The sequence below is a fragment of the Mirounga angustirostris genome, unplaced genomic scaffold, assembly GCF_029215605.1.
Source record: "Mirounga angustirostris isolate CCGP_5_RB_7025 unplaced genomic scaffold, mMirAng1.0.hap1 SCAF_4, whole genome shotgun sequence".
NCBI lineage: Eukaryota > Metazoa > Chordata > Mammalia > Carnivora > Phocidae > Mirounga > Mirounga angustirostris.
Window position 1 is genome coordinate 85,878,995 of NW_026991712.1, and position 130,288 is coordinate 86,009,282.

General features: G+C 44.4%; 5 protein-coding genes, 2 long non-coding RNA genes and 1 pseudogene across 16 annotated transcripts; 4 read left to right on the forward strand and 4 right to left on the reverse strand.

Moving 5' to 3' along the window:
• Positions 1 to 904: 904 nt before the first annotated feature.
• On the forward strand, positions 905 to 2,097 carry BOLA1 (bolA family member 1). 2 transcript variants are annotated; one of them, XM_045896753.2, is made up of 2 exons: positions 905 to 1,043; positions 1,362 to 2,097. In XM_045896753.2, exon 2 carries the CDS (start codon positions 1,365 to 1,367, stop codon positions 1,776 to 1,778), a length of 414 nt encoding a protein of 137 aa, XP_045752709.1. In that variant the 5' UTR covers positions 905 to 1,043; positions 1,362 to 1,364; the 3' UTR covers positions 1,779 to 2,097. The 2 variants fall into 2 exon arrangements, with proteins under 2 accessions (XP_045752709.1, XP_064444522.1); XM_064588452.1 differs by having other exon boundaries at positions 949 to 1,237.
• Positions 2,098 to 4,690: 2,593 nt separating this feature from the next.
• SV2A (synaptic vesicle glycoprotein 2A) lies at positions 4,691 to 28,161 on the reverse strand. 8 transcript variants are annotated; one of them, XM_064588420.1, is made up of 15 exons: positions 26,295 to 28,161; positions 18,229 to 26,125; positions 14,667 to 14,691; positions 13,733 to 14,484; positions 12,483 to 12,663; positions 11,292 to 11,443; positions 11,048 to 11,181; positions 10,358 to 10,447; positions 10,004 to 10,114; positions 9,737 to 9,825; positions 9,258 to 9,422; positions 8,963 to 9,096; positions 7,677 to 7,883; positions 6,907 to 7,066; positions 4,691 to 6,529 (listed from the first exon to the last, which is right to left on the reverse strand). In XM_064588420.1, the coding sequence occupies exons 4-15, from the start codon at positions 14,352 to 14,354 to the stop codon at positions 6,346 to 6,348; spliced, it is 2,229 nt and encodes a 742-aa protein (XP_064444490.1). In that variant the 5' UTR covers positions 14,355 to 14,484; positions 14,667 to 14,691; positions 18,229 to 26,125; positions 26,295 to 28,161; the 3' UTR covers positions 4,691 to 6,345. The 8 variants fall into 8 exon arrangements, with proteins under 8 accessions (XP_064444490.1, XP_064444489.1, XP_064444488.1 ...); XM_064588419.1 differs by having other exon boundaries at positions 13,733 to 14,691; positions 27,876 to 28,161; XM_064588418.1 differs by having other exon boundaries at positions 13,733 to 14,691; positions 26,488 to 28,161.
• Positions 9,049 to 13,909, forward strand: LOC135364123 (uncharacterized). Its single transcript, XR_010410736.1, has 6 exons — positions 9,049 to 9,186; positions 10,919 to 11,152; positions 12,448 to 12,649; positions 13,290 to 13,379; positions 13,466 to 13,649; positions 13,778 to 13,909. It is a non-coding gene; the product is annotated as an uncharacterized LOC135364123 (long non-coding RNA).
• Positions 28,162 to 28,315: 154 nt separating the features above from the next.
• On the reverse strand, positions 28,316 to 32,629 carry SF3B4 (splicing factor 3b subunit 4). The gene is made up of 6 exons (XM_045896751.2): positions 32,471 to 32,629; positions 31,903 to 32,031; positions 31,104 to 31,646; positions 30,571 to 30,777; positions 28,918 to 29,091; positions 28,316 to 28,728 (listed from the first exon to the last, which is right to left on the reverse strand). Exons 1-6 carry the CDS (start codon positions 32,502 to 32,504, stop codon positions 28,541 to 28,543), a joined length of 1,275 nt encoding a protein of 424 aa, XP_045752707.1. The 5' UTR covers positions 32,505 to 32,629; the 3' UTR covers positions 28,316 to 28,540.
• A 761-nt stretch (positions 32,630 to 33,390) lies between these two features.
• MTMR11 (myotubularin related protein 11) lies at positions 33,391 to 41,385 on the reverse strand. Its single transcript, XM_045896749.3, is given in 18 exon segments — positions 33,391 to 33,930; positions 33,932 to 34,066; positions 34,606 to 34,899; positions 35,542 to 35,724; positions 35,979 to 36,152; positions 36,443 to 36,609; positions 37,167 to 37,237; positions 37,483 to 37,549; positions 38,015 to 38,139; positions 38,225 to 38,313; positions 38,463 to 38,550; positions 38,804 to 38,939; positions 39,071 to 39,149; positions 39,642 to 39,784; positions 39,966 to 40,026; positions 40,224 to 40,345; positions 40,803 to 40,893; positions 41,251 to 41,385. Coding segments are annotated over 18 exon segments (2,133 nt in total). The 5' UTR covers positions 41,317 to 41,385; the 3' UTR covers positions 33,391 to 33,888.
• On the forward strand, positions 33,711 to 39,067 carry LOC129046434 (uncharacterized). Its single transcript, XR_010410735.1, has 3 exons — positions 33,711 to 33,838; positions 35,893 to 36,174; positions 38,097 to 39,067. It is a non-coding gene; the product is annotated as an uncharacterized LOC129046434 (long non-coding RNA).
• A 5,384-nt stretch (positions 41,386 to 46,769) lies between the features above and the next one.
• Positions 46,770 to 100,732, reverse strand: OTUD7B (OTU deubiquitinase 7B). Of its 2 annotated transcripts, XM_045896748.3 has the most exons (12): positions 100,424 to 100,732; positions 69,967 to 70,116; positions 65,667 to 65,855; positions 62,391 to 62,618; positions 60,840 to 60,941; positions 59,333 to 59,460; positions 54,981 to 55,093; positions 52,920 to 53,047; positions 52,350 to 52,499; positions 51,611 to 51,725; positions 50,378 to 50,462; positions 46,770 to 48,775 (listed from the first exon to the last, which is right to left on the reverse strand). In XM_045896748.3, the coding sequence occupies exons 2-12, from the start codon at positions 70,049 to 70,051 to the stop codon at positions 47,567 to 47,569; spliced, it is 2,532 nt and encodes an 843-aa protein (XP_045752704.1). In that variant the 5' UTR covers positions 70,052 to 70,116; positions 100,424 to 100,732; the 3' UTR covers positions 46,770 to 47,566. The 2 variants fall into 2 exon arrangements, with proteins under 2 accessions (XP_045752704.1, XP_064444486.1); XM_064588416.1 differs by lacking the exons at positions 69,967 to 70,116; positions 100,424 to 100,732 and having other exon boundaries at positions 62,391 to 62,484; positions 65,667 to 65,801.
• LOC123860701 (small nucleolar RNA SNORA70) lies at positions 86,054 to 86,163 on the forward strand (annotated as a pseudogene).
• Positions 100,733 to 130,288: the final 29,556 nt, after the last annotated feature.

Sequence of the window (130,288 nt, forward strand, 5' to 3'; positions counted from 1 at the left end):
AAAATAGTGAAAGGTAGATGTTGCTTTGGATTCAGTTTTTCTGCAGGTTTCACATTTTTCAAAATTAGAAGTTGAGGAAAATACTGTGGAATATATGGAGAAATAATCGATAAAATATTAAAGATACAAAATAAAATACAAATTGAAAACTTACATATCATCTTAGAAAAAAGCTCATCCTGTTACAACCCTGCTTAAAACCTTCACTAGCTTCCCACTGCTACCAGGACAAAGACAAAGCCACCTAACAAGGCCCACAAGGCCCAGCCAGTATGGTCTGGCCCTTGCCTCCTCCCAAGCAGGCTTACCTACTCACTCACTCCTGGTCACCATCCTCTCTCCCGCCGCGGCTCCAACTACACCCCAAGTAACCCACTCCTCCTAAGTTCCCTCGCCTGGCCTTTGCGTGTGCAACTACCACAGCCTGACTCTGAGGGACTGAGCCAGGGGCTTTCGAGCTGTCTCTTCGAAACCATTCCCCTAAAATCTCCTCTCCGAAGTTTCTCTGCGCCCCCAGGTCTGGGTGACATGACTCCTTGGCATCCTGTTCTCCGTCCCATCATCGCACTTAGCACACGGTATTGTAATTGCCTGCTTACTTGTTCATCTTCAGTGTTCTGCAAACTTCTCGAGGACCGGGCCTGCTTTATTTCCCAGTCTCCAGGACTGGTCTGCGCACAGTAATTTTGTGTGCAGTAAATGGAATGAGCTTCCATTTTCTTGTATGTAAAATAAAGGAGTTCAGCTAGATGACAATAAAATGTGTCAAATAACAGCAGTCCCAACTGAGCGGGAATTCCTGGATTTTTTGCATCTCTCTGCTTCATGACCTAAAAGCACCAGTCGCCAAAAAAAAAAAAAAAAAAAAAAGACTACAGTTCCCGTGAGCCCTCGGGGCATCACGTGGCGCCTGCCCGTTCTACCATCGCGTAGCCAGGACTCCATTTCCCAGCGTGCCTCAGGACGCGACGACCGCGTTTGTCCGAGACCTTCAGGAGTCGGGTCCCTGAGCCCCAGCTGCGGTAGCCAAGGCTGAGCGGAAGGTAGAAAGGGCCCAGCCTGGGATTAGAGGGGACGCTGGCTCAACCACAAACCTGGAGTTGTACATACCCTGCCTTTGCAACCTCCGGCCCACTCCCTGCTAAATGTGCCTCTCGCGGGCCCTTTCCAGTCCCTCGTCGGCCCTCCGCTGCCCTCGGCTGGAGGCCCAATTCCCCCACGTCACGCAGAGGAGAGGGTTGGTGTCTGGAGTCGCGGCGGGCGGCCTGCAGGAGCGGCTGGGGCTGGGCGGCTGGTGAGACGGGGCGCTCACCGGGTGGGGGGCCCTGACCCTCACTGCTCGGGCCTTGTCTCTGCGGTAGCCGATGCTGAGTGGGCAGCTGGTCGGGCGCCTGTTCTCCATGGCCGGTCGCGTGTGTCTGTCCCGGAGCAGCGCGGGATTGGGGACCATCGGTCCCGTGGAGGCCGCCATTCGCACGAAGTTGGAGCAGGCCCTCAACCCCGAGGTGCTGGAGCTGCGCAATGAGAGCGGCGGCCATGCAGTCCCACCGGGCAGCGAGACGCATTTCCGCGTGGCGGTGGTGAGCTCTCGCTTTGAGGGACTGAGCCCCTTACAACGGCACCGGCTGGTCCACGCTGCCCTGTCTGAGGAGCTGGCTGGGCCGGTCCACGCGCTGGCCATACAGGCGCGGACCCCCGCCCAGTGGAAGGAAAACCCTCAACTGGACATGAGCCCCCCTTGCCTGGGTGGGAGCAAGAAAACTCGGGGAACCCCCTGAGCCCCAAGAGAGGGAAGACCAGGATTCTCATGGTTTGGAATAAACTACGGGCTTTCCTCCCTTCAATACAGTCTGGTATTTGTAAGGGATAAGGACCCTTGGGTCCCATTCAGCCAGCACATACATATTCTCTGGAGATGGCAACTCATTTCAGATCCAAGCTTACCCGAGGAAAGAGTAGAATGACTCACCACTGCCCTTGCCTTTTACTGTTTAGGAAAAGCTGCCCAGGCATTTCGTGTTAAATTGTGACTAAGGAACCACCAGACCTGATGAGTTGGAAATAATCCTGTACATTAAAAGATAAATTATCATAGGAGATACACTGCTTTGTGTTATTAATGGCCTGTTGAATCAGTGCTACAGATGTTCTTGGGAGAAGAAAGATACCTGTAGCCTAGGGTAGTCATGAAGGCCTTCACTGGGGGGAGTGACCTAATTGGATCTTGACAGGAAAGCAAGACTTAAACCAGAAAGGAGAGGAAAGATGTTACCGGTGGGGGGAAGAGCTGAGCAAAGGCATAGAAGCTGGACTAGACAATGACTGATTGGACAAGACAGGAGTTACAAATACATTAGGATTTCATACTGGGGGAATATTTGGCTTTCTATCAGCCTGTCCATTTCCAAAAGGATTTGCCTTTGTTTCTCAGAAAAATCCTTAACAAATAGAAACCAAAACACAGTAAGGCAGTGAAAAGATGGTAACATGGAAAATGAGTATAGAAGAAGGAGAAAACTTTATATAGCCCATTTTCTTACGAGCCTTCTAAAGTCCTATTTCTGAAGGGAGCTCAAGTGATGTCTAGATACACAACGTTGATGACCTTAATGTGGCAATAGACTCTAGATACTAAAGAAATAGATAAACATATATCTTGATCATTTTGAGCTACAGTTTAGACTACATCTGGTTGGACAGTAGGAAGTCCCTGAGTTTTGAGGAAGGGCATACCTAAGAGCATTTGGGGGCAGAGTGATCTGGCAGTGATGTGTTAGTGAGTTGACATAGGAGATTGGAGGCACAGAGATCAAGAGGGAAGGTGGGACCCTGACTTCAAGGCCAGCTGTAGGAATGGAAAGGAAGGAGTTTTGAGAGCTATGATGAAAAGTCAGAAAATGGCTTGATTAGAACAGAAATGTGAATGAGGGGGAGTCCCACGTAATCCCCAGGCAGCAGTTTCCAGATTTCCTCACAGATAAGAATTCCCATGGGAGCTTATTTCAAATGTGGATTCTGGATGCCCCCTCTTCCAAAGAAAAATTCTGATTCCACAAGAATGGAATCTGGAATCCATATCTTTAAAAGACACACAAGAGGATTTGGAGGAAAGCTGGCTCTATTCTCAAGAAACACTCCCAAGGGGTGCCTGGGTGGCTCAGTCGTTAAGCGTCTGCCTTTGGCTCAGGTCATGATCCCAGGGTCCTGGGATCAAGCCCCGCATCGGGCTCCCTGCTCTGCGCGAAGCCTGCTTCTCCCTCTCCGATTCCCCCTTGCTTGTGTTCCCTCTCTCGCTATGTCTCTCTCTGTCAAATAAATAAATAAAATCTTAAAAAAAAAAAAAAAAAAAGAAACACTCCCGAGTTTTTGTTTGTTTTGAAAATTTTATTTATTTGAGAGCGTGCATGCGCTCAAGTGGGAAGGGGACAGAGGGAGAGGGACAAGCGACACTCTGCTGAGCAGGGAGCCTGGCAGCATGGGGGCTCAATCTCAGGACCCCGAGATCATGACCTGAGCCAAAGGCACTTAACTGACTGAGCCACCCAGGCGGGCCTTAAATTTTATTTTTTAAGTTCTGTTTTATTGTGGTAGTAACACTTAACCTGAGGTCTACTCTTAAATGTTTAAGGGTACAGTGCATCATTGACTAAAGGTACAGGGTCATACACATCTCTAGGGCTTATTCATCTTGCTTAACTGAAACTTTATCCCTTTGATTAGTAACTCCCCATTTCCTTCTCTCCCCTACCCCGGCAACCATTATTCTACTCTTTGATTCTATGAATTTGACTATTTTAGATAACTGAGATAGATAATGGGATCATTTGGTCTTTGTGTTTCAGTAACTGGCTTATTTGACTTAATGTCCTCATGGTTCATCCATGTCATCACATACTGCATAATTCCCTTATTTTCTAAAAGCTGAATAGCATTCCGTTGTATGTATAGACCACATTTTCATTATCAGCTCATCTGCGGATGGACATTTAAGTTGTTTCCACGTCTCAGCTATTGTGAATAGTGCTGCATGGGAGTGCTAATATTGCCAAGATCCTCATTTCAGTTCTTTTGATAAATATCCAGAAGTGAGGTTGTTGGATCATATGGTAGTTCTATTTTTAATTTTCTGAGGAGCCTCCATACTCTTTCACATAGCAGCTGCGCCATTTTGTATTCCCACCAACAATGTGCAAGTGTTCCAGTTTCTCCACATCTTCACCAACACCATTTAGTTTTTTTGTTTTGTTTGGGTTTGGGGGATGGGTTGGTTTTTGGTAATAGCCATCCCGACAGGTGTGAAGTGATGTCTCATTGTGGGTTTGATTTGCATTTCCTTGATGGTTAGTGCTGTTTCGTATATACCTGTTGACTATTTGTATGTCTTTGGAGAAATGCTTATTCAAGACTTTAGCCCCTTTTTTCAATCAGTTACTAGTTTTTTGCTACTGAGTTATAGGATATTACCCCAAGTTTTCAAATCTGGGAGACTGAGAGGACCCTCCATCTCCAGAAGTGAAAAGGGGAGGATAGAGAGGCCAAGTGAGGAAATAAATGTGGCGCATCGTATCACTCTGGGCTTCAATTTAGGGAGAGAGGAATAATATTTCCATCTCACCACCTTCCCCTCCCACAGGCAGAACAGAGTTGAATGCAGGTGGAGCAGCAAAGAAGCAGATGCAGCCATTTGGGATTTTAAGGATTTATTTTCTTTTTCTTTTTCATCAATATTTTTCTTTTCATTTTTCACATCAACAGAGTTGGGTTTAGGGGGGTTCCCCAGGAGAGCAGGAGAGATGGATGGGTCCCTCCAGGGGGCACAGGGGAGAAGGCTGCGTCCAGCAAATGAAGGGTGAGGAAAGGGGGTACACACCCATACACTGGGCACTGGAGAAGGCGGGCCTTTGAGCACAGACACCAGAGTTCAACAGTCCCCACCTGATTCAGTGTTACAAAATGGGGGGAGTGACCATAGGGTGGGCGCACCAGACACAACATGAAGAGGGTGAATTTGGATTTTCTTTTTTTGTTGTTTGTGTTTTCACTTTTTAACGTTTTACAAACAGCTAAAAACTACAACACATCACAGCTACAGTGGGGGGGGGGGGCAGGAGGGCACCAAAGAAAGCAGCCACACTGGGGTGAGGCGAGGGCAGCTTAACCTACAGGGGCTATCACGTAGAAAGGTGAGATGGGGAAACTGAGGCTTCGGTCCCACATGAGGGGTCCCTGGCTTATTGCCCAACCTCTTCCCACTCCAGAGGAGTTGCTGGGAGGGCCCCTGCTTTCTGCCCCTGCCCCAGCTCCTTGTGCTTTTTGATCTGCTGGTTTGACCACATGCCTGGTTTCTTTCCCTCCCCTGCTACCCTGCCTGTGAGGGGACAGCTTGGGGGTGGGAGGGTGGCTGTGCCGTCCCTGTCTGTGCTATAGTGGGTGGAGCCTCTCACTCTAGAGGCCTGTGCTTCTTGAGAGGAGGGGAGGACATGGACCTTGTCAGGGGCCCTCAGGTCTGTCTAGGCTGTGGGGCTCATCCTAGCCTGGCCCGGGGCTCCCGCCTCCCAGGCCTGGCACAGAAACAAGATTAGGGGAGGGACCACGGGAGGCAGGGGCGTGTGTGTGTCCATGGAGATTACCCTTGGCTTGTATCTCAGGACAGTATAGCGACACCCCGCCCCACGGCACATACACACACAGTGTTACACGTGCATTCACACACACCGTCCTGCTGAGCTGCCTCAGAACTTAATCTCTAAATAAATAAGAATCAGAAGGCTAATTTCATAAAACTCAGGCTTCTTACTTGTAGCCCAAATTGAGGGGGGAGTGGAGGCCAGGGGGCTGAGGTTTATTGCTACTTTCCCAGCGTCCAGCAGGCGTGAGAGGGCACCTGAGGCCCTTCCAACTCTAAGAAGTTCTTTTGGTCCATAGCCTACACCGAGCCCCAGCCCCCAGCAGAACCACATGCCCACGGTTTCACCAGGGCCTAGGCAGAGGGGATGCGGGGGGCGGGCGGGAGGCCTGTTCTGGACCCCCTAGAGCCAGGAAGAGCTAGGGCCCCTCACTAACACCGGGGGAGAAGGGTGGGGACAAGCCCTCTCTTGTGCAAAGTCAACGGGGGTAGGAGGTGGGGAGTTGAGCTGCATCCCGAAACTGGGACGCAAGAGCCTTCCCTGTAGTTCCCGCGCACGGGTCACACACATGCACACGCGCACGCACACACACACGGCTAAGACACGGAACACAGGGCAGTGGGGACTGAGGCTTCTCGGGCCAGGGGGGCAGGGCAGGGAGGGAGAAGGAGCCGTAGGTCTCACAGTGTGCCTGCCGCCCTCAAAAGCCCTGCGGCGCTCACTGCAGCACCTGCCCCCGGGTCTCAGGCAACTTCAGGGCCAGAGAACTCCCGAGGGCAAGCGCGGCTGAGGCAAACAGGATGGGGGCAGCCTTGGTGATTCCCACAAAGGATGTGAAGATGCTGATCCCCAGCACGGCCGCCAGCTTACAGAGGGCATTCAGGAAGCCGAAGGCTGTGGTCCTGCTCAGGAGCCCCCAGTGCAGTAGGAAGGGGAGACAAGGAAGAGGCATGGGAGGGTTTGTGGGGGATTGGTGAGTAGGTGGGAAAGTGAAGGAGAGATGGCAGGCAGTGTCCGAGAAGGAGAGGAAGGATGGAAAGATGAGAGAGGGGAGGGATGTACACCAGGGAATATAGATTGGGAGGCAAGGGGAAAAGAAGACCAAAAAATTAGGTTAATAGTTAAGACTTCAAGGAGTGAACACCAAAGTTACCAGCTCTTAGAGGAGAAACTCAATGGGAATGTGTGTCCTTCTAACCCTAAAGATGATCTCCCATTCAGCCCACTTCCTTACAGAGGCCCGAAACCGGCGGCCCTGCCCCCACGACACTCCAACTACCTCTTGTCCGAGGGGTAGAGTTCAACAGTCAACACGTCCAGCGCGTTCCAGGATGCAATGCTGACCCCCCCAAAAAGGCAGAGCAGAGCGATCATGGCTGACTCGCTGTTCCCAAACGACAGGAAGAAGCAGGAGACACAGGACATCACGCTGGAGCCAGCTGGAGTCAGGAAAAGGAGGGAACATGAACCTGGCCACAGTGATGCCCATCCACAACCCACCCCGTGCCACCAACCAGGCTTGAGGGTAGCCCAGGATGAGACTCTTCTTCCCAAAGGACTCAAAAGGAAGGCTCTTCACTCATCCCCAACCTCCCTTATCATTATCTTTTTATTAATAATATCAGTAACAACCATCTCTTCAATGACAGCTATGGGCCAAGGACCTTGATGCTTTACATGCATTGATCTAATACAGCAACCCAGTGAGGCGGGTACTGTCATCACCCCCATTTTACAGATGAGACACTTGGGCTCACAGAGGTGAAGCAACTTGCCCAAGGTAGGGGGTGGGGTTGAGATTTAAAACCCATAACCTCAAAGCCTGTGTGCTTGCTATTCTGCCTACCTCCTTTACCCCCCAGAGAAGCTTCCATGCCAGGCCCCACCCCATCTTGCAGCCAAGACCTAAACAGAAAACAAGAGAGAGAGAGAACCTTCTCTGGCTAAGCTCTTCCTTCAGAATGAGGTAAGAAGCATGTTGACAGCCTCACCCTGCTCCCCGGCCCCCAAATCAGTTCTGACACACACCACCAGCCACCTGCCCCTTACCAAGCATTCGGAGCCTGCCAATCTTGTCCATGAGCAGCGCAGACACGATGTTCCCAGGAAGCACAGCCAGCGTCCCCAAGAAACTGACAAAGTACACCATATAGGCGCCTTCCCCCGTCCCTGTCACATCCAGTGGGCAGCCCTCCTTGTTGTGCAGGAACGTGCTGTTCACCAGACGGCTGTTCACAAACTTGTACTCAAACAGGTCTAGGGGCCAAGACCAAGAGAGGCAGGCGGTCAGTGAAACGTGGGAGGGAGGCTGCCACTGCTTAGGGCTCAGGGCGCTGCCTTTGTGGGGTTAGTCAGGGGTGGAGGGGAGGCAGGGCTCTCAAAAGAATTGCTCAGGACCTTCATTACAAAACATCAAATGATAGCACCCTAGGAACTAGGACTGTTCCTATGGTGCAGGAAATTACCACAGTCTGTGAAATGGAACAGTGGAACTGGCTGTTTCCAAGTTGTCTCATTAATAATCTTTGCTTCTTATTCATTCTTTTTGTCTGCCCTAGCTGACTATAAGCAATAGCGGTGCCACGGGTCTAGGAAAAATTACTGAGCCAGATATTAAAAATCATTACAAGTCCTTTCCATTATTTTTCCCTGCAAGGTGGGAAAAACTCACCTAGTACTCCATTAGAGGTGGGATCCTCAGTCTAGCTGACAAAGCAGCATTTCATGTGCATATAGTTTGAGAATCACTGTTTTAAAAACTGGACTAATGTGGGGTGCCTGGGTGACTCAGTCAGTTAAGGGGCCGACCGTTAATTTTGGCTCAGGTGGTGATCTCAGGGTAGTGGGATCAAGCCCTGTGTGGGGCTCCCCACGTCTGCTTGAGATTCTTTCTCTCCCCTTCCCTCTGCCTCTCAAATAAATAAATAAATCTTAAAAAAAAAAAAAAAAAAGCACTGGACTAATGCAATGATTTCCAACCTTTTACCCACCAAATATCCCTTTTATTGTTTTTTTTCCCTGAAGATCCTGTTTGAATGAGTTTTGCCCTCTTCTGCAGAAGTGCATTAATAACACCACAGAGTTGCGTTAGTTCCAGCTCAAAGGCAAAGAAATTTGATGCTTTTGCCAGATGTTCTTAAAACTATTACAGAAAAATGTTCAATTTCCATTCGATTTTCGGAATTCTTGGTGGTAGCTAGTAGGCCCCCATACCACCAGGGCCCCAAAGAGCTCAGCTTGTGAACCCTGAGCTAGGGAATGAGAAAGGCTCCTTCTCCCCTCCTCAGGGTCCTCCCAGTCCTTTGGTCTGTCAGCCACCAGCCACACCACCTTACCAGTGTTATAGAACACAGTGTTGATGAACGTGCAGTTGCGGAAAAATGTGTTGCTCGAAGTGACATCCTCGAAATAACACTCCTCAAATAGGGAATCCTCAAAGGACACTGACTTCAGACGTAGCCCAATGAACCTGGAAGGCCAGGATGATGAGACGTACTTTCCCTTTATCCTCATACCCTCCTCCAACACTCGTTCCCTTGGAATTGAGGAGAAACCACAGGTATTTACCCCCAAACACCCTGTCTCTGAACTCCCAGACTCATAAAATGAAATGGAAAGGTCCCCACGTACTTGTCATTGAAGTATTGTCCCCCTCTGTGGATCTGATTCTCCAGAGTGAAATTAAAGGTCACATGCTCCACATGCTCCCCAGAGAACAGTTTGGTGCGGGCTTCGTAGTCCACCGCCTGGAGATGGCGAATCATGTCAGGAAACCAGACAGTCAGGCCATAGTAGCTGAAGAGTCAAGACAATGGAATCAGACAAGGCTCAGGATTAGGACCGGGGGGTCCAGAAGTGAGGGGATAGAGAGTCAGGACCTTGCCCTCCTCTCCAGCCTCCACCGTCACTACTCCTCCCTTCACCAATTGCCGTGGGTCTGGGGGACTTCTCATTTTTCTAACCCCCCCCAATGTACTCTCTTATCTCCCATGCATTTGCTCTGCCCTTGGCCTAAAACAGTCTCCCCACCACCACCCCACCCCCAGCCTATCCAACCTCCATTCGGTCTTCAGGACTTAGATCCCCACCGCCCCCACATGCCTCCTCACCTGAATGACATGGTAAACCACACACCCATCATCATCAGAGTGATGCGTCGATATTCTGGACCGAAACAGGAGAGGAAATTCCCCCAAACCTAGGTGGAACAGAACCAAGTCAGAGAGTGGCTGTGCTAACTTCTAGCACCCCCAGGCACCCCCTTCTCCTACCTAACTCCTTCTCTCAGTTTAGCCCCCACCCCACCCCCACAGCCCTGACTTTGTCTCCACCTCTCCCACTCCCTTCTCTTTCTTCGCCGAACCATCCCTCATTACCTGGCCCCCCAGGCTCAAGGCCCGGACCCCCCAGCGCTGGTACCAAGTCCCCGTGTCTGACTGGATTTCAATCAACTCATCCTCCTGATGAATCGTCTTAATGTGGGTTACCTGGGGTCAAGAGAAGGGGTTAGCAGTCACATAGTCTGTATTTCCCAACCCCATTCAGGTGCCTCCGTTTCTCCTACGGTAACAAAAGGCAGGCAGGGGCGGCTGTGCCATGACCCTGAGAGATGACATGGAGGGAGGGTGTGGTCGGAGAGGTCAGAGAAGGTAGGGGGTGGAATCCAGAGAGGCGCCACTGGGGCTGGGACTGCAGGGCCGAGGAGGGTCGCGGGCAGGGCTTTGGCTTACTGAGAAGACACGCTCAGGATGCCCCTTGGCTCGCATGTTGGTGTCATGAACCTGCTTCAGCACCATCCAGGCCTCATCGTGCTTCCCATTCTAGAACCACAGACACAGTTCCCATATCCAGTTAGCTCCTCCCCGAGCCAGGGTAATAGGCCCCCTCCCTGTGATTTCTCTAGTCACAGGATACAGAAATGCTCCCACCTCCACCTCTGACCTCTGGGCACGGACATCACCCACTCAGAAAGAGCCCCAAGTAGGGATACGGCAAAATATAATCGGCCTTGGGCAGTAGTAAGGGGAGCCCAGGAGACAGATGCAACTACAGGTCCTAGGGATCCCCTGGTACGATGGGAAGAGAAAACTGAAAACAAGGGAACTGATGATAGGGTAAGTGGGTCGTCGGAGAAGCAGCATCCTAACCCTGCTGGACCAAGATCTACTTGGAAGGGGACGAAGTAGAGGGTGGGAACTTCTCTTGAGCTATAAAGTAAGGGCTGGGGCCCCTGCCTGCAAAATCTTAAACCACCCGTGGGTGAGCAGGTACCCTGGTTTCTCCACGCACAGAGCCCCTCTGGAGACACATCACAAGACAAAGGAAGCAAGATAAAGTCCCCAGAAGTGTGGACCCTGTGAGGGTCCCACAAACCGAACCCACCGTGAGTGCTTGAACACAGAACCCCCTGCCCCATTCACCTCCAGGAAGAAGCGGGGGCTCTCCGGCTGTGTGGTCAGAGCGCCGATGGCAAACACCGAAGGGAAGGCACAGACGAGGACAAACACCCTCCAGCTGTGGAACTGGTAAGCCGACCCCATCTGAAAGCTCCACCCTGGCAGGGACAGTCAGCATCAGCAGAGGGGCCAGAGGCTGGGGGCTCCCACCACCAGGCGCCCCAGCGAAGAGGGAGAGGCTGCGGTGCATTCCCTGGGGGCTGCTCACCGTAGTGGGGGATGATGGCCCAGGCCATAGCAGCTGCATACACTCCACCAATCATCCAAAACATGCAGAGCCAGCTCAAATGCTCCCCACGCTTCTCCTGGGCCAGAAACTCCGAGAAATAGGAGAAGACAATGGGGATGGACCCTCCGATCCTGGAGGGCATCGTAAGAATTAAGCATTGGAAAACGGCCCTGTTCCTGATCCCCTGCCCCCAGCGCTTGGCACCCCCAAGCGCCTTTCATCTTCCACACCTCAGTAAAGAGACTTCTTAGTACCCAGTACACTCCCTCACCAGCAGCCCGTAAGCACCCATCCTTGGGACCCTGGGACACAGGCAGGGAGGTCTCAGGGAAAGGGGAGGCCCAAACGTTGCATCTTGAAGATAACGACAGAGTTGCAAGAGAGGGAAGATAATTATGGACGAGAGGGGGAGTCCCCAAAGGAAAAAGATGGGCAGAGAGGAGTCTGAGGGCAGGTATGTGGGAGCAGGCCAGGAAAGAGCTTGCAGCCAGGGCGAAGAACGCATGCTGGTGGCTCGGGGAGTGTGGGAGCATGGATGGGTCAAGGCTTCAGAGTTCCGGCAGCTGTGGGTTAACAAGGTCTGTTGTCAAATGCAGGAAATATGTCATGGGGGAAGGGGATAACTCAAGGGCTCGCAGGCGCCCAGGGGTAAGGCTGAGACCCACCAGGCCTCTTCATGGAGCCAGGCTCCAAATGGAACTAGAGGGTGGGATGGAGGACTCAGGAGTGGACCAGACATGGAATGGTGTTCTGGGCAGGCGGTAGATGGGTCCTGGACAGGGGGAAGCTGGCCTAAAGACGGTAGGAGAGGGGCGCCTGGGTGGCTCAGTCGTTAAGCGTCTGCCTTCGGCTCAGGTCATGGTCCCAAGGTCCTGGGATCGAGCCCCACGTCGGGCTTCCTGCTCAGCGGGAAGCCTGCTTCTCCCTCTCCCACTCCCCCTGCTTGTGTGCCCTCTCTCGCTGTGTCTCTGTCAAATAAGTAAATAAAATCTTTAAAAAAAATAAAAAATAAAAAATAAAGACGGTAGGAGAAAGGAATTCATTCACTTCATACAGATTTGAGGTATGTCTGTGTGCCTGGCACTGTGCTGGGCTCTAGAAATACACCAGTGACCAAGGCACAGTCCTCCTTCAGGACTGCCTCCGGGGGCTTAGCAAGTGGCCACTCACCCAATCCCAGAAAGGAGGCGGCAGAAGAGGAAAGTGCCATAACCCTGGACGAAAGATGAGAAAAAGGCGAAGACGCTGTTGACTGAGAGCGAGATGAGCAGACACTGCCTCCGACCCAGCCGATCAGCCAGACCTCCCCAGAGGAAGGCTCCCACCATCATGCCCAGGTAGACTATAAGGCCTAAGGGAGGGAAACAGAGGCAGCAGGGCTATGAGCAGACATGCTTCCGTTCTCACACTTGTTGAGCATTAAGTGAGCTAGAGCTGCAGCAGAATGGATCAAGGAGCTGGGAGGACTTCGAGAATAGCTAAGTCTACCCAGAGATGAGAGCAAGTAAAGAGAAGAAGTGTGAGCAAAGACGGAAGGCCATCCCCGCAGGCCAGGGGTTCAAAGGCAGGAATACAGACTTGAGAGACCCCCCAGAATTCTTTCTCTCCCTCCCGCTCTCTCTTGCTTGCTCTCACCTCTCACTCTCTGTCTGTCTCTCTGTCCCTGTCTCTCTCTCTCACACACACACACCACCCCCATCTCTGGCTTGCCTGGAAGGAGGAACGGCGCGGCCCAGACTCCCAGACTGTCCTACGGTCCCCTCTCCTCTCCCAGCCCTGATGCCCTCAAAGCAGCAGGAAGGGTCTCTTGCGTCCCTGGGAAAGCAGCTCCATCCCTTCAGTCCCCCAATGAAATCCCCCACACAGAACCCAGCTCCAGTGCTTCTGGTCCTAAAACTTTCCTGTTCCTTATTTCCTTCCTACATTCAGAGTTGGAACTAATCTTAAAACTCATCTATTCCAAACTCTGCATTTTAGCCATGCTTCAGCTAAGCCCCAAGGAGTGGGGATCTGCCCAGGATCTCATGGCAACTTGGGAGCAGAGCAAGACCAAGAGATGCTTTGTGGGTGAGTCTAGGGGGCTTCCTCCCTCAGGGTCCACATGAGGAAGGGCCACTAGAGACCACTCACTGGCCCTTGGACACTCCCAACAGGGGTCTGTGCCACCATGGCCACCTCCTCCAGAACTAACTAAGCAGACCACCGCCCAAGCCCCAGCCCAGCACGAACAGCCTCACCGTGACCCAGTGTCAAGAGGAAGGAGTGAGGGGAGAGTGTGCAGAGGAACTCCAAGCCCTCTGGAGACATCTTGGGACCAGGATCCTAGGGAGCCCAGCGGTAAGGACAGGGGTTCTCACAAGCAGAGGTGTTTCTAGAGTTTGGGGCAGGACAGGGCTGGAGGGCCCCCCAGTGTGTCTTACCTAGCATGCCTTTGTTGGAGTCTGACAGGCACATGTCTTTTTCAGCACTAGGCAGCACAAAGCCCACCACAAAGACTTCCACACCATCAGCCATCAGCGCCAGGCCAAGCACGAAGTAGAGTGTCCACTGGAAGCGGCCGTGGCCACACTCCCGGAGGATGGCTTCGTACTGCTGAGCTAGCTCTTCCCGTTCTTTACGCCGTTGTGCCTCCCCCCGGCCACCAGGGGGGCCCTCCCCATTGCCCAAGCCCCCCCTCCCTCCAGCCAGGGGAGCCCCATCTGCCATCCGCTCGCCTTTGCCCCCAGACTCTGCCCGGGGGATGCCCTGATATTCCCCCTCGTAGATCTCATCATCCTCATCGTGGCCCTCGGTGGCATCACTAGATGCGCCACCTTCTTCCTCATCCTGGGCCCCTTCCCCACGGTAATAGCCATCAGCAGGGGCAGGGAAGTCATCATCATCCTCCTCCTCCTCAAAGCGAGAGTAGGATCTACGGGAATATTCATCCTGGACTCTGTCCAGGCCCTTCACCACCTTCTTGGCCGCATGTTTCTTGACTTCCTTGGCAATGTCCTTGGCCCCACGGATGAAAGCTGCCCGGTCTCTGAAGCCTTCTTCCATGATGAGTCTTTGGGAATGCTTCACTAGGTTTCCGTCACTCCCTGCTCCTTATTCAGATTTTGCTCAAGGACTTGTGAAGTCAGAAAGTCTCCTTCCCCCAGTTATTTAGATGAAGTGTGTTCAAATATCTCTGGGCACGGAATAGGAGAAAATAGGGATGTCTAGGAGGGGAAAGGAGGGAGAGCAGTTCTGGCCAATTCAGTTGGATACATGGGGAGGGGAGAGGGGGAGCAGGGGAATAGGAAGGAAAGGGGGAGCCAGGTTATGGGGGCTAAGCTGGGGAGCCAGGATAACTCAGGAAAGGCCGCCTACTTCTTCTCTAGAAGCTTCTGGAGATCTAGAAAATATAAAAGGGGAAAAAAAGGAGGTTGTGAAGCCTAAGATGGTCAAGAAGGCCAAGACAGAGCTCCCGACAACCCAGAGCCCCCTGGGGCCATGTGTTAAAGATGGTCTCCTTGCTTTAAGCCCGCACTCAGTAAAAAGGGATGACGACCTGAACCAACTGTGGACCATTTGGCATAAGGCCCCTTACTTTGACCTTGGAGATCAGTCCTATGAGATTTGCTCCAGAGTCATGGTCACCTAGAGCCCTCCTCCTGATCCCCTGCCCCACATCAAGATCAGATCCCTTGCTTTACCACCAACCTGCAAAGAACAAAACAGGAAATATGAGAAACCAGAATTCTCTATTCTCGTCCAGTCTGGCTTTCTCACTTGGGGCAGAGCTTGGAGAGAATGTGTAGGGGGACCAAGTCCTCCCAACTGTTGGCTTCGGCCCACTGATGGTGCCTGAAGTGAGGTTTCCACACCCTTCCCCTCAGGTTCTGTGTTTACAGGCTTCACAAGGAGGGGTCTTCTCAGTGGTAAATGTTGCCTTCCAGAGTCAGAGAGATGTAGGTTTGACTTTTTGCTTCAGCACTTACTAGTTAAGTGACCTCAGGCATGACTCTGAACATCCAGGCCTCAGTTTCCTCTTACTTAAGAAGGGGAAAGTAAGGATTGAATGACATAATGTGTATAAGCTCCTGACCATAGTACCTGGCACACACAAAGTGACAAAGAAATACTAGTCATTACTCTTTGTGATGATGATAATATAGTGAGATCCTCTCCACTCCCTCATGAGGCCCCAGAACAAAAGCCACCTCTGGATGCACACGAGGGTAAGGAGCAGAAAGGGATATTGGTAAGGAGAAACCTGGTTCAGGGCAGAGCACACGACAGTTATTATGACCCAAGTTGAAATCCCAGCTCTGCCATTTATTTACTGACTGCTCTTGGGCAAATTATTTAATTTCCTTAAACCTCATTGTCCTTATATTTAAACTGGGGGTAATTTTATTTTTCTGAGTACACAAGAGAATTCAACCTCACAGTAGACATTCTATAAATATTAGTTTTCCTCCTTCCTACTAGATTGAAAAAAAAATGTGAAGGAAGCAGGAAGCAGCAAGCGAAGAACAGGGGGTCATACTTGGATGCTGTTGCCCAGTAGCCTCCCAAAACAGAGTCCCAAGACCCCTCTGTGTTCAAATTAATTCTAGCAGATGGGCCCACACTGTCTCCCTCCAGACAAACAAGGGGAGACCTGGAACCTGAGGTCATGGAGAAGAGGCGATGTCTGGCTGCTGACACCTTCCTTCAGGACATCATCCATGGGCCCCTTCCCTGGTGCAGGCGGGAATACAAATGGCTGACCAGATCCATACTTTTCCAGCATGGGGGTCTAAGGTCCATAGCTGTGCCTCTTTTCTCCAGGGCCTCCTTTCCTAATCCCCCTTAATCCTTTCTGCTCCTCCTCCAGGAGTCAAGGAAAAAGGAGTCCACAAATACTGCACTGCGTAGGAGGCCAGGATAGAATGAAGGGGGCCTTGGGCCTCCCCCCAAAAAAGACATCCTCCAGAGGGAAGCATAGGAGAACCCCCTTTCCTTCATAGAAGCAGAGGAAGCAGGACGAGATTCTGATCAGAGATCATTCCCCTAAAAATATCCTGCCCGCTGCTCCCACCCATCCAGGGCCTTCATTAAACGTCACACACGCATACAGGAGCCCTGGTAGAAGGGGGTAAGTCACGCTATGAGGCTCAGAGAGAAGCACTGGCAAGCAGGGCCTTAGCCCCTCGGGCCAGATGTGAGCAGTGGACCACGATAACCAAAACCAGTGACCCCTATGTCACCTTCTTTTCTTTGTGGTTCAAGGCCCAAGCCATCCCCCATGCAAGAGAGGGAACTGTGGAATCCCCTCACTGCATGGCCATTTGCTTTCGTCTCCTTTCATTCCCATCTAGGAGCTTCCCCCACCCCCAAACCCTGAAGGAGACAGATGGACCCACCAGGAGCCACATCCTGTGTTTGTCAACACTATTTATCCCTGAGAGGTACATGTCGGGTAGATAAGGCCCCCAGAGCCACAGCAGGATATGATGTCTCAGCAGCCAGCTTCCCCAGGGCCAATGAGCCCAGGAGGTCAGAAAGGAGAGAAAGAAGACAAATTCTTTGAGTTGGTGAGGAAGTGGTGCTATTTTTAGCCCCCAAAGCAGCACAGGATGGCTAAGCCTGTGGGAGAGAGACAGGACTTGAAGAGCTGGAGGTTATAGGAGACAAGATTCAGGGTTACATGGCCCTTTAAGGTTGGCTGGCTCCACCTGACCGGAAAAATGTGCCCAGGAGATTTTCTGCAGAATGGGGGAGGGGGCTCCTGAGCAAATGCTTCCCTTCAGGACGATAAGAAGAGGGTCCAGAAGCCCCCACCCCCAATCAAAGTCCCTGACTTTGGGAATCACCCGGATTCCCCAACCCTCCCCAGCGCAGGTGACAAGGTCATTAAGAAGCAGTGAGTTAACACATCCACCGACAGGGAGGTGGGATAAAAGAGCGGGGATATGCTGGAGCTCCCCTCCCTGTTACCGCTGGGTGACTGAGCCTCAGCCCCCACCCAGGAGGCCCAAGGCTGAACCTCCTCTCCCTACATCTTATCCCAGGGTTAGGAAGATGGAGCATTCACAGTTCTGAGGCGGAAAAAAGATGAAGGTGTCAGCTGAGAATGCACACAGCAGAGGACTACAGAGAGGGAGGGCCGCAGGCAGAGACCTCCAAAGCACGGGCATAGAGACCGCCCCAACCACTATTCATTTGCAGCAATAGCCCCCCAGCACCCCCTACCCCAGCTCGCCTCTGCTCTGGCATAAGAGAGGAGCGCCTAGAATTGACTGAACCCATTCTCTGAGTGCCTCCCTCCCCGCCCCCCGCCCCCCCCCCCGCCCCCTTAGTCCTGCCTCTGGGCAAGCGCCCATTATCACTCAACACCCCTTCCCCCGACCCGGGAGCGACGGCCCAAAGCCCCGCCATGCGCGCTTCAACCCGGGTTGTTTACCACCTCTCTACCCAACCTCTCCATTCTTCCTTTCCCTTCCCTTCCTCCTTCACCTGCCCTTCTTCCACTGCCCCCCCACCCACCCAAGTCCAGGAGCAGACTGAGGCAGTATCCATTCTCTGGCCCCAGCCAAGGTCACTTATCATTGGGTGGGGGGAGAGGGGGAGGGTGTGCAAGGTGAGGAGGGCATTGGACTTTGAGGGAACCCTATCCCACCTAAAAAAAAAAAACCCACCCCGTTAATATCTGAGAGGGTAGTAGCGACTTGGCTAAGGTAGAGAAAAACACCCTTACTCCATATATGTATTCTGATCAGCACGGCAACTGAAATAAATATCCATTCAGACCACCACCAGCGCCCTCGCCCCTAAAGCGGGAACGGTTACCTCCCCGCCCCCCCCAGCCAAGCAAAGCATCGGAGGATAAAATGGCTGCAAGGCAAGGCAAGGATGCTTCTGCCCCGGGCGGGGTGGAGGTAAGAGACTGAGAGAGGGGTCTCACCTGGCCTGGATGCCGCGGGGAAGGGAGTCCCGGGTGAGGGCGGGGGTCCCGGGCGCGGGGCTGGCGGCAGCGTCGACTGCTCCGGGTACCAGGGAAAGCGGCAATGCAGACCTGCCCCCCCATACACGCTCCGGCCCCGCCTCCGCCCGCCTCTTCCCTCCCCCCCGCCCCCCAGCGCCACTGAGCACCGGGAGAGACCATTGTTGGGGGGGTGGGGAGCGGCAGAAGAAAAGAGGATGGGGAGGGCCTCGGGGCACCAGGGGGCAACGATGAAGGGGCCAAGGGGGTTGTCACAGACACAGCTGGAGAGGACACACAGCCCTTCCCCAACCCGTTCCTAATAAAAGATGAAAGGCACTAAGGAAAGAAGAGTAATGTTAGGAAGACTAGTGGGAAGACAGAAAGGGAGGTGCGGAACAAGGCAGCCCCTTTCTCAGCGCCCCATTCCTAGGATGGCAGGCCTCAGGAATTTCAGGGGTTCTCTCTCCCTCCAAAGCACCTCCCTTCTTCCCCTTCTCCACTACTCCCAGCCCTACCCCTTTCCCACGACCCTCTCCGCAATCCGGAGGGCTCAGAATCCAAGTTTACCTGGCCATTTTAGAGAAAGCAAGAATAGCAAGGTTTTTAATCCTGACCTGCCAGAGGTAAGACTCCTGGATAGATCCCTGCCATCTTTCTCCAGAAACAGAAACAGCCCTGATTTTTTATTTCCAATGCAGACCTCCCATCCTCCATTCAGTTGGTGGCAGCAGAGGTGAGTAGGGGAAGAAGCTGAGGGGGATTTACAGGCCTAACCAACTGGACATTAACCCTTCTATTCATTTGCTCCACTGACTCAAAAAGGGACTCCCTCGATGCTCCATCCAATTCCTTTTAACACACACACACATACACACACACTTCTGCTTCTGGGGCAGGAAGGAACGAACTGGTTTCAGTTCTGATAAAAGTGAACTTTTGCCTAGTGACCACTTCACATGACCAGTCAATGAAGAATCTAGCCCTGCTTATCAGCACCAATGAACCTCTTTTTAAAAGCAACTTATCTAGGGATCCCTGGGTGGCTCAGTTGGTTAAGCATCTGCCTTCTTGGCTACAATTCTCAGAGATCCCAGACATACCACTTGGTGACTGACCCTGCTGGTTAGGTGAACCTTGTGGTTTGGGATATATATATACTGAATGTGTCTACCTATTCTAGGTGAGGGCTTAGGATATTTTGGACAGAGCACTGACTAGAGGCTCTGACCTGGGTTCTCACTTCGGTAAGCTGTGGGCTCTTGCTCAGGTTCTCTGTCTCCGTGAACTTCAGTTTTCTCATCTGGAAAATGGTGCGCTTGGACTAGATGCTGCATCAGCTCTAATAGTGTGTGATTCTACCTTACTAAACATGGAGGTTTCAGAATGCGGAAACATGGTACATGGAGAGGCCTGGCAGGCTGTGTCCTAAGAGAGCTCCAGGTGGGATTTGCAGTGTTGAATGTACCACTAACAGGAATGTCAGTCTAAAAACAAGAAACCAGTTCAAAAGGCAAAGTGTTTATTTCGGATCAAAGAATTGCAATTCAGTGTACATAGACTTAGGTTGAAACCCAAACAGTGTCCCAATTACAGGAGGTGGACTCAGGGTTTTTATTGGGGAAAAAAGGAAGATTAGATCAGTTGCTTTTATTTTTTTGAAGATTTTATTTATTTATTTATTTATTTATTTATTTATTTGTCAGAGAGAGAGTGCACAAGTAGGGGGAGCAACAGGCAGAGGGAGAATCAGGCTCCCTGCTGAGCAAGCAGCCCTGATGTGGGACTTGATCCCAGGACCCTAGGATCAGGACCTGAGCCGAAGGCAGATGCTTAACCAACTGAGCCACCCAGGGATCCCTAGATAAGTTGCTTTTAAAAAGAGGTTCATTGGTGCTGATAAGCAGGGCTAGATTCTTCATTGACTGGTCATGTGAAGTGGTCACTAGGCAAAAGTTCACTTTTATCAGTTTTTTCAAAGGAGATTTTTTTCGTTCCTGTGGATGTCTTGGACTGTTGGCAGTTTGGCCCAGTTCGAGGTTTAGAAAACAGGATGTGCAAGGCAGTTCCGCTGAAATGACTGTTCGGGCTCAATTTTAAAAATGGCTCCCGTTATGTCATTTTTCATAGGGCTGTGGGCCTGGGTTTCACAGACTTCAAAGCTACATCTTGGAAATACTTGACTGTGCCAATGAAGTTTACAGTCTACTGAAATACGAAGCCATGATACAGAAGTATTAATTTACCATGAGAAATTTTCCTGTTGCTCAGACTCATATCCAGCACATTCTCTTCTTTAAGCCAAATTAGAATCAGAATGTCAACATATAAATGCACAATGACATAACTGAACAGGAATATTTTTATCTTTAATGGCATCCAGCCATCCCCAGTAAGGAGTCGTGCCAATGGGTTCAGAAAACTCTTCTTGGCTACAATTCTCCACCCCCATCTCTATTCTATGGGCAGCCTTGCCAGTAACTCCTGGACTACTCTAATTCTGTTGGCTAAAGCACTGTTTCCAGAATGGTATTTAGAAAGTCTGTGCCCGCATGGGCCTCAGGGACTCTCCCTTTACTAGGCTTCCATTGCTGACCTCTCTTCAGCTTGGTACTTTATTTAAATATGTTAATATTTTCAATTAGGTTACAGCCAAATCTTCTTGCTGGCAGGGAGCTGGTTCTTCTCTTTAAGGTGACTTTGCATACTCTCCACTCATCCATTACTTGCTAAAATAGAAATCCTATAGTCATAGAGAGAAAGGTTGTATATATTTTTCCAGTTCTGAGGAAAGACTTGATCATTTTTCCCAGGAACCACAGACCCATGCACCCCACCAGCTACTCCTTCATTGTCTCTTTGCTGAGTCCATTAACATAAGAGTTCCTAAGGTGTCAGTCCCGGCCCCTTTCCCCCTTCCACCTGCTCTATCCTCACTTGTCAGCTCCGACAGTCTTGGACTTGCAGACCTTTCCACCAAGCCCAAATTCAAAATCTCCCATCTGTCAACTCAATATCACTGCATGGATACCTCCTTAGCATTTCAAATGTGGTATGTGTAAACAAGCTTCCGAATGAGGTCTTAACTCTTCACCAAGGTGTTCAGGCCAGAAACCTTGGAATTATCCTTGTTTCCTTTCTTTATCAAGTCTTGTTAGCCCCATTTCAAAATATATCCTGAAATCTGTCACTTCCCCACTACCCCCTAGTCTAACCCACCATCATCTTATCCTTTGCCACAGCAGCCTCTTAACTGATTTCCCTACTTCCAATGTTGCTCTGTTAAAACCCATTATTCTCAGTGGTGGGGGTGATCCTCTAAAATCAAATCTGATCCAGCAGATACTCTCCCAAGAGAAATGAGTGCGTGTGTCCCACAAAAAAGACAGGCATGGGTATTTTCCTAGCAGCTTCATTCATCATATTCAAAAACTTCAAACGTCTATCAGCCAAAGAATGGTTAAACTTAGATAAACAAATTGTGGTATATTCATATAGGGAATACCACATGACAAATTTTTAAGAGACTGAAATACTATATGCAACGGGATAAAAAGATCTCACAAACAAAAGACTGAGCAAAAGAAGCTGAACCAAAAAGATACATACTATATGATTCAATTTATACAAAGTTCAAGGACAAGCAAATTAATCTACAGCGATGGAGAAAGTAGAGGCTACCACCAGGAAATGGAAATTGTGAAGGGGCACAAGGGAGCCCTCTGGGTGCTGGAAATGTACTAACATCTTGATCTAAAGGGTGGTTAAAGGGCTGTGGGGGGTAGTACATATGTAAAAATTCACTTAAGACCTATGTGTTTTTCTGAATATGTTAAACTGCAATTTTTAGAGAAAGTTTTAACGAGATTTTACCACTCCCCTTTCTTTAAATCCTCCAGTGGCTTCCCACTGTACGAAGAATTCTATCCGAACTCCTAATCAAGGCCTAAAAGGCCATGTGGGATCTGGCCCCACCTGCCTCCCCAACCTTCTTCCTCATATCTCTGCTTCCGCCTCACTGGTCTCCCTGCTGTGCCCGCAACATGCCCAGTGCAGATGCCGCAGAGGACCCTGGCACTGGGGGGTCCCGCTGCCTAGGACTCCCTTCTCCCAGATCTTTGCCGTATCATGCATGCCTTCACTAAAAAGTCGCCTCTTCAGATGACGCTCCCCCTTCCCAGTCACTATCCTATCATCCTGCTTTGTTGTTTTTTCTTACAAGATATCCCTCTATAAAATTATTATTTATTTACTTTTTTAATTTTTGCCTTCTCCTACTTAGATTGTTGGTTCTAAGGGAGCAAGGACCTCCTCTGGCATATTTACGCTATATCCCCGGGATCCACTAAGTAAACACTTAATGAAAGAGCATTCCAAATAGGTTAAAGATTATTACCTTTAGTGCCTGTGATAAATGTCTGCTTACTCCCACTAAATATGAGTGTTGAACTAATAGGTAAAGAATTTGTTTGAAGGAGGGCGCCTGGGTGGCTCAGTTGGTTAAGCAACTGCCTTCGGCTCAGGTCATGATCCTGGAGTCCCGGGATCGAGTCCCGCATCGGGCTCCCTGCTCAGGGAGGAGTCTGCTTCTCCCTCTGACCCTCCCCCCTCTCATGCACTCTCTCTCATTCTCGCTCTCTCAAATAAATAAATAAATAAATCTTAAAAAAAAAAAAAAAGAAAGAATTCGGGCTCCTGGGTGGCTCAGTTGGTTAAGCGACTGCCTTCGGCTCAGGTCATGATCCTGGAGTCCCAGGATCGAGTCCCGCATTGGGCTCCCTGCTCGGCAGGGAGTCTGCTTCTCCTTCTGACCCTCCTCCCTCTCATGCTGTCTCTCATTCTCTCTGTCTCAAATAAATAAATAAAATCTTTAAAAAAAAAAAAAGAATTTATTTGAAGGAATATAAGTCAATTGCCTACTGAGAGTTGCCCCATGTTTTGTCTCTTTTCCACAACAGCTTATATTAAGAGGGGGAAATAAGACTATGGCCCAGGAGGTGGTAAGTGGGTATGTAGGGATGATGAGCATTTACCTGACATGGACACTTTTCTGACCACTTTATACTGACCACATTACTCAACCCACCTCCCCATTAACCTTATGAGATAATCACCATTTACAGATGATGAGATTGAGGCCCTGAATGCCTAAGTAACTTGATATAATCACACAACTCAGAAGTGGCAAAACTAGGATTGGAACCTAGGCAATATAGACTCAGAGCCCTGATGCTTTCAAAATGTATCCATTTGGGGTGCCTGGGTGGCTCTCAGCTCAGGTCCTGATCCCAGGGTCCTGGGATCGAGCCCCGCATCGGGCTCCTTGCTCGGCAGGAAGCCTGCTTCTCCCTCTCCCACTCCCCCTGCTTGTGTTCCCTCTCTGTCAAATAAATAAATAAATAAAATATTTAAAAAAAAATTTTTTTTAAATGCATCCATTTAAAGCATACAGTTCAATGGGTTTTAACAATGGGTTTAACAATGGGTTTTAATTTAACAATGGGTTTTAACACCCATGTAAGCACCCCCTTGATCAAGATCATTTCCTTTGCCCCCAAAAATGCCCTTGCCCCTCTGCAGTCAATATCCCCATCCCTGGCAACCACTGATCTCCTTTTGGTCACCATACATTAGATTTGTCTTTTCTAGAGTTTCATAGAAGTAGATTCATACAGTATCTAGGTCTCTGGCTTCATAGCTCTGGGTTTTAGAGCTTTCCAGGGTTTTTAACCACTGCCTTATAAAACTTCCTGGTACACTTTGCCCACTTACCCAACAAACTGGCTACTTCACATCAGCCGCCGCCCTGCATTCCATCACTGCTTCTACCCACCACACTCTAAACACATGAGATTGTCAGGATGGGGAGAGTAAAGGGACAAAACAGGGTCAATGACAGCACCTCTAAGATACCATAAAGTTCCAGGGAGAGATGCTAACAAGTGACGCACAAAAAAAGCTCCTGTCCTTTAGGAGTTTATAACCCGGTTAAAGAGAGAATATCTTATAAGAAAGCTGATAAGTGGGTGCCTGGGTGACTCAGTCGATTAAGCGTCTGCCTTCGGCTCAGGTCATGATCTCAGAGTCCTGGGATCAAGTCCCCCATCAGGCTCCCTGCTCCTCGGGGAGCCTGCTTCTCCCTCTGCCTCTCTCTCATGAATAAATAAATAATCTTTTTTTTAAAAACCTGACAAGTAGCAAAGGAAAACATTCATTCAACAAGTATCTATTCAGTAAATATAATATAGTATAATATGACTGCAGCAATTGGCTCTAGGGTTCAGGCAGATCTTGGTTCAATTACTGCATCTCTCATTTCTTAGCATGTGACCTTGGTCAAGTAACTTAGTATCAGTTTCCTGATCTTAAAATGGGGGTAATAACAAAACCTACCTCAGGGGATTGTTATGAGGATTAATGGAGGATAATGCAGGCCTTAGGAGAGGACCTGGCCTATTAGTAAGAGTTCAGTAAGTATTAGCTGTTATTATTTTTACAATTATTATTGTATATCCCAGGCACCTTCCAATACTCTCGGGAGATAGTTTAATAGAATGAGATTCCTGGGGCGCCTGGGTGGCTCAGTTGGTTAAGCAACTGCCTTCGGCTCAGGTCATGATCCTGGAGTCCCGGGATTGAGTCCCGCATCAGGCTCCCTGCTCAGCAGGGAGTCTGCTTCTCCCTCTGACCCTCCCCCTCTCATGCTCTCTATCTCATTCTCTCTCTCAAATAAATAAAATCTTAAAAAAAAAAAAAAAAGAATGAGATCCCTTAAGGGTTCAGTGTAATACAGGGATTCTTAGATTGGGATCCATGAACCTTGTGGAATTTTTGCTTCAGGATATTGAATACATATGCAAATATGTCTTTTTCTTGGGTAGGGTCCATAGTTTTTGTCATAGTCTCAAAGCTGTCTGTGGCCCATAAAATATTAAGGACCCCTGGTCTAGAGCATGAATTCTTAATAGGGGTGGCATCACCCCCTGCCCAGCGGTCAAAAACTAGTTTGGGGCGGCAGGAATCTTAGCTACAACAGTGGTTTGTGTCCCCCCCAAAGGGCCCTAGTACATAAACAGATATACAGCAGGTCTGTGATATTAAAATTTCATGCATGGGGGAGGGTAATTTGAAAACAATGTCTCGTGGTGGGGGTGGGAGGGGGCAATAATAAAAAACGTAGTTGAAAAACCCTGGTTTGGTAACAAACAGATGTGTGAAGTGAGGTAAAGAAATATAGGAGCAATGTAGTCAGGCGTCTGAAACAGCCGGGGCGGGGGTGGGGGCGGGAGAGCTGGGGGTGGGTAGGGCTGAGGGGGAGAGCTGCGGGGGGGGGAGAGCTGCGGGGGGGGGAGAGCTGCGGGGGGGGGAGAGCTGCGGGGTGGGGGGGAGAGCTGCGGGGTGGGGGGGAGAGCTGCGGGGGGAGTCAAACTCAGCGGCTGGAGGAGGCACTCCAAAATTAGTGCTGACTGAATGAGAGCGCAGAGATTCTGGGCGTGAGCGCCTGCGGCAACGGGGGCTCGGCCGGGAGAAGGCGGGAATTCCGCAAAGGCACGAACGCGCTCTGTGACGCTGTGGAGTCGTCCGCGCGCCGTCTCTCAGGTAACAGCCGAAAACACCACGCAGGCGCTTAGGTGAAAAACCCAGCCGGAAATCATGGGCTCCAGGGTAGCCGTCCCTGACGTCCTCGCGGAGGATCAGCTGGAAGTCAGTTCAGGGGACAGACGCCGTGGAGGCCGAAAGGACACGCAGGCTGAGGCAAAGCCTCGCACCGCCTGGCGCGGCGCCCGGGGCCCCGCGGGAGCCAGCTGCTGGCCGGGCCGCCTTCCCAGCGCCGGGACCTCCGCTTCCCACCGCAGCCAAGCAACTGCGGAGCGCAGCTCTGTTTGAAATGAAGAGGTCCATTAAGCCCATTGCGACTCAGAAGCCTGGCATCCTTAGCCATCCACCGTGTGAAATAGTCATGCCGAATCTTGACAACTATCCGCTAGATGACCCCATTTGCCTGTGTCAACTCACCTCAAAGCCAACATACCCAAAACTGAACTTACCATTTCCATCCCGCTCCCCCAAATTCTTCCTGCCGCATACTCTCGTGCTGATTGCACTCTCCCTTTCATTTCCCGACATCCACTCTGACTCCTCATCCTGCTATTTTGCCCTTTAAATACCTCGCCGACGACATATCCCTTCCTCTCCATCCCGGCTCCAATCACAGCCCTCCTTTAGGACTTCATCGCTCACCCGCATTATTGCCAAATGGCCAACCTGGCACCTTGCCCCCAGTCTTCTCAGACCTTTTCTCCCCACTGCTCCCGCCATTCCAAACTGCAAACCTGTCACTCCCTTGCTTAAATTCCCACTGTGGCTTCCTCTCGTGGACAGCAGCTTCCTGCAAACAGTGTGCGTGACAGTGGCGCTCACGTGGGAATTCCCTCAGCACTTTGGGCTGCTAAGCAGAGCCTGGACGGCAAGAATTCCTGAGCCAGTAGCTTCCGGCCCGAAGCAGGTTCTCCGCCCTGGGACAAAGGGCAGGGAGTCCCCCAGCTAGCTCTGACACCCAATTTGGGGCATTATCTACTGTGCCATCCAGCAATCTCTGCTTCCACTCAGAAACACCCCGTCCATCTGGAATGAGCTTCCCTTTCACCCCCTGGCAAACTTCTACCCTTCCTTTAAGATTACATGCAAATGTATCACTTTTTTCCCAGGAAATTTTCCTGGACTTTCATACCCGGTTAGATACCCTTCCTCATGCTCTCAAAATGTTTTGTTTCATAATAATCTTGTAGGTGTCGGCCTACTCCCTCGGTAAGAGCAGAACAGAACTGCCTTGCTCGTCTTTGTATTACTCAGCTGCCACCCGCGGGGGTCTCGTAGCCATCAGGTTACGTGAACGAGAACGATGCAAGAGAACGAGGGGCAGGCTCACCTTTTTCACTTTTTGCCTAGACTTCAGGAAAGTTCACAGGCACATAAACCAGAAAAAGAGCTTTAGGAAAAGGGCGGTATCAGAGGATTAAATGCAACGAAGAACAGAAAGAAGGCCATTGGATTTGGTCTAATTACTGTAAGTCTTTGAACACAGATTTAAATGGGATGGAAGTCAGGTCTGGAAGGACTGAGAATGAAAAAAAAAATAGGAATAAGATCCAAATCCCTTATCCATGATGTCTGAAGGTAAAGAATGGAAGAAAATGAAGGTTTACTGAGTTCCTACGGTCCCAATTTCCAATTGCAACGGTTTTGCAATTATGTAAGATATTTATTTATACGGTGTCAAAGGAAACCAAGTTTATGCTCGGAGAAATCTGGCTTCCCTCCATATCGCCCCACCCCAGTGATATCAATTTCCATTCATCTTTGGTTTATCTATTTTTAAAATACAAATGTACAGATCACGTACCACCTCTTGGATGAGGTAGCATATTACACATTCTGTTCTGGTACTTTCTTCACTTGATGTATGCTGGAGAGCTCTCCATAACAGTATATAGTCTTTCCTCACTTTTTATTGCTGCTATGTAGATTTACCAGTTTGTTCAACCAGTTCCTTACCAACAGACAGGAGAGTTGTTCCAGCCTACTGTCATTACATACAGTTCTGCAACAGGTGGCTTTGTGCACGTTACCTCGTATCTTTGCCAGCACTATCTCCAGGAACTTCACTTTTGTCCTCGCATCATGGTCACAATCACCTTGTGTCACGGCTACTGGATCTCAGCTTATAAACTAAACATAGCCTTTTAAAAATGCAATAAGCAGGAGCGCCTGGGTGGCTCAGTCATCAAGCGTCTACCTTCGGCTCAGGTCATGATCCCAGAGTCCTGGGATCGAGGCCCGCATCGGGCTCCCTCCTCCACGGGAAGCCGCTTCTCCCTCTCCCACTCCCCCTGCTTGTGTTCCCTCTCTCGCTGTGTCTCTCTCTGTCAAATAAATGAAAAAATCTTAAAAAAAAAAATGCAATTAAGCATCCTCACTCCTACCTTACCATTCCTCTCCCAACATACTGACCTCTCTCTTCCTAGAGAAAAGAGAGAAGTTACTCTGCCAGGGAAAACAACACGAAGAATAAACAAGGAGTTTAGTTTTATTTTCTCTGTGCATTTGTAAAACACTTAGGACCAACACAGAAAAAAAATAAAACCTCCTGTGAAAAACATTACACTTAAGGGAAAAAAAAAAAAGGCCTGAGAGGGATTAGTGCCTTAGCCATAGGGAGCTACAGCAACTCTGATTGGTCCAAGGAATTGAAAAGATATTGGGAAGATAGAACAGGAGGCAAGAGAAGAAGAAATTACTGAGGAAGAGGGCCTCGAAGTGGGCCACGAGGGGGAACTGGAGGCCGGGGGGTGGGCCGGGGTGGAGGGAGGGGCCCCCGCTGGTAGCCATAGGGTGGGGGTCGTGGAGGCCCAGTGTATCCATGAGGAGGCATCAGTGGAGGAGGTCCACGCATCCCATGTGGAGGCATAGGACCTGGGTGACCTGCACAAAGAAAAAGAAATCAGTCAAGGCAAGAAATAGGAAGTGCTGATGTTGGGCGAATGTATGGAGAACACCGACAGGGAGACCATGAGCAGAAATGGAAATAAAGGGCAGGGGACAGGGCTGTGACAAAGGAAGCTGCAAGACTATGATACTCGAGGATGAGGAAGGTGGCTAGAGCCTACTTACCCATGGGAGATCCAAATGGAGGCCCTCGAGGGGGCATGCCCATTGGAGGAGGTCCAGGATGAGGCATTCCAGGTGGCGGTCGGGGTGGTGGCTGCCCCCCAGAGCCTGGGGGCCCAGCATGGGGGTGTCCTAAGCCATGAGGGCCATGGTGGGCCAGCTGCATCTGAGACATCCCTGTGAGAACAAAACAAACACAAAGAGAAAGGAGACAAAAGGAATACAGAGAGCAAAGAAAATGGAGAAAAGAAGAGAACAAAATTGAGAAAGAAGTGACATCAGAAGTATGGAAAATAAGGCTGGTACAAAGTGCCTTTATCCTCAACCCCATTCCAAGGGTACAAACAAATCAACTACCTCCCCCAATCAACTGCTCACCCACTTCACTTGCTCCTTCCATGATTTAAACGCTATAACAGTGCTGCAGAAATATGTAACAGATGGAGTGATTATTCCACTGACAGGATGTGGGAAGGTAGCAGAGACACTGAGTAAAGATCTAATTCTAAAGAATGAGTAAGAATTTTTCAAGTGGACAAGAGAGTGGACTAGAACACCCCAGGCAGGAAACATTAGCATGTGCAAATCACAGGGGCATCAAATAGCATAGTATGTTCAGGGAAAACCAGTAACTCAGAAATAAAGAGCAGCATGTAGTCATGGGAGTAACTGGCAGGCAACGATCCTGAAAAGCCTAGAATGCTATGGTGACAAGTTTGACTCTGTAGGTGAAAGGGAGCAACAGAAGAATTTCGAGCAAGGGTGTGTGAACATCTGTGTTTTAGAAAAATGACTCTGTGCAAGTGGATCAAAAACAGGGAAACTGGAGTCAAAATGTTAGGAAATTACTACAATAAACTAGGTGTGAAATAATGAGTCTGAGGGGGCCTGAACTAGGGCACTGGCAGTGGGGGCCAATGCCAGAAATATTAATAAGACTTGGTATCTAGAGTGGGGTGATAGCAAGTTGTTAAAAATAGTTCCCAGATTTCTGAATTAAGCATCTGAAAACAAAAATACTAGAGGAAGAATTGGTTTGAAGGAAAGGCTAGAAAAGTGGAGCTGTCCATCAGGCAGCAGGATTAAGGGTCATGGACCAGACACACATATCTAGGAGGCATCAGTGTACAAGTCATGGAACTATGCAGAAAAGAGAACCAAATACAAAAACCTAACTACATGGAGAGGGGGAAAGGACGCCTATTAAGGTGGCTAAGATTAATGAATCAGACCTAGATGAAGAATCCAGAAAAACCAAGGGACAAGATTTTCAAAAAGGATGACATGCCCAGTTTCAGGTACACCAAAGGGCAAACCAGATAAGGAATGGAAACACCCCCTAGATTTGACAATTAGGTTACTGCTTTGGGAGAGAAGTCAGAGGACAGAAATGATGTAAAAGTTAAAGGGAAAAAACAGCAAGCACAGTAATACTCTTTGGATAAACTTACACAAGAAATGGAGACAGGGTGGTAGTTGTTAAAGTAAACAGACAGCAGTATTTTGTGTTTGTTTTTATAAACTAACGTCTGAAGAAAAGTAGAGCTCTGGGACTATCCATTATTATTATTGCTGAGGGACACGGGCAACACCATAAGTGGCAATAGAGCTCCTCCACCAGGCTCATCCCTCCCTTCCCCAGCAAAGAACACCCACCTGGATGGGGCATCCCACCCGGTGGGAATGGGTGAGGATGTGAGTGTCCATGTCCAGGATGTCCAGCCCCTGGGGTTCCTGCTGATGGTGGGCCATGTCCTCCAGCCCCAGGAGGCATAGGTGGTGGGGGCATGGCTGGGGGTATCCCAGGTGGAAGGGCTCCAGGAGGCGGCACTGGGGGTGGGAAGGACCCAGGAGGAGGCATGCCTACAGAGGAAATGGAAGAAGAGTTAATGATAGTAAGGAGAGAATGTCTTTAGAGAAGCCTGTTCAGTCTGGCCTCTTCAGGCAAGATAAGCTCCCTTCCCTTCCTCCCAGCTCTCTAAAGTCAGAAGCAATACTAGACAACTCTGAACAACTTCAGCCTCCTCAAGTCAACGACTTTCTTCCCCACCACAACTGTCGTACCTCACTCCTTTTCTCATCACCTACTGACTCCACGTCCCCCTTTATCCAGTTCTTTATCCTTCCTCCTGCCCCACCCCCACCACACCCCAAACCCAAGACAAAAATATTTTGAATAAAAGCTTTACCTGGTGGAGGAAGCCCGGACCCCAATGATGATACCACAGGATTGGGAGCTGAGGGTGGAGGGGGTGCATCTGCAAACAGCTGATGAGGGCGGTCTGCCTGGGAGAGTGGGTTCTGGGCTGCCAGAAGTCGTTCAGCTGCTGAGCCATGGCGCTCACCCTTGGAGTCCTTCTTGAAGGCATAGGACACAGTGATAGGGCGGTTACAGAGATACTGCCCATTCATGGCCTCAATAGCTGCATCCGAAGCATCAAAGGAAGCGAAATTAATAAAGGCATAACCTTTGGAGTTGCCTGTGTCAGGGTCCCGCATAATCTTCGGGGTTTGTAAGATGACCCCAAAGGCGCTGAAAGTATCATAAAGCAGCTTCTCATCAATCTCCGGATCTAGATTGCCAATGAAAATGTTGGCCCCCACGTCCAGATTCTTGTTGTGAGCTGATGCTTTGTTCACCCGTATTGGTTTCCCATAGAGTTTGATCATGTTCATGATCTTAATGGCATAGTCAGCATCTTCCTCACTCAAGAATTCCACAAAGCCATAGCCTGGGAAGCAGAAGAGTGGAGATTAACAACTTAAGTGATTCAAAACTGGGTATAACTCATTCACCTTCCAAAACACAAAGAACATGAAATAACAACCTCACTTCAACTGAGAATGGTTCCAGAAGCAAACTGTGAGCTACGCTTAAAAGGAAGAACCTGCAAGTGATTCATTCCAAACAGCTACGAAAACTGCTGGAATCCTCCAGGCACAGTTTGTCCCCCCAATACGTAAACACACCTCTTGTCATATACTCACCTTGGTGCTGACCTGTGACTCTATCCTTTGGCATGTGGGTGTTGACTACTGGCCCTGCCTGGAGAAATAGCTCCCACAGCAATGGTTCGCTAACCTTCTCGTCCAGGCCCCCGACGTAGACAGTGGCATCTGGAGGATAGGAGCAGGAGATTGGGGCAGGGATGAGATAATGACAGGAAACAAGGAGGTGACAGGCGGGGAAATGGGAGTGGGGATGGGGTATACGAGCAAATGGGAAAAAAAAGAAAGTTAAGCCCTTACACCTCTTTCCAGAACTAGAGAACCTTAAGTCTAACCGAAGGTTTTGCTGCAAATTCTCTGTCAACTGCTTTGTTTCTGGTTTTTGTTTGCTCGTTTGTTTTTTTGAATGACAAGGCAGAGGGGATTGGGCAGAGCATCACACCTACAGGCCTCAGCCTGCACCCGGCCACCCCGCCCCCAGCAGGCACGGCAGCCGGTCTCCCGCCCTCCGGGGGAATCGGATCTCTAGACCCGGCGAAAACACTGCTGGCCCTAGTCGAGGCCTCCCAGCTCCCCTGGGCCCATTCCGGGTTCCCCCTCCAATCACCCTGGTTCCGCTCGGAGATCGGCCCGGCCGCCATGGCGAAAGAGCTCCCGCCGTCTCCAGGCAGCGATCCCGCCCTCTGACCGCAGTCACTACTTCCACTTCCGGGGCGAAGGCTGTCGTGAGGGTGGTGGGCGGGCCCGTGGCGGGGGAGGAGCCGGAAGTGGCCGCGGCCATCTTAGAAACTGTGGAGAAGACGTGATTCGTGGGACCCGCTTCTCCGGCTTATGGTCCTGTGCGGAGTTGCCGTTGCGAGCGATCAAAGCGAGGAAGGCAGAATGGAAATTCCCAGACCTTCTTAAGGCAGTGCTAGGCGTTAAAGGATCACAGTGCTCCCAAAAATGTAAATTCGGGAGCTAAAAGAACAAAACTTGACTTTTTAAAAATATTTTGTTGGCCAACGATCCTTATTTTGTTCCCCGGATAAGGGTGTGCTGAGGAAGCCTCCCCCCCCATCCTAAGGATTCGCCTGTCTTAGGTCACGGAGGGAGCCGTCACCTTGGCCCGCCGCCTGTGGGCAGCTGCGGCCTCGGCCCCACCCTGGGCTTGAGGCGTTTCGTTTTTCCTCAAGGGAGAGGTTTGCGGAACGTCTGAGCTGGGGTGACGTCCAAGCTCACCTAGTCCTATTGCATGGGGGGTGATGGAAACCTGAGGCCCAGAGACGAAGTGTGACCAAAGCCGAGGGGTGGTTGACGTTGGAGTCCAGAGGCCTCAGTTTCAACCGCCAGAACACCCCAGGCCCAGCAACAATGTCTTGGTATGCTCTTCGCCCCATCTTCTCTAAAAAGTTGCGTGTGGACTTGGCCTGACCTAGCCCCATATTTCCTTAACAGTAAAATGGTGGGTCCCATCCTCTTCCGGTTCATACCCATCAATTTCTTAACCTAGGATCTTTTATTCAGACACAAGAGATAACGCCAGCACCGTGTATAAATACTGTTTTTTAATGAACTCCTTAAATAGAAATGATACTACAAAATATACAATTGGCAGAGACAGGGTGCCTCCCATACCCACTGCATACCCATAGAAAACTAAAGGGAAGAAACAAACTGGAATTACAGAAGCAGCCAGAGGAGGTGAGAATGAGTTCTGTAGGCCATCTTGTTAGAACTGATGAACAACATCTCTCGTCTCACAATTTAACAGCTGGATATCCAAAGGGATAGAATTGCCCTGAAAAAAACCAAAGGTAATCGTATTCTGGATTGCTTTTGTTTCTTAATTCCTGAAATCCTAAGAAACCTATCTCGAAGAACGGAACTGGACAGGGCAACTAGGAGAAGGTTAGCACCACCCATCTGCAACGGAAAGCCAGGTCAGTGAGCTTGTTGAGGGCTGGAGTGTCAAAAGCTGAGACAGCAAGAACAGGTAAGAAAAATTGGAGGATTAAAAAGAACCCTCCCTCACCCCAGATCACCCTATGCCGTGCCCATAAAAAAGACAGCGATTTCAACGGGATTGGGAGACAATGGTATTTGGATCTCTTTTCTTGGAATGATCCTCAGGAGATATTCTTGGTGTCCATTTCCTTAAAAGCTCCTGAAGTTGGGATAGCTCATCCTGGAGGCCAGAGACTGTGGGAGCTGAGAGGCCTTTCTGGGGAGGGGGTGAAGAAAGGCAGAGAGGAGTATTATTACAGCTCTAGCTCCCTGTTTCTGAGAGCTGTCCATTACTTCTGGTATCTTTTTAAATTATTATTACTATTATAATTGACATACAATATCCTGTTAGTTTCAGGTGCACATCCTAGTGTTTTTTTATACTTTTATAAAATTTTATAAAATTATACTTTTATACAATTTTATACAAAAAAGTTGATCTTTGTATACCTTACAAAGTGATCCCCATGAGAAGTCTAGTTCCCATCACCTCTGGCATCTTTAATTCTCTTTCCTCCTCCCAACTATGCCCTAGGTTCTACTTGATCTGAACCATAAGCAGTCTTTCCCATACATACACACACACTCCCAAACTTATCCACTCTGATACCAACAGGAATGGTAGTTCACTCCTCAGTCCCCCCAGCCCCTTGCTTTTACAGCACCTAAAAACATCTGGTTTCTCCCAGAACATTTGGCTTAGCAGTCAAGCCCCTTCTCCCACTCCCTATCCCTATCCCTGTCTTCCCTCCTTACCTGGACCTCAGGCCTTCCCCTCAGGTAGCAGCGTCTCCACAGCCTGATCTGGGGTCCCAGATACCCAGGCAGCAGCAACCCTGGGGGTAAAGGGCAAGCTCCCCAGTGTGAGGGGAGCCCCCACTCCTGATCAGCCAGACTTTCAGAGGAGATAGCAGGTCGAGGGAGCCAACGAGAAGAGACTGCCAGCAGGGAGGGACTGTCCCGCCAAGGACAGAGCTGATTCAGGGGCATCAGAGCCCCTCTGGAGAAGAGCCACACAGAACTGGGGGGTCCAGGAACCATGAAGTTTGGCTAAAGGGAAAAGAGAAATCAACTGGCAACCTAGAAACCAGATGACCCCACTTTCACAAAACTGCGTCAGGAAGGAATGTCTACCTGCCACCTACTCACTGCATTAGTGATCAAACTATAGGACTCCCCCTGAGAACTCTTTCTCTACTCCTCATTAGGTTTCAAACTAGGCCTCAGGTCTGATTCAATTTTAGGGAAACTTATAAAATGTGTATAAGAAAGGGGTTGCCTAGGTGGCTCAGTCAGTTAAGCATCCAACTCTTGATTTCAGCTCAGGTCATGATCTCAGGGTTGTGAGATCCAGACCCACATCGGGCTCTGCGCTCGCTCAATGGGGGTCTGCGTGAGATTCTCTCTCCCCCGCCCCAAACCGACATTCACATGCTCTCTTTCTCTAAAATAAGTAATAAGTCTTAAAAAAAAAAAATGTGTGTAAGAGAAAAACTAATAAAGATGAGGACAATCCTCTGTGCTATTCTAGGATTTCTGCCTTCCTGGGGACAGTCAGAGACTCTAAGTGACAGCTACAGAAGTGTGGGGCAGTTTTCCCTGGGGAACTCAAGACACCGTGTCTTTCTACTTCTCCCTCTCTAATAGAATGAGCCTGTGAGAAAGTCAAAGGAACTTAGGAAGACACCTCACCTGCTGTCTAGGGAGCCAGGAATCTGGGCAGTGTTCCGGGTCATAGCCAGGGTTATGGAATTGTAGTATCTGTTCACTGCTGTAGCGTAAATCCCAGTCCCAGACAGACAGCTGTGGGTTAACAGAGTTCCCAGCAGGGAGTTGGGAGTACCCTGCGGTATAGATTTGTGTATAGCAGTTGAACTGGACAGAGGAAACAAGAAAAACGGTGGTTAAACAAACAAAAAAGTAATCCTTTTCCCAAGTCTGGAGAAAAATTGTGAAAAGCTCACCTCTTCCTCTGGGAATCAGATGTAGGGTGAAAATCCAGTCATGCGAATGAGCACCAACCTCCCCCTTTCCCACCCACAGACCTCACTTTCCATAAATCAACACTAAACTTCAGAGGGTATTTCTCAAGGAGAAGAAAAGGCAGCTCAGAAATGGAAGTCACTGACCTGTCCACTCTGCTTTCCACGTTCCCACGGAGTATCTCTCAAGAATGTGAGAGTGTCAGGAACCCTGGCACTGTCATGAAGAGCAAGAAGGAAAAACTCTGAGAATTCAAACTCAGCTGGAAACTGCTGGAGGAGCTGCCAGACACAATCAAGGAAGAGGAGAAACACTGGAGCCTGAGAAGAGGCAAAGTGAGAGGTTAGAAGGCACCTAAAGGGGGAGGATGACAAAATGATGGGGGACAAGGGACACAGCCAACAGGGCCACTAAGGTCAGGGAATGGAAATCTGGATTGAGGGTAGTAGGGGGTTGTGGTGCCTCATTCATCTAGGTCTCCCTTCAAACCTAACCTAATCTCAGGATCCTTCTAACCCAATTTTACTTCCAGTGGATTATACTATATAGTTTTCTCATCCCCTTACATCTTTAGTAATCTTCCCCCAATACCCTCCCCAAATGATCTTACCTCTTCACTGGCTCCAGTTACCCCAAGTCGGGTCAGGAAGGGATGTCCAGCTGCCACCCACTCTCGCTGCACTAGTGATTGGAAGCCAAGCAGTGTTCGGGCTTCAGGGGCTGAAAGCAGCTGGACGAGTGAAGAGAGGAGGCCATTGAAATCACGATCACCGCGCTCTGGGTGACAAAGAGGGAGAAGGGACAAAGAAGGAGGGGCCAAGAAACTAGGGCAGAAGAAAATGGGAAAAGGAAACGTGGCAAGAAGAAGAGAGGGACACAGAGGAGAAAAGTTTTGGTTAGGTAGGATTGAGAGGGCAAATAGAAGTGAAAAGAAAATAAAGACCTTGAATGATTCAGTTCACAGACTCCACCTGGATAGAAATACCCAGCTTCACGTGTAGGAGGCAGAATCATAAATCTCAACCCAGCTTCCACACTGTTCTTCCCACTCCAACCCAGTCACCATCTATTGATGGAAGGATGGGAACAGAAGGCGAAGAACCCTGCTGTTAGGGACCACAAGCTTTGGTAACACTACAGCTAGTAGTACTACTACTACTACTGGGAGGCAGGGGTAGCACTGAAGGATGAGTGGGGCCCATGGGTAGTTCCTAGTTATAGGAGAGGAGGATCCTAGTACTAGACGGGGACAAGGAAGATTTATAGATCTTCCTCCCAGTTGGGTGGGTAAAGGAAAAAGGAAGGAATGGAGTAGGTTAACCCAAGAAACTCACCTTGGAGTACTACAGAGCGAACCCTGGATGTCACTAAGACTGAGATGTCACTGGCCTTTCGAAGACAAGACCTGAGGGGGCAGATGAGGAAGAGGAGAGGAGAATGATAAGCCTGGAAGAAGGGAGTAATGGGTCATGGAATGGAAAAGAGGCAGACTCCAAAGTTCTGCCCATTCTCCTTCTAAGGATCAGCAAATAAGAGTCTTCTTGGGAAACCAAAGAGAAGAGTTAATGGAAGGCTATTTAGGAATTCAAGTTAACAGAAGGTTGGGGAGGGTTGAATTATATAAATCATAGCTAGAAAATGAGGGAGTACCTGACATAATCCAACCATCGTGTTCCTTCCAGGGCTGAGAGCCATTTCTCCTCGGCTGCAGATGAATCTGAGAGAGAGTAGAGGGGTCAGAAGGACAAAGAGATCAGGAGAACTCAGGATTCGTGATTCAGGGTCTGCAGCCTGAGGGTTAAGAATAAGTTGGGTAGTGGTTACCCAGGACTGGGGATAGAAATGAACAGTAACCGTAAATGGTCATGAGGTTACTACAATTATAATTGCAGTGACAGTTGTTAACCTTGTAAATGTAATAAAATTCACTGAACACTTAAGATGGGTGAAGGGTGGATTTTATGGTATGTAAATTATATCTCAATAAAGCTGTTTAAAAAAAAAAAAGAATACACTGGGGACAGGAAGACAGGAAATCAGTGAGTCTGTGGGAGATGGGAGTTGAACAGAAAACTGTGGATCTTTGGCCTGAAGGGTTAGTCATACTGTAACAGGCAAAAGGGTAAACCAGGTTAGGGTCAGCAGACCTAGGGGTGGGAGTAGGGGTCAGAGGTTATCTCACCAGGCAGGCAGAGGGCCCTCAGCTTCAAGTGGGCAAGTTGGACATCTGTAAGATTAGGCAGCTCATCCACAGTTTCCACCAGGACAACATCTGAATGCCCAGCCTGGAGCATCGACTCCACTGCTCTGGAGGGGAAGAAGTCACAAGGTAAGGGAACAAGTCTGTCCTGAACCTCCAACCCTTGAGTCTACTCATCAAACCTCCCCTCACCTGATATCCTCCTTGTTAGGGTCGCTGGCTGTATAGAAGCCACCACAGCGGAGAAGATCACTGCCCCCAGGGTGATGCCAGGACAGGCGCTTTGGATGGTGGGAGGTTAGGATCACCGTGGGGGAACCTGCTAGCCCCACCCTATCCTGCCCCCACCCTGATCTCCCTCTGCAATGACCCCCCCTGACCTCCCATAACCATCTAATCCCCAATCATCACCCCTGGCCCCCACACTGACCGGTCCACGGCCCTGATGGAAGTGGCCAAATGCTCTCCTGACCTCACTGTCCAAAGTTCGCTTAGGGACCCAGAAGTAACGGGGGAGGCTGTGAAATTGAGAGTTAACAGTCACAGCTTGGCTCAGTGAACTCATTACAATGCAGACCTGTCATTACAAGGAAGTCGCTTGGGAGGGGATTATTTCAAGGGACCTCAGGTTTAGAGATCTAGGCAGTAAGGGGGATAGCTTTGTGGATACCGTAAGAGACTAGAGTTTGTGGGCCGTCCTCGCTTTAGAGGATCTGAGAACTGTGGGAAGATTGGGAGGGCAGCGGGGGTTGGGGTGGACTGAGGGATCACCTGGTGGCTACGTCGAACCTCTCATTGACAGGGCTGACCCTCCAGCCCCCGGCCCCCTGCTTTTTCCGCTCAGTCTCCCAGTCTTCTGATGTCTCCAAGAGGGGAACAGGTGGTTTTCTGGACCCTGAACTCTGGCCTAGGGCAGGAATGAAGCACAGAAAAGAAGGAAGAGGAACCAGAGAGAGCGTCTCAGCTCTACTGTCTTCAGCCAGCCTCTGCTCTTCCAGATTCTTTACCCTTTCCCTACCCTAAAGCACCCTCACTCACCAGCCTTGCTCAGGGATATCCCTGCATACTGTTGGGCTTGACTGCTCTGAGCTCTGGCTCGGACAATGGCCATGGTCACCTGTGGAGGAGAGGGCATCCCAGCCTTTTGGCTTAGACTGAAAAAGTGAAGAGGAGGACATGGGACCCATGTGTTGCTCAACTGCCTTTGCCACCAACAGAGAACAGAGAAGACAGTCCCTAAGGAAGGGAGCTTACACAGGTGGTGGGAACTGGGGTCAGGAGAACATATCCAGAACCACAGAATCACAGAATCACAGAATGTCAATTCTGCGAGGAATCTCTGGAACAATCTCATCCAGCCCTCCCTGTTTCTCAAAGGAAGAAACTTGCCTGCTGTCACACTCCTGATAATCGGCAGTGCCAGGCTAGAATTCAGGCCCCTTACTCTCATTATACTATCCTTTATCCCAGCCTTTTAGCCTCTCCTTGAGGAGAGAAGCAGACAGAAGGATGAGAGGGGTCCTAGGAGATCGGGGAGTAGTAGGAATACCAAGGAAAGGATCCTAAGGCTCTAAGGGGAGGAGTCATCTTTGGGTTGAAGGCCTCTTACCTGAAAGGCCTGAGGCTCTAGTCCTCCAGCCTCAAAAGCAACTCTGAGCAGCCGGAAGTCTCGGCCATGAATGAGAATCTCCTCAGGGGTAAATTTAAGTGGGGACCCTGGACGGAGGAGCTGGACTCTGGACAGGCCACTCACTGAAGGCAAGAGTTAGAAAGCAGTGCAGCCATGGATCAAGGTCCCTCTACAAGGAAGTCTTCCAGCCCATCCCACTCCATCCCTGCTGCCCTCTGAGAATAGAGGAAGGATGAGGAAGGGTGAGCCCCCGGTAAGCCCCTTCACCAACACCTCACACACATTACCCCCCCCCCCACTCACCAGCCTCTAATCGCCCAATGTTGACCAGGACAAAATCATATTCACTGCTCAGGGGAGTCTCCTAGAGGAAGCACACGACTGATGCTAAAGACATCTGAAATCTTGCTCATTGTCCTACCTTGGCAATCCCTAACCTCCCTGGAGATAATCCCGACAACCCCTTAAGCATAACTCTCCCTGTCTCACTTGTCTAAATCCTTCTAGTCTCCCCAATCCATTTCTCACTAACTGTCCTTTCCATTGCCCTCACCATCTCACCTGACTCCGTTGCCATCCACAGGGCTGGAAGGTGACCCTCAAGTTGGTGCAGATCAGAGTTCCAGGCAATTCAGGTTCCAGCCCCTTCCTCACCCCTGGGGCCCATGCTAGGATCTGCTCCCCTACAGGGGAAGGTGGAAAGCCAGGTTATGACTATTCCCAGTGTCACCCACACTGGTATACACCTACTCCTCTGAGAGTGTAGGTGTAGGTGACAGGAGGATGTAAAGAGGGAAGATTAAGATCCTCCCCCAGCTCCACTAGAACAAAAGCTTAGCAGGAGATCATTTGTATTCTTTTACTCTAGAGCTTAGAACAGTGCCTAGCACAGAGTAGGCACTCAAACACCTCTTGAATAAGTAAATGAGAAAAGGAAGTAAGAGAGTCAGGAAAACAGGGACCATCAAGGTCCAGGCTCCTAGCCAGCTCTGGCAGAGAAGAGAGCAAGCCTCAGACAGAAGCACTTTAAGCAAGTAGAGGAATACAGAGGTATCTTTGGTGAGGTTTGAAGCAAAGTTTGAGCAGGATGAAATTTTGGAAGTCTTTGGAGATTGGAAGTATTGGAAGGGAAGTTATTACCTGGAAGGCATCCCAAGGCCAGGTGACTGCCAAGCTGACAACTCCTGGACTCCAGCATCCCAGTCCTCTGGACAGACTTTGGTCCAGAGAGCTGTGAAGGGTGTAGGGTTAATCCCCAGGCCTCTCCAACCCCCGGGTCTGGGATTACCTCAGCAGCCACCATTGGAGGCCTACACTCAGACTCTCAGGGGAAACTGAGATCAGCAGCTGTGGGAGCTTAGGACCCAGTTGGCAGACAGTAAAGGGAGGGGCTGGTTAATGGATAATGAGACAATGAACTTGAGACTGTGAAAAAGACAGACCAAGCTCCATCAAGCGGAGTTGATATGGGGCACACCCTCCTCTTCGAGCTCCTTTCCTAGCCCCTCTTTTATCTTCATATCCTCCTTATTCACACCCTCGGGCCCACGGTGCCCTTCCCTCCCAAGCCCAAGTCTCCTCTCCTTACCCCCATGTCTGGCTCCGCCTTCTGGGGGGCGATGTTGAAACTCTGGCCCCGACCCCCCCACCACATTTCTCTGGCTCCATCCGGGGACGGAGCAGTGAAGGGTGGGAAACTTTGAGGATGCTCAAGCCCCTTAGGGAGAGGCTGAATCTTGTAGTTGAGAAGAGGGAGGTCAGGGAGAGGGGCAGGGGACAGCACCAGGGAAAGGAGCGTTTGAGGTGCACGGAGCACGATTAGGGGTCTTTTGAAAGGTGTGTCCAACCCAGCTAGAGGAGGCTCCTCGGAAACTTCAGTCGACTCTGGAGAGGGCGGGAGAGATGCCCAGCCCCTTAAAGGGGAATACACACAGTTTTGAAAAAGTGGAGGAGCCTGGAAAAGGTGAGGAAAAAATGGGTAACGGGAAAAAAGTACCCAGATTCTTTCCACAATCCCAGATCCTATGCTCTTTCTGTTCACAAGTACTGGAAATTATTTGAGGGAACAGTAATACCGAGTATTAACCCGGAGTAATTTGGGCTCCGTTTTTTCGTCTTCTTAAAGAGGGTGGTGTGGTGGGAGGAATGCAAAAGCAGTTCAGGTTTCCTTGCGGCCTCCCCTGACACACCTGACAAAAGTAGTAGGAAATTGGGCCTCAGGGGATTTTTGCCTGGGGAGGCCCAAGAAATGAGGGAGGGGAGTTAAAAGCATTTTGTACATCGTTCTCCAGAGAGCATGAAACATACTTCATGTGGAGGGTGCCCTGAGAACACTGGGGAGAGAAATTGAAATATCTCTGGGATGCAGACAAGTCAGGTGTTTATGTGCAAGTTCTGGGGGTGGAGGGAGGCCCAAGGAAGAGATCTTACTACTTAATCCGACACACACACACACACACACACACACAACCAGTGGGAAACCAGAGCCCATTCCAGGTACATGACCCCTCCCTCCAACCCAGACACCAGATCTCCAAATTAATGATTCATGTTCAGGACCTTCAAAGCTGAGGGCTGGAAACCTCTATCAGTTCAACAGCCCCATCCCCCACCATCCCCCCTGCAACCTGAGGAGCAGAGCAGAGGTGGGTGGGGAGGACCCTAGGAGGGAAATAAAGGAACTGCAGTTGATGGCACCTGGGTAGGAAGCAAAAGTCTGCATTTAGATGCGAAAAAGACGGGAAATGAAATACAAAATAAGGGTTAATGAGCTGCTGTTTTATTGATTTTGAGTCTGTACAGAGGCAGCAGACCTTAAGTGGGGGCCCCAGTTTTCCAAAGTGACACTCAACTCTCTCCTCCCCTCAGCACACACACCCTTCCGGCCTCGGCTGTAAAAGTTCCCTGTCTTGGCTGATATTGTGGAAATAATGAAGATATTGTGAGACCGGAAGTTAATTTGGAACAAAGAGGCATACACCTGCTAGGAAGGTGGCCCAGAAGCCTTATTCTAGAAGTCCTAAAAGTTCCCAAGCACCCCCAACCCCACCTACTTTCCATGGGCCTCAATCTCTTGGGGGAAGAAATACTTCCCAAGGTCTCTTGCAGTAGGAAGAGCTGTGTTCCACAATTTTAAAATCCCATTCTCCATTTTCCCTCTCCCCACTACCCTTCATTCAAGAGCCTCATTCTATTCTTAATATTTTGAGGTATAGCAGCAGCAGAGGAATCCAAACTAGAGGAAAAAAAACATCAGGGGAATGGGGGGAGGTGAAAGGCAGAAAAAAGTGGGTGACTTGGCTGAGCACGAGAATGCAAAGGGGCAACAGCCAAGGGCTAAGTAAAAGGGTACCTCTCAGTACCCCCCACACCAGTGGAGGTTTTAGTGGATGAAAGGAAGGATGCAGAAGCAAGGGGCTGTATCAGATTTTTCCATTTTCAGAATCCTGGTCTGGTTGCAGGTTTGTGCCAAGAGTGAAGGCTGCTGGGAGGGGCAGCTGGAGGAGGGGGGTGGAGCTGAGTGACTCACAAGATGAGTCACAGATCCAGTTATAAGCACAGAAAGAGGCCAACGTCCTCCCCACACCCCACTGCTCTCCGTTACCGTCAGCCAGCTTCCGATCCTCTTTCCTAACCCCCCTAACCCACGTGGCCAGTGAGGGGCGGTGGCATGGATAAAGTCTACATGAGGATGTCATAATAAATATTTTGTTAAGCTACTTAAAGTACAGGGGCAAAACACCCTATCTGCAGGCTGGGTATCGACAAAGTGAAAGAGACAGGAGTGCCTGTCTGACTCACTGAATCTGCAGTTGAAGGGCCTGGAGGGAAAAAGAAATTAGAAAAATCTGAGATGCAGGTGATTCCAGGCGGGGAAGGGGCTTGCAAGTCTGTCTTCTCATCTGTGCCTGGGGCACTGACTGCTTGGAGAAAGAAGACGACTGGTGTCTGAGGGGACAGTCATCACTGAAGCGCCTTAATGGGAAAGACAAATGTGACTGGAACCTTGGATGTGTGTGGCTGTTTAGAAAGGAGACCATTCGGAACCAGTTCCATTTTTTCTGCCTCTGTATCACTTCCCAAATACACGATATGAAGTCATTGCTAACTTTTGTTTTATTGGTCTGTAAGCTTTAGTTGCGCTTGAGAAGAAACCGAGCCAAGAAGAGAGGGAGAGTACTTCCCTCCAGGCCCTGTGTAGCACCAAGTTTCACATCATCCCCACTCCATAAAGAGACTGAATCTTTAAAAAAAAAAAAAAAAAAAGTTTTGATATAATCTTTTTATTTTGTTGACAGGATCCAGTATGAGGGAAAAACTTTTGATTAAATCTTGTAACTCCCAATAAAACGACACAGATTAAGGTAGGAATTTGGAGACCTATCCTATAGTATACTTGCTCCGTCTGGGAGCTGGGGTGGAGAATGTAGGGTGGAGGGGTAGCACTGTCTTAAGAGGGGAAAAATAAGAACCCCAAATATTTCCCCTCTCCAATAAAAACCTCAGTAGGTACCCCAATGCCCTGGATTAAAGGAACTAAGTGCACTTATTTAAGCCTGAGAGATCCCATCCCTCAGCCAGGGTGACAGGATCTGCCTCCCCCTTCAGCCACATACCCCTCCTTAACCAAGGAATTTTTGCTCATTTTGGGTGCACGTCATGTCCCCCTCTCCTCCCCTCTCCCAGCACAGTAACTGCATGGGTTTGCCTCTTCCACCCCCTCATCTTCCCAAAATACCACAAACCAACCAGAGTCTGTTTTCATTTCCCAGGCATTATTCCTTCACCCTCCATCCCACAAAACCCCCTCAAAGAATAAAGCAAAACAGTCTTTACTCATTCCCTACTGAAAAACATCCATTGACTCAGGGCCCGTCATCCTTAGAATGGAGAATTTTTTTTTTAATGCCTCAATATATAGTTACCTTCCCAAATTAAACAAAAATAATTTATTGCTGAATAAAAAGCTACAGGGCCTAAATAAAGCCCTATTTTATCATATTCACTCCTAAGCAACCCCCCCGAATTTCTACCTTTTTTATTTGAAAAGAGGTCAAATAAATTGGGATTGGTTAGTTTATAAATCAAAACAAAAACAAACGTGACACAAGGTTTCTGTTTTTGTTCATTTGTCCTCAGTTTTTAAAAACAAAAGTATTAGCTAGAATCTAGTAACAAATCAAATCCAAACACAGCAGTCCAATGGGGAATTAAAACTTTCCTGGCTTTACTCTCTGGGAAAACCCCTGGTCTGTTCCCATTCCTATCGGTCCAGGCCAGAATCCTATGCGCCTCCGGGAAAGCTAGGTGAGCTGTGCCGGGTGTGAGCTGGAGCCACCTGTTGCTTGGGCACACTTAGGGGATGGAAGCTCACGAGGTGATGGTCTCACCAGTGCTGTTCTAGCCCCAGAGACAGGGTGAGGTGAGCAAGGCACTCACTTCGGGCACAAAATTTAAGGGGTGCCCCAAAACTCAATAACCAACATACTATCTTAATGCAGTACTTTTTGAACATCAAAACCAATGTAAAATATCCACAATGAACTAAGTATCAAAATTGTAAGGACAGGATTCAACCCCTTACTTGCTCAATTCAACTTATTTCCCTCAACTTAATCTCAGTCCTATTGGATCCTTCTTTAAGATTTTGATATTTTATTCATCATGGAGTTTTCCCGTATTGTATTTTAAATACTGCATTAACATGTATTTATCTTAGTCACTGAGTTTTTCAGTACCCCTTAAAGTTCTGTACCGAGGGGAGTACTCTTCTTGTACTAGTCCCAGCCCTGGCCAAAAATATGTACATCCCCTCCTTTGGAATCTATCTCCTTTGACCCCAGTGCTTCCTGAAAACCATTCTATTTTCAAATAAAAGCCTAAGAATTAATAGCCATATGAAATGATTAAATCGACTATCAGATTTGAAAAATGAGTGACTTTCAAGTCTGCTGAAGAAAGAGGAATCTTTCTAAACTCTGAGCAGTTCCAATGAAGAGGACAGTCTTGGGGGACATCGGATGACAACTTTCCTGATTGGGCAGAAGCAACATATGGCAATTACAGGTCCCCAACACACACACACACACACACACACAGCCCACATCCGGTTTAGAGCAAATGTGGGGATGCCATTCCATGAGATGGGTTAGGAGTACATACCTCAAAAGAGAAATCCACATACAGAAAAACAGCCCCGATTAACACTCTGGACACTTAAGTACACTTATTCCCCTTCTTCATATGCACCCAGGAGTGTATACAATTGCATAGTTGATTTTTTTTTCCCCCAGAAAAAAAAAAAAAGAAAGGAAGAAAGAAAGAAAAAGGAAAATTGGCCCAGGATAGGTCCTCCAGTTTAAAGCTCTTAGAAATTGTGCTGGCCAGAGTAAAGGCTGTCCAGACTTGTGCTTTGTGCAAAATGCAAAGGAGCTCCCCCTTCTGTGTCCATAGGCCCACTCCCACCCTCTGGGGAAAAGGGCTGAGTCAGGGAAAAGGGGAAACCCAAAGACAGATCAGCTCATTGGGAGTAATCTGTGATCTGTGGTTACAGTTCACTAAAATATATTTCTTTAACTACCTTTTTATAAATTGCCCCTAACCCCTACCCCCGTGTTTCAACATCAATCCTATTATCAAAAATATGTCTTCTTACAAAGTATTTTTTTTTCTTATTTTAATAAACTAACCACAGATTAAGGTCAGCTATGGCTTAACAAAAGAAGCCGGGATGTTAAGTTCATTCTCCAAAAGTAGAGAGGAAGGAGAAAGAATCACTTACATAGGAAGAAAAAAAAATCATTTTTTAAAATGTTTTTGCTCACTGGGGTCGTTTTGTTTCTTTTCCTTAAAAAAAAAAATAGTCAAAGTAAGTTGCTTTCTACAGAAACACAGCAGCAGAGGATGGTTTTTGGTTTTGTTTCAAACAGTCTGGCCAGAGGTATGTCCTGCTCCTGCCCCCCCCAGGGTGCACTCACACCCCAATGTGTGGTTATTGCTAAGTAGTTACAAAAGATCACCTGGAGAAGATTCAGCCCACACAGCTGCTCTTCTCCTCACTCTTCCCTTCCCCTGAGGGAACTTTTTCTTTTTTTTTTTTAAATAGAATTAAAGTCGTTAAAAAAAAAATCACAATCTTAGCTGAGCTCAGCCCTCAAAAAGGATGAGGAAAAGATATGGGGCAATCAGCAATCTCCTCTCGAACCAGAACAGATGACAGGTGGCTGTTTAGAAGAAATAAAACTTGAGAGGCAAAGGATTCCCCTTTTAAGTTCTTCCCTTTCCCATCTCAGTAAACGGATTTAAACTAACCCCCTCCTAATAAGCACCCGTGAGGACACATTACTGCCTTGTCTTTCCAGATCCTTCAGGAGGAATTTGGCCAACCCTAATTTCTACCTTAATTCAAATCAACAGCAAATCTAATTCCCCAGTTTCCCTCCACACTCCCAACTCCACCATCATGTGCTTTTTTCCAACCTACAAGAACTTTGGTCTGGTTTTTCTTTTATTGACTGAGAACCTCCTTTGCCTGCTCCTGCCCCAGACTTCTGCCCACCTTCCCACCCCCACACACCAAACCTTCCCCTCATTTCCCCTAGGTCCTGGGGTGTACCCAAGCAGTTATGAGACAGAATCACCATCTTTCCCCCTTGTACCTCCTCAGTCCCAGCAAGATTGACAAAGGGCTCGCGCGGCCCTCCAGGCACCGCCCAGCCCTGACCTGCTCTCGCCAGCCTGGCAGCTCTCCAGCGCGCACACACACTTCAGAAGTTCCTGGCCAGGCTCCCACTGACATTACTGCATTTGCCCCATCCGCATGGGGGCTGGGTCTTGATGAGCCAATGAGTTGAGCTTAACTCTCTTTGTTTAGCCCCCCTGCCCTCCAGGGCTCCCCGCCCCGCTCAGAACCTGTGCACCAGCAGCTCCCCACCCGGTTCGCGCTCCCTCCTCCTCAGTTCTTCCCTGTAACAGCAGGAGCAGAAGTTGTTTGTCTCAGGGTGTCCATAGAAGCTGCAGTTCGGCTGTTTGCATTTGGTCTGGGTTGGAGGAAGCCCCCGGGGCCCTCCAGCCCATCCATCTGGCTCAGGGGGCTCTCTGTAGCCGTTGCTGTAAGAATCAGCCACGCGGAACGGGGGTGGTAACAATGCACCCCTGTGAAGGCCATCCTTGGGGTGACTGCCTGGCTCCAGAGATGGGATGCAGTCCCGATGGGGGTAGGGCCGCCCTGGAGGGCACTGTCTGGGGAAGGTGGCATAGGGTGGTAGGCCCCCCCCCCAAGGCCCCCCTGCCAGCTGCCTCCGGGGTTCCTGGCAGTGGGCTCCAGCCCCAGCAGGCCGCGGGACAGTAAAGCCCCCAGGGTAGCCAGCAGGGAATGCCACTGCCTTGGACTCTGCTGGGGGGGCAGTCAGCAACTCCTCCCCGCCATCTGGCTCTGGCTTTTTGGCTGGAGGAGGCCCACTCCCCACCCCTCCATTCAGGATCTTCCTCTCTGCCTCCTTCTGCTTCTGCTCGGCCAGGAATCTCTCCTCAGCATCAGAAAGGTACCGCTGGATCATCTCCTCCTGATACTGATGACGGTGACCCATCTTCAGGGTTCCAACAAAAATAAACTTCCCCTCCCCTTGCATTGCAATCCTCATAATGCTCAAGCTCTGCATCACTTCCTGGCTATACTTGCTCCCTCCATTACCAACAGACTCAGATGTGGGCTTCTCAGACATGGGCCCATCCCCTGCTGCCTCCTCCTTGCCACCCTTCCAGCTCTTCAGTGAGTTCTTCTTCTTCTTCTCCAGGGTCTCGGTGCCGCTGCTTACCCCCGACCCCGTTCCCACCCCTCCAGGCTTCGAGCCCTTGCTGGGCATCAGGCCTCCCATGTTCTTCTTGAGCTTGCTGCCCAAAGTTTTGCCAAAGCTACCCAGTTTGTTGGCCACAGAATCTGCTCTCTTCTTGTCTTTCTCCCGACCTCGCTTTGACTTCTCTTTCCGCTTGCTGCCCTCATTGCTTGTAGAACTGCTGCCAACCGACTCCTTGTCTGATTCCCCAGACTCAGGAGTGGACCGGGGCTCATCTCCAGCTGAGGCTGTGGGGGACTCAGGTTGTGCCAGGGGAGCCTGGAGGATATAAGAACAGGATTACTCGTTGTCCCACTGGGCTGAGGCAAGGGAAGTCCCCTCTGGCCCCTCCACCTGGCTCACAGGGTTCGCTGCAGCATTGCTACAGGAATTAGCTCCGTGGAAAAGGGCTGATAACACACCTGTGCACTCCAACCCTGGAGTGCCTGCCTAGTTCCAGCAAAGGGCCATTGTCACGGTGGGGAAGGGTCACCCGGGAGGGCACTGTCCTTCCCCAGCTCCAGTCAGCTCTCCCATGGACCAGGGAAAGATGTATCTAAATATCTAACTTTTATCTCACCCCCTGCAATTTGACTCCCTTCTGTAATAGGAGGTAACAAAATGAAGCCTGACGTTCTTCTAGAGCAATGAGCAACTATACAATACATGGCGTCTGGGTAAGGAGGAAGAATATTCCATAGATACTAAAATATCCTTTATTATAAATTTCTCTCTCTTCTTTTAAGATTTTATTTATTTGACAGAAAGAGAGAGAGAGAGCACAAGCAGGGGGAGCGGCAGGCAGAGGGAGAGGGAGAAGCAGACTCCCCACTGAGCAGGGAGCCTGATGTGCTCGATCCCAGGATCATAACCTGAGCCTAAGGCAGACAGTTAACCAACTGAGCCACCCAGGCGCCTCTATTACAAATTTCTCTATGCCTAGGGTGCCTGGGTGGCTCAGATGGTTGGGTCCTGGGATTGAGCCCCATGTCACACTCCAAGCTCAGTGGGGAGTCTGCATCTCCTTCTCCCTCTGCCTCTCCCCCTGCTTGTGCTCCCTCTGTCTCTCTCTCAAATGCATAACATCTTTAAAAAACAAACAAATTTGGGGCGCCTGGGTGGCTCAGTTGGTTAAGCGACTGCCTTCAGCTCAGGTCATGGTCCTGGAGTCCCGGGATCGAGTCCCGCATCGGGTTCCCTGCTCAGCGAGGAGCCTGCTTCTCCCTCTGACCCTCTCCCCTCTCATGTACTCTCCCTCATTCTCGCTCTCTCAAATAAATAAATAAATCTTTAAAAACAAACAAACAAACAAACAAACAAACAAACAAATTTGTCTATGCCAGATTTTGCCCAAAATTAATCTCAAGGAAGTCTTAACTAACCACAACCAACTCTAACCATTCTGCATCCCCTCAACTTTTAGACATTCAGCACTAGAGTCTGTCAGTCTGCCCTTGTTCCTGTATTCTTGTTCTATGGAGAACGATGACATCCTCAGAACCTATTAGATCAGTCTCTTAAGGAGACTTAAGCGATTCTGTCTCCTCTGGTACCCTCCACAGGAGTCTATATATATAAGGCTTGGGACAAAGTAATGATGATCTCAAGTTCACCAAGAAGTCTAGAAAACTTTTCTTGAATGTGTTTTAGTATCACAAAGCAGAGCTGGAGAGGAGCTGTGGAAAATGGAGGTCACTAACAGGTAAGAAAGCAGGAAAAAGTGTCTTTTGGAACTCATCTGATATTTTCCAGTTATTACTAACCTTGAATCGTCAGCTACCACTCAGAAGCAATTCACAAGGAGACCACTGCCCAGTCTCCTTGTTCCCCCCGTCGCTGAAAACGGAGGACGTACAAGGGTGGGGTCGGAGAAGTCCTCACCTGTGCATCAGAGGACACTGGGATCCACTTCACATTCATGTAGCCATGCAGCAGATGCAATTTGACCTCCAGGGACAGGATTACACTGTGAAGAGGAGAAAGGAAGAATTAAAAACATCCTGTGACCTTTAAAAAGCAAAGCGTGTGATCTAGTTGGGAGGTAGAATGGGAGAGGGCTACATGGCTTGGGACTCAGACAAGGTGGGGTCTGAATTATAGCTCCACCAATTAGTACTAAGCTTTATGACCTTGAGGCAAGTCACTTCACCCTCCCTGGAACTCAGCTGGGGTTGATAATGGGCATAGATAATATCTACCCTGTAGGGTTGTTGTGAAGATTAAAATAGTACTGGAAAGGACCCAGCATAATGTCTGGAAAACAGGAAATACTTACTGAACAGTAGCCATTATTGTTGCTGGTGTAAATATTATTAAGAGGGAGCTTTTGATATTTAGGTGAGAACTTATTTTAAGAGCCATAAATTCTGAGTTTTTAAATGAAACCCTCTCAATTGGATCCCAGTGTCAGGAGCCCAAAGAAGGAAACACTGGGTAAGAGGTAAGGAAGGAGCTTTTACATTCATACCCTCTTCATAGGAAGCTGTGGAGGGCACAGGCTGAGGACTAAACCTGCTTTGGGAGGTGGCAGGGAGGGGGGCTGGCAGAAAGAACATTTTTCTTGCTATTTAAATTCAGAAAGGCAACAATCCAAAGCAAACTAACTACTTCGGTCAATTATTTAAAAACCCCTCTCATGGAGTGCCTGGTTGGCTTAGTTGGTAAAGCGAGCAACTCTTGATCTTGGGGTTGTGAGTTCGAGCCCCATGTTGGGTGTAGAGGTTACTTAAAAAATGAAATCTTAAAAAAATTTTTTAAATAAATAAAATAAAACACCTCTCACTTGGACTGGGAGAAAGTGTGACTTGATTATCCTGATTTTCTGATCACTGTTTTGGAGATTCTGGGATGTATCCCAGGAGAAGAACACTCCTCATCTCATAAGGAAAGAACAAGTTGTAATCCCAGGATTTCCCTCTCTTTCATGGGGAAAAAAAGCAGGTGCATGCTGTAAGAATCCTGGTGCCCAACCTATCCCCCACGTCTCCATCTTCCCCAAAACACTGGAGCTAGGATGTGACTGTCTTGCCTCTGAGCTGAGGAAGAGTCCCCGGGGAAATGGATGCTGTATGTGGAAGAGACACGTAGCAGGTGGGAAGGCTACGCCTGCCTCACCTGGCCAATCGGACGTTGTCATTGTCATCTTTGCCCCACTCCCAGCCCTTTCCAGGGTCCACAGCAAAGTGCAAGGGCAGCAGCTTATGCTCTGAATCTGTAAGTGGGATAACAGCTGGGGAGGAAGAAACATGTCATCAAGGAATCTCCTTAAGGAGACAGGAAGGCAACTGAACACAAACTGACTTCACTAAAGAGGAGGCTGGATCACATCAAAGGTCTTGAACTGAGCTCACTCAGTTTTCACATGTGAATTACACTGGCATCAAAAACAGACAGACTGGTTTTCCCTTACTAGCCAACACACAATTTAGGCCACTAATCTCCATGACTCCCCCCCAGTCACTCAACACTCATGATGTTCTTGCCAGTTAATGTGGATTCAAAACATTCAAAGTCATTATTAAGACAAATACAGCAGGGGCGCCTGGGTGGCTCAGTCGCAAAGCATCACTTGGAAGGTTCTATGACCTTAATACACACACTCTACTCCAGAACAGGGAACAGCAAATACAGGCAGGCTACTGTGTTTTTCCCCAAAGCTCTTTGTCAAAATGTATTTATTTTTAATTTAAACACCCTGGCGTATCTTTAGCTTAGTAAAACAGTATCAGTGTGCACTGTCTGGGCTTGCATGTCACTTAGTTCTTCCCTCCTATACTCTCTCCTATTTAAGTTTTTCCAAGTGAAAATAAAGTAGACCAAAAGACACCAAAGACACCAACATCGCATTCAGCACCTTGTTCCTTGGCATTCTCCTTCTGCTCCATGGACACAAGTGCAGAAAAGTGTGCTTGATCGTAGGCAAGCACCAGAGGGGAGCGGTGACACTGGCTGGCTGGGACCTCCAAGGGCAGATAGATTCCCCCAAAGGGAATAGGGGCGAACGCTGCAGCAACCACAAAGACTGTTATTCAGGATGTGTTCTTGCCTAGAGGGCAATCCCCACACCCCACTCTTCCAAGGGAGTTCCCCCTTTTACTCACTCTAACCCCTAGTTAATCATTCTATCTATCTATCTATTTATTTATTTTAAAGATTTTATTTATTTATTTGACAGAGAGAGACACAGCAAGAGAGGGAACACAGGCAGGGGGAGTGGGACAGGGAGAAGCGGGCTTTCTTAAGAAGCCTCATCAATTAACCCCAACTGCTTTGCTCTTGATCTCTTGAGAATTTTGCATTGTCCTAATGTATACCTTGTTTCTCCCCTTCCTTCCCTCCATATAGCCCCTTCCTTCCCTCCTCCCAGTGCTTAGCCCAAGGTTCTGCAAATAGAAGGTGCTCAGGACAGCGAGGACTGACTCACCTTCCCCACCAGAGTCCCTCAGCATGGTGTCGGCCACGACGACTATGGGCCTCCTAAGCACATGGGCAAGGACAAAGACGTGGAATTCTTCTAGGCTCTCATATACAGGCTCCTCTGAACTCTCCACCCTAGAGGTGCAGGAGGGGAGAGAGTGGAAGGGGTGCCGCGAAGGGGAGAGGGAAGAAACCCAAACAAGACACCCCTGAAGACCAGTTCCGCAAAGAGGAAAAAGAGGAATGCCCTTTCCTGGTTTTCTTTCTTTCTTTCTTTCTTTCTTTTTTTAAGATTTTATTTATTTATTTGACAGAGAGAGACACAGTGAGAGAGGGAACACAAGCAGGGGGAGTGGGAGAGGGAGAAGCAGGCTTCCCGAGGAGCAGGGAGCCCGATGCGGGGCTTGATCCCAGGACCCTGGGATCATGACCTGAGCCGAAGGCAGATGCTCAATGACTGAGCCACCCAGGCACCCCCTTTTCCTGGTTTTCTAATCTTAAAGCTGCCATGGACATAGCTGATTATTTTATGCTACAGTGGCTGTTTCTACTCCCATTTCAGAGATGGGGAAATACAAGAAAAGAGATTTGAAGGCCCTAAGGCTAAAATAGTGTTAGGAATCTGGAGGTAATCCCTCCGTTAAAACCAATCTTGTTCAATAGCCTTCCCCTATTTGCTTTATCATGTAGCTCAGGACACAACTGTGTAGCCTCACTTTACCCACAACCACCCACACATCACATGCATCATGTCCTACAAAAAAAAAAAGAAAAGAAAAATTCCTCTTCTTATCTTCCCTTACGTGAAGAACAGCATCTCACCCTCACCATATCTACCTAGTAGCCTAATCAGAAATCTGTGAAATAGTTACTCTTCTTTATCTTTCATCTTAATTAATCACCTGGCTTGACTGATTCCATCTCTTACGTGTCTCTCGTATCTATCTCCTCCAGCCTGTCTGCAACCCACCACTCTTGTTCACACCCATGGCCTCTCTCCCGGATTACTACAACTGCACCCAGTCTCAATGCCCTCCACTTCATCACCCGCTCTGCTAGCAGTGTGTTCAAATACACGAATTTGCTCCTGTCACCAGCATACACACAATTCAGTGGCTTCCTGACCCCAACAACAATGTTATTCAACACTGGGTACTTGGTACAAATGCAGATTTCTGCGCCATAGCTCAGTCCAACTCAACTGAACTTCCTTAAGGGTGGAGGTCCCCAAATCTGCACTTTAACAAGCCTCCCAGATTATTCTTATGCACAATAAAATCTGGATAAGTTATAATTTTTAACTTTATGTTACAGAAAATTTCAAAATTTTAAACATTCAAAACTAGAATGAATATTATACCTAAACTCTCACGTATCCATCACCCAGCCTCAACAATTATAAAACACATGGTCAATGTTGTTTCACCTAGACCTTGATCTAGTTCCCTATTAGCCCCCACCCTCACCCCACCCCACCAGATTATTTTGAATCAAATCCTAGTATCATTTCATCCATAAATTTTTCAGTTTCTATCTCTAAAAGAATAAAGGACTCCTTTTAAAAACAACCACACAACCATTAATATCACACTTTTAAAAAAATTAACAATAATTAAACATGTAGACATTGTTCACGTTTCCCCAGCTGTCTTATAAATGTCCATACATTCCCACTGGTTGATTTGTCTAAGGGTCTTTAAACTTAGGTTCCCTCTCCCTTTTTATTTTCCTTGCAATATATTTATTGAGAAAACTGAGTCATGTCCTATAATTTCTCAAAGTCTGATTGGATATGATTTTAATTCCTCAGCATGGTACAACAGAAACCTCAGCATGGCACACAAAACTCTGGTTATCCAGCCTCATCTAGCACTCTATACCATGTACTCTGTATTCTGGCAATGCCCAGCTACTTGTAGTTCCTAGAACATACCATGCTGTTATACCCTTCTGTGCCCTTGCACAGCCCCTCTCTTCCCTTCTAACGTCCTCTGAGCAAGAAGTTCTTTGGACACTGAGGACTCAGTAAAGATTCCTTCCTACCCCCAACCATGTTAGCCATACTTACCCACCACAGTTGGCTCCATTGGAACCTAGATGCATGCGGGGTTCACTCGAGGCAAGCTTGATCAGCTCATTCCATTCCTTCTGCCATTCATCCTCTGTGTACAGCAGGCCTGACTGCGTGAAAGATAGGCAGGGGAGACCAAGCAGTTAGAGGCTAGGTGCATGAGGCAGCAGCTATTCAACTCAGTCACAGTGCCCCACTCCCTATTCTCTTAGCACTTGGCTTACACCGTGTACTACAAAGTCAAATCTCTTCTCCCTTTCCTAGTCAAGGTCCACAACAGAAGAGTCTATGATCTCTCTTACACTTATTTTTCTTCCATTCTTTTCCGGCCCATTTCAGTCCAGCCTACACCCCTTGCCCCATTTACACCACTTCACCTAACTGACTCTGGCAAAGGACAATGACCTTCTCTTTGGTTCTCATCTTTCTTAGTCTTCAGGTAGCATTTCAACTCATTAAACTTCCTTCTCCTTCAGCTTCTGCAACACTATTTTCTCCTCTCTCTCTCAACTCTGTCTACCCTAGCAGTATGGTGTTGTGTCAATAATATTAACAGCCTTGGTTCCTTCTGGGTGATCTCTTCTACTGCCATAATCTCATCTACTGCCATCTATATGCTCAAGATGCTAAAATCTCCCTCTCCATCCCAGACCTCCTCTTAATTTCTATATTCACATCCAGCTGCCTACTGAAGATTGCCACCTGCCCATGACTGCCTCAAACTCTATACAGTCAAAACCTGAACTCCTACCTCTTCCAAAACCCACTCTTCTTCCTATATTCCTGCCTTAGTGAACTGCACTGAATATCACCCAAACACCCAAGCTAGAAACGAGGGACTTACTGAAGACTCCTCTCCTTTTACCCACCCCACACCTGGATTCCTTAGTCAACAATTATTAAGCATGAACTACTGTAATGGACCCTTAACTGGTCAAGCATTCCTCTGATCCATTTTCTACAATGTTACCAGAAAGATTTCTCTAAAATTAAAATCTGATCTTTACTTCCTGCTACAAATTATCTTAAGAACTATCATGACCTGGGGCACCTGGGTGGCTCAGTCAGTTAAGCGTCTGCCTTCAGCTCAGGTCATAATTTCAGGGTCCTGGGATCGAGCCCTGCACTGGGCTCTCTGCTCAGGGAGTCTGCTTCTCCCTCTGCCCACCCTGCCCCCGCCCTGCTCATGCTCGCCTGCTCTCTCAAATAAATAAAATCTATTAAAAAAAAAAAAAAAAAAAGAACCATCATGACCTTTTAGATATAGTTCAAAATCCTTAAGTGTAGCATACAAAGTCCACTTCCTGGCCGGCCCCTACCCACCTCTCTAACACATCATTTCATTAGCTGTAGTTCCTTGAATGCACTGCGTTGCTTTGTACTTCAGCTTTTGTCTAGCTTGTTCCTTCTGCTTGGAGCAGCCCACTCCCTATCCACCTGGTGAATCATTCCGCAACTGTCAGGAGAGGCCTCAAGTATCTTCTTTATGAAGCCTTTCCTAAATCTTCCTGGAAGACCCACTCCTTCCTTTTCGCCCTCCCTCCTCAACTGCTGTACAGACTTTATCACAGATGGTACAATTACGTATTTACATGTCCATCTCCGACTACTACTCTTAAGGGCTAGGACCATGTTTCAGGCAATATGCTAGTGCCTATGATATGATCAGTAATTAATAAATACATGCTGAGTGAAACTATAACTTTTATCAAGGGGATTGGAGAAGTGGTAAACAATTTAAAAATACCATTTGCCTTTAGGATGTATATGATAATTTGGCAGACAAGTCTATGTTGTTAATTGTATTTGGCTTACATTAGTATTTAAATGAGTTTATACTGCTCAAACACACACTGACAGTAGAAAGAATCACACTGAAAATATGAGGGGCATGAGGAGCAAATTTAAGAAGAATTAAAGAGCTGTTTTAGCACATTTTACTTTTTTTTTTTTTAAGATTTTATTTGTTTATTTGAGAGAGAGCGAGAGACAGCATGAGCAGGGGGGAGGAGCAGAGGGAGAGGGAGATCCCAGGACCCTGGGATCATGACCTGAGCTGAAGGCAGATGCTTTACCAACTGAGCCACCCAGGTGCCCACATTTTACTTTAATAATAACAAAATGACAAAGTTATGTTCTCTTTGTAAAATGCTGTAACAAAGCTTCTCAATTAAAAATAAAAAGAACAATGCACAGGCAGTAATGTACTGACTGGGTGCTCTGGTCACTCTTGTCTTCCTCTCACCTATTTCAGCTTCCTGTTTTCATACATGCAGCCACTAGGTGACGTATCCTGCCAGCCTGAAAATGTCCTTACTGGTTTTGACTTTTTTGTTGTTATTGTTTATTCATTTAAACAATCTCTACACCCAAGGTGGAGCTCAAATTCATGACCCCCAGGTCAAGAGCCGCATGCTCTACCTACTGAGCCCCCAGGCACCCCAACCTTATTGGACTTGACCACTAATTTCAACAGAAAACAAGAAGGCCTGGGAAATCAAAACCAATTTAGTTCCTATGGAGTTTGGTCCTGATTTAAAGAAGCATCCCAGTCCCTCATGCCTCCCTCCATTCCTATGCCTAAGGTGCAGCATAATGCTATAAATAGTCTCAACTAAAACAATTCTCTAGGCCACATTTCCAATATGGAACTTTTAATGTGCTGGGCAAAAGGAGTAAAATATTGCTCCTTTGATAGCCACTACTCTCTATGCATGTATTTCCACTGGGGACTCTGAGGGGGAACAGGTAGGTGGCTGACCAAGAACAGAACTTGGGTATTTCTGGGTCTCCTGGCTAAAGCCATAATAATCTAGCCCCACCTTTAAAATAACTACAATAGCTTAATAGCTGGAATTGGGCATACCTATTCTCTGACTGCTGTTGTCACTTCTACTTAATAGCTGAATGCTCTAGTTCAGCCTTTTCTTGACTCTGGAGTGTCAAATGTAAGGTTCAGGGATGGTGTGAATTCAATAGTGAGGAAGGCAAACTTTAGGCTGGCTCTAGCTTAAGCAAAAGAAGCTCTCCACAAGTCCAGCTCAGCTCACCAAGGAGCCATGGGACTTGGCAGTAATAAAGAATGCCATTTACTTGGCCTTGCCCCTGTGCATTTATTTCCCTCAGGAATCCTCTGGGGCAGATTGGCTGATCAAAGACTCCATTCTGAGCTTAATACCATCCTAATTTTAACAATTGGGCTCTTTGTTTTTAAGAGAGAAACATGACACATTCTACCTTCATATTTTAATCTTCGGGATATAAAATTCTAATAACTAAAAAAACCCTCTTAGTTCTATATAATGGCCAGTTATGACAGAGCAATAAAAGGCAACAAGAAAGAAGATGGAAAGAAAAAGGAAAGTTTCTGAAGAGACAGTCCCATATTTATGCCAGAGGACCTAGTCATATACATGGCAAAAAAACCAGATATTCACAAAGAGCACAAGATAAACACAGAAGACAGAGAACCAGGGGAAAAGGGAAGAGGGAGACCTGTTATCTTTATGTAAGTGTACAGTGTCATTATTAAAGTGAGGGGTCGGCAAACTCTTTTATTGCTCCATCGTAATTGCAGACAGTAAATCTTTTAGGCTTTGTGGGCCATATGCAACTACTCTATTCTGCTGCTGTTCCATTCTACACAAGGAAAGCACTTAACATAAACAAACATACGTAAATGAATGGGGAGGGCTGTGTTCCAATAAAACTTTTTTTTTTTTTTTTTTACACAAAACTGTTGGTGGGATTTGTCCCACAGGCCAGTTAGCTCAACCCCTGTTACGGGGATGGAAAGTACAGACAGTCCATTGTTACTTTCTTATACAAAAACAGTCTCAATATCTGCTGAACTCCTGAGAAGTACCATTCAAACTCAATTTAACGGCATGTTTTTAAAATTTTTAAAAAACAAACCGAGTATATGAAAAGCAAATAGTACATACAGCCAACAAAATTTTTAAGCATTTACATTTCTGTAAGAAATGAAAACATAAGTCCTTAAAAACTGGTCTAAGCCTTATTATAAGCAAAAAACCCCAAAACAATAAAAAATCCTGTGGACTTATATCTTATTTTGCAAAAGATTTCTACTGAAGACTTGGCATCTATCAGGTAAGAAGCACAATGTTAGCTACCTCCTCTGTGGGTCTCAGCTTCCCCATACTAGTTCTCATGACTGTATCAGACAGGCATGGGCCCTGTGGTGTCTTCTGCATTTTCTACAATTTCCAGGATTACAAGGGCAGTACCACCAATTAAGCACCAGGAGACACTGCCTACTGGTACACACTGAGCATTTCCTGTAGCTAACTCTGGGGGACAACGTGCTCCCACCCAAACTCCCTCACCTCTTTATTCTGCTGTGTTTGCTGCCACCTCCAGCGCCGTTTTAATGCTTCCTTCTCGGCTCCTTTCTCCATCAGCGCATACAAAGCTTTCCGCAGCATCAAGTCCCGATCATGGAAACCCCACATGCCTGTGGCAAGAAAACATACCAGTAGGACACCTTACATTTATTAATTATGATGCACATACCCTAGCATCAAGGCAATCAGGCTGAAGGCCAGGTTCAAAGAAACCCCTGTGACTTAGGGGAGAGGTACTTAACAATGAGAGAAAAGATGTTCCTACTCTGGAGGTTCAGAAACTTCAAGAACTTAAAAGTGGGGGATCCACCACATCCTACAAATTCCTGACAGAAAGCCCTTTACTCATATGCAAGTCTAACAAACTAAAATACAGAGTAGCAGCAGAAAAGATGGGTCTGGCAAATGGCAATCAGCATTAAAGCTAGAGGGATGGTTGGAACATGAGGACTTTTTTAAAATCTAAGGCAACTACTGGGTATTTACCCCAAAGATACAAATGTCGTGATCCGAAGGGGCCCGTGCACCCCAATGTTTATAGCAGCAATGTCTACAATAGCCAAACTATGGAAAGAGCCTAGATGTCCATTGGCAGATGAATGAATAAAGAAGATGTGGTATATATATACACAATGGAATATTATGCAGCCATCAAAAAAAAAAAAGAAATCTTGCCATTTGCAACAACGTGGGTGGAACTAGAGGGTATTATGCTAAGCGAAATAAATCAATCAGAGAAAGACAATTATCATATGATCTCACTGATATGTGGAATTTGAGAAACAAGACAGAGGATCATAGCAGAAGGGAGGGAAAAATGAAACAAGACAAAACCAGAGAGGGAGAGAAACCATAAGAGACTCAATCTCAAGAAACAAAGTGAGGGTTCTGGAGTGGAGGGGGGTGGGAGGGATGGGGTGGCTGGGTGATGGACACTGGGGAGGGTATGTGTTATGGTTGAGTGCTGTGAATTGTGTAAGACTGATGAATCACAGACCTGTACCCCTGAAACAAATAATACATTATATGTTAATAAAAATAAAAAAATAAATAAAATCTAAGGCAAAAAACATACTGAATTATAAATAAGTTTTATAATTAAACAAATCTCATAAAAACTGATGAAAACATCTTTTCTACATACCAAAAGAGTAAATATTAAGTAGAATGATATACACACATAGCTTTATCTTGCTTACATACCTGCTGCTCAATACTTCTGGGGGCTAGCTCTCAGAGTGGGACCCATGCTAAATCCTGTGTTCTCCATATTCTCTCTGAACAAGACTGAAAAGCCAGGGCAGGGCTCTCTTCCATCCCCTCTTGCATGCCCATGCCCCTGCATGCGCGCGCACACACACATACACACACACACACGCTGTACAATCACTTCTGCCTAAGTTCAAGGTTAGTGGATTAAGTCCTGCACATGAGATTTAATTCTATTGCTTCCTTTCTGAGGGTGCAGAACACCATTTTCAAGACTTACCCAGAGAGGCTGCATGCAGGAGGCAGTTTCCATCCCCAGTAGTTGCCAAAGGAAGCAGCCTCTGGGAGGTAGGGTCCACACTCACCCACCAGTTCAAACGCCCTACAGAAACAGAAGGAAAAGGAGAGGAGCAGATTATCCACAAAGCCCTTCCCACTTCCCTAGCTCTAAAACAGACTCCAAACTTGCCTCCTCTAGGAAGCCTACCCAAAATACTGTTATTCCTTATACCTTCTTCACTTATACCTAGTCGAACAGAACCTGGAGAGCATGATTGGTGAGATCAGCAGTTCTTACATGGGGACCACTGATCTAACCAATATCCAAGGGGACATTTGGCAATATCTAGACCTATGTTTGGTTGTCTAGTGGGGGGATGCCACTGGCATCTAGTGGGTAGAGGCCAGAGAGATTGATAAACATAATATAATGTACCAGGCAGCTCACACAACAAAGAATTATCTGGTCCTAAATGTCAACTGTGCTGAGATTGAGCAACTCTGGGTTAGATGATGGGGTCAAGGTCATAGGTTGAAATCTGTGTTGGCTACTTGGTCTGGCTCTGATTCCTTCACTTTGCTCAGGAGACCAGTAAACATCGTAACAATGAAGCTCAGCACAAATCCATCATCAGTAAAAGAAAAACAACCCAAAGCATGTATTCATGTCACGAAAGTATCATCTGCATATATGACAGCATGTCAGCTTGTATGTGGTATGACTTTAAAGACATGAGCAACAAGACAAAGCACATGAAACACCTTAGGAATTGAGTCTCAATTCTGTACAGTCATCCCACAATTGCTGATCCATTATTCACACGAGGAAAATATTTCATGAATCATGCTTAAAAGTTTACTTGAATTACTGAAATTCGACAGAAAGAAAACTGGCCTATAATCTCACTAGCCAGATAACTTGTTAACTTTTTAAAAAACTATAAATAGGTGCACACAGTTACTATAGAAGGGTACAAATGAAAAATGAAAGCTTCTTTCCCATGCCCCCACCTCCCAGCCCCCAGTCTTTCTTCTAAGTAAGTTTAATACCTGACTAGATTTCCCAGAATTCCCAGCAGACTCGCATACCATATTAACTAATTTTAACAGTAATTTAAGACAAACACAACTTTAAAGGTAAATAAATCTTCGGGGAAAGGCTCATATAAACAAATGGGACTTTTAAATTAATCACCATTGTACATCATCTATACTATTGGTTCTTTCTGGTCACAAGGGTGTTCCAGAGCCAATTATAACTTACTTGTATTTTTTTTGCCCCATCTATGGATTTTTAGGTATTGATTCCTGGGCCTTTCATGTGTATATCTGGTTTCCCTTCCATCAAACAGGAAATTTCCAGGGGAAAGTGTCTAATTTGTGTCCCGAAAAGAAGCACCTAGCTCAGTACATGTTGATCTGACTGACTCTTGACTTTGCAGTCAGCTCCCACATTTAGACAGGAAGCTACTGGTCAAGGCCAGCCCCTCCACGTGGCTGCCTGCAGGTGAAGAGCAGACGGAAGAGCCCAGGAAAAGAAGCACTCACTGACCTGCCTGTTCCAAGGCAACCAGCATGGACTGTTCAATAAGGTCTCTCTCTATGAAGCTGCGGAAGTCTTCGTTGTACACAGTGAGATCTGGAAGCTGGAAGGCACAGATGGGCATTTCCAGGGGGTGCTCACTGCTCCCCCCACCCCCACCATTGGAGGAGACATGGGACCGGGCCAGGGAAACAATGCTGGAGCTGGCGTGGGAGATGCCCCTAGACAGGCGTTTTTCTGCAATGAGAAACGGAGTTACCTTAGAACATACACAGCCCAGAGAACGTTCCGTTCCACTCATGTGGTGATGGTTACCTCTTGACATGGGTTACCTCTTCCAGGCAGGGAAAAACTGTGAGTCTCACTAGCTACCAAATTTCCCAACCTTCTTTCTCAATCCAAATACAGGTGGAGAAATATAGAAAGTAGTATTTTTTTTTTCTTTTTTTCCCCTTCTCTTTAAAGATCTCATTTATTTATCTGACAGAGAGAGACAGAGAGAGACAGAGCGAGAGCAGGAACACAAGCAGGGGGAGTGGGAGAGGGAGAAGCAGGCTTCCTGCCGAGCAGGGAGCCCGATGTGGGACTCGATCCCAGGACCCTGGGATCATGACCTGAGCTGAAGGCAGACGCTTAACGACTGAGCCACCCAGGCGCCCAAAAAGTAGTATTTTTGCAGGCACTTATATTAGCACCAAATATACATTCCTCTTTCTACCCTTTTTAAAAGAATTTGCCTGAACTTCTCCCCATGACTCTGTCTTCTTTCACTTCCCATTTCCCAACATAAAAGGGACTCATTCATTTGGCAACTTGGTCACTGTTTGGTAGGAAAAAGAGGGAATAAGGGAAATGGGGTTTCATTTGGCTCGGCTGAATCAAATAATCACTCTGATAATTTTCAGTTTTGGAGAATAAAGGAAAGAATTTCCATTATAGAAAATTAATAATAATAGGGGCGCCTGGGTGGCTCAGTCGTTAAGCGTCTGCCTTCAGCTCAGGTCATGATCCCAGGGTCCTGGGATCGAGCCCTGCATCAGGCTCCCTGCTCAGCGGGGAGTCTGCTTCTCCCTCTGCCTCTGCCTCTGCCTTTCTCTCTCTCTCACGAATAAACAGATAAAATCTTAAAAAAAATTAATGATAAATCTTACACATCTGGAAACTTTCTTATCTACCATCGATAACATTCATTTACATAATTTACTACAACTTTTCTGGATTCATATTTATCAGAAAGCGTAGGTACAGTCATTCTCACTTAACATGCCAGAGAAAGACAGTAATGTAGACAGTACCTCAAATTATTATTATTATTTTTTTTAAAGATTTTATTTATTTATTCATGAGAGACAGAAACAGAGGGAGAAGCAGGCTCCCAAGGAGCGGGAAGCCCGATGCGGGACTCGATCCCAGGACCCTGGGATCATGACCTGAGCCGAAGGCAGACGCTTAACCATCTGAGCCACCCAGGCGCCCTCAAATTATTTTTTTTTAAGATTTTATTTATTTATTTGTCAGAGAGAGAGGGAACACAAGCAGGGGAAATGGCAGGGAGAGGGAGAAGCAGGCTTCCCACTGAGCAAGGAGCTCAATGCAGGACTCGATCCCAGGACCCTGGGATCATGACCTGAGCCGAAGGCAGACGCTTAACCAACTGAGTGACCCAGGTGTCCCTATTTCATTAGTTTTGGTTACATGGTACTTAAAATTCCCCAGCAGATAGTCTGTGATCATAATCTGCTCAGTGTCATATTACAATTCATTTGCATGACTTCAGTTTATATATAAAGATTATCAAAACCTAAAAATTGTATTGGGAAGTAGTTCTTAATCCAATACTTGTCAGAAATGACATACAAAGTAAGTCAAGATTTGTCTAAAGTTATTTTATAGTGATATTATTTCTTAAACTGTTTTTTTTTAGGTATTTAAAAAGTATTATAAGCCCATGGTAAAAAATCAAAATACTATAGACAGATGTACAGTATTACAAATAAATCTCCCCCTTATTCAAAATTTCTGATTCCTTCTCCAGAGGCAACCTTTTGGATCCTTCTAGAATTTTTTATGCACATAGAAACACATATAGCTTTGGGCGCCTGGGTGACTCAGTCAGTTAAGCAACTGATTCTTGGTTTCAACTCAGGTTGTGATCTCAGGGTCATGAGATAGAGCCCTGCATGGGGCTCTGCGCTTAGAGTAAAGTCTGCTTGAGACTCTCTCTTCCTCTCCCTCTGCCCCTCCCCCTGCTCTCTCTCTAAAATAAATGAATAAATAAACTAAAAAAAAAAAAAGAAGCACATGTAGCTTTTGAAATCATTTTTAAAAACATAAATAAGAACATACTGTATAAACTGTACTGCATCTTACCTTTCTCAATAGATTTTAGAGACTTTAAAAACAGCACATCAAGTTCTACCTAATTCTTTCCAATGGCTGCAGAGTATTCCACAACATAAATGATTTTAATTCATTTAACTGCTCCTCTACTAATGGACCTTAAATGTTGTTTTCAAGCTTTAACTTTCAAGTTTTATGCTGCATATGCGTATGTGTCCACTTACGTCTATTTATTTAAAGGATATATATATATATATATATACACACACCCACGTGCACATACACATATATGATAAATTCCTAGAAATCAAATTGCTAACTCAGAGTATACAGGCATTTTATTTTATTATTATTTTTTTTAATGTTTATTCTGTTCACTGATGTAGCTATCAGAGAACTTTTTTTTTTTTTTTTTTAAAGATTTTATTTATTTATTTGAGAGAGAGAGAAAGCATGAGGTGGGGAGGGTCAGAGGGAGAAGCAGACTCCTCGCCGAGCAAGGAGCCCAATGCGGGACTCGATCCCAGGACTCCAGGATCATGACCTGAGCCGAAGGCAGTCGCTTAACCAACTGAGCCACCCAGGCGCCCCCGAGTATACAGGCATTTTAAAATTTTGATACATACTGACAAATATTAACCGAAGAGGTGGATGGCAGTGATCCTTTGAATTCTACCTTTATGTACTTTATCTTGACAACTAGATTGTTCTCCTTCATCCATTTCTCTCCCAGTATCTGAAAAAGGCCTTCGTACAGGGGAATACTCAAGATGCAGTGGGACAGTGTGGGGCTCCCGCACCAAGACAGACTGAGGCCACCTCTGATCAGTCTGTCAGGGGAGCAGGGGGAGGGATAGGATCATCTCCAAAGGATGACTCCATTTAGCAGTCCCCTCACTTCCTTCCTAGTCCACCTACAGAAACACCCCTCAGTTACCCCAGTACCTTGAACGATGTCATCCTGCCGCTGCAGGGTGGGTCGGGGAGGGCGGGCAGACTCTCTATCCGAAAACCCCTTTTCAGGGGTCCTGGAGCCACCACTCCCTTCACTAAAGGGTGGGGGCAGGTTCCCAGCATGGACTTGACGTAGCTGTTCAAAATCACTGAGGGCGGCACTCACGTCCCAATTCTTTCCTGGCAGGAGACAAAGCAAAGAGTGAAATGGGTACTCAGAGTACAGGGAAACTGAGGAAAGACACAGAACAATCACTCGAACCATCCTCTCAAAACTAGCAAGGAGGGGCGCCTGGGTGGCTCAGATGGTTAAGCGTCTGCCTTCGGCTCAGGTCATGATCCCAGGGTCCTGGGATCGAGTCCCGCATCGGGCTCTCTGCTCCTTGGGAGCCTGCTTCTCCCTCTGCCTCTCTCTATCTCTGTCTCTCATGAATAAATAAATAAAATCTTTAAAATAAATAAATAAATAAATAAAAGAAAAAAAGAAAAACTAGCAAGGAAAATTCATGCATACTTCCACCATTCTCCTGTTTCTTATTGCGCTTAATTTTCTTCCGTAACACTTCAGTCTGCAATACCACAATTTCTTTATTTACTTGTCCATTTCCTAAGCTGGCTCTGTGAGCATTGAACCTTTGTGTCTCTGAAATGGAAGGGCCCACAGAGACCACAGATAAAACAAAGGAAGCCTAAAGAAGTAGAGTGACTTGCCCAAAGGCACAGCTAGTTTGCACCAAGGAAAAGTGTGACTAAAGCCCAGGTCTCTCAATTCTGATATCCAGAGAGTTCTTAGCCTAGACATGCTCTGCAATGTCCTAAACCATCCGAAATTGTATACAAAGGTATAAGTATGTGCATTTTTCTAAAGAAAAAGAGCTGATAGCTGTCCTCAGATTACCAAAACTGCCGCCAAATTTAAGAATCACTACTCTACTGAAGAAAAGACTCTAAATGGTAGATTTGTCATAATGGATTTTTCTGTTGCTTTCTCCAGTTATATTATTCAATATATATTTCTTTCTATTCTATTCCACCTGCTACCCCTTTAATTCAATTCCTATCACCCACTGTCCCACCTCCAATCCACTCTAAAGTATCCCATGAGATTAATCTTTCCAAAGCACAGTTCTGATCATTTCAGTTCCAGAATCAAAACTGCTAACTGCTTGCCACTGCCTACAGAATAAATCCTAGGCTCCTGTGTCTGACATTCAAGGCTTTCTATGACCTGGCCTACTTTTCCAGCCTTTTTTCTGTGTTTCAATCTCCCTGGCTATCAAAGTGGAGATGACTCCATGTAGGACTGTTATGAAGAACAAATGAATTAAAAGCACTGGGACACAGCAAGTTTTATATATGTATTTATTGCTGTTGCTGTGATATCTGTTATTACTCTAATTTTCCAGTTAAGCTGTATGAATCATTAATACCCGATGAATTTACTTCTGAGCCATTACATCTGCCATTTGTTCCAGCTCCCTTTGCTCACACTGCTTCAGTCAGCCTGGCCTCTTTACTGTCCCTACAAACATGCTAAGACTACTCCCACCTATGGCCTTTCCAACAACTCTCCCCGCTGCCTGGAAGGCTCTCTCCCCAATTTATCTACACTCCTTCAGGTATTTGTTCAAAATGTCACATTCTTTTTTTTTTTTTTTAAGATTTTATTTATTTATTTGACAGAGAGAGGCAGTGAGAGAGGGAACACAAGCAGGGGGAGTGGGAGAGGGAGAAGCAGGCTTCCTGCGGAGCAGGGAGCCCGATGCGGGGCTCGATCCCAGGACCCTGAGATCATGACCTGAGCTGAAGGCAGATGCTTAACGACTGAGCCACCCAGGCGCCCCATATGTCACATTCTTAATAAGGCCTGCCTTAACTGCCCAAGTAAAAATCACAACCTACCCATCATTTCCCATAACACTTCACACCTTAACATATACTTTACAATGATTTGGTTATCATGGTTATTATTTATTGACTGTTTTTCCTGCTAGAACATAAGGGCACGGATTTTTGTTTGTTTTGTTCGAGCACCTAGAACTTGGCACATAGTAGGTACTCAATAAATATTTGTTGAAGAATGAAGGACTTTTGTCCCGACTCAACAAATGAATGAATGAATGTTTACCACACAGTTGGAAATACAGAACACTGTACTGAAAACTGGCTCTGTATTTGCAACTTGTGATAAACTCCTTAAAATCAGGTCCTAACAGCCAACTTGTCCAAAACTGAATGTCCATCATCCTCCTTCCTGAGACTTGCTACGTCTCCTCCTTCTATATTCCTCAAACTGATAATGGTATCATAAGCCCTCCAGGCCAGAAAATTCCGTCACCTTCAGCTCCTCACTACGCAGATCCAACTCCTCCGCCCTCACTATCTAGTCAATGTTTGCACTCATGAAACATCTCTCAAATCTGTTCTTTCTTGTCCATTTTTATTGTCACTGTGCCCATGCAGATCCTCATGATTGTCCCCTGGTCTCTGGGAGAGGCTCGGCTAGTCTCTCCTCCCCTAACATGTCCCCTCTCGAATTTGTTCTTTACACTATGAACCAAAGTTAACTTTTAAAGGAAAAAGCGAGAAAGAAGCAGGGAGAAAATGAAGATCAGGCCCTTTGATTTCCCTTCTAAATTCTATCTTAAATCTGTCCACTTTTCTCTCTTCTGCCACCACAGCAGTTCAAGCCATCATCATCTCTCACCTCAATCGTGGCCAACAGTCTTAACTGGGTTGATCACTTCTCTGGCCACCTTCCAATCTGTTCCACAGCCTTCAACCAAAATTCAAATCCAATCACGTCACTCCCTGATTACAACCCTTCACCAGCTTCCCACTGAACACAGAATGACATTTAAACTCCTTACCACAGTCTACAAAGAGCCCCATATTCTGCTTCCTGCCTTTCTATTTCCTACCACTCTTACCCCACTCTTCCTACCCAGTGTCAAACTCTCTTTCATCTTAGGTCCTTGTATAAGCTTCTGTATCAACACTCTCTTCTCTATCCCTTTTGTCTTGTTACTCCCACACACCCTTCTGGGTTCAGTTCAAAGGTCACTTCCTTAGAAAGGCCTTTCTGCACCCTGTATCTAAATTGGGTTTTTCTCTCTTACACTTCCATAGTACCCTCAACCTTTCCTTCATAGCAGAGAAGTGTGTGCACGTCTGTGTGTGAGAGAAAGAGATTACACAAATATTAATTGTAATGTAATTGTTAAGAGCCAGCCTCTGAAACCAGATTGCCTGAGTTCAAATCCCATTTAACTTCTCTGAACCTCAGTTTTTAAAACTGTAAAGTGGGATAATAAAACTTATATTTAGAGTGCTTATAAGAATAAAATAATGTATCCCAAGTACTTCACACATACAGCATTCAACACATGTTACAAGAGGAAGAGGAAGCATTTGAGCTGAATCCTGAAGGATGAGGAGAATTTCAGGAGAATAATGGAGGAAGGGACACTGCAGACTTAGAAAACAACTTAACGTGACCAGGGAAAGGTGACAAGTTGGGCCAGGCTGAAACATAAGAAGGAGAAGGTACTAGGAAATAAAACCAAAAATGCCAGTCAAGGGCAGAGTCATACTGAATTAGCAAACTGGAGTCCAAACCCAGATCTTTCATTTCCTAAGTAAGAGGCAGAAGCAAATGTCAAGTTGTCACACCCTGCTAAGGGCTGACAATCTAAAACATTAGAATGTACACTAAGAACCTGGCCCTTTCCCCTCAGGCTTACCCATTTGTGTCATTATATATTTCCATCAACAAAAAACATCTGTTAATTATGACTCCAAACAAAGCATCCTACTGACATGATTCTAAGCCTTAAGGACCTTAAAATATAGAACGTTCACAATTATGTGTACATACAGACATAAGTAAACAAAGGCAGCAAAATAAAAACATTAACTTAATTCACTCTACATAGAATCACCCATACAAATTAGGGAAGGAAAGAAACAAAACGATGAATGATCCCAAAGTCATTTATATATAAAGAAGACGACTTACAGATCTAGAGTTGTGCTTTTAGTGGATTAATATAAAATTTCACTTGCATTACCTGAGCATAAATTCACAGTGGAGAAAGCTACAACAAAAATTCAAAGTGAAAACGGGATTTTTCATTTTAAAATTATGGTGAGTCATACACAGGTGGATTATTAGAAGCGAGGTAAATGTAAGGTCTGCCATACACAAAGTATCTTTATATGTTCCAAGTCATCCTAACAATAAACATCGCATTTTACTTTTTCTCTTATTTTCCCCCTTGTGACTCCTTACCTTCCAGGAGATCTCGGGCCAGCCCAGGCTCTGCGCCTGTGGAACGGACAAAATCTGACAGGACAGCATCCATGTCCAGGGTCATGTGATCATTAAGTACTTTCAGGCAGCTGAGGTAGGGTGGACATATATCAAAATTCAGGCCTCCACCTGAGGAGGAAATAAACACATAAGGCTCAAATTACACTGAAATAGGATGATCACAGCCCAATTTCAGCAGCTTCCTAACCAAAAGGGGAAACTATCCCAGCTCATTCATTTCAGCTGAATTTATTAGGAAGAGCAACATTAGTTTCCTAATTCCTCATTAATTTCTTTTTTTTAAAGATTTTATTTACTTATTTGACAGAGAGAGGCAGTGAGAGAGGGAACACAAGCAGGGGGAGTGGGAGAGGGAGAAGCAGGCTTCCCGCCGAGCACAGAGCCCCATGTGGGGCTCAATCCCAGGACCCCGGGATCATGACCTGAGCTGAAGGCAGACGCTTAACGACTGAGCCACCCAGGCGCCCCTCCTCATTAATTTCTTAACCACTAAATTAATCATAAAGTCTAATGTCACTCTGAATAATGCTTTTCTTCTACCTTTCTAGAGTATTCCATTTCTATCAGCAGTTTGCTTATCCAAGCTAATGGAAGAAAGCAGCAGACTACCACCCTGAAGAATTTCCCACCTTGTTTCTTTCCTTCCCAGCACTTGATATAACCTGAAATTATTTTAATAGGTTGCTGTCTAGCCTCCTCCTCTAATATGTAAGTTTCTTGAAAGCCAAGTGCTTGTGTCTCTTGTTCACTAATGTGTCCTCAGCATGTATCACTTGGCACTGTGCGTGGCATACAGGCCCTCAGGAAATATTTGCGGAATGAATGGGTAAATGAACAAATGAGCACTATACACTGAATAACTTTAGAGTTGACTAGTGTTCTGAGGCTAGCTGAGGACAGGGAAGGAGCAAGCTGATAGTGAAAACTACTCAAAATAAAACAATAAGCTATTATGCAAAGCAGAGTGGAGATCTCAAAGGTACACAAAAGTCAATTTTTGCCCACTAATTTCATGAACCCAGGAAACAAGCCTTTCTCTACCGCAGACAAATGAGCCAAATAAGTTTACCTGAAAAAGATCTCTTCTTTCAGACTTGACTTTGGCAGAAACTCTGTCCCTGACCTGATAGCCTGGCACCAATCCACATTCCTCTAAAGTTAGCAGTCCCAGCCGAGGAAGCAATAACAGAGTGAAGAACAATCTCTAACCAAATTCTACACACTAGACAGGTCTACAGTTCTCTGGAGAAGAGGGCTTGTTCCTAAAGTAACCATAACACACCTGCCCTACCACACCCACCAATCCTTTCCCTTTTCGGGAAGGCCAAAAGTAGAATTCTCAGAGGTAAAAGGTGACTCAGGTGACTCTCTGCAGAAACATCTCCTCCTAAACAACCTAAAGTCTAAGGGTGACTCAGATACCTTTTCTTCAAACCTCCCCCAATGCCAGGACACAGCTTGTTTAGTGGTATGATCAGATCCTGATTTTCTGCATTCCTTAGAAATACTAAAGCAAATAAACAGCAACGATTTGTGGGTCATAAAACCAGGAAGTCACTAACTTGACTGCAGGGACATGTTTTATTCATATTTGTAGCCCAACACCTAGCACCTAGCACAGCACCTACAATATTGTAGGCAGTCAATAAATGCCTGATGGAGTAAATAATTAAATGACTAAGTGAACTTCCACACCAGCCACCACCAAACCAATCCATTTTCGGCTTAACTTAACAAATGAGAAATTCCAGGGTCCTTCGTACTTCCTATCACCCCTCTATTTCTAAGAGTCTGCCCTGGTCCCAATCCATCTCTCCAAGTTTCAGAAACTCTCTTTTCTGAAGAGACATCATCCATACTGTCACTAGTTCTGCCACCCTCGTACCATATGATTTTACCTACACCCATATATGTTAGCTGGGTGGCTTTGGTCAAATTACTTACAGGGTTTCAGTTGCCTCTTGTTTATCCTAGACTTGGATTCAATGACCTCTAAGATCCTTTCCAGGTTTAAAAACTGAACTTCTCCAGTTCACTATAGCCTCATAAACCATGATCCTGACATTCTCTTTTAGTCTATGTATAACCAATGTCTAATTTCCTTCCATTTCAATATCCCAATTGTCAGAAAAGGCTGCCAATACATAAGTAACTTTTGGCCTAACATACCTCAAGTTCAAAATGTCAAGTTATCAAATAAATTAGTTTCTTACATTTTATACTTAAAAATTAAATTCCTTCAGAATTCATAATGAATGAGTGGTTTCTCCCTCCCCTAATAAAGACAAGAATTTCTTCTCCAAGCCCATTTTAGTCACTGTCTTAGAGGTCACAGGAGATGGTTGCAGCCCAAATAACTTGAAAGCATGACTAATCCAAAACCAAGAGCATAGCTGCAAAATGAATTTCAATCTTCTCTCTTAAAAAAAAAAAAAAAAAATTCGAAGGAACTTAGTAAAGCCACTTTAATAAATTTCTGAAAGACTGTGGGAGGTATACAGTAAGCACACACATAGCAATCAGCAAAAAGATGCTCAGCAGAAGAGAGAAGAGCTGATTATGCCACAGGCATGTAGGCCATTTCCCAGCCAGACATAGGCTCCTGTGGCTGAGAAGCCAATAAAAACCATCAATGTCATGGCATCATAGATCTCATTTGCCAACACAGTAGGTCATTCTTTTCAACAAAGTATTTTTGAGAAGTAATTTAGAGATCCAACATTATCTAGAACAACTTGCCAAAAAATTCAAAGCACTAAACCAAGCGTCTTGGCAGCACATTCTTGTATCTGATGCCTCCAGGTGCAGGCCACAGACTCCACCCTAACCCCACCCAACAGGAGAGGACAGTAGCTTTTGTTACATCACCACCAACACCTGGTTTGAGCTTCTCAAATTCCAAATGGGAAATATCCACAACATGGACTAAAACACACAGTCCTTGGCTCTGTCTCAGCACACAGGAAGAAAAAAAAGAAAATACTGGCTTTCAAACTTTCAAAAAAAACAGAGGAGGCACTCAAGCATCTGTTGATTGAATGGTGTTTAGACAAATCTCAATTGGGGTCAAAACCCTCCAGTCCTCCAACCGGACGAGACATTAGTGATTACTTAGTCCAGTGTCTGCCCCGCCCCCTGCAGAAATCCTTCTATTACATCTCTGACAGGGAAATCACCCAGTCTCTGCATGGATGGATACAAGTTTTGATGGAAAACCCATTCCTTTGCCACGATGTCCGTCTTATTGTTGGACAGATCTAATCATTAGAAAACACTTTTCTAAATTAAATCACCAGCCCACCTCCCTCTATAACTTCCACATAATGGTCTGTGTTCTCTTCTCCAGAACAATAAAATCCACACCCAAGAATGATGGCATTTTCACAAAGATTAGAGAAAGCATTTCTTCATACAAAAATGTGTTTACAAACAAAGAAACAAATAAGGCTTGAAAAGTCAGGTAGGGGGCCCAAAGTCTGAACCCAGATATTTTGGACACATACCCCACCGCACCATACTGCCTCCCAAGGCACTAGGGCATTACTGAACCCCAAAACAGCACTGATTCTTACCTCTTGAACCCTTTCACACAGGAAAGGGCTATGCCTATCTCTTCTATTTATTGAAGACTTAGACACCTGCCTTGTATCGCCCTCACTTTAAATCCTACCATTTTCCTCAGCAATTTCAACATCCACCTACACAACCCATCCAATGTTTCTGCCATAAGAGCTTCATAATCTCATCAAATGCTCCAGCATCTCAGTCCTGAACCCTGCCATCTCCTAAAACTACTCCACCTCTCTATTTTCAACATCCAAAATCTTACTTTGGCTACAATCTCATCTTCCTTTCAGCTTTCCCTCTCTACTACTAAACCTGCTCTCTTACCTCAAGATATCCTCACCTCAGATTAAGTCATCCAATTCCTTAACCACCTTATTCACTAATGCAACAAAAATCATGGAGTGCCTACTACGTGTTAGGTGCACTATGTTCAGGATTAGAAGCACAACAGACAGATACAATTTTTATCCTCAGGAAGATTCCAGTCTGGAGAAAAAAACCACAAAATTTCACAGAAAATTGTAATAAAGAAATGCTGGAGAGATGGGTGTTATCTCCTACAGGGTGTCAGAAAAAGCTTTCCCAAGGAAGTGATATTACATCTAAGGACCAAAGAATGAGTAGGAATTGGAGGGACAAACTGGGAAAGAAAGAATGCTCCGAGCAGAGGAAACATATATCAACACAGGAAGAAACATAGAGGTGAGAATAGTACAAAATGAGGATTAAGAGGTGGCCTGAAAGACCCTGCTAAACATTGAGATTTTATCCTAAAAGTAATGAAAAGCCATTGATGGGTTCTAAGTAGGGGCAGGACATGATCAGATCTGAAATAGTAAAAGATCCCCCTGGTTGTAGTGAGACGGGTGTGGAAGGAGCACAAGTGGAAATTATTGCAAAGACATGCTGGTGAGCTGGACTAGGATGACAGCAGTTAACGACTGAGAAAAAAAAAAGTGGACAGATGTCACTTTGTCCCTTCTTGCCTAACTGAATGTGAACCCAATGACTGATCACCTATTTTCCAGCAAAAACCTAGTTCTGCTATTCTATTTCATCTGCCCAACCTGGATGGCTCCCACATTCAACTTCTGGCTACTACCTGGGGCCAGTGAGCAAGATAAGATCACATAACCATGCAGAGAAATCCAACTACAAGTAAATGACATTCAGTCTCATTACATTCAATGAAACATGGCTGTTTTCTGCTTGACTTTGGTACAAGTCAACCAATCTTCTCAGCTACTATCCCACACCTCCACCATTCTCCTACCCAATCCTTATCACTCCCCTTACTCCTGACCCATGACCTTGCCTCCAACTTCACAGAAAAAATTATGACACAAAGCAAGAGGAGTTCCTTCAGGTCTCCTCCCCTGTCCCTACCTACCAGCTGCTCTTCCCCTCGACCCTGAAAAACTCCCTAAAATCGACATTCGCTGATGCTACTTTCTCACCTTAGATGCAGTGCTCATCCTATCCAAATGTGCTTCTACTGAAGGAGAATGGCACTGACTTAAAATAGGATCACAATTCTCCTTACCTGCTTATCTAAAGTGATCTCTTTGTAGTAAATGATACTTACTGATCACTCTTCCTGCCTCTTCTGGCTCCGTCTTGGTCACCTTTGTGGACTCCTCTTCCTAACCAAGGGTTAGTGCACCCAACATTCTACCTCAGGCTTTCCATCTTGTCAAGTTATATTATCTGCATGAGAATTTCATTCATGTCCCTGAGCACTCAAATGCTGATAACTTCAAATGTATCCACAGCCCCAAACTCTCCAGCTCACCTGGGAATCCCACATGCACTTCAAACTCAGCACATTAAAAGCAAGAGCTCATTCTCTCATCTCTGTCCTTCCCCCTTTCAAGCTCCTCCTCTTCTAGTATTGCCTATTCTAGCAAATGGTACCATCATCCGCCCTATTAGCCAAGTCACAAAAGCCTGGGAGCCACCCTGGACTTCTCTTTTACCTTATCCTCATTCACAAATAGTCCTTTATGAAGTTCTACTCATTTTACCTTTAAAATTTCTCAAATCCATCCCACACTTTTCATAAACTACAACTCTTTTATTCTCTCTCAGGTTTTCATAACCTGGACTCTAGGAAATAGCTTCCTAATTTCTTCCTCTTCCTCTCTCCAGCCATTGGTTGTTTGTGGAGGCTGATCAACCTTAAAATGAAAATAGGTATTACAAATCACTGCTCTAAATTCTTCAATGACTAAAGCTTAAGATCCCTTCACGATCTGGCTCTGCCTCACACTCCGGCCTTATTCACCTCCCACCATTCCCCCTCCCGTCCTGGTAGTTCCCCAAGTACACCATGCGCTCACATTTCAGTTCCTTTGCCCATGTTGTTCCTGCTGCCTGGAATGACTTGTGGTCTAGCAGGTGAATTCTTATCTCTTCTATGAGACTAACTTGAGTACTACCTTGTTGGCAAAACTTTCTCTGGCTTCCCAACTTAAATTGCCCACTTCCTCCTTGCTGCTGCACATGGTATTCCACCTCTGTAATATTATTTATCACACCACAGAGTACCTGTGTTTATTTATACGTTTGTCTCCCCCACTAAACCATGAGCAATTTGAGGGCAGGAATCTTGTCTTGTTCATCCTGTATCCCTAATACCCAAGCGCTCAGTAGATACTCAATTTCTGTTCAGATTAACTGAACTGTATTTGTACAGTACCCCCACTGTGCACGCACACGCACGCGCACACACACCACTATTGCTGATAATCAGATAATCAGTGCTGTAAATAGGCAGGTCTAAAACAGTGGCTCATCTCAAAAACATTTGCTTAAGATTGTTACATGATCTTATTTGCAACAAATTTCTCTTCCTAAACATTGTTTAACTCAGACTAACATTACAATCAGTCTGCATGCTCTGCATGCCCAACTACTTAGTAACAGAGAAAAATGACCCAAAATGAAATACTGATTATAGATAACAGTTAGGTTAAAATGCCTGAGAAACTACTGACCCTACATTTTCTCATCTCCTACATCCCCCAAAGCGTCCACATTCTCACACTATACCCTCTCCCAGTCCCGGTGATGCACTACAGCTGTGTCTGAGTCCCCTCCAACCCCTCCCAAAACTCTCTGGAAAACCACAACATTTAAGACTGTCAAGAATTTTCAAAGGTCAGAGACTCCTCCATGTCTATGATGTTAGTCCCAAGGAATCCAGACAGGGAGAAAGAGGAGGGACAAAAACCCTTAGAAATTTCACACAATTCTTGATTAGGTAGGAGGGAAAAATGACTCCTTTGGCAGACTGTTTTTAATCAATATGGGTCCTTACAAGTGAAAGAAACAAAATATAACCTTCTTTAAAAAAGAGAGAGAGAACATGACCAAATTCCACACCAAAGAGACCTATGATAAAAAGATGGGTCTAAAAGGAAAAAAAGAAGTGACAGGAAGTAATATGCATTAAAGCTTCAGACATTATTTCATTTTAACTTCCAAGTAACTCTAAGAGGTTTGTTTGTATCATTAACCCTACCTTACAGATGAGGTTGCTAAAGCTCACAAAGGTTAGGTAATCCACTCAAGGTTACAAAGGTAAAAAGTGGACTCCAGAGACCAAACCCTTGCACCACAGCACCCCTAGTCCAGGGAGGAAAATTGAGAAAGCACATGCCATCCACCCATGTGCCAGTCTACCCTCCCTGTTTCAACTGCTTTCAACACCACAGTGAGATAGAGAGAACTGGCTCTGGATTCAGACAGATTTAGGTTCAAATACCAGTATACCTTCTGACGGCTGTCCTATGGGTAAATAATATAACCATTTTGTGCCTCCATTTCTCCATGTATAAAATGGGGGAAATATCTGCATTTCAGACCTCTTGTTAGGATTAACTAACTGAAGATACATTAGGGCAGTGCCTGGCACAAAGTAAGTCCTCAAAAAAGGTCAGTTGCCTTTCTTCTGCCTAACTCCCCCCACATAGTCCGCCTCACTCCACTAGTGCCCAATACAGCCCCTGTACCTTTCCTCCAAAAGCTCCCTCTACTCATCTCCAACAAACCCTCCAGTCCCACAGCCATTTCCAAGGCACCATCAACACATGCACACAGGACCCAGTCTATCATTCCCATTCCAGTGTCTTTCAACTCCTTGAGCCTCCAAGAAAATGTTGCAAGGACCTCTTGGGCTGTACCTTCTACCAGATGGTCCCTCAAAAATCACAGCAAAAGAGAAATGTCTGTCCTCTCCTAGATGTACAGACACAGCTAAATAGCCCATTCATTCCCCAATTTCCAGGAATAGCAAATTCACACATATTTACTGAAATTCTAATGTCTTAATCTACCAATCCTACCTCCCCACGTTTATCCCTTACTACTCTACTCATTCCAGATTCAAAGATTTTATAATATTCTCTTAATCTCATACATGTTGTCTATTTTTTGGAAAAAAAATGTTTACATCTCCTACTCACCCTGCACAATTCTGAGTTGTTTTCTACCTCCATGACAGTGTATACTCAAGGAATAGCCACTTTCTCTCCCTAAATCAAACTTAAGAGAAAAAACTCAACCCAAAAAACTCAATCATATAATTTGCCATTCCCAAACAATTTATTAGCTTATTATATGCTATTGTGGATACATACCAGTAAAGACTCAAGAACTGGCTTCATGGCTTTATTACTACCACTAATACGTGTATGTGTCAGAACAAGATTTAACTATATTTTTCAAAAATTTCTAGCTTTTTTTAATCAGGCCTACAAATAGCAAAATGAATCTCTAAGAGACAAACCCATTAACAGCCAAATGCTAATATAAAGATCAGGGAGAAGTTCAGAGAACTCCTTATAAACTGGCATTTGTCTTTTCAGGGCTACTAAGATTACAGTTACTTGGGAAATTTAATAATTCGGAAGATGTGTACAATGGAAGTGACCTTTAGAAAAATAAGAGCAGAGAGAGTCATAGAGAAAGTCTGTTATTATAAAATTGGCACAACAACAGTAACTTGAATAGAAACAAAACTCATGTTAATGTTTATCTTTTTAGATCCAGACCAGAATTTCTATTTGCCACACACAACGAATTTTTTCTCTTTCCTTTCAGGGAGGGTCAAAGATAGTTCAAGGTTTGATTCTCAATACATTCAATTTTTAAAAGAATAGTCTGTAAAAATAAAAGTTCTACTTAAGCCCTTAAAAATTCTGATTACTAAACTTTTGACATGAGAGAAAAAAATAGATACTACAAATCAACAGAGGCTAGTCATTCTTTCTCTGAATTAACCCACATTCAGTAGCTGAAGACAATCTTCTCTCCCCTTCTTGATTCCTAACTACTGGTCATTTCACTGTCAGAGAACTTCTATTCAAGGAGAGAAATAGCAGGCGCGCCTGGGTGGCTCAGTCGTTAAGCGTCTGCCTTCGGCTAGGGTCATGATCCCGGGGTCCTGGGATCGAAACTCGCATCAGGCTCCCCGCTCAGTGGGAAGCCTGCTATTCCCTCTCCCACTCCCCCTGCTTGTGTTCTCTCTCTCGCTGTCTCTCTCTCTGTCAAATAAACAAATAAAATCTTAAAAAAAAAAGGAAATAGAAAAAATTCTAATTATGAACTATCTACAATTAGCTATCCATAGGAAATTAATTCATTTTGTAAACTTCTGGTAAATTAACTTCCTTCAGCACACAACTACTAATTTGTTAAAAGCTTCAAACAATTAGAAAAAGATATTTGTCTTTTGTAAAATTACATAACTCGGTTCAAAAAAAGATACTTTTTATTACTATTATTATGTTTAAAATTCTCCATCTGCAAGTTCCATAGTTCCATATGTCCTGGCCATATCTAGACCTCATTTTAACTCCTCCAGGCCCAGTATGTGCAACATTCACTGGCACTTGCTGTTATCATATATTGCCTTGTAATATTAGTTGGCCTTCCTGATACTTGCATCTTCTCTCTCCAATTTGACTACCAGTCATTCGATCAAAATTTACCCAGCTGGGTCCACCATGTACCAGGCACTGCCCTAGGGCCTTTGGAGATACCAATGAAGAAGAGAAGCCACAGTCCTACCTTCAGGGCATTTCTGTCTGTTGGGAGAAATCTAAACATGTTATTCATGCCCAGTGGGATAGGAGGAGGTGTAAGAACTAGTTTACCTGGATGGGTTAGGGAAGTTTCTCAACCTGGATCTTTAAGGATGTGTAAGAAATCATCAGGCTGGAAAACAAGATACATTCTAGATAGAATTAAGATCCTTGAGGTTGGCACCTTTCTTTTATACTTTAAAAAAATTCTAAACAGGCCTAAAAATTTGCTTGGCACATAGTAAATGCCTAACAAATATTTGTAGTTCTAAATTATTCATGCTAGTCTATGTGTATGGATGACTGAGAGCTAGTCTTTATCTAAAATAGGCTTGTGAATTATTTACTGGTTTCAAATGTCATTATTCACCCCATAGATACATATAATCAAGGTCTATGCGACTATATGTGTAAAGCTGTCTGTTCACACTAAAAATAGCTTCTCTTTTGCTGTAATTTCTGTTTTTAAAGCACTTTCACAAAGAAGGCCTCATTTAATAAGAATTATGAAAATTAGGGCACCTGGGTGGCTCAGTTGGTTAAGTGACTGCCTTCGGCTCAGGGCATGATCCTGGAGTCCAGATTGGAACAGGCTCCCTGCTCAGCAGGGAGTCTGCTTCTCCCTCTGACCCTCCCCCATCTCATGTGTTCTCTCTCATTCTCTCTCTCTCAAATAAATAAATAAAATCTTAAAAAAAAAATTATAAAAATTAAATACTCGAGATTTAATCCCCTCTTTTCTGATGGAAAATACATACACACAGAGAAGCTTACAAAGCTTAAATGATACCCAGGTAGCAAGGAGTTTGGACCCAGGTATTCTGAATTTGAATACAGGGTTTATATCAGTTCTACAGGGACTTATGACAAAATCAAATTGGTCTAGCCATGTAAACTCCACAGACTAAGGAATTCTTTATTATTTTGCTTTTTAAAATACTATCCATATTCGGGCGCCTGGGTGGCTCAGTCGGTTAAGCAACTGCCTTCGGCTCAGGTCATGATCCTGGAGTCCCAGGATCGAGTCCCGCATCGGGCTCCCTGCTCAGTGGGGAGTCTGCTTCTCCCTCTGACCCTCCTCCCTCTCGTGCTCTCTGTCTCTCATTCTCTCTCGCAAATAAATAAATAAAATCTTAAAAAAAAAAAAATACTATCCATATTCACCCACACTACTAGCCCCATTGTCCCCACTCCCCACCAACTCCACCAATACACACATATTTCTATTTCTAGGTTGGAGTTAGGAAACAGAAACTCCAACTCAGGATATCCTGAGACCCAAATAATTTTGGGTCTCTATTTGGGTCTCTTTCATCTTATAGGTTGTACATTTGTGGTAATAATCTTTATTTATTTATTTTTTAAGATTTTATTTATTTATTTGTCAGAGAGAGAAAGAGCACAAGCAGGGGGAGAGGCAGGTAGAGGGAGAAGCAGGCTCCCCTCTGAGCAAGGAGCCAATGTGAGGTTCGATCTCAGGACTCTGGGATCATGACCTGAGCTGAAAGCAGATGCTTAAGCGACAGAGCCACCCAGGCATCCCAATAATTTTTCTTTTAAAAGCAACAGAGCCTCGGGTACCTGGGTGGCTCAGTTGGTTAAGCATCTAACTCTTGATTTCTTTAGCTCAGGTCATGCTCTCAGGGTTGAAACACCCAGCGCAGAGCCTGCTTAAGATTCTCTTTCTCTTTCTCTCTCTGCACCACCCTCCCCGCCACCATGCACTCTCTCTCTCATTCTAAAAAAAAACCTTTTAAACCGCTCTCAGCATAGAGTCTACTTGTCCCTCTCCCTCCCCCTCTGCTCCTCTCCCTGTGTCTCTCTCTCAAATAAATAAAATTTAAAATAAATAAAAGCAACCATGCCTCTTATATTTAAGCACATAAAATTAGTTATAAGCATATAATATAATCTAACTTCTAACTTCTAGTCTACCTAGAAACATAGACTACACACTTCTATTTTTACATAATCAACCCTTCACATTTGGGTCTAATGTGGAACAAGCCTGGTGGTGAGGTGCAGTAAATCAGTCTACTTTCCTTGTTTGGCACTTTGGAATTATGGACTTTAGAACCAGGACGTCAGAGATCACTTCATTCCATACCCTCAAATTACAGATGAGAACACTGGTGAGTGAGATTAAGTGACTTGCCCAGAGTCACAGAGCTAACTAGTGCTAAAACTGTGTATAGAACATAAATCTGTTGACTACTACTTTTTTTTCCTCTCCAAAGATTTATTTATTTTAGAGAGCACGAGAGAGCTTGTGCATGCACATGAGTGGGGCGGGGGGCAGAGGGGGAGAGAATCTTTTTTTTTTTTTTTAAAGATTTAATTTATTTATTTGAGAGAGAGAATGAGATAGAGAGAGCATGAGAGGGGGGAGGGTCAGAGGCAGAAGCAGGCTCCCTGCCGAGCAGAGAGCCCGATGCGGGACTCGATCCCGGTACTCCAGGATCATGACCTGAGCCGAAGGCAGTCGCTTAACCAACTGAGCCACCCAGGCGCCCCGGGAGAGAATCTTTAAGCAGACCTTCCTCTTCTCCCCACTGAGCGTGAAGCCCAAAGTGGGGCTCAATCCCTTGACCCATGAGACCATGACCTGAGCTAAAACCAAGAGTCAGATACTTAATGGACTGAGCCACCCAACCACGCCTGTTGACTCCTATTCTAGCAATCTTTACCTGACTTGACATATACCGATGACTTTCAATTCTCCATGTGATCTACTTTGTGGATTTATCTATGAAAAGTTCCTTTCCTTCTGCCACCCAGATAAATCTCTTACTTCTACAGATGTGTACCAAAGAAAAAGATGCATAATTTGGAAACTTAATCACTTAAGCAAACCATATTAAGGGAAATCATCTATATGGATAGTCATGAGGGCATGCTAAAATCAAATCCCCATTTTTGTTTTGTTCATCACCACTAAAGATATAAGCTGGATTTGGAAATATTCTTCTAGCACTATATCCCTGAGGTCTGAAGTTTTGTAGCAAGAGGTTAGGATAAAATTAAGTGTGACAAAGGGATAGATTTTTCTTTTTTTTCTATTGATAGTCTGAAGCTATACTAAAGTTCTCATATGCTGTTATGAAATCGCAGCAATAACTAAATTTTGAACAGAATAAGACATAAAATAAAAAACAAGAGAGACATAAAGCATCGATTTTTAACACATTACTTCTCCCCATCCAAAAGAGTAAATAAAATGCCTGGCAGCATCAAAGCAATCACTTTCCTCACATTCACTCTGATTCATGTTGATTTGTGGGAATGCGACATCTCTTCTTCCTCTTAGGAAGGGCCACCATCAGCACCATAGCACCAGGTCACTGCAATTCTCCCTTAATGAAAACCTTAACTTCCTGACTCAATCATTCAGTAAGAACTTAGTAAGGACCCACTCCATGCCAGGCAGTCTACTAAGTGAAGGGATACATAAACCAATAAGTCATCATCCCTGCTTTCTAGAAGCTAATCTAACAGGTTGATTCCAGAGAAAACCCCAAGATAGGTATCAGTTAACTTCCTTTATTCAACACAGATTTACTGAGTTCCAGGCATCGGGAGACAGAAAATAATGAAGAGTAAACTTTTAAAAGTAAGAGTCTTTTCAGGGCGCCTGGGTGGCTCAGTCGTTAAGCAACTGCCTTCAGCTCAGGTCATGGTCCCAGGGTCCTGGGATCGAGCCCCACATCGGGCTCCCTGCACTGTGGGAAGCCTGCTTCTCCCTCTCCCACTCCCCCTGCTTGTGTTCCCTCTCTCGCTGTGTCTCTCTCTGTCAAATAAAATCTTTAAAAAAAAAAAGGAAACACCATAGACAACTATCTCAAATATCAATAATCAAACCGAGCTTAACTGGAATTGAAAAGCAAGCATTTTCAAATCTACAACAGGGTCAAGAAGCTATTCCTATCAAAAAAGCATACGATTGACCCTAACAAAGCAAAACCACAAATTTCCTTTAAATTAGGCCTAATAGATTCAATCTGTACATGGTAAGACCACAGTTTCAGCAAGACTCTGATAGAAATCTTCGATACCCCGGGACGCCTGGGTGGCTCAGTCGGTTAAGCAGCTGCCTTCGGCCCAGGTCATGATCCCAGGGTCCTGGGATCGAGTCCCACATCAGGCTCCTTGCTCAGCAGGGAACCTGCTTCTCCCTCTCTCTCCGTCTGCTTGTGCTCTCTCTGTCAAATAAATAAAATCTTTAAAAAAAAAAAAAAGAAATCTTCAATACCCCAATCCCTTTTCCAAATGCTTTACCCACAGTTAAATGATCAATAAATATTCTTCTAAAGATAAATATTCTTCTAATTATGAGAAAGCTGCCCTAGAAAGACAAACTGACAACACTCCCCATTCAAGTACCTTTAAAGATTTAACTAATATTTACTGTGTACCAATCAAGTACCAAGCACTGGGTTAGACACATCCACATAAATCATCTTATTAACCTTATGTGTCATGCACAGATATGACTAAATCCCAATCCTTAATTGACATGGGTCCCTAAAACCAACTAGTTCTAACACTAACTACCTTGATTCCACCTAATTAATCCCTAGAACTCAATTGGAACTCAGCTTCTCAGTCTCACAGACCTAAACAGCATTACCTAGGGCTTCCTACTAGGTAATGCTTACCACAAAACCTGTGTGCCTATTTTTAAGCTGCTAACTCCAGAACAAACACCGTTCATCTGAAATATGGCACACGGTGATAATGGACATAACTGAAAACAAGTAACTCTCTTGGATCTCACTAGCTAAAGAATAAACCTAGAATACTAACAAAACTGAATTTTTTTTAAAGATTTTATTTATTTGAGAGAGTGAAAGCGAGAGAGATCAGAGGGAGAGAGAGAAGCAGACTCGCCGCTGAGCAAGAGCCCTGCATGGGGCTCGATCCCAGAACCGAGATCATAACCTGAGCCAAAGGCAGAAGGCAGACGCGTAACTAACTGAGCCACCCAGGCGCCCCACAAAACTGAATTTCAGCTGGGCAGAAGACACTGGATTTTATTTTATTTTTTAAGATTTTATTTATTTAAGAGAGAGAACGGGTGAGAGAGAACATGAGCAGGGGGAGGAGCAAAGGGAGAGGGAGAAGCAGACACCCACTGAGCAGGGAGCCCAACACAGGGCTTGATCCTGGGACTCCAGGATCATGACCTGAGCCAAAGGCAGACACTTAACTAACTGAGCCACTCAGGCACCCCAGACATTGGATTTTAAGTCTTCCCAACCTCAAGACTATTTTCTAGTCTTCCAAATACAGAAAGCCTTCTCTATTTGAATGAACTACAGAAGGCAAGTTTGACCCAAGAGTCCCCACTCACATACTCATCAGAGAGAACTGAGGGAAAAAGAAAAAATATTCCAACTGGTATGACCACATTACAATGTTAACAACACATTACTCACCATCACGCTACAAGAAAGCACTTTCAAGTGGGCAAGGAACGTTCAGGAAGCCAAGGAAACAAACAAAACTCTCCCAGTCCTCAAAACACAAACATATCCACATGCCAAAGCAGGTCACACTGTCCAGTTTATACCCAGGTATGAATGAGTGGAGAGGGAATGGGGAGATGGGAGGGGAAGAGAGGAAAAGCATTACTGGGCAGGTGTGCTTGTCAGCACCAACAGACTTCTTTCTTAGATTCAGGGAGAACCTTTTTTTTTTTTTAATTATGTAAAGATCCCTTGATTTTTTTTTTTTTTTTTTTAAGATTTTACAGAGGGAGAGAGAGCACGCATGCTCGCACACGAGCGGTGAAAAGGAGCAGAGGGAGAAGCAGACTCCAGACTCCCTGCTGAGCAAGGAATCCCAGGACCCTGAGATCATGACCTGAGCCAGAGGCAGACGCTGACTTAACCAACTGAGCCACTTAGGCACCCCATGGAGAACCTTCTTAAACAAAGCAATACTGGGAGTAGCACCTAGCTTTATAACTTGATTTATTTAAGTAATCACAAAGAATATGCAATATATATCAATGGCAGTGTGTTACAGTGGTTGCATACATTCCCTTTGAAATCCACCAGATCTATATGTAAATCCTAGCTCTGTCACTTTCTTGCTGTGTGACCTTGGGCAAGTTATTTAACTTCTCTGTGCCTTATCAGGGACCTCATCTGATAGTCACTGTGGTATCCTCAGCACCTTCAACAGTACCTAAATATCTTGGCTGAATTGACAAATATTTTTATTAACAGTAATAAATATTTTAGATGAATTAATCTGTAAATAGGTATAAGAATACCTACCTATCTTATTGAACAGTTCTGAGTATTAAGTGAGGTGATATATAAAGTACTTAGTATAACTCATGGTAGGTCTCACCATTAAATAGTAAAGTTTTCTTCACTTCCCAGCCAGGTCAGAAGTTGTAACAGACAGTGTGCCATAGCTGCAAACAGTAGCCTCCTTGGTAGTGTATGCAGCCTGTTGATTGTATGGGTTGCCCTAAGGGACCTTGGAGACAGCTCTTTCCAGTGGACACTGAGGTCTGACTTCATGCTATCTCCAATCTAGGCTGTAGACAGGTATGCGGGGTGCCTTTGGAAAGCCCCAGGGCACAGTAGCCAGGGTCCACATTGGCCAAGTCATCATGTCCATCCGTACCAAGCTGCAGAACAAGGAGCATGTGATTGAGGCCCTACGCAGGGCCAAGTTCAAGTTCCCTGGCCACCAGAAGATCCACATCTCCAAGAAGTGGGGCTTTACTAAGTTTAATGCGGATGAATTTGAAGACATGGTGGCTGAAAAGCGGCTTATCCCAGATGGCTGTGGGGTCAAATACATCCCTAATCGTGGCCCCTTGGACAAATGGAGGGCTCTGCACTCATGAGAACCTCGGCACTGCCCCCTCCCGACTCATGCCCACCAATAAAACCTACTTCCTGTCTGAAAAAAAAAAAAGAAGTTGTAACAGAAGAGTCATGGCAAAGATTAAAATTGGGTAAGAACTGTAGAAGCCAAGCACTGGAAAATGTTTACTACTAGGGCCCTAGTCATAAAATCTAGGAATATTTCATCTTGGCAGATGAAATTAAATAACAGACCCGTGTAGTAGGTACATAATAAATGCTAGTTGATCCAGATAAAGCTATTGTGAGTCTTCAGGTATCTGTCATTACCAGATAAAAGCTTGGCAGAATAGGAAACAGAAAAGAAAAGCAAAGGAAAGAAAAATAGAAGGGAAAAGAAGTGAGACCAAGTCACATCTTAAATATACCAGACTACAAATTTAAAACCAAATACAAAGGATTTTTTAGAAGGCTATTTAATTCTCTAAAAACTTCCCATTAGCGAAAACACTCTATTGATTCACAGTATTTACTGACCTTTTTAGGTAATAAGATCTGTGTAAGTAAATTGTTCTTAACTGCTGACAGGGTAAATAAGCTAGAAAGATCTGGGTCCAAAACTTTCCTCCTCCCTTTACTCCAAAAAGACTGATGGGGCCTTTGAGGCTACCTCACCTACAGCCCGTAACCACAACAACCTATCTACATGCAGAGGGAAAGATACTGCATCTTCAAAATTGGGAGTCAGAGAGTATATGCAATTAAATCCAAAATCGGAAGGAATCTTTCTCCTCGACTATGAAAAACTGAAAGTCAGAAGATAGCTCTAGGGAACGCGGGTCACTGTTGCATTATGAGCCCAACAGTATACACATTTAGTGTCTGAAGATAAGGAAAACCTATGAGAACTGAAAGGGCTTGTGGGTAAACCTCATCATAATGTGGTCTGCAACTTCCCATTTCACTTCCCAGGCATCTCCTCTGTGTTTTTAACCACTTGACCCACCTCCTCTTAAGCAATAGGATATAATAGATCACTGGCCAACAGTCAAAAGAATGGGCTCTACACCAAGTTCTGCAAACTTAAACCAGTCACTTAAACTATGTATTCAGTATTAACTAAAAATGTTGGGCTAGACTCAGTGCTCTTCAAAGGCTTCCACCAAAGTATCCCTTTGGAGAGCAGATGCATTAGAAACCAGCCAAACCCAGCCCTGCTACTGCTACAATCCAGATGGAGAGCACGTGCACTATTATCTACCCTTCCTATAAACGCAGTTACCAAATTCTATTTACTTTTCTTCAAATCACTGGAATCTCTTTTCTCTCTCTATTACCATCACCCCTGTAGAGACTCCTCTCCCCAGGATTATTATAACTGGGGAAAGGAGTCTGGTCTCTCTTCTTCCACTTTACACTGCATAGCTGAAATCCATTTTCCTAAAATACTCATTTACACATAAAATTCTGTGCTTGGGGATTTTTCACTGTAAGTATAAATTCCTCTGCCTGAGATTTAAGGCCCTCTCCAATTTACCTAACTCTCCAACTTTTATTAATCTTGTTGCTTGTCTACTTGCTCTACCCTCAAAACAAGGCAGGCTTAGTTCACTGTTCTCATGCCTCAAATGCCTTCTGAATGCTCACTGTTCTCATGCCTTGCCCTCTAAACTTACCCAGTCTTCTCTCTCCTCTAAGGTCTAGATTAGCCTAAGTATAAAATTTTCCCCTACCCACTCTCTCTAAACTTCCATATAATTCCTGGGGCACCTGGCAGGCTCAGTTGGTAGACCATGCGACCCTTGATCTCAGGGTCATGAGTTCAAGCCCCACGTCGGGAATAGAGCTTACTTTCATTAAAAAAAAAAAAAATCTATGTAATTCTGTACAACTGTACTCCTCATTTGACACTTAGTATCCATGGCTTCGTATTATCTTTTTATGCAAATAATTCAGTCTTCACAATAATTAAGTTCTTCATGACTTTAACTCTTTATTTACTGAAGCCTAACTTTTCAGAGAGCAAATATTCAATAAAATGTTTGCTGTTGAGAGTAACTACTACCTTGGACAAGTCAAATTTTCTGGGCCTCATTTTCCTTACCTAGAAAATGATGACAATGTGTAAATTTCCCTTCAGTTCTAAAACACTGTATGATGATATACATACTATGTAGTTGTATTTCTTTCTCACATTTCTTTTTTTCTATATATGTATTTATGTATATGAAACTATTTCCCATTTAACACAGAATGTAAATTCCCAAGGGGCCAATTCTCCTACTACTTGTTTAGTTTATTTGCTGGGTAACACTTCCTTAGCATCTCCTTAGAGCATGTTGTCCAAATTCTGGTACACAGCAGGTATTCAGTAGAAAGGAATTTATAGTCTCAAGCTGGCAGCAAACATCAAGAGAAATTTGTGTAGATGATTTTTTTATCCTAATTTCCATAATGAACTAGCATATTACAAAAAACTTCAAAGATGATGTGAGAGAGAAGGAATTTAATGTTGTTAAAATGAGAGGTCACCTTGTGCCAAATAGCTAGGAATTTATTTTAGGCAACCAAAGAAACCAGGATGCAGCAGATATTAAGTCTAACTTTCGAATTCTATTTTCAGAATTCTGAGGAGTTTGGGAAGTCTCTATCCCTAGTCATCAAAAATGGACCAAGCTTTCTTCATGTCAGATAATTTTGTCCTTAGTACTGATGGAAAATTTTAGAAAATGAACACTCGGCCAGGTGAGCTCTTGTTCAAAGAAGACGAAAGCAAATACTCACAAAGGAATTCATAAGAGCAGGTAAGTTTTTAAAATAGATAAGAACTTGCTGTCTAAAATATTTTTGTTAGCAGCATGATATTTTCCCATTGTCTTTCTCAGTTCTTCACATGAGACTTCCTTCACATAAAGACCAAGACTTACTAGTACTAAAGGCTCAGAGTTATTAATGATTCAAAAGACAATAGTAGACCAACTCATTTAAAATGACCCTGACTTTTCAAAGAACTATTTTAGAACACAAAACTGGTATTTTCAAAGCTGAATTCTATATATGATGTTTTCCAAGCAGGTATGTGGCCTGGATACAAGTCGGATATAGTTAAGGTACCAGGGTTATAAAGACTTCTAAGCCAGGTTTTGAAGGATGAGAGGAAACAGAACCTCTTTAAATTTTTATACTTATCCCCATTCTTCCATTCCTGTTCCCCAATCCTATTCCACAATATCTGCTAACTCCCACTATCTTTGTTTTTTTGCTCTCCACTCCCGCCGCCCCCCCCCCCCCCCCACCACCACTCATCACACCCAGGGCTCCCTTAACCTAAGAACTGTTGGAGAACCATGAAGTAAGAGTCTGGTGCCAGGAGCTAGGGCTCATATCCTCATTCCTGTTAAGTCTCCAAAGAAAATCAAAGGCCACAGGTAATTTTCTCTTCCATGGTTTTCCCTACCACCAGATCTCCCTTATCAAGACTTAGAGAGGAGATATGGGGGTGGCAGGAAGTGCAGGGTGGCGGGTCATTTACTCAAAGAAACTGTATGCTCCTTAAAGCCAACTCAATCAATTGTATGTAGCTAATGACAGCAGAAGTTTTCATCATAGGCTGATTTCCCACAGTGTACTCTGGCCTACAATCCTTATACATTCCCCGACAACCATCCCCAATATATAATAAATATGTGCTGAGAGATACAAACATTTTATTAAAAACCTTGAGCTTAAGATAACTACAAAAGAAAACTGGTTCCAAATTAAAGTTCAGAAATGCATTTTAGAATTATAAATGGATTTGGGATTATCCACTTCAAAAAGGTCATGATAATGATCTACAGAATGCCAAGAGAAAATCAAGACTGGACGTATAAGGTTTAACCATACAAAACTGCCAATATTTGACTGCTTTTACCTACAAAATTGCAATTTCATATAGTTCCACTTAATATTTAATTTCTACTTGGCAGGAGAGGGAAGAGCTTCTGTGAGGCCAGAATGATGTTATATTGGGACTCTACCTTCTAGAATTAAAAGCTTCAAAATATTCTGCTGAGATACAATCTGGTTTCAATAAAAAAGGCAAGTGTTAAAAGTATACGTACATACATACATACGAATGTACAAATATGTATATTAGGCTTTCTTCTTTAGGGGCCAAAGAATTCCTGGTTCTCAGCAGTGTTTATGAAGTGAACAGAGAGGCTGCTTTTTCTCAATGCCGGTATCTCATCTCCAGTGAGGGTGTCAAGACCTTGATGACAACAGCAGAATCTGATAGCTAGTGAAATGAGTCTGGCCACAGGAGCACACTGTCTCACCAAGGCCATCACAATCAATTCCCAGGAGTTTCCTCACTGGATGATATCACCGATCAATTCCCATTTCATTTCTCAGGGAATGTTTGCTCATCTCCTGCAGGAAGTTAGTCTTGACTACTCTTGCCAGTTATGTGCATTTTATTTAATTTTCATTGCTGAGGTTTCTTTATAAGCTCTATTTTCATGGGGCCACTATCATGCTCATAATTAAACTAACAGGTCATCAATGCAAAGGATTTTTATTTTTTAATTCATTAATTAACCATTTAGTCACTATGCCTACCATGTATAAGTTACTGTGGCAAGCCCCAGGAGAGACACGAAGATAAAAGAAACTTCTCTGCTGTCAAGGAGCTCATAGTGTAGTAGAAATGGCATGCCAAGGGCACAAATAAACAAAACTACAAAAATATACAACTACGACCAGACAAGTATGAATAAAATGATAGGAGAATTCAGAAGTGGGAAAGATCATATCCTATTGGAGGTAAAAAAGAATCAGGAAAGTTTTTGTGGAAAATATGGCTTAAACTGGGACTTTAACAGGTAGGATATTTTTTAACAGGACAAGTGAAAAGGGCAATAGAGGTAAGAGGCTTAAAAATTAGATGATTAAGTGAATTAGATCTACATGTAGACACATCTGAAAAACAATGTTGAGGAAAAAATTGCAAAAGGATACATACAGTACAATTCTATTTATGTAAGATTTCCAAAACTATACGTTGTTTGTGTGTATATAATATGTATAAAACATGAAACTGAATGATAGATAGCAAATCAGGCCAGTAGTCATTTCCCAAGAGGAAAGGGGAAAGGATGCGTAGGACTTTGCTGTATCTAACATTATATCTTAAACAGAATGAGAGATCTAAGACAAATATGACAAAATGTTAACATCCATTAAATTTGGGTTACGGACTTAAAAATGTCTTGGATTTTTTTGCCCTGGACTTTTCTAAATATTCAAAGTATCTCATTATTCAAAATTTTAAGATTAAGAAAGGGCCAGGTGACTGGAAAAACAGTGGAATCATTAACCCAAAAATAATAGTCAGGAACTAGATAGTTTCCCTAAACTTTCAGGGAACACTTGGTTAGTTCAGCTCTCAACTGAACAGGATTCTTCATATCCCTCAGAGCGTGCACAGAAGGCACTCAGGAACAGGGTGGGGTGAAGGCTGACAGATAAGGACAAGAAGCAAGTTTTTACTGCCATCTTAAATCAGATATCCGAGGGGAGTGACGACCACGATCCCACACAACATAAATGCCAGTGTAACCAAGTCATCTCCCCCTCAAAAAAGCCAAGGAAACTTCCAGTTACATAGGAATTCAGATAAAGACTCACTGTGAGTAGTTATGCTATGCCTCCTCTCTCCCCCACTCTCCCCCAAACACTCACAAACAAAAACAAAATGTACCCTTGCCCACTTGACAAAGAATTAAAAATTGGCAATTCTGCTAAAGTGGACAGTTTCCAAACCAAGGCCCGTCTCTGGAGAAGACGTGGACAGAACCCAGAGAAAAGAGTAAAGAAATCACAACTCAGTTAAGTTTTGAGGAAGACTTATCAATGGAAGGTACCCATCCTTCCACATCCCCTTGTGTCCCAACTTTCCCCAGGGGAGTCTAAGAACCTCTTAAGATATCCTCCTATCCTGTCCTGTTCTTCTCCAGCAAAATGGCTAAAACACAAAACCCAAACTCTCAGTTAGCACTTTAAACCCAAACAATTTCCCTTCACAAAAACCCAATGAAGGGGCACCTGCCTGGCTCAGTCAGTAGAGCATGCAACTCTTGATCTAGATGTCATGAGTTCAAGCCCCACGTTGGGCCTAGAGCTTGCTTTAAAAAAATTTAAAAAAAAAAATGATAAAAACCCAGTAAAATTAAAAACACAGGAAAGGAAGCTTTAGAATACAAGTGTAATGATAAATCTGGTCTTTTTAGATAAATATCCTTTTTGTGGGTAACCAATTTATCCAAGCCTATTTCTTCTACCAAAGTTTCATTGGCACAATTTAAAATTAAGTTTAAAAGAAAAGAACTTGAAGGGAATTTAGCAAGAGAGATAATTACATCTGCACACTCAGTAAAACAAACACCTTGACATTCTTCTACAACTGCATCATTACCTCGATGAATAATCCTAACATCCTATTCACTCCACTCCAGGGCACCTGAGGCAGGTCAGAAGTCCCTATTCCTGAGGTACTCTCAGGGCAGATCTTCCTCAGTCAGACCTGGGAAAATGCCACTGTTCACTTCGGACTGGTAAAAAACGACAATGGGAGGGATTGTCTTCTAGCACAATGCAGTGTGGCAGAATGTAACAAACACTGGAATGGGACTTGAGAGAATCAGAGAGGTGAAATGACATTTATTAACCTCCAACCACATTATAGCCACTGGAGATTGAATTCCAGACGAAGCTATCACAAAACTACTTCTGTGATCCTGAGTAAATCTCAGGTATGCCCTTTGAAAATGAATGGGAGACTAAGAAAAAGTCCCTGTAGTTCTCTGATTCCATGAGTCTACAAACACGATCACTTAATAAGAAATGCGTTACCGTTAAGCATAATAAAGGTATTTTAAAAGCCTTTTGCTCTGTTCTTCTCCAATGTAACCCCCCTACACCACTGACAAAATAATCTTTCTACAACGTGAAATTTACATCCCCCCCCCATGCTTAAAAACCCTGAAATGCTCATCATACTGCAGCACAAACTAAAGCTGTGCATGATCAGCCTTACCTACTTCTCCAGCCTCATCCCTGCCCTCCAACCCTGTCCTTCAGCCACAATCATTACTTAAAAGTTACCTGAAGAAGTCGGGCTGTTTCGTTCCTTTAAGCTTTTGTTCATGTTGTTTTCTCAGCCTGGAGTGTACTTCTCCCTATCTTCCGTAGGGTACACCCTTAACTCATCTTTCAAGACTCATCTCAAATGTCATCTCCTCTGGGAGGCACTTTCCAACCTCTGCATGCCCAAGGCAGAACTGACCTTTAGGCCCCTACTATCCCCCCTACATTCTTCTATGGCAACAATTACCACACTTCATGACATCTATATATTTATGCATCTGTCTCCTCCCCCTGGACCCCGTAACTCCTTGCAGGTAGAAACCTTGTCTGACTCATCTGTTTCCTCAGTGCCTAAAACAGTGCTTACAAGGTAAGAGACATTCAAGGGATGTTTGCTGGCATTGGGAGGAAAGGAACAGAAAACAAGAAAGGATAAGGAAGAAGTCAATTAAGATGGCCCAAAGAGTACAGAATAGTGTTTATCACTACCACTATCTCCAGCCTTTTGCTCTTTCCCTAAACTCTAATCTTCAGAGAGCTTAGTCATTCCCTTGGCTACAGCTACCACATCCATGCTGATGAACCACAAAACCACACTTCCAAAAGTATTAACCTCTGCCTCTAACTCTCTACCAGCTTCAGGTTCATCTCTGACAAATGGATCAGCTTTCTCTTGGGCATTTCATTCCCACTTCATATCCAATACCTCTCAAATTGAACTCATCAAATTCCTCTAAAAAATGAGGAAACCTTCCTAACTTCCTTATCTCAGTGTCTCAGAAACCCAAGCTTACAATGTCATAGTCATACTTGATGGATCACTCTCCTTCATCTGCTACATCCAGTCCTCACTGACTTTAATTTTTCCTTCAAAATCTTTTTTCCCCCTCTTTCTCTCCTTATCCCACCCACCCCCCAACAACTCTAGCTCAGGTCTCATCACCTCATACACCCCAGGAGCCAATCCCCCTTCCCTCCCGGCCCACCTGTTTCCTACTATCATATATTACTATCCTCCTCAAAAATTCACAGTGGTTCACTATTTTCTATCATTTAAAATCTCAACTTATAAGCCTGCCTCTTAAGACCCCTCTAAAACATAGCTCCAAACCAACCAAACCACCTCTTCCGCTACTATTCACTGCTACTCAGGTCAGTCTCATCACTGCCCCAAGAACACCCAAGCCTGGTCCAGGCTTTTGCTTGATCGCTCTCAGCTCCAAAATGAAATGATTTTGTTGTTGTTGCTATTTGCTTCATCTTCACCCCTTGTACCTGATACAATTTTATTTTTTTCAGATCTGGAATAAGTTACAATTCCTTTGTGATAGCATTCATAACTACCTGAGTGCTTTTCTCCCCAAATACATATGGTATGAAGTCTATACTATGCAATCAATAATATAATTTCTCATTTTCTTTGTTTTATTTGCCTGGCATAATAGAGGTTCAATGGGTATTCACTCCTTCCCATACTCCTTACTCCCAACTAGACAGTAAACTCTTCAACTCAAAATCATCATTTTTCCTAGTCCTCCACAGTACCTAGCATAAAACTGAACTCAAAGCAGGTCACCAAAAATAATATAGTAATTTTTCCTATCCAAAACTATTTCTTAGAGAAATAAAAAGATAAGACATAATCCTAAAAAACACAGTTGAAAATTACCCTGAACTAAACTGTATAAATTAAGATTCCTGACTTCCACCTCTGATTTCCACTCAAAAATACTACAGTCTCCTGACTCAAGAGGTAAATAATAATCCTGTGCTCATGACATCATAAACACATAGTTTGGTAATGACTGTGAGAAGGTAGGGGGTAGGCAGGGATGAAGGAAAACAAGTCAACTGAAAGAACAAGGTTGGAAGAACAAGCATGTGATCCTTTGTTTATTAAATGTGAACACTGCTCCCCATTCCTTTTTTTTTTTTTTTTAACTGGCCATATTTTAAACAACTTTAGTTCAGGAGGAAAAAAACCTGACAGTTTTTTAGCAGAGCTACTATCTGGAAGAGCCTCTACAAAGCCCAAGTCCTCTGAAAAAGCCACCTTCATCTTCAACAATGCAACATAACACAATAGGATTCCTCCAGATATTGTGAGTAAAGACTCATTCTAACTACAACATAGGCATCATCTATAAATCACTTAGGCATAAGGCAAACAGCCCAAGTGGCCACATTGGACCTGTACAGATTTTGAAAAGAAATTGGTCTTCATTAACATCCTCATATAATCCAGTCTTAATTATCCATAAATGGATTATCCAATTTACAGGATTTCTGAGGCATAATCTTAAACCAAGTTTGACTGTTCTTCACCAACAGTATACCCTCCTCACCACCAGGTAATATAGGCTTAGAAATGCAAATTCATTTCAACATCAGTACGATCCTCAAAACATTAAAATAAATCTGGCTTAAAAAAATGATGCATTTTCAAACCAAGAAATTTTAATACTAAATTCTGAATTACTTATACTACTATACCCTACAATACCAGAGATAACTGAAAGGTAAATGCACTTAAAACATGATACTGTCCTTACCATTAAGTTCTTGAGGATAATCCAGCCACAGCCCACAGGCTATGTGAGACAGACACAAACAGAGCTCAGCATAGTGAGTAAGGTGAGTAAGGTGTGTGAATACAAAAACTTCTACAAGGAATCCTATGTCTCCTGGGTGATCCCTTTAGGCCAAGATGGTCCAGAAGAGAAACCAAAGAGTTACAGTATACCGGTGCCTGCCTGACTCCTTGCCCCTGAGTTCCTGGACCAGAAGGCTCAATACTTCTCATTAAATCCATCCTTTGTTCAAGGATCTACAATGACTCTATTGACCCTTCCATCAACACCCAACAGAGTCTGGCCTCTGAGTCCCCTCCACCCTCTTGCCTGTTCTACCCATGACTTGACCACCCACATTCTCTCCAGTCCCTCTCATTTATTCCCCCAACAAACACAACTTAGTCATTCATTCCATCACTGCACACTGTACATTCCATACTTTCTGCCTGAAGATGTTATATTTTCTTTTACTCTTAACACAGAATAGCTATTTCATTTACTTGAATGCTCACACATATTTTATAGATAAGGATGGACAAGTAAATTGTCCAAATCACATAGTCGAGACTTAACCAAGTTCTACCTAACTCCATTGGCCATGCCTCTTTATGACTCTAATCCACAGCCTCCAAGTCCATTTCAAATTTTGCTGATTCAGAAGTCTTCCCTAATTAATTTCACAGACTCTGTTACTTCCCAAGTTTCCTAGCCTTTACATATTCCATTTGTAGCCCACTGAACTTGGTTTTGTTTATATGCTGTGTCCTAATGTTAAAGCTTATAACAGTGTGCCTTCCCATTTATATACACCACCTTCCACAACCCTACCCCTGTCCCAAGAGCAAGGACACTTGTTTTTATATCTTTTCTATCTTTCCAAAGCCTGTCACTGGAGCTTGGAGACAGCTTCATCGGCAAGAGTGTTCCATCATTATTCAGCAAGGATTCCTTACTTTAAAAAAAACAAAAAAACAGAAACAGGGGCGCCTGGGTAGCTCAGTCAGTTGACCATCTGACTCTTGGTTTCAGCTCGGGTCATGATATCAGGGTTGTGAGATCGAGCCCCGCATCAGGCTCTGTGCTCAGCGTGGAGTCAGCTTGAGATTCTCTCTCCCTCTCCCCCTGCCACTCCCACTCATGCTCACACTCTCTCTCTCAAATAAATACGTGAATCTTAAAAAAAAAAAAGACAAGAAAACTGGATTCTATCATATTAAAAAATCAACTGAATTTAGGCATTCATAAAACTGCCCTGCATCCATATTCCAGTTATACAGATTTTAATTATCTGAATTTATCAGGGGCTGTTGAGAAGATTTCACAGCTCCTAAGTTTCCACAGGGAAGACACTGCTGAAGCCACACTTCAAAGCACTGTCTCAGGATCTTCCCTTAATGGGATGAATGTCTGGGGTCAAAGAGGAGGTACTCCTTACAAGGAGCCTCACAAGGATCTGCCAGGATCCTAGCATGCTTAAGCATCCTTGAGAAGCTCGAAAACTTTACAACTGGCCCTCAGTGCCCCCATAACAATCTGAAATTTTATTTTTAATACTGTTACTCCATCATGATTTACTTGGTCACATATATTGAATCTCAAACCCCAAACAACCCCTTCTGAGAAATAGGAATAGTGCTAGACTATTAGGCTGCCGTAGGCTTATTCTTACTTATTCAACTGCTTCAATTCCCACCCCATCAGGCACCAAATAATGAATGTAGGGGAAGGTGATAGAAATAAATACATTTTCTGCCTGGAAGCTCTTTTCTTTTCTTATACTCCTAACAAAGAATAACTACTTCATTTGCTTGGATGCTCATACATATTTTATAAATAAGGATGGAGAAGTAAATTGTCCAAGGTCACATAGTAAATGCCATAATCAAGATTTGAACCAAGTTCTATTTAACTCCATAGCTCATGCCTCTTTATGACTCTAATCCACAGCCTCCAATTTTGCTGATTCTGAAATCTTCCTTAATTTATCTCATTGATATAAATAGAATTTCCCAGACATCACTAATATTGGCATCAACCGACACACAAATTAAAACAATTATTAATAGTCAACAGACTCTGGGAAGGCGTTTCTGATTTTTAAAAATTTGGTTTTACCCTCCAAATTAAATCTTTTTTCAACAGCGGTCCCCAGAAGTAGGAGATTAAGGAAGTAAAGCTTCAGGAATATTTCCAAGTTGTTGGTGACCTAACTCCACCAAGTCCAACTAACAATTACCATTCATTACTGTTCAGCCTGCCTTATACAAGTCAGCAGACAGCCATTTCCCTGGCAAAGGTTTACATTTTTTTTTCCACAAAGGAGTCTCTGGCATTAAATGAAAGGGATAAGTCAAGTCAGGCAAAAACAAAAAATTAGTAACAGTTTGGAAATTATCTTCCTTCCATCTTTCCTTCCTGTTTGGATGCTTAATGCCCAAAGTGGATTTCTGTTCAATTCTAAATTATTCATGTTAATGGATAATCGTCAGCAGAAAGGTGCTGATAATCCAAAATGGAAAAAAAGTGGAAAAATAATCTATTTCAGTTTTGGAAGATCTTTTCAGCATATTTACCTTCTCAATTATTCCTAGCATGAGCTAACACTTGTATTCATTTGCGATCACTAAGTACATAGTAACTGGCCACTTACTCAGGGAGGTGCTCTGCGGCATGCGGGGTAGCTAGTGGAAATTAGAACAAGACTGGTATTCACACTCCAGATGAGCAACATCAATTTCATTTATTTTACAGTGCTGTTCAGCCTTCAAAATATCAATAGACTAGCACAGCAGGTTGGCTCCCAAACTTTAAAAGAACTGTTCAGAAGAACAATGAGGACAAAGAGTATAATTGTTTGCCTATAATGTATTCATTTGTAAATTATGCACAGCAAATGGTTAATTAGAAGTCTGAGTGTCCCTAGTCACCCAGCATAAGTTCCTGCTGTCTTCTCCACCCCAACAGGAATGCAGTCTCGTTCACTAGGAAAGAAATTTTCTAAATGTTTTTCAAAAATCTGGGATTTGCTATCTATCTTTTTGGACTAGCCTTACCACTACCTCTTCTTGTCCTTTTCTACCTTAGAAATAGATTCTGAAAGACAAAGGGATCCAACCTCCTCAAGGACCTCCTAAATATACAGTATGACAAGCCAAAGACTGAAAAATTACCAGCTTCTGGTTGTTCTCAAAAACATTTTACACAGTTATAAAAATATGAGAAAAAAAAAAAAGTCAAAGTCCTGCTAATTCTTGCTTTTGCATTTATGAAAAGGAACCCCCCTGAAAAGTGTGGGGGAGACTCTTTTACATAAAATTTCACCAGTCCACTTCTTTCAACTTAATTTCTGTATCTGTATTGTGCCCAGAGGAACCGCCTAGGTTAGACAGACTACCTAGACGAGAGGGAGGGAGTGGGGGAGGGAGACGGAAAAAGACTCAGGGAGACTCAGGGAGACTCAGAGAGACTCAGAGCTCTGGTCCCTGTGAGCCGACAAGCTAAAAATACGCCGGCCCAGTAAACAAATCCCATTCCATCCCGACCGGAGCCACACCGTTAACCTAGTAATTATGAGAAGAGGAGTGAGATCACGCAGACCCCGGCTTACTCATCAGCAGCTTCTAAAGTTTCCATCGGCTCATGGCAACTTTTCTTTTTTCTAAAGTTCATAAGCCTGCCCTAGAATCAATCTCCCTCTCTCTCACACACATACACACACACACACTTTTTCGCTCCCTTCCTCCATTACTGGGCGCACCTCAGTTTGGCTACCTATAGGGGAGAACAAGCTTGTTTTCTTTTCGTTGTACTTTTATACTGAGACTTTACAATGAACTTTATCCCACTATGGGGGTAGGACGGGCGGGGGGTAGCCTGCACTCTGAACCACCTTAAAACTCCACCACCCCTCCCCGAAAGTCTCGCTGACAAGGGGGGGACCGTCCAAACTGCCCAGCACAGCTCAGGAAGGGAGGCCGGGAACTGGGGGGGGGGGGGGGGGGGGGGCTAGGAACGCGGGACGCAGGTGAAAGGGAGGAGTAACGGGGAAAAGGTCTGGGCGAAGCAAGGCACAGTCGGGGCGTGGAGGGGGTGCCGGGAGGCAGTGGCTCTGGGAGAAATATAATCAGAAAGGAGAAGGGGGACAGTGGAGATCAGAGGGTCAGAGTTTGGGAGTCTGAAGAGGCGGGAGGGACGGGAGCAGACGGGGGGAGGGTGACAGGGCAGGGGGCTCCGTTACCCTCGCGGCTCCCGGGGCAAGGCCCTAGGCCGGGGCGGAGCGCGGGGCCCGGCCGCCTCTCCTCATTCCTCGGCTGTGACCCCGGGGTCCGGCTGGCCCCTCCCCCGACGACGATGGAGGCGGAGGCGGTGGCGGAGACTGCGACCGCGGCTGTTGCTCCGCACAGGATCAGGAGCTGGAGCCAGACGGCACTGATCACGACTGGCCTCCCCCAGTGGCTTTTTGCCTGCTCCACACCCCGTCGCCACTCCGACTCAGGCGGCTGGTTCAGGATCGGTGGCTTTCGGCCGTCCGGCCGGAAACTAGCGCCAGTTTCCGGCCGGAGCGGGTTGGTGGTGACACCTAAGCCTCCCCCCCCCCCCCCCCAGGCCTCCTCCTGCCGGCCCCGCCCCGCCCCGCCCCGCCCCGTAGCAGCCCCGCCTTTAGCGCCGCTCCCCTGGCTGCGGCCGGTTTGGCGCCTGCCCTGCGCGTGACCCCGTGTTTTCCTGGCCAGTGTTCTTAAGGCCTCTGATCTGGAGAGTTCTTGAACCGAAGCTGGAGGGGTACAGAGGGGGCTCTTGAGACTTTGAGGTAGGGTCAGTTGGCTCTAGCCCTTTGGGAAGAAGCAGAAAAAGGCGGGCAATTCTGGAAAAGTGAGGGGTGAAAATACTTTCGAATGAGAAGACTGAAATTCTAGTTACTCTTCGCGGTCATTCTAGACTGACCAGAGGAAAATTAACAATGCTTCTCCCAGACCGAGTCTCCACCGGTTTTGCAGTCTTCTAACGTCACTCATGAAGCGAACATACCCTTCTCTGTTAACACTCAATATTTACTTGCATAATGATGACATGTATGCCTTAGCCCAATCGAAAAAAGTTAAGTATCGCTGTTTTTATTAATGCCTTTTAACAGCATTACAGCATAATTCAATTCAAATATTTATTGAGTCCCTAGTATGTGCAAGGTACTGTGCTCATTGATATTGGTGACACAGAAATAAATAAGACACAATTCCAGGCATCAGGGATCTTACACTTTAGTAAAATACATGAAACCATATTATATAAAACAGAACTCACATGTGTGCTATGTGAGTAACAGTGGGCTATGGCTATGAGAACATAAACTTCAGCATATAGCAGACCTTCCATATTTATTGAATGAACAAATAAAAATTAGGAGAATGTGGGCTAGTTCTAGTAAGAAGAGCCATTTAATCAAACACAAAATGGGGCCAGCCCCTCCTATAACCTGACCAAAGAAATCCTACATTTTATTTTTTTTTAAAGATTTTATTTATTTATTTTGACAGAGGGACAGCGGGAGAGGGAACACAAGCAGGGGGAGTGGGAGAGGGAGAAGCAGGCTTCCCAGTGAGCGGAGAGTCCGACATGGGGCTCGATCTCAGGACCCTGGATCATGACCTGAGCCGAAGGCAGACTCTTAATGACTGAGCCACCCAGGCGCCCCAAGAAAGCCTAAATTTTAATTCAGATTCCTAACATTGTGGCACCTGATCTGCATATTAAAAATGTTTATTGTCTAAATTGTGCCCAACAAATACTGTACCACAGTCAACTTTTCCCCTCAGTACTTCCTGAGGTCCTCAGTTTCTTTTTTTGTTTGTTTTAAAGATTTTATTTATTTATTTGACAGGGAGAGACACAGCGAGAGCAGGAACACAAGCAGGGGGAGTGGGAGAGGGAGAAGCAGGCTTCCCGCCAAGCAGGGAGCCCGACGCGGGGCTCAATCCCAGGACCCTGGGATCATGACCTGAGCTGAAGGCAGACGCTTAACGACTGAGCCACCCAGGTGCCCCGAGGTCCTCAGTTTCTAAATGGGAAGGGTGGAGCGTAGACATTTTGGAATTATCCAGGTCAGGACTAGAAAATGGACATCTGAAACAGGAAACTGCCTAGACAGGCAGCTATATCTCCTGGGGACACCCAAGATTGAGAGTTGATTTAGGCCTGGGCCTAAGGCCATACCAAGGCCAAGCAGGTCAGAGTGCCTTGCAGGAGGCACACTCAGGACCAACAGTACAAGTTGGAAAGCAGAGCCATTTGGCCTGGGCTTCAAGCATCGGGGGACTGCAACTTTGGGCTACTGTTCAGTGGCAAATTTGAGGAAGAGGGTAAAATGAGACTTGGTCATCTAAGTTGATTCTAACTGAACTCCATTGATCACAACCACCCCTTGCTAGCTAAATCTGAGGTAGGAGAACAGATCCACAGATGAGGAGCCTAAAAAATCTGAAGTTATCTTGTTTCACCAAAGCCCTCCCAGGATGAGATTTCGCTAATCTGTTGACTGTGTCTTTCCAGTCTTAACTCCACTACCACCACTTTATTAGAACCAGGTACGGAGTTCAAAGACACTCTCCACCCTCATTACAAGGCAGACTTTTACTTTTGGCAGTGACCACAAAAAGTTTCCAAATTTGAAAGCTGGGCCAAACTCAATTAAGTAACCACAAATTTACAGGCTTGCCTGGAAATTTAGGGGCGAGGAAGGGAGGGGGTTGCAGTTGTTTTGTGCCTGTTTCTTGCTCTGACCATCCATCACTCATTGTTGTTTGTGCAATTGCTCAATGGGCTGCTTGTTTTGGGTCAGCCCAGGCTATGTGGGTAGCAGTGTGGTCAGCCAGGCTGGGAGCCAAGCCACCTGGATTCTGGTCCCAGCTCAGCCAGCCCCTAAGCCATTAAGTGACTCCCTTCCTATTCCTATGTGTCAGTTTCTCTGCCTAGAAACTGGGGACCTCTTCTGTAGTGATCTGCAACCATTTGGGCTGTCACTATGCTGAATGTTCAGAAGCAGCTGTCTGATGTCGTTGTCAGTTGCCAGAACACAGCTGATTATTTTTTGCTGCCAGGTAAAAGAATAGTAAAAAAGAAAGGAAAGAACGAAAGAAAGAAGAAAGAAAGAAAGAAAGAAAGAAAGGAAGAAAGGAAGAAAGGAAGAAAGGAAGAAAGAAAGGGCAGCACAGAAAATTCTACCAGTGTACCAGCAACACACCCTCATCTATCATTCAGTACTATGTTCTCTTCCATCCTAAGGCCTGTTTTTGTTTACTCATTTTAGCAATCTGAAGGGATGCTTCAAGGACTTCCCTGAACTTTCATTTCACTTTAAGCTAGAGCAGAAAAAAAAAACGAAACAGCATTTCACCAGAAAAACGAAAAGAGCGACTATTTCAACACCAGCTAATGGATAGAGTGGAGGGAAATGTTCAGAGAAAGCTATTTTGCAGCTAACCAGGAAAAAAGAAAAAAAAAAAAAAACAGTAATTGTTTGCATTTATATGCTTTTGTGGTGGAACAGAAAACCAAACCAAAATAACTTCCTTTTCACTACCACCACTGTAATTTAAACCATGGGTTCTGTGGAGTTTCAAAACAGCGTACTATATGTGCCTAGGAACCTCAGACTGAGAATTTTGGGGATTGAAAACCAAGAGTCTAAATTTTTTTTTAAGATTTTATTTATTTATTTGACAGAGACATAGAGAGAGAGCACAGACAGGCAGAGCGGCAGGCAGAGGGAGAGGGAGAAGCAGGCTCCACAATGAGCAGGGAGCACAATGCGGGGCTCGATCCCAGAACCCTGAGATCATGACCTGAGCTGAAAGTAGCTGCTTAACCGACTGAGCCACCCAGGTGCCCCTAAATATTTTTTTTAAATATACACAGTTTGGGGCACCTGGGTGGCTCAACTGGTTGAGCATCAGCTCTGAATTTTGTCTCAGGTCATGATCTCGGGGTTGTGGGATCGAGCCCCACATCCGGCGCTGCTCAGCAGGGAGTCTGCTTGAGATTCTCTTCCTCATCCTCTGTTTCTGCCCCTCTCCCTGCTGATGCTCTCTCTCTCTCTCAAATAAACAAATCTTTAATAATAAATAAATAAATAAATATCCACAGTTCTTTTTCTTTTTTAGGTATAAAATTGTCATACAACATTATATCAGCTTCAGTTGTACAGCATGATGATTCAATATTTGTGTATGTTGTGAAATGATCACCACAATAAGTCTAGTAGACATCCATTACCATAGTTGCAATCTTTTTCTTGTGATGAGAACTTTTAAGACTTACTCTCTCAGCAACTTTCAAATATGCAATACAGTGTTGTTAACTGTAGTTGCTATGCTTTGCATTATATCCCTAGGACTTACTTATTTTATAACTGCAAGTTTGTATCTTTTGACCCCCTTCACCTGTTGTGTCCCCCCACACACTCCTTTCCTCTGGCAACCAGCAATTTGTTCTCTGTGTCTATGAGTTCAGCTTTTTTGTTTCTTTGTTTTGTTTTGTTTGTTTGGGTTTGTTTGGGTTTGTTTTGTTTTTAGATTTCACATATAAGTGAAATCATACAGTATTTGTCTTTGAGCTATTTCACTTAGCATAACGCCCTCAAATTCCATCTATGTTGTCACAAATGGCAAGATTGCATGTTTTTATGGCTGAATAGTGTTCCAATATATAAATGTTATATATAAAACATGTTTGTGTGTGTGTACACGCACACACACACACACACACATATATGTATACTGCAATTTCTTTATCCGTTCATCTAACGTTGGACACTTAGATTGTTACCGTGTGCTTGGCTATGGTAAATAATGCTGCAGTTAACATGGGGTGCATATATCTTTTTGAATTAGTGTTTTCATTTTCTTCAGGTAAATACTCAAAACTAGGGCACCTGGGTGGCTCAGTTGGTTAAGCGACTGCCTTCGGCTCACGTCATGATCCTGGAGTCCCGGGATCGAGTCCCACATCGGGCTCCCTGCTCGGCAGGGAGTCTGCTTCTCCCTCTGACCCTCCTCCCTCTCATGCTCTCTCTCTCAAATAAATAAATAAATAAATAAATAAATCTTTAATACTCAAAACTAAATTGCTGGATCATCCTATATAGAAATAGATAAATATATAGAACTATTTATAGTTCTATTTATAATTCTTTAAGGAACCTCTAACCTGTTTTCCATACTGGCTCCACTAATTCAAATTCCCACCAACAGTGCACAAGGGTTCCCTTTTCTCCACATTCTCGCCAACACTTGTTATTTCTTCTTTTTGATGATAACCATTCTAACATGTGTGAGGGGATAGCTCACTGTGGTTTTGATTTGTATTTCCCTCATGATTACTGACGTTGAGCAATTATTCATGTGTCTGTTGGTCATCTGCATGTCTTCTTTGGAAAAAATGTCTGTTCAAATCCTCTGCCCATTTATCAATCAGATTGGTTTTTTGCTATTGAATTGTATAAGTTCTTTATGTATTTTGGACACTAACCCCTTATTGGAGAGATGATTTTGATTTCCTTTGCTTTGCAGAAGTTTTTAGTTTGATGTAGTTCCACTTGTTTATTTTTGCTTTTGATGCCTTTACTTTTGGAGTCAGAGCCAAAAAATCATTAAGACTGATGTCAAGGAGCTTATCACCTATGTTTTCTTGTAGGAGTTTTATGGTTTCAGGTCTTAAACTCAAGTCCTCAATCCATTTTGAGTTTATTTTTGTGTATGGTGTGAGATATTTTGTGTATTGTGGTCTAGTTTCATCATTTTTCATGTGGCTGTCCAGCTTTCCCAACATTTATTGAAGAGATTGTCCTTGCCCCCACTGCATATTCTTGCCTCCTTTGTCATATATTAATTGACCATAAATGTGTGGGCGTCTTTCTGGGCTCACTATTCTGTTCCACTGATCTATGTGTCTCTTTTTATGCCAATATCTTACTGTTTTGATTACAATAGTTTTGTAATATAGTCTGAGGTCAGGGCGCATGATTCCTCCAGCATTGTTCTTCTTTCTCAAGATTGCTTTAACTCCTCAGGGTCTTTTGTGGTTCCATACAAATTTTAGGATTGTTTGTTCTATTTCTGTGAAAAGTGCCATCAGATTTTTGATAGGGATTGCATTGAATCTATAGATTGCTGGGGATAGTATAGATATTTTAAATAATATTAATTCTGCTGCATGAGCATGGAGCTTTCTGTGTCTTCTTCAATTTCCTTCATCGATGTCTTATAGTTTTCAGTGTACAGGTCTTTCACCTCCTTGATTAAATTTATTACTAGCATTTTATTCTTTTTGATGCAATTGTAAATGGGATTTTCTTAATTTCTCTTTCTGATAGTTCATAGTGTACAGAAATGCAACACATTTTTGTATATTTATTTTGTATCTTACAACTTTACTGAATTCCTTTATTAGTTCTAACATACCTGGTTCTTTTAAAGCTAAACACATTTCTACCCTATTACCCGGCAATTCCACTCCTGGGTATTTACCCAAGGGAAATGAAAACATATGTCCACAAAAAGCTTATGCATGAATATTCAAAAACTGCTTTATTCACAATAGACCCAAACTGAAAACATCCCAAATGTACCAGCAGAAAAATAGACAAATAAATTGATCAGGGCGCCTGGGTGGCTCAGTTGGTTAAGCGACTGCCTTCGGCTCAGGTCATGATCCTGGAGTCCTGGGATCGAGTCCCGCATCGGGCTCCCTGCTCGGCAGGGAGTCTGCTTCTCCCTCTGACCCTCCTCCCTCTCATCCTCTCTGTCTCTCATTCTCTCTGTCTCAAATAAATAAAAAAAATAAAAATAAAAAAAATAAATAAATCTTTAAAAAAAATAAATAAAAAATAAATTGATCAAACAATGGGACACAAGTTTTAGAAATGAACTCCCTTTAAACACAACATGGATAAATCTCAAAATCATTCATTGAGCAAAAGAAGCCACTGATATGAAATTTGAAAAGAGGCAAAAGTAATCTTGAAAATAGAAATTAAACCATGGTTGCCTATGGCGGGGGGTGGGGGGAAGTGGGGATTGAACTGAAAGAGGGCATGAAGAAACTTTCTAGGGTGATGGAAATGTTCTATATCTTGATGGGGTGGCTGTTACACATGTACCTCAAATTGTAGACTTAAGATCTATGCATTTCACTCTGTGAATTTCACCTCAATTTTAAAAAGAGAAAGTAAATATCCTGGGTTCCTTTGTAACACTTAACCAAGTTATAAATTTACACTTACTTGTGGATTATTTTATTGATATTTGCTTCATCCATTAGATTGTGAAGCTTCATACGATAAGTTCACCATTTTATCTCTAATACCTAACATGGTGCTTGACCCGTGGTAGCCATTCGTTAAATATTGAATGAGTGGGTGAATTGACAGTTGAGAACTGCCAATAGCACATATTGACTCAACAAACAGTTGAGAACTCTTTGGTAGCACATATCAGACTCTTAGTAGAGTCACATCCAAGGCTGCCTGGGTGGCTCAGTTGGTTGAGCGTCCAACTCTTTATCTAAGCTCAGGTTTATATCTTCAAGCCCCAGGTCGGGCTCCATGCTGGGTGTGGAGTCTAGTTTTAAAAAAGAGAGTCACATCCAGACTCATAATAGTATAACTGGGTCTCTGTATTCATAGGCCCTCTATCTGTCTGTGTACCATTGCAAGGTTATGCTTCTTAAAATATTTCATTGATATTTTCTCTCTTTTCAAGAGCTGCAAAATCATGTTGTTTACTTAACCAATGTCCATCCCCCTTTTTCCTCCTTGCTTATAGAACCCTGATTATGGGGGCGCCTGGGTGGCTCAGTTGGTTAAGCGACTGCCTTGGGCTCAGGTCATGATCTTGGAGTCCCTGGATCGAGTCCCGCATCGGGCTTCCTGCTCGGCGGGGAGTCTGCTTCTCCCTCTGACCCTCCCCACTCTCATGCTCTCTCTATCTCATTCTCTCTCTCAAATAAATAAATAAAATCTTTAAAAAAAAAAAAAAAGAACCCTGATTATGTTCAAGTAGACACCCTTCTGTATGTGACTATGGGCTACAAAAGAGATTGGCTCCAGTGGAGGGGTAGACACTGAGTGGGAAGGAGATGGGTGAAACACTGACAGATCCAAGCCAATTATGAGGTTACATTCCCCTTGTCAGTGCTTGGTTTAGGCATGTGATACAGTTCTGACCAATGTGAGATTCAAGAAAATGTGCTTGACTTCCTTGCTCTTACAAAGAGACACAGAGAAATAAGAAAAGACTCTCTGCTGCTGCTGACTGTTGTTGGATCTGGAACTGCTGTGCTGGTCAAGGGACAAGCTGACATACTAAGGATGGCCGAGCAAAAAGATGAAAAGAATCCGGGTCTTGGGTGAACTGCTGAATTAGCCAACCCTGAGGAGTCCTCCTTGGAATTCTTATTATATGACATAACACGTCTTCCTTATTGCTTAAGCCATTTTGAATTTAGTTTTTCTATTATCTGTAACCAAAAGCATCTCAACTAATAAAAACCCATCAACAGCTCCTCAATATCTATAGGATAAAGTCAAAATTCCTTAGTCTGCCCTGTAAGATCCAATACAATCTGACCCCAGCCTAGTCCTAACTCCAGAATATGGCTTGCCCATTTCCATCTCTACATTTGTGTTCTACATCCTTTACCATCAGTGGTGTGCTGGTAAATACTAACAAATTTTTTCCAGGAGGAAAAAATCCCAAGTTTTAGCATTTACCAATTTCCATGGTGTAAATATGCCTATCCCTGACAATTTCATGCTACTAATGTGATGTCAGTGAGCATGGAGTTGGAAAGGAGATGTGCAATCAGCACTAGCCAGCCAGTAATAGCTCACCACCATGCTACCACCAGCTTTCTCTCCTCTGGCCATTAATTTTCTCCCTAGAGTTCAAGGCCCAACCTGTATCATCTCCTTTTGACTGCCTATGAAATCCCAAACTATGAATGTCTCTACCAGTTGGAATCTGACAGTTGCCTTGAACTGTTTTTCACAGGTACTTTCTAATAAGTCGACTGTTTAATCAACTAATGAAAAAAACCTAGGAATAATAAAACAGCAAGAGAGAAGAGTTCAGTGGACACCGGTTTTGTTCCTGCAGCTTCTAACGGGTTCCTAGCATTAGAGATTAGGGGAACTCTGGTAGAAAGTCCCTGCTGCCAGGCCCTATGAGCACTAAAAATCACGGGAGGTACTTTGTTGTAAATAGGACTTATCAGCTCTCAATTATTGCAAGTGCTAGTTCCCGGGAGAGCTGTGTTAGGACATTATCTAAAGGGCTCCTGGCAAGATTGGGCGTGTTCCTATTCTGGTCCTGACAAATCCCCTGAGGATGTAAGAATGGGCTTCTTTGGCCATCAGAGGCCTAGCAACAGGTAGGTAAGGAAGAGAAGCCCGTTCCTGAGGCTTTGAAGACAGTAAGTGCAACCTTACCTGATTGCAATGCCAGCCAGGTGGGTCAGCTTCATCTCTACCTCACAGGTGACACACCCTCAGCTTTGGAGGAAAAGCAAATAGACTGCCGACACATTGGCTGAGGCAGTGAGGAGAGGCTGGGCAATGGAGTGACTAAGTCACTGTGTCCCCTGACTAGGTCAGCACTGGGAGGCAGGCCAAATTCAGGCTACTGGAAACTGACAGAACATTCAGGCGATAGAAGATGTGAAACTGCACCAAACTGCCCCTTTTTATGTGACTAATGGTGCACATTGAGCTCTATAGGTACTGCACACTAAGAATGTTTTCTAAATTATAAATATATGCTTTTTTCCCCTGCATTAGAGAGCTCTGGGATCGAGTGACTATGTCTAACTGGCATCTACTAGAATCTTTCTCAGTGATGTGCCCTCTGTCTATCGCTTTCCAGGTTACTGAAATGATCAGCATTAATTCCCACATTACTTATGGTCTTGGACAAGCCTGCTCATCATAGCAACTCCTCAGAGAGAAGTAAACAGATGATAGTTTTTTCAGCTGGAAAACAATCTGGAATTGAAAAATGTCACCATGACATGAGGTTATCTTACCCTAGTGTGTTAGGGAACCTTCCCAATTGAAGAAGAGATGAGACCATAAGGTCAGAAGAAATTGGTAGAACAAGACCAAGAACTAGGGAGGGATCTATGGGTGAGTAAAGTACTATAGGAGCACCTAAGAGAAAAGTATAAGACCTGAGGGACATTTAAAAAGAAAGCATTGACTAGGGGAAGAGAAAGGAAAGCAAACTGAAGGGCTGAATAATGAGACCCAGTTAGACGAAGGTCACAAGCGCTAATCAGGGATGCTGGCCCTGCCACAATTTTTAAGTGGGCTAGCTCCCCGCAGGTGGTGCCCTTCTACCCCTCCCCCCGGCCGGAGATCACACACAATTGGCAGCTCTGCTCTTAGTTGCCAGTAAATGATACTGAATATAGCACCAGACCGCTTGCCTTCTTGTCTAGATCCTCTACAGGAGCAACAAAAGCTCAACAAAACGGGAATTAATACAATACAGTGAATTCTGTCGATATTTTTAAGTGCTCACCATGCATAAGGCATACAAAGATACAATCACCACCCTTAGGGAGCTTTCATGAGCAAGAATAAGCCTCAGTAATCCAAATCCTTCTCTGCTTGACACATGTCCTTCACCTTATCCAGGAAGGAAGATGGAAGGTGATGTAGACTATAAAAAGACAATGTGGCCTTTGACTACAGACATTCATTCCTGAAAGAAGCTGAAAGGGCCGATTATTGCTACCCACACAGTACACTTTGTCATTGATTTCCTCCTTCCTACAAGACTTTCCTTTTGATCTTTAGTTTCCTCCTCCCCTCCTTCTCTAGATGAATAGTATTTACCGGCCTTTATGCAGCAAACAGCTTCTAACATTCAGAAAGAGCCGATGACCGTTACTTACCACGGAAGCACAACCCAGTGAGTTGGTGTTGCTCTGGCCTATTGCAGGGGGTATCCTTACCACTGGACAAACACAAAACTACAGTTAGATTACACTGCAGATTCGGCTTATTACTAGTGTCCCTGCTTAAACCTAGGCTAGTTGTTCGGTTTTTTTGTTTTTTTTTTTTTAATGTCTGAATCCATTGTCAATACCTCTATGTTGAGTTGTTACATCTTTTCTCCACAACCACAATCTTAGCTCATTACCTCTGACCTAAACTACTGTAAAATAACTCCACAACTGTTCTCTTGCCTTTAATCTCTTTCTTCTCTTACAATCCTTCATGCCTTGCCTAAACTAAGGTCTAATTGGGGCACCTGGGCAGCTCAGTTGGTTAAGCTCAAGTCTTGATTTCAGGGTCGTGAGTTGGGCTCCACGTTGGGTGTGGAACCTACTTTAAAAAACAAAATAAGGGGCGCCTGGGTGGCTCAGTTGGTTGGGCGTCTGCCTTCAGCTCAGGTCGTGATCCCAGGGTCCTGGGATCAAGCCCCGCATCGGGATCCCTGCTAAGCGGGGAGCCTGCTTCTCCCTCTCCTTCTGCCATTCCCCCTGCTTGTGTTCTCGCTCTCAAATAAATAAATAAAAATCTTAAAAAATAAAAAATAAATAAAACTAAGTTCTGGTCAATCATTCCCCTGCTCGAAAGCCTTCAATTGTCCTTGAAGAGAAATTTATCTACTGCCAATAATAATAATTATTGTAATAATTATTACTGTTATAAATACCTGATCATATGAAATAAAATATTATAACTATAATTACATTTATTATAATATACTTATAATAATAAGTATTACTATTATTTTAAATGTGGTTGGTACTAAACATCCCTGAGGGACTAAAAGAATTTAGAGAGATTATAGATTTCTTTGGGACCACTGTGTAAACTGAGAGAGAAAATATTGTCATTTAAAACCAAAACTGACTATTAATGCTGCCTTTTAAAGGAGATGATATAATTCATAGAACGAAGAAAACATTCCTCTCCCTTTCTCCTTTCCCTCTCAGAACTGGAAGAAGGGAGTGGTGGCCATTGCAAGCATCTGTCAGTTCTTCTGAGTCTCAGGATGGGAACTGAAACAGATAATCCATAATTCAGAAGGACACATTAATGTGTCCTTGGCTATAATGAAATAAGGAAAATCAAATTATAAAAGGGAAGACCCATGGTCAGGAAAATGAGGAGTCTATAACGGGAAAGAAAGGACCAAGCAATACGACAATATAAAACTTCCCCATTGCCTCCAAGCCTTCAGCAAAGCCTAACACATACGCTAATATCCTACGTGAAGAGTATTTTCTGGGGAAAATGAAAGAAGTTGTTTTACATCTTGGGGCAATGTGATGCAAGAGAGCAATTGCACAGTAGGGACCATGAAATGATACACCCATGGAACCAATCAGTAACAAGGAAAAGCACAAGGCCCATGTCCCCCCACCCCCAGAATCCCTGAAGTGGAGGAGGGGGCTCTTAACCCTGCAGGAGAATGGGCTTCAGGCAGTTTCCTTTGAATCTCCCCAGAACCTTCACACCATCCTGGGTACAATTTGATGAGAGGTATGTATTCCCTTTTTACTCTCTCTCCCTGTGAGTTTGACAGGGGCCCTGTGTGGTGCTCTGTGCCCACCAAATAAATACTTATGTGATGATGGTGTTGACATTCATTTTTCATTTTCCTTTCATTTAAAATGGTCTGCTCAGAGGCCTGGTCCATCATGCAGTTTCTGGTCCCCCAGCTGTGGGCAGCAAGCAGTGTTCTCCCTTCAAGTGGGAATGCTGCTGGGGCACTGCCCCCCAACCCAAGGGGTGGAATCTGCCACAAACCCCGAGAACAGTTCCGAAGGCCTTCTCCTCGGTAAAAAGAAAACACCGTGTCTCTTCCCAAGACTTACTGCCACCCACGCTCTTTCTTCCATGACTGGCCTCCCATGGGTAAACTTTGCTAATAAGAAAGGTCCCAGATAATTAGGAGAGGGAATTGGAATCAAAGAGAGAAATAATGGAAGACACCATCCTTGTGTCCTATTTAGTAAAACTAGTATCTGAGCAGAACAATAGGCAGCTTCTGTGTGTTCGGAGTGGAGACAATAGACCAGAAAAGAGGCAAAAGACAAGGACAGGGGATTAGTAGTAAAGTAGAAATTATAAAGGGTGATTCCCAGGTGACAGATCATACCATCTTCAGGCTCATACAAGGGGCCTCTCTACTCTGAGCCATGAACTTGAAAAGGCACCATTCTGACCTTCTTCTGGCCTTCTCTCTCCCCATAGGATGAGAAGTCTATAGAATCTGAAGACAGGCACATCCGGAGGCCAGGAACCCTTTCTAGAGCACCCTCTGGATACCTGGGAGTCTGGAATTCCCGGTCCAAATATTCTGAGCCAGCTTCCAGGGCCTCTCCCCTGGGTCTGGATTCCTGAGGGTGCACATTATCAGCAATGGGCCGGCTCACCCCACACTGCCATATTCCAGGCTGCAACCCCAGGAGTCCGATAATTCTAAATTTGAACCTGGCCTTCCAAGTTATTATGAAAATATATTTGTCAAGGCAGGATAAAACATATTTTATCTAACAACTTGTTAGCTTTTAAATATTTAGACATACGGTATATGGGGTCTCTATTTATACTCTTGCCCCAAGCCCCACAAATGTCAGAGGTGGGCCTATTTAAAATAAAAAGGGCTTGGAATTAGAGAACTATATATTTAAGGAAAAATATGTGGGAGCTCCCCTCTACTTGCGAGATGGGATGCTGCCCGATTCATGAATCACTTAATAAAATCAATTGGACCATCAAATTAAAAAAAAAGAAAAATATTCTTCTCTGCTATTGATTAAAAGCCTTGACTACAGGGCGCCTGGGTGGCTCAGTCATTAAATGTCTGCCTTCAGCTCAAGTCATGATCCCAGGGTCCTGGGATCGAGCCCTGCATCAGGCTCCCTACTCAGCGGGAAGCCTGCTTCTCCTTCTCCCGTTCCCCCTGCTTGTGTTCCTGCTCTCGCTTATCTCTCTCTCTGTCAAATAAATAAAATCTTTAAAAAAAATAAAAAATAAAAGCCTTGACTACAAACCTAGATTTTTATTTACAGCTACTGATTTACCTGGAAAATTTTCTCTAAAACCAAGTAGACCCCTATCAAATAATTATCTGTATCTAAAGATCACATTTTTCCTAAAAATGCTTGGTGCAACAAAATAATTATTGGCACTTGATTTCCTAGTTCCAACAAGGGTGTGGCTCCTGGCCTCTAGCTGCCTTATCTGGAGGAGCTCTGTTGTCCGCTGGGGCTGCTCCTTCCACCTCTTCTCCCCAGCGTGGCCTCAATCTCCCTCTTCCCACTTCCATTAGCAGGTCTTTTAATAAATAAAAATTAATATAGTCTTTAAGTACATAGTTCATATTTTTTAAGATTTATTTGTTGATTTGAGAGAGAGAGAGAACACGTGCGCGCACAGTGGGAGGAGCAGAGGTAGAGAGAGAATCCTCAGGCCGACTCTCGGCTGAGTGCCGAGCCTGTCAGGGGCTCAATCCCAGGACCCTGAGATCATGACCAGAGCTGAAATCAAGAGTGGGATGCTTAACCGACTGAGCTACCCAGGCGCCCCAAGTACATAGTTTAAAAGATTTTTTTATTCAATAGCAAATGAATTGACTCTTTTATATTCCTTTCTCTCAAAAGGAAAAAAAAAAAAAAACCCTAACAATTTTTTTTAAGTAATTCAGATTCTTTTTCCCCCTTTGGGTCATATACTTTAATAGGAAACATGTTCCATTTTGCTATATCAAGTAGTGTATTGTGAAGGCTTTCAGTGTCTGGTTTTTTTCCAAGGGGGGTGAGGAGGAAGGCAGGCCAGGCTCAGGCAGGGTCCTAGGGGCAGGGAGGACCTGAGTAAGGTATTTACTCACGGCAGTGGGCAGGGAATGGAGCCAGAGGGTGAGCATAAAACTCTATTTGGAGAGGTGTGGCAGGGGTTAAGTATTAATCTAGAGAAGCAAACTCTTGTCATTAAGTCTGAGGGTCAAATTCAGAGCCAAAAATAGAAGATGACATCAGAGGTCAGGAGCCCAGTCTATTTCATTCTGTAGCACTGGACCCTTTCACCTCATACCTGCCTTACTCATTGTACTGAGTTTACTGAATCCCAGAGCTCCCTTTTATGGGATAAGCAAACATGGACTAAGCCCAGGTCAGGTTTAGTGAAAAGAGCACATGATGGCACCAGCCTGGTGGAATTCAGACTCTGGTGTTCAATGAATACTTTTCAGATGATGAAATCAATCTATTAATTAGTCGATAATACTTCTGAAAAATATGTAAGATTTATTAAAATAGGCATATTGTCAGCAAACTCAGCTTTTCTCCAAGAGAGGCAGAAGGGAGACAAAGGTGTGAATGTGGACATTTATAATTCACCAACATTACAGACAGAGTGATTTCTCTAGACCTTTCCCTTGCCACCAAATACACTATCTAACCCAGTCATTTAGCAACAACAATTTCTTATTCAAAAATGAAGAAAAATCTAGGCTCTCTCTCTCCCCCTACCCCCACCCCCTCTCTTTTTATTATTCTTTCTGCTTCCCAGCCTGAGTCTGGAACTCAGAATGAAAGTAATGAGTCAGGGTTAGCCCACAGTCTTCACCTGTGACAAATGCTATCAAGTCGCATGCCTGAGTCTGAAAGGCACCTAACTGATCTAGCTGAGGGAACAGCTCTGCCCTTGGTAACGAGGATGGTCTAGAAGAGCTGCATCCACCGGGCTCGCATGAGCAGAGCACGTACCTCACGTGGTTCTCAGACCAGCCACAGTACATCACCTCAAACAAAGCTCATGGAAGTGCAGACGGGTAGACTTGTGGGCATAAAGAGACACCACAGGCCATATAATGACATCTTATCACCAGGGCTCTAAAACAGACTCTGCAAACCACTAACGACAGATGGGAGAGTCTATCCTCTGGGCGAGTCATTTAGGAGTCACTCTCCATTTACCCTCAGTTTTACTCAGCTCTCTGGCATCTCACTAGATTCATCTTATGTCCAATGGTATATACTTTGAAGAACCCAAAAGAAAAAAGAAACACCTCAAGGTGGCCTGTTACTAAAGAGTCAGGAGTCTCTTCTCTGAAAGACCAGAACATTTTCATCGGTAGCAGCAGCTGTGGGAACAGAAGCCACAGCTAAGAACATTAGCATCTAATAAGGTTTTATTGTTGGCCATTGGTGTGGCATGAGATTTACCACAATTAAATGACAGCCGGCAGTGGGGAACTAGAAAAGACAGAGAAATTCCTCTTTCTGGTCTCCGTTCTGAAAGCACAATCAGGAAGTATTGACTTTAAATACGAAAAGGTATAGTGACCAGACCGAGTGACATCAACATTTCCTACTTTTTCCTACACGTGTTAGTGAGTGAAGACAGAATTTAACTTCTTTAGCTGAGAGAAATACTATTCCTTCCTAACTTTTTTTAATTGAAGTATGGTTGACACACAATGTTGTAGTAGTTTCTATTCCTTCCTAGCTTTGACACATCAGTTAGTGCTCAGTGCCAGGGATATGAAAGGCAATTATTTCTCAATGGAGCACCATTATGTAGCATATTAACAAAAGCACTTTTCGAGCAATGGAATAAATATTCCATTCTACAAGTTAAATCTAGTACCTGCTTAGATTTTCTAAGCACCCAAGCCCCTTCAAATAGAGCCATTTTCACTTTTGTTGTTAAGGATGAGACCAGGGCAAATTATAATGCCTGAGGTAACAGTCTTTCTGGCAGGAGCTTGTCCCTGATTATTGCCTCTGCACTTTGGGGAATAAAGGATCTCACAGGCTTATGAGGGGACATTAGCTTAAATAGGAAGAGAACAGTAAAGAGGATAAGGGATTTGAGTACGAGGTGATAAAGCCTAGGAACAGATGGCTTGATGAAGAACACTAAAGAGGTTAGAGACATTGATCTATATGCTGTTTTCCATGCTCTTCACAAAAGCTAGAAAAATTATTCTTGATCTTTTAGGAGTTAGCCTGAATGACATTATATGACAAGAATTGTAAAGACATAAATATAGATATTTGAGAACAAATTTCTATAATTGAGGGAAATCTCTACATATGAGTGACCTCATGAAGAAGCGACTGACTGAAACCAAGGACTGAAATATTTCCAGAATCCTTTCCAGCCTTCATCATGACTTCTTCCCACATTTGAGCTTTATTCTCACCCACTACAGACTGGCTTCTTTCACACAAGAGGTAATAACAACTCCAGAGCCTCACATCTCACAATGTTCTCCACCAGAGAGCACCTGAGACCAGCTTTCCATGTCCAAGTTAAAAATCTGGAGGAAGGGCTCTGATTGGACCATGTTGGGTCAAGTGACCATTGCCAGACCATTGATTTATGTCTCGTGTGGGGAATGGAGAATTATTATGTTTAGGTCAGGTGTCCAGCCCTAGACCAACAACTGTGGCCAGAGAAATAGAGTTATATAAGAACATGGAAGCCTCCGTAAGAATTATATGGTTGGACGGGGCACCTGGTACCTCAGTCAGTTAAGTGTCCAGGGTCCTGAGATCAAACCCCAGGTTGGGCTCCAGGCTTGGTGTGGAGCCTGCTTAAGATTCTCTTTCTTCCTCTCCCTCTGCCCCTCCCCCACCACTCGCACCCTCACGCCTGCACACGCATGCACGCTCTCTCTCTCTCAAAAAGAATTATATGGTTGGAGAAGGACATGTGGTCAAGAGCTCATGTTCATGTATAGGGGAACAGTATAGGGGAAGCAAAGCTGGGAGAGTCTATTTATAGGGCTGCAAAGGGATCTGGAGAGCTCTGAAGCAAGAGTGGCTTTGAGTGAGAACTGGTACTGCTTCCAGTGTTCTTCAAAGGGAGGTGGAGGGAATGAAGAAGTACCTGTTCCCTCCTTCTAGAACACCTCCTTGAAGTTGCACACAACATTTCTGTTTTTCATCATTGGTCAGAATTTGGTCACATGACCACATCCAGCTGCAAAGAAAGCTTATAAATATATGATTTATTCTGGGTGGCCATTTGCCAAATTAAAATGAGATTATTTTACTAAGAGGGCAGAAGGAATAGTAGAAGAAAGCTAGCAACATAGGTTATCAGCCATGTAATGAATATTTTTTGTTTTGTCTGACTATAACAGTACTTGTTTTCTTTGGAGACATTTCTCTTTCCTACTGCAACCCTGTGATTTTGGAGAGACATGCAAATAACAGTATTCCACTTCCTTGGTCACAGAGATGAGCTCCTGACCCAGATTGTTTCAAACATAACATCTCATCCACCTTGACCTCCGTGATTAGTGCAAAGATGACACATAACCCAAATTTGACCTGTCAGAGCCCCTCCCTGGGATTTTCTGACTGGGTTTTTCTGAGGCTATGAGGTCCTGATGGTATAAGCTCGGGGCTACTTAAGGCTATGGTTGAAATATGTTGACAGTAACTTAAAAGATTAAAGCTAAGACAGAGAGAGAAGCAGAGGTGAGAAGTGATGAGAAAGAAAGGAGGAGATTCCAGATGATCCCAATGCTCTTGGAGCCGGTCATCTATCTAGGAGAACACTCTACTCCCACCCTTTCTGTAGTTTGGCAGTATGAGCCAATACATCCCCCTTTTTTGCTTAAGTTCATTCCATTGGGATTTCTGTAATTTGCAATCAGAAGTATATTAATATTTTTAATTTATTTAAAGATACTAATTTTTTAAAATTTCTAGACAAAGCTATACTATGTGTATAACCAGTGTATGCCATTAATCATGTGATGTGCTCCTGCTTTAAATAATCTTTAACTTTCACGCTTCAGATAAGCAAACCAAATATATTGTATTGTAAATCAAATGTATTGTATCATATTGAGTGCCTTCTATATGTGATAGGCACCCCATTAGCTAGGTTCTGGGGGTACAAGATTAGGTCATTATCCCTGACTTTAAGGTGTTCATCCTCTGAAGGGGAGGCAGAGAGGAAATAAATAATTATAATACCATAGATACATGTAGTAGGTAAGCCATAGCACAAAAGTAGAGTGATCAGCTCAACATTTCCAACTTCATTTATCACAGAAGATTCCTTATAATAATTGGCTAATTGGCTACTCTACTGTATCCTTTAGTGCTAAAAGGATAAAGGCCAAGAAAAAGTGCATTCTCTTAAAATTCCAAGTTGGAAATATTTCTTTTCTTTATTACTTCCTTATGAAATATATAAATTCTATGCTTATGCTATTCTATTCTATCATGGGAAATTTCAAGTCAAAAAGTAAAGAAATTTCTTCAACTACTTTGGTGAGTTCAAATTATTAAGATGATTAATTAGCTAAGACCAAAAGAATTTCCCAGACACATTTCCATACAATTTCCTGTAGGAAAGAAAAAAGCAGGACGCCTGGGTGGCTCAGTCGGTTAAGTATCTGTCTTCAGCTCAGGTCATGATAAATCTTTATAAAATCTTTAAAAAAAAAAAAAAAGCTTTCTGAAGTAGCCAAAATAATATGTCAATGTCCAAATCACAAAACCATAGCTTGACATTGAATTCCTTGAGATGGGAAAAATCTATTAATTTATTAGGTAGCAGGTAATATTCAAAAATATTCATGTTTTCACTAAATTAGCTATACACAACCATTTTGCCCCAAAGAGTTATTGTTTTATTTTTTTTAAAGATTTTATTTATTCATCCGACGGAGAGAGAGCACAAGCAGGGGCAGCGGCAGGCAGGAGAGGGAGAAGCAGGCTCCCCACTGAGCAGGGCGCCCGATGTGGGGCTTGATCCCCGGACCCTGGGATTATGACCTGAGCCAAAGGCAGACGGTTAACGACTGAGCCACCCAGGCGCCCCTCAAGATTGCTTTATTTTTTTTTAAAGATTTTATTTATTTATTTGAGAGAGAGAGATAATTAGCAGGGGGAGGGGCAGAGGGAGAGGGGCAAAGAGAGAGGGAGAAGCAGACTCTCTTCTGAGCAAGGAGTCCGACATGGGCCTGATCCCAAGACCCTGGGATCATGACCTGAGCTGAAGGCAGATGCTTAACCGACTGAGCCACCCAGGCGTCCCTCAAGGTTGCTTTAGATTTGTACTACCAATAGCTTATGAATGAACTTACTAAAGATTCCAGAAGTTTCAGTAGTTGAACCCACAGCAAATCTAAGAACATACTTATTTGCAGCTGCCTGCAGCAGAGGTTGTTCATTCTTTCAGGCTCCATAGTCTCTGGGGATTGGGTGGTAGCATTCTCCTGGCTTCCCATTTTTCATATAATGAAACAGGGATCAGAGAGATTTAAGTAACTTATCCTCAACCATATAGCAAGGACGCCGCAATGGGTTCTCCAAAGCCAGTGCTCTTTTTACTACAGCACATTGTCATCTCTGAGGTCTTAAAGTCTAGTAATCCACAGCCTGCAGCAATCTATTCCTCCAGCTATTTCACCCCTGTACTCTCCACACCTGTCCTTTGCCATCAGAACCGTCTCATGTTCTAGATGTCTTCATTTCCTCTGAGTCCATCTGACTTTTCTCGGCAACACTTTCTTTCCAGGGAGACTGGGTCCCATAATGAAATTGTTTGTGCACTAGCTCCCTCTTATCTTTATTTTATATGTAATCCCTAAAAGCTGGTTTCCTTGCCACTACATTCTAAGCACGATGGGAGAAAATTACGCCTGTGGACCATGCCAATATAAAAATTTAAATATCAACTTAAAGTTAAAAAGCTTCTCTGATTCCTTCAGTCTCTATGCCCAACACTCACCACCATCTTCCCTTTATAACCATCACCTTCCTCCTTCTCAGATGACCAAACTGCCCACTTCACAGAGGAAACTGAGGCCTTGGTGTGAGTGGAAGGCATTTCCCTAACCTCCAGACCCTGCACCTATAAGCCTACGTACCACTGAATCCATCCTCATCTTCCACAAGTTTCTGGTTAAAACCCTTTCCCTCTGGGCTTAGAGGAAATGCCCCTTCTATTCAAGGTTAATCCCCCTAATCCCTGCCCCTGCTATTGTACAAAGTCCCATCTCCTGCTGACTCCTCAGGGAACTTTTACTATTAGTATTCCATTTCTCTTCTGTCTTCTATACTTTTCATTTCTCTCTCTTTCCTGGATCCCTCCATGCAGCCGTATCACCCTCATCTAAAAGCAAACAAAACCAAAACCAGCCTCACAAAACATTCACTGGACCCTGCATCTCCTTCACAGCCAAGCCTCTCAAAGTGTACACCCCATCTCTTGTCTCCACTTCTTCAACTTCCATTAACCATGCAACCCACTTAAATTTGGCTTCCATTCCCACCAGGTCGTGGGAACTGCTCTAGCAAAAGGCCACCAATATTTGCAGCATCTATAATTGTCACCCTTGTTTAATTCTTAACTATTGTTAATTTATGTAGTTTTTTTAAGTGAACATAGTGGTTACTGCTCATTTAATTATTAGATTATGTAGATTTAGACTATTAGATTAGATTATTATATTATACTTTATGTCTGGTGGGAAAGCAATTTTTTTACTATTTCATTTTCCAAGTGGTTACTACTGGTATAGAGAAACATTATTTTTGTACGTTGATCTTGTCAGCCTGCTCTGATTGGTTTCAATAGTTTGCCCATTTGTTTTCTTTTCTATGTGGATCATCAGGTCATCTTCAGATAAAGACAATTCTCTTTTTCCAGTCTGTATTATCTTTTATTGTTCTCACATTATTGCATCAGTTTGACTTCTAATAAATGTTGAATTAGTGGTGATGAATTCCCCTGACCGGAAATTCTTCTAAAGTTGTACCATTAAGTATAATGTCTGCTTCTACATTAAGAACTCTTTATCGAGTTAAGAAATTTTCTCTCTATTCCTTTTTTCTAAGGATTTTTATTATTTATTCAAGAATGACATTGCATTTTATCAAATCCTTTTTATCTGTCTCTTAAAATGATCTTTCCCTCTTTAGTATATTAATCTATTGAATTCTATGTATAGATTTTCTAATATTAAACCATTCTATAAACCTGGAATACATCTCATTGGTCATGATGAGTCTTTGACTACACCACTGATTTAATTTGCTAATATTTCAGATTTTACACATGTGTTCATTAGTTAAGAATGACCTATAATATTCTTTTGTGGGGCTAATTAGTATGTTTTTATGTATCCTGGCTTTGCCAGATTATAATGTGAGCTGGGGCGTTTTCTTTCTTTTTCTTTTACTCTTTCTTCCTTTACTCGAGACTATGTTACAATTACTTCTCTGTCTTCAATGTTGGAATGTAAACACTCTGAGGTCAGGGGAATTGTGTTTGTCTCATCATTTGCTATCTTCCCAGTACTTAGAATAGTGTTTAACACCTGGCAGAGGGTCAAAGACTTTTGGGATAAATGAAGTTCCCCCTGGGGATCTAATGTATAGCATGGTGACTATAGTCAACAATACTGTATTATATTGGGACGCCTGGGTGGCTCAATCAGTTAAGCGTCTACCTTCCACTCAGGTCATGATCCTGGAGTCCCGGGATCGAGCCCACATCGGGCTCCCTGCTCAGCGGGGAGCCAGCTTCTCCGTCTGCTGTTGCCCCCCGCCACCGCCACCCCCCATCGGTGCTCTGTCTCTCTCTCTCTCTCAAATAAACAACCAAAATCTTAAAAAAAAAAAAAAACACCAATACTGTATTATATATTTGAAAGTCATCAAGAGTAGATTTTCAATATTCTTACCATATGCACAAATGGTGATTATGTGAGGTGGGGGAGCTGTTAACTAACGTTACTGTGGCAAACATTTTGCAACATATATGTGTATCAAATCATCACCTTGTATACCTTAAATTTGCACAATGTTATATATCAATTATAGCTCAATAAAGCTGGAAAAAATAATTAAGCTCTCCCCACTTTGACTTCTCAAGGTACACAATATCTTTTTACTGATAATGATCATATTCTAGTAGTCCCATATCTCCCTTACTAAGTTACAGGTTCCTTATATGACTTTTCATTGCACATTTGTGCCTAGCAAGGAGGAATCTAATGAATATTTGTTAATAAATTAAAAAAAATTTATGTGACAATGAAAGTAATATATTAAATAATATTATCATATTTTAAATGAGGTATAGGGCCAGGTCCAGACAATACTTGTCTGTGGTGATAGCCACCCTCATTGCACTCATTAACCTAGTCTTGCTGTTTCTGGCTCAACGCTCTTCCGCTGTCCCACAGAGCCTGTTACTGACGTGCTCTTCCTTCCACCTCCATAAAATGCACCTGTCCTATTTTTTATTTCCTCAGGGCCTAAGGTCTCAGGTAGCAAATCAGACAAACTAATTTTCATTAATAGAGAACAGTAATTGGAGAAGCCAAAAGGAGCACAAGCCTAGGCAATAAATGTGCACTTTTCATAAAACATGGTGCTTTTTCTGATTATAAGATATATGCTCATTATAGAAAAAAAATTTTTTTAATTTTTAAAAATATTTTATTTATTTATTTGACAGAGAGAGAGCACAAGCAGGGGGAGCAGCAGGCAGAGGGAGAGGGAGAAGCAGGCTTCCCCGCTGAGCAAGGAACCTGATGTGGGGCTCGATCCCAGGACCCTGGGATCATGACCTGAGCTGAAGGCAGACACTTACCCGACTGAGCCACCCAGGTGCCCCTCATTATAGAAAAATTTTAACCACCAAAAAGACATAAAGAAAATAAAAGCTACACCAAAAAAAACCTCAAACAAGTCAAACTTCTTTGGTTTTAATATAGCATGACTCTACTGCCTCAGTTTGAATCCCATCTCTGCTACTTTTGAGCTGTGTGACCTTGGACAGATTACTTAACCTCTCTGTGCCTCAGCTTTAGCATCTGTAAAATGGGGGTAGTGATAGTATCTATTATTGCTCTGAGGATTAAATGAGTCAACATGTGTAAGGTGCTTAAAACAATCCCTGGCACGTAGTAAGGTCTATGTAAGTGTTTGCTACTATTGTTTTGACAAATATACTCCCACACAGATCAGACAGACCAACCAATGGAGAGGAAAGGGATATGTCTATAAACACGCATACCTTTAAAAAATATTGAAATCGGGGTGCCTGGGTGGCTCAGATGGTTAAGCGTCTGCCTTCGGCTCAGGTCATGATCCCGGACTCCCGGTATCGAGTCCCGCATCGGGCTCCCTGCTCTGCGGGAAGTCTGCTTCTCCCTCTGCCTCTCTCTCTCTCATGAATAAATAAATAAAATCTTTAAAAAAAAATTGAAATCATCCTTTACCTGTACTTTTCTTATTTGCTTTTGGCACTTAAAAGTATAGCATGTAGGGCGCCTGGGTGGCTCAGTTGGTTGGGCGACTGCCTTCGGCTCAGGTCATGATCCTGGAGTCCCGGGATCGAGTCCCACATCGGGCTCCCTGCTGAGCAGGGAGTCTGCTTCTCCCTCTGACCCTCCCCCATCTCATGCTCTCTCTCTCTCATTCTCTCTGTCTCAAATAAATAAATAAAATCTTAAAAAAAAAAAAAAAAAAGTATAGCATGTAGGGGCACCTGGATGGCTCAGTCGGTTAAGTGTCCTACTTTTGATCTCAGCTCAGGTCTTGATCTCAGGGTTGTGAGTTCAAGCCCTGCGTTGGGCTTCACACTGGGCATGGAGCCTACTTAATAGGAAGAAGAAAGGAAGGAAGGAAGGAAGGAAGGAAGGAAGGAAGGAAGGAAGGAAGGAAGGAAGGAAGGAAAAAAGGAAGGAAGGAAGGAAGGAAGGGAGAAAATTAAAAAGGATACTATGTATATTTTCCCACATTTTAATATTCTCCATCAGTAGTTGTTTCAAGCTTTTAAACCTGTGTGCAGAATTCAGACTTTGCCTTTTGTTGACCAGAATAGCGTTGTTTTATAATTTGAATTTTAGTGCCTTCAAGTGGAGCATGAACTCTCTGGTTTAACACAGACCACTCACTAGTATCTTTTTTTTTTTTTTAAAGATTTTATTTATTTATTTGAGAGAGAGCACATGAGAGGGGGGAGGGTCAGAGGGAGAAGCAGACTCCCTGCCAAGCAGGGAGCCCGATGCGGGACTCGATCCAGGGACTCCAGGATCATGACCTGAGCCGAAGGCAGTCGCTCAACCAACTGAGCCACCCAGGCACCCCCACTCACTAGTATCTTATACTCAGGTACATCGCATATTTGGTTTGCTGGCTAAGCACCTGAAGGCATTTGAGATTTTTACCCCCAATATGACTTTTAGTAGTTACAAAAATTTTTCATTCTATGACTAGGCTATATTTTACTTAAGTAATTTCTATTATTACACATTTAACTTGTTGTTTCTATCTCACTATTATACATAATGCTGTGAAGAACATCCATAAATACAAATTTTTCTTGGGGCACCTGGGTGGCTCAGTCGTTAAGCGTCTACCTTCGGCTCAGGTCATGATCCCAGGGTCCTAGGATCGAGCCCCGCATCCGGCTCCCTGCTCGGAGGGAAACCTGCTTCTCCCTCTCCCACTCCCCCTGCTTGTGTTCCCTCTCTTGCTGTGTCTCTCTCTTTCAAATAAATAAATAAAATCTTCAAAAAAAATACAAATCTTTCTTATACATCTTGGTCCTTTCTCCTTAAAAAAATTTCCGAAAGATAGGAATGCTGGGTCAAAGTTTGAATATTTTTAAGATATTTATACATATTACTAAATTGCCTGACAAAATATTGTACTATTTTATATTTCCACTGCCTCATTTCCTTGAACAGTTATGGATACTGGTATTATCACCTTTTGCCCAGAAAAGGTCTACTAATCAATAATATGCATCTTTCAAATATGGCCTTTTTGAGGACTAAATATTTTTTCCTTCAGCCATCAAACTTCAATATTTTCCCTGCTATCTGGACAAGTAAGTGAAATAGTTGGGGGAAGATAGGAATCCTAGCTATGTCCTCAAATGATACTCAATATTACCCAAGTGACTCTATGCCTCAAAGAACTTGCTCATGGTAAATAACAGAACAAGATATGAGATAGCTTTAGTCTCTGCTAACCCCTATCATTAAGGTATAAAATTAACATTGGTATAATTATTATTGTAGGTGATAACTGCAGGAACTGTCATCTGCTGCACACTTTATTACGGGTGGCACGCTTATTATGTAATAAGCACTTTACTTCATTAATCCTCCCGGTAACCCATGAGATAAGTAGTATCACAAGTATTATAATAAACAAGACTGAGGGTCACGTAGGTTAAAGAAACTTGTTTCAAGTTACACGATCGTCAGTGGCAAAGCCAGAATTTAAGGCTTGACTAGTCTAAGTCCAAAACCACAATACTAAAATGTCTCTAAGCATATTATTATTATTAATAATAAATCTTTCATTTAACACTGTTCATTTCTCCAAAGGCTTTCATATACACAGTTTGGTGCTGATGATAATATGTTGTGGGATTTGATCAAGAGGTATCATGATCAATCCATAGATTAGGTAACCAAAGCAGTCCGTTGAAGTATAATAATGAACACAAAATCTCACAGGTCCATTGCTATCCATTAAAGTCATAATCCATAGCATACTTGCAGTTAGAACTTAAAAATGACTCACATAAGCACTTTGAGTTTGATGTAGATGAAAGCCCTATAGATCTCTCACACACTTAGGCATCTCCTAGCTGCAGCCGGAATGCCAATTCAGAATTAAGACGGGAGTTCTGGCCTACTCCAACCCATCCTCGTTCAGCAAGTTTGTTCTTTTTCTGTTCTCCAGCTGACAGAGCTACTTTAAAAAAAGAAATCATTTCTGCAAACATTTGAAGTGGCTCATCCCTCTGGCTTTTAGCATAATTGGACTCTGTCAGAATAATCTAGAAATCTGTTTTCCAGTGCTTGAATGCAAGTTCTTGAGTTTTTATATAAGTTTTATGGGGTTGTTATGGCATTTGAGCAGGCCAAAAATATAAATGTAGGCTTTGACCTGTCAGAAATAGCATATATTAAACACTGCAATTTTATTGTTTTATATTTACTTAACTGCCTTTAAAAAATGTCAACATGATTTAACGTATTAATAAGATTCACAGCATAACTTATTTTAGCAACTTTCATCATAAGATCAACATGCAATAAAAGCATCTGTTCTGGTGGCTCTCACTCTTTTTGGTCTCAGGACCCCTTTACATTAAAAAATTATTGAGAACCCCAAAGAGTTTTGACTGGGAGGGTAATACCTATTGATATTTACCATATTAAAAATTAAAACTGAGGTATTTTATTTTTTAAGATTAATTTACTTACTTGAGAGAGAGTACGAGTGTGAGTGGGCAGAGGGGCAGAGGGAGAGAGAGAATCCTCAAGCAGACTCCCCACTGAGCGCCCCAAAACTGTGATATTCTAAAACTATCTATTAATTCATTTAAAAATAAATTCATTATATGTTAACATAGATTTTAAGAAAAATAATTATATTTTCAAAAATAAAAAATTGGAAGAGGATGGCATTATTTTACATTTTGGCAAATCTCTTTAATATATGGCTTAACAGTAGATATCTGGATTTTCTGTCATATCTGCTTCTACAATCAATTTGTTGTGATATATTCTTTGAAAAGGTTGAAATATTTGAAGAAAATCCAGCCTCCAGCCTCACAAAGATATGTAGTTAGAAAGAGGAGGACTATTTTAATGGCCTTTTCAAATAATTGTGGATATTCTTCTTTGACACTAACCCAAAACTTAACAAGTAGTAGGGGTTTTGGTTTTGGTTTTTTGGTTTTTTAAAGATTTTATTTATTAATTTGAGAGAGAGAGTAAGAGAAAGCATGGGGGTAGGGGGAGGGAGAAGCAGACTCCCCACTGAGTAGGGAGCCCCGGATGGGGCTGGTCCCAGAACCCAGAACCCTGGGATAATGACCTAAGTTGAAGGCAGACACTTAATCATCTGAGCCACCCAGGCATCCCAACAAGTAGTAGTGGACTCCAGGAACCAAACTGAGGTTTACAGAAGGGAGGGGGGTGGGAGGATGGGGTGACCGTGTGATGGGTATTAAGGAGGGCACGTGTGGTGATGAGCACTGGGTGTTACATGAAACTAATGAATCGCTGAACACTACATCAAAAATTAATGATAGGGCGCCTGGGTGGCTCAGTTGGTTAAGCGACTGCCTTCGGCTCAGGTCATGATCCTGGAGTCCCTGGATCGAGTACCTCATCGGGCTCGCTGCTCGGCGGGGAGCCTGCTTCTCCCTCTGACCCTCCTCCCTCTCATGCTCTCTGTATCTCATTCTGTCTCAAATAAATAAATAAAATCTTTAAAAAAAAAAAACAACTAATGATATACTATATGCTGGCTAATTGAACATAATAATTTATAAAAGAGAAAAAATAAAGTTACTATATAAAAAGATAAATAAATAAAAAATAAAAGGTTAGTTGCAATGTGGAATCTGAAAGCATATCAATGAACTTTTCATACTGTTACATTAAAACCCATTAGTCCAGGGGCACCTGGGTGGCTCAGTCAGTTAAGCATCCAACTCTTGATTTCAGCTCAGGTCATGATCTCAGGGTCCCAGGATCAAGCCCCGCCTTGGGCTCCCCACTTATCGGGGAGTCAGATCAAGGATTCTCCCCCTTCCCCTCTGTTCCTCCCCCTGCTTTCTCTCCCTCTCTCTCTCTTTAAAATAAACAAATAAATCTTAAAAAAAAATTAGTCCACCTTGTTCTTTGAATAGATCTTTTACTCATGCTTATTTTGTAACATCATGCATTGATCCTTTCAAAAATATTGGGTTACTGAATTATGCAGATCTTCCAAATGTTAACACATTTCATTGTATAATAGCAAGATATTATGTTTATGAATATGATCTGATTAGAAAATCTTCAAGTATTAAGAAGCTGTCAAGTTCACAATGACAGTACAATTTTTCCAAAATTCCTACATTCGTTCCAAAGCCCAGATTTTATCATTGGCAACAGATTTGGTCAGTTGTTTACCTTGAAGTGGCAGGCTCACTTTGTTCCTTTTCAAGAAAACATCCACCATATACCTGTCTCAACCATAGATTCATTAGTAGTCATTCTTTCAAGTAAAAATGGCGTCCGTGGCCAAAAAAGTAGCTAGTTCAGGTCACAATTCAAGCAACTGCACGAATGTTTTTCCACAGGACAACCATCACACTTTGGTATATAGCAGAAGTGTTTATGTGTTCTTATTTCATCCCCCAGAATGTCAAAAACACACCTACCCAGGGATCAACATTTAATAAAATAATTTCTTCTGCTTCATTAAGATCAGTCTTAAGTGAAACTGCTCTTTCTGTTTTTTATTCCTTCCTTCCTTCTCCCTTCTTTTTTTCTCCTCCTTTCTTTCCTTTTCTTCTTTCTTTCCTTTCTTCCTTCTTTTTTTCTCTTTCCCCTCTCCCTTTCTTTTTACAAGTGGATGGCAGTGAAGAATACAATGACCACTGAGCAGTATAGTTTGGTGCCACTGCTTAATTTGTGTTAAGGGACTAGCAGTTTTACCTACCATTGCTTTTGCATCAATGTAATATCAGTGGGACTGGGGGAGGGGAGAAGGCATATCCTGTCTAAAAAAAATTTTTTTTAAAGATTTTATTTATTTATTTGAGACAGAGAGAATGAGAGAGAGAGAGCACATGAGAGGGGGGAGGGTCAGAGGGAGAAGCAGACTCCCCGCTGAGCAGGGAGCCCAATGCGGGACTCGATCCCGGAACTCCAGGATCATGACCTGAGCCGAAAGCAGTCGCTTAACCAACTGAGCCACCCAGGCGCCCTAAAAAAAATTTTTAAATGATTTTTAACTTTGCAACTCCCCTTAAAGGGTCTCAGGGACCATTACTCTATTTACTGCTTAGTTCAAAAGTATTTGGCTTAAGAAATCACACACTAACTCAGCACATACTTTTTGGTTATTTCATCAGAACCATTCCTAAAATCTTTTCTAGCAGCTGAAATCTTTTCTTTAAAAAGCCACTTTTTTCTAATACCAGAATATTGTTTTAAGCAACTCTCTGACCCTGCTTATGTTGTCATACCTTTCTCTGACCCTCTCTTCTCCCTCTTTTATCCAATTTTAAGGACCCTTGTGATTACAT

Excerpts from the sequence above, each read along its gene's own strand:
- BOLA1 (XM_045896753.2), top strand. The coding sequence starts at position 1,365 with ATGCTGAGTGGGCAGCTGGTCGGGCGCCTGTTCTCCATGGCCGGTCGC.
- SV2A (XM_064588419.1), bottom strand. The coding sequence starts at position 14,354 with ATGGAAGAAGGCTTCAGAGACCGGGCAGCTTTCATCCGTGGGGCCAAG. Across the intron at positions 11,182-11,291 it reads GGCCATCATCCCCCACTACG|GGTGGAGCTTTCAGATGGGG; the intron begins GTGAGCAGCCCC and ends TGTCCCTGCCAG. Across the intron at positions 10,115-10,357 it reads ATCCTGAGCGTGTCTTCTCA|GTAACCCACATTAAGACGAT; the intron begins GTAAGCCAAAGC and ends TCTTGACCCCAG.
- SF3B4 (XM_045896751.2), bottom strand. The coding sequence starts at position 32,504 with ATGGCGGCCGGGCCGATCTCCGAGCGGAACCAGG. Across the intron at positions 32,032-32,470 it reads GATCTCCGAGCGGAACCAGG|ATGCCACTGTCTACGTCGGG; the intron begins GTGATTGGAGGG and ends CCTATCCTCCAG. Across the intron at positions 30,778-31,103 it reads GTCCGGGCTTCCTCCACCAG|GCATGCCTCCTCCTGGGTCC; the intron begins GTAAAGCTTTTA and ends TTTCCTCTGTAG.
- OTUD7B (XM_045896748.3), bottom strand. The coding sequence starts at position 70,051 with ATGACCCTGGACATGGATGCTGTCCTGTCAGATTTTGTCCGTTCCACA. Across the intron at positions 62,619-65,666 it reads GCAGGATGACATCGTTCAAG|AAAAACGCCTGTCTAGGGGC; the intron begins GTACTGGGGTAA and ends TTCTCATTGCAG. Across the intron at positions 51,726-52,349 it reads GGAGAATGCCAAGGAACAAG|CTGTTATCCCACTTACAGAT; the intron begins GTGCTGAATGCG and ends CTTCCTCCCCAG.